Raw genomic sequence first — 121,896 nt, forward strand, 5'->3', positions numbered from 1 at the left:
TGATGATCACAATTCATGGTTTATGGTTCCCTTCTCTTCCCCTACAGTATCCTGGGCCACAGAGGATAAACACAAACAACCAACAGGATGATCTTTGAGCACCTAAGCAGATGTTTGCCCAGCTGGGGATAAGCGCAGGTTGTGTCAGCAGCTGCGAGCTGCACTGCACACTTGCACTCTGCATCCAGGGATGAACAATAACCCTGCAATATCGCTGCTCTTGGATGTTGGAGAGGTTTCTGGAGGATGAAAGAAGGGTAAATGGAGGAGCTGTGCACTGCAATTCCTCATCTCAGCCTGCCTCAGCTGGTGAAGCACCACGCTGAAGTGAGGCATTAGCAAAGATGCCTGAGAGGAGCAGGTGGGTGGTGATTAGAGTTATTTCTTCTCTTGCCCTGGGTGAATCTTTTCTGTGCTAAAAGAATGTTTCTCTCACACAGGCAGATAACTCATTCTCTCCATTGTCTGCTGTCCTCGCTTTCCTGCACAGACAGTGGGTGCAGTCTCTGTGCCCAAGGCAAGGACATTCCTGGCCCTCCTGTGGTCACTCCCTTTCCCTCAGACCCTCACTGCTCACGAGGCACCTTCCTCAGACACAGCTTCCCCTTGGAGCCCTCACCACCTCACACCCACAGCTTGTCTGAATTTTTAGAAGTTGTGCATCATGTCCCTTGCATTCTGTATTCATTTACGTCACCAGGGCTCTTGTCTGCCCTCTCATTATCTCAGACCCCATTAACATGACATCCTCCAGGATCCTGAGGCACTAGAGCTCACGGTGAGTATTGCTGCCAAACCTGCTCCTTCCCTGACCCCATCACCCTCTGTGCAGCTTTCCCAGAGCCCTGGTCCCTGTGGCACCACACAGAATCTGTATCCTTGCATCCTTCCACAACTAACCACCACTGCCAGTGCCACCATTTCACCCTGATGGTGCAAACCTCTGCTGTTCTACTGCCTGGCAAACCTTTTCTTCCTCTTCTGACCCTTCAGGATAACACAGAGTCTGTAAGCATTCACCTTTGCTGTTCTCCTCAAACATTCCTTAGGATGCCAGTTTGTGCTATAGAAATGCAGACACCAATTACACTGCTCATGTGTGCAAACAGCATTTTAAAGGATGTCTTGCATGTCCAGACTGTGGTCTCATTATCTTCCATTTTTCCACTTTAATGTCTGCATTTCTGTTTGTCTTGTCTCTTAAATGAAAAGTTGTGTAAGGTGGAGACAAACTCTTTGTAGAGAAACTTGTACACCATGATCCTGCTCCAGACTACAGAATCTGTGCTAGATGCTGCAGGAATAACAGGGAAACCTCTCCTTTCCCTTGGCAATTTCCCAGTGCATTGCAGGGATGGAGTCTCCCTCAGACCTTTTCTGCTGGTTTCTCCTCCTCTTCCACCCTTGCCGCTCCTTGCCCAGTGCCCACTGTCCAGTACAGACTCCTTCCCTTCCCACTTTCCACCTGTCCCCACATGTTTGTCTCCCTGTGGAGGTTTTGTCCCTCAGCCTTTCCACACTCAATCCCCTTCCTTCCATCGCTCAGGGACACCCAAACCCCACTTTTCTTCTGCCATCTCTGGTCTCTAGTTCTGCTCTCCCTGCTGCATCCCTGCCTCCCTGCTCAGTCTTTGCACTGATAATCCACATTGCACTGCTCCCTGCTCATATCTTGAAACACAGGCACATCTCTCACAGATGGAAATAAAAATATATGAAAAGAGGAATGAGAGATAAGACAAGGCCCATTGCCTGTCTCATCCAGCACACTTCCACTGGCACCAGCTGTTCCAGACAAGAGTATTAAAATCCCCTGAGCAGCCTCAGGATTCAAACTCCCCCAACAGGAACATTCAACTGTAATCCCTAATAGTTACAGATCATTTTGTGTCTTAAGGCACAAGTTTTATGTGTCTGTATTAAAACATTATAATTCAAGACATGGATAGCTCATAACCCAGATGTGGGAAGCAAAGCAGGACTTGCTGCTTTTCCAAACCACGACTCAGGGCCAGGAGGGGGACCAGGACCTGTCCTGCTCCTGCCCTGCCCTGATGGAGCACAGGGGGAAGGTGCTGGGGGACAAAGTGGCATTCTGGCAGCTTTATTCAGGTCACAGGACATGGTGTCCCAGACAGAACGTGCCCAGCACAGGAAGGACACAGCCCTGCTGGAATGAGTCCCACAGAGATGTTCAGGGGGCTCAGCCCCTGTGCTCTGGATCAGCCTGGGGAGGAGAAGGCTCTGGGGAGAGCTGGGAGCCCCTTGCAGGGCCTGAGGGAGCCCTCAGAGAGCTGAGAGGGCTTTGGACAGGGGAATGGAGTGACAGGACAGGGGCAATGACTTCAGGCTGAAAGAGGGAGGGTTTAGGCATTAGATTCCTAATTAGATATTAGGGAGAAAATCCCCACGGTGAGGATGGAGAGGCTGGGGCACAGGGGGCTCAGAGAAGCTGTGGATGTTGTGGATGCCCCATCCCTGGAGAGGCTCAGGGCTGGGCTGGATGCTCTGGGCAGCCTGGGATGGTGAAGGTGTCCTGCCCAGGGCAGGGGTTTGCAGTGGCTCATCTCTCAGATCCCTCCCAAAGCATTCTGTGGTTCTGTACCCTAACCCAGGCATCCCTGCTATGTGCAAAAGGACACAAGAACTTCCACAACCTCACCTGGAGCCCTGCTATGTGCAAAACAATCCAAGAACTACCACAGCTTCACCTGGAGCCCTGCTATGTGCAAAAGGACACAAGAGCCTCCACAAATTCTGGGTTTTGCCAAAGTCCTGTGCCAAGCTGCACCATCCCCTGGCAGCATTCGCCATCCCTGAGAGCTGGTTCCTCCCAGCCAGGCCATGCAGCATCCACAAGGATCCCACACTGCCAGCAGGGTCTGTGCTCTAATTCAGGTTGTGATTCTGGACTGAGCTCTCAGGCTGCAGCAAGCTCCAGCCCATGCCTTACAGACCTCATTAACAAAAAAAGAAAATAAAAAAAAGAGCCAACCTTTGCACAGTTCTAATTTTCATTTCAACACCTCCAGGCTTACTAGAAAGCTGTGTTTGTACCGGCAGAGACCTTAATTTGTATACAGCAACAAAACAAAAATTCCAAATTAAACATATGAATCCAATTGCCGAAAACCACCCTTTTACCGAGGGTTCAAATGTAATGACACAATCATTTAGAACAGCCCCGTGTGGGTGTGTGCCTCCCGAGAGCCGTCAGAGGAAAATAAACCACATTAAAATACAATTCCTCCAGCAGCTTCTGAGATGCAATCAAACCTTCCAGCGGGGATTTTTCACAAGACAGGGTTCTAGCTCAATAAAATCCATAGGTGGGGTGCTCCCAAATGGCTTGTGTGCAATTTTTATTCATATCTAAAGGTGGAAATGATCTTTATGTATGGCCGTGTGCACACAGAATCCTCACCATCAGAATTGCTGAGTGCATCATGCTTGGATCCTTGAGCTTGTAGAGCCTGTGTAAAACCAGAAATTGAGGATGTGGGGCAAAGATTGAGGCACAGGCACTGATGCCACCTTTGTACCTTATCTAGCTGCTCTGGTGCCCGTGGGGAGCATCAAAACCTGATTATATCCCCCTGGGGAGGGAATCAGGGGGATGCAGCTGATGGAACCCATGGGAGCCCTCAAAGTGCTGCTGGCACCAAGGGGCCACGGTGCAAAAACCAAAACTTCCCTTGAAATAACAACTGTTCCATAGAAACAAAGCTAAAAAGGGGAATAAATAGCCAGAGAAGGTTATTTGCACTCGGGACTGCCCAGCATATTTCTGTTTGAAATGGGAAATGCTCTGCTTTGGTCTGCAGCTTCTGAGCCTGCTCAAGTGGAAACAATAAATAAAGAGCACAGATGTGGACATAGCTGTGAAAGGGCTCCCATCCAAAGCCATTACCTGGGCTGGGATTCCCTACCCCCAGGAAAGAGGCACCTAAGGAGGCTGTAAAATCAGGAAAAATGAAGAGGACAATTATTCACTGTTTCTCACAACACAAGAAACGGGAGACATCGCTGTCTGGAGATGATTTGCAGCTGACTGAGCAGAAGCTGAGGAAAGCCCTTTGTCCCATGCTGCAGTGCTGAGCTAAAGCCCAGCAGGCCCCCAGATGACACAGGGCTGGTGGTCACTGATGTCCAAGGGATACAAGGCCTTTTTATATCAAACAGAAACACACCAGGGAAGATTCCCTGGGCACACGTGGGTGTGGGCTCAGCCAAGCCTCCAGAAGACAGGACATGCATGACAGCCCCTCCACAAAGCCCAGCACCCCCAGCAAATCCCATTTATTCACAGCTCATTCAGTGCAGGGACCTTGGGGGTGCTGTGTGAAATCCTGATCTCTGCTCCTGGTCTCTCCGGTCCCTGGGTGTGATCAGAGGCAATGCCTCCCACCCCACACCCCTGCAGGCTCTGACCAGCCCGCTCCAGCAGCGTTTGCATCGATCAGACCAACGCAGGGGAAAGTATTAGTGGGATTATGCTCTGAAAACAAATCCTAAATACCCATCACATTCAGTATCTTGTGGCTTATCCAGTGAGAAGTGCAGCACAGATCTGGGAGAGCCTGGGTGTGTTCCCAGAACAGCTCGGTGCATTTTGCAATCGGATCTGTGCTCACCAGCACACATGACTCAGTCCCAGGGCCTTGGGAAGCATGAAGCAGAAAAACATCCATAAAGCATTAGATCACAATCCCAGCGACAGCACTGCCGATTACTAAGGGGGCACAGAAAAGGCTCATATTAAAGACTTTTAGCAGGATGAGCATTTTGCAGCATTTAAAATTCTTTGAAGATTAAGTCTGTGTTAGAAGATACCCTTGCTCAGAGAAAGCCAACCTTGGGCCAGCATTATATGATACAGCCGTGTGGCCGTCCGGATTTTGACTTCAATCATTTCCATTGATTCACAGGCACTCTAAAATGCTTAAGTTACTACATTGGATTTAAATTTCAGATCAATGCTGTCTTTGCAGAGCTGCTGTGCCTGGAGCACGGCTGAGAGGATGTGGTGGTGCAAGGGGCTCTGCTGGGGCTGGCACCTCTCTGACCCGGGCAGGTCCTGACCAGCACCTCTGGGAGATCCTTGTGCCCACTCTGCTCGTAACCTGTCGCAGACATCCTTTATGGAAAATCCTTTCCTTGGGATTTTTCCTCCTGAGAAGCTGAAAGGCCTCAGGAACAAAATGTAAACCATGGTTATCTGCTGCTGTGGAATGCAACAGGTGCATCTGGGATTGGTCTCATGGGGTAGTTTGTAATTAATGGCCAATCACAGTCAGCTGGCCCAGACTCTCTGTCCGAGACACAAACCTTTGTGATCATTCTTTCCTATTCTATTCTTAGCCAGCCTCCTGATGAAATCCCTTTTTCTATTATTTTAGTATAGGTTTTAATATAATATATATCACAAAATAATAAATCAAACCTTCTGAAACATGGAGTCAGATCCTCATCTCTTCCCTCGTCCTCAGACCTCTGTGAGCACGGTCACAATAACCTTCAGGGTTTGGGGTGTCTTGGACGGCACATTAAATTCTCCTACTGGCAACACCAAAAATGGTTCCAATTACCACCTTCTTGGTAACTAATTACGAACAAACGGTGTTGGGGGGTTTGGTTGGGTTTGTGAGAGGTTGGCAGCTGTTTCCCTCCACCTCAGTGCAGTGCAGGTGGACAGCCCTCACCGTGCTTGCTGTCCCCACCACCTGAACCTCTGCAGGTGGCAGGAGCAGCCTCACCTCGGCCACATCCCTCCTCCTCCTCATGGCAGGAGCTCTGCGAGCCACACCAGCCCAGCATGGAGACAGCCCGGGCTGTGTAGGGCACAGCAAAGCTCTGCCAGCGGGGAACCATCCTCTTGTGCTCAAACATCACCAGCCACAGGTTCTTGCTCAATTATCTGCTCGGTGCAGTGAGGATGAGCTTGTCCCTCACCCCTGACACCATCACCCTGCCTGGCCCGAGCTCTCCTTCCCTGCCAGGCCAGCCCTTCAGAGCAGGATCACACATCTGGCTGGGGCTGCTCTGCCCACTGCTCTGCACCAAGCCCCACAGAGGGGATATTAGCTCAATCCCCTGGTGCCTCTTTTCCTGCCTGTGCAGGGAGTGGTGCTAATTACTGCATTACATCCTGCAGCTTGAAAGGAATTCCCAACGAAGCTGACAGAACTGCATGGAACACGGCAGAGGAAAGGGAAGCTTGAGTGTCAGCAGAGCTGTGACAGCACCACGGGAGAGGATTCAGCCCAATGCATCTGCCACCATGGGTCCCGTGCCCCATAATGACAGAAATGAGGGTTTGGTGCTGAGCCAGAGCCTCGCACCAGTGACAAGAAATGCAGCTCCTCCTGCCTGTGAGGGGCAGCCCACTGAAACAAAGGCCAAGTTCCATGTGGACAGCTCTCAACCAGGATTACATTTTCCCCTCTGTATTTCAGTACCAAAGTGATTCTGTTTCACAAAGCTGGAATGGGGAAAAAAGCCCACTTCCTCCTTTCAAGCTGCACACAGTCACTAAATCTTTGTTGTTCCCTAAACGCCTGACATCAAACATTCTGAAATCAGAGGAATTATCTTTTCCCCAAGCTTTCAGGTCTGTTCTATGGGGGTAAATCATGGCTGACATGTTAAAAGCCAGCAAACTTTGAAACAATTTCAGGAGCTTCTTTTTCTTTTCCTACAGCCTCCAATGCATTTAGGGATTAGTATCCAGGGCACCTATCATGAGAGTCTTTAACCAGAATCAATAGGAGGAGAAATGTGTAATCAATACATTGATGAGCACAGCTTGACCTTTCCACAAGGACTGCAGGGACAAGGAAGCATTTAAAGAAAGTTTGGGTAAGTTTTCATAGAAGGAATTTCAAATTTGCAGAAAGTTCTGGCTATAAATAGTTCAGGACAGGGAGCAGACATCAAACAAGCGCATATGCAAAGGGCCTCTGGCCAGCTCCCGGTCCACCCTGACACACAGCCCATCTCCCAGACTGTTTGCACAGCAGCCCAAGGTGAAGAGAGAAGATCAGGTAGGGAGCAAGAATAAAGCAGCAATCCCTGCTGTGCTGCAGAGAGCCCTCGGGCAGGTGGAGCCCCCTCAGCAGCGCAGCAGGGCGATCTCACCAGAGCAGGATGCTGCTGGCCCCCTCCTCTGCCTCAGCAGGGACAGCCTTTGCCTCTGCAGCAGGGGAAAGGCAGGAGCAGGGCCGGGAGCCCGCCCTGGCAGCTCTGGAGCTGGGCAGCACAAAGGCAGGGCTGAGCCCGCTGCCTGGAGAAGGCGCTGCCATCGCCGCCCTGCCCAGGGCAGCGCCCAGCAGCTCCTCTGAGAAGCACACAGCTAATTAATCCCCCACACGCTGTGCTCTGTGTGTGCTGCTGAGCAGCCTCCACTGCCACCAGAAACCAGTCTGGGTGTGAGCATGACCGAGCCATCAGAGCTGCTGACTTACCCTGTGCCAGCCCTGGGCACCAGCAGCATAACGAGAATTTATGGCAGCAGGGAAGGAAGCTCTCCTGGGCTGCAGGATGGACCCTGGCTCGTGGGCTGTCCCTTTGCTGAGAGGGCAGGGCTGCCTGGTGTTTCTCCTGGGGAAAAGGACAAGCAGCAAAGCCAGCATAAAGCAGAGCATGGCAGTGCCAGGCTGCTTCCCACACCCCAAAACACAGCAGGGACAAACAAACACCCCTGGGCAGGGCAGAGCCTCCCAGGAGCTCCCTTTGCCAGGGCCAGCATCCCTTGCTGTGAGCCCTGGGCTCAGCTTTCCTGCCCTTGGGAACCCGGGGGGATGAAGGAAGGGGCTCTGTGACTGTGTTCACAGAGGATGAGGGAAGAGATGAGGATCTGACTCCATGTTACAGAAGGCTTGAGTTATTATTATATATATTACATTAAAACTATACTAAAAGAATAGAAGAAAAAATTTCATCAGAAGGCTGGCTAAGAATAGAAAAGAATGATAACAAAGGTTTGTGGCTCAGACACTGTGTCCAAGCCAGCTGACTGTGATTGGCCATTAATTACAAACAACCACATGACACCAATCCCAGATGCACCTGTTGCATTCCACAGCAGCAGATAACCATTGTTTGCATTTTGTTCCTGAGGCCTTTCAGCTTCTCAAGAAGAAAAAATCCTAAAAAAATGATTTTTCATGAAAAGATGTCTGCGACAGGGCACCTGCATGTGGCACCCCCCGTGTGCCTGGGCACAGCCAGGGGAGCAGGCAGCACTCTGAAATATATACCAGGAGATCCCACTGGAGCAGCCACCAGCACCAGGAGCTGTGGCACCTCTCACTATAGGTGATTTTGCAAGCAATGATATAATTACTGCTTTCAAGATTTATATAATTCAGATATAATTACAAGCTCAGGATTGGTGCTTTTACACCAAAGAACTGTGCCAAACTGAGCTCAGGACCTAAAACCACACAGCAACCTTTGATAGAGACAAGAGGTGAGACAGGCTCCTGGTGCAGTGCTTGGAGGGGACTCAGTGATGGAGGCCTAATTTTCTACTCTGCTGCAGATTTCCTGGATGGGACCGAATATATCATTTATCTCCATTTCCAAAATGGAAATAACCTATTTCTATTAATTTGCAGCAGCACCACGAGCTGCTGGAGGCAGCTGTGTGTTGCCCAGTACAGCAGGGTGTCTAGCCCATTAAAATAAAAACCTCAGCCTTAATAATTGTGGCCAATTCAGGACTTGTATGACATGCTCAGGCTTTGAAAATTCCTAAGAAATTCAGCAGAGCACAAGGCTCTGTTTTGCTCTGACAGTATATTTGGTTTAAAACATTAAAGACAGATAAATAGATAGTACAAAGTATATGTTGTATATACATATATATTCTCACACACGGAATTTTTCTTTAAAGCATGCCTGTTACATTTCCCCTGTAAGTGCTATTGCTTTTCCTGTGCAACTTCAAACCCCGAGCCACGTATTTTAAAGCAAAGAAATTATGACCAAAGGTATAAATACGTCCTAGCCTACCACTGACTGACAACATGAGCTTCATTTTCATGCTTTACAACACAACCTGAATCACTAAATATATTTCTGTTCTTGTAAGACAGCCTTCCACATAACTTTTATTTGTGAATAAAAGCAGCGAGATGCGCACACACACTGTTGAAATCAGGAATAAATTATTTTGGCAGAGTCCATTACTCTGGGAAGGAGTCTGAATACCTGGCAACATAAATAGAGATGGAGACTCACAGCAGCGTGAGCCTGCCAGCAGAATCTGCAGTGCCTGTCCCAGGGCTGAGCCCTCCCAGCGCTGCCCACAGGCCTGGGCCAGCAGCAAGGGGCTCGCTCTGCTGCCCCCAGGCAAGGAGCAGCCCCAGCATTGCCACAGTTCTGCTGCTGCTGCCCCCTGAGCTGTGCCAGCACCAGCAGACGCAGTGCCAGCTCTGGCCTGGCACGCCTGGGCACACAGACAGAGCCCGTGGGCACCCACACAGGCAGCACCGTGAGGGACAGGCTCCTTAGAGGGCAGAATTAATAGCAGACACTTCTCTGGGGGCAAGAGAATACATGGGTGGTTTTGGGGAAAAACCACCCATGTATTTGGGAGCAGTTGAGGAGGACAGCGGTAGAAAAATAGTGGGTTTTCATCTAAGTATGCAACCAGCAGGATTTTTAAAGAAATGCTGCATGACAGCCAAGGGAAACATCAAAACATCCTTCAGACACCCTTCCCTTGCACTACATCCCCTTTGCTCAAGCCAGGGCTGCCACCAGCCTGTGCCAGGCAGGAGAGGAGGGTGGCTGTGCCCTGCTGTGCCACCCCCAGAGCACCACACAGCCCCAGCAGCCCTCCCTGCCAGCCCCAGCTCTGGCCACGCTGCTGAGCTGCCCCCAGCTCCTTCCTTTGGTGAGAGCAGACAGACACTGCAGCTGTCCCACAGAGTGGGGATCCCCTCGGATCCTGTTGGGAGGGCCTGGCTGGCCTGGGCTCCAGGCTCACACTGGGTGATGCACTCCTGGGCTCCAGGCTCACACTGGGTGATGCACTCCTGGGCTCCAGTTTCCCTGAACTTCAGGCTCACACTGGGTGATGCACTCCTGGGGCTCCAGGCTCACACTGGGTGATGCACTCCTGGGCTCCAGGCTCACACTGGGTGATGCACTCCTGGGCTCCAGTTTCCCTGAACTTCAGGCTCACACTGGGTGATGCACTCCTGGGGCTCCAGGCTCACACTGGATGATGCACTCCTGGGGCTCCAACAATGTCAGGCAGTGATAGTGATGGATGGAGGAAGCTCCTTGTGGCCACACCTGAGCTGTAATCCATGCTCATCTTTCAGCAGACAGAACAAACGTGTCTGATCCACACCTACCGTGCCCAGCAGTGAGTGTGGAACGATCTCTGCTCTGTGTCAGCCCTGCTCCAGCCCAAACACAGCCACAGCCAATATGTGCCAGTACTTTCTGAGGGTTTTGTGACCATTTATTGCAGATGCTGCTTGGCTCCTGATGACTATATCTGTTGTATTCGTATTGTTGTATAATTATATTTCCTGAGTCTCATACCTTCTTTGTGGTTTTCTCATGGCAGATCTTCCCAGCAGTGGTGTTGTTGCTTCTCGGTCAGGGCTCCTCTCCCAGGCTCTCCCAGACCACCCCGCCCCCTTTTATCTCAGCTACCTCCATGGGCTACAGCTGCTGCCCAACCAAGGACATCACAGCTGCAGCCCATTTACAATAACTAGAATCAGGGCAGGGTCACTAATACAATACAAAGATCTTTCACTGCCATACATATATTTACAATACATAAGTTAACTCAGGCCCCTACATATATCAATTATCATATTGCCTGCATCTTTGCTGTCTATCCACTATTCAAATGCCTTTTCACTCCAGCCTTCTCATCACCAAAGATACCTTCAGGGTATCCTCGTATTTCTAAATATCCCAGAAACTGCAGATGATTTACTCTCACAGCCCTAATGCAGCTCAATCCGTTCTCATTTTCCATTTGTGACAGCAGTGGTTTGCTAAAGAGCACGGGCTGCTATCAGTTCCCATCGTTGGTGACAATCTCCAGTCCCTGCTATCACTCCTGGTTGCTGTGCCTCCACGGCAGCTCAGCCCACAGCTGCGTGTTGCAGGGAATGCCAAGGCACTGCCCGCATGCCCAGCAGATGGTTCCCCATATGGACACAGCACAGGAGGACACGCTGGTGCTGCAGCACTCACCAGTGGCAACCCAGGCCCTTCCCCTGCACGGTGCTGGGCATCCCAAACCCCAAATCTGCCACACAGACCCCAAACTGTGCCTCCCCGTTTGTGTCACTGCTCCCCAGGCTGCTGCTCTGAACTCACATTTCTCTGCCTCACCCACGAGCTCCTGAGCCCCAGCATGCAGCTCTGGGGCCCTCGTGGAGATGGATGGCATTTCTCCAGGGACACGTGAGCTTCAGGGCCACAGAGCAGCTGCCATGGGAGTGCAGCAGATCATCAAAGCCCGCCAGCCAGAGGAGATCCTGGCCACAGCTCTGCCAGGGCAGAAGAGGGAATCCCAGGGAAGGAGCCAGATTCCAATGTCTGTAATTACTTATTGACCTGAACATCTTCACTTGTACCTCCAGGTAGAAAATCTGTTTGAAATTCTGGAGCAGAACCTTCCAGACAGGATGATTGGACTGTCACCAAGGAGATTATTTCTCAGTGAAGTAACATACCCATCTCTGCATGAGCTGTGCATCTGACAAACCTGTTCCTGGAAGTTTCCCAGTTCCCTCCGTGGCGGATATTCACTTCCACACAAGCACTGGATTCATTTTCACTGTCACACACAGGGTCCAGCACTTGCACACCCAAGTTTCCTACAGAACCCCTCTGCAAAGCACATCCCACATCCCTCTCCCTTCATTTCCCTCTGGCTGATGGCACTAAACACAAAGAAATATCACTCAAATATGTGCCTGGAGACAGGGCACAGAGAGGAGCATGTCCACTTTGTCACTGTGTGAGGACATGGAGCAGCCCCAGCAAAGCCTGTTAATAATGCACAGAGATGAGCTCTCCTTTGGAGCCAATTCCAGAACGGTGCAATGACGGGCACCAGGTATCCCAAAATCCTGACTCACTACCTCAAAACGCCTGAATTCAGCTAAATAAGAATAAAGAGAATCAGTGCTGGGCTCTTAGTTGCTTTCCTACTCCTGAGCACTGAGGATGCCCTGTCTTGGCATGTCCAGGAGCCCTCACGTGAGCATCAGTACATGTCTGTGTGGCCCTGCTGCCCATGGGCATGCAGCAGCCCCTCACAGCTGGAGCAGCATCCCCCACAGCTGGATTAGCAGCCCCTCACAGCTGGAGCAGCAGCTCCCACAGCTGGACAAGCAACATTCCCCCACAGTTGGGCATGCAGCATCCCCCACAGCTGGATTAACAGCCCCCACAGCTGGAGCAGCAGCTCTGAGCCCTCTGCAGGGGCTCAGTGCCCAGGGCACGAGGAGGGCACAGCACCATCCCCTCCTGCAGCAGCCAGCCCTGCTGCTGGCCCTGCCCTGCCCGTCTCTGCTGGTTGGCACCAGCCTGGAGGTGATGCCTGTTCCTCGGGGGGCAGAGGGAGGGAAGAGCAGGCACATGCCTGAACAAGTGCTGGCTGCCAAAGCCTCCCTGCACAGGAGCTGCTCGGGCTCTGTGGCCTGGAGTCCCAGTGGGCAGCAAACAGCCCAACAGCTCAGCACAAACCCAGGACAGCTTCCCTGGGAAAGGAGCTGCCACCCCAGCACCGTGTGGCACATCCCCACCTCCCCTGGGTGCAGCCAGTCACTGCATCCCCTTTGATCTCTGCTGCAATAAAAGGCTAAAAATGAACATTGTTTTCTTAAAATGCAGGGGGGTGAGGAAAGAGGGTGAGAAGGAGCAAAATTGGCCTGCTAGGTTCATCTCAACCATAAGAAAAACTCTTTTTAACTTCTCTTAATGAGGACTACTTTTTCCAGATACTACCTAATTATTGCAAATTGCTTCATCTTTTAATTGTTACTGCAAGGCAACTAAACATTGTTACGTTGATTGCTCAAGAGTGGATTGTTAATGGCTTTAATCATTTGATAATCCAGTAATACAATCAATGTAACTCTGCACCTTGCAGGAATAATTTTGGGATACACACGCTAGGAAAGATATCCTGCCTTACCACGTGTCAGGCACCAGATCCTGCCAGTCTTCCCAAGGGCAGCTGCTCTGACTCTGGGAGCTCAGCTGTCCACTGGGATGGGATGGGATGGGATGGGATGGGATGGGATGGGATGGGATGGGATGGGATGGGATGGGATGGGATGGGATGGGATGGGATGGGATGGGATGGGATGGGATGGGATGGGATGGGATGGGATGGGATGGGATGGGATGGGACGGGATGGGATGGGATGGGATGGGATGGGATGGGATGGGATGGGATGCCCTTTTCCTCACTTCTGTTGGTCCCCCAATGCAACCATGGCTGGTTTTCACAGGTGACCACAGGGGTGTCACAGACATCTTTTATGAAAATCCTTTCCTTAGGATTTTTCCTCCTGAGAAGCTGGGAGGCCTCAGGAACAAAATGCAAACAATGGTTATCTGCTGTTGTGGGATGCAACAGTTGCATCTGGGATTGGTCTCATGTGGTTGTTTGTAATTAATGGCCAATCACAGCTGGCTTGGACAGAGAGCTGAGCCACAAACTCTTATCATTCTTTCCTATTGTATTCTTAGCCAGCCTTCTGATAAAACCTTTTCTTCTGTTCTTTCAGTATAGTTTTAATGTAATATATATATACCATAAAATAATAAATCAAGCCTTGTGAAACATGGAGTCAGATCCTCGTCTCTCCCCTCATCCTCAGACCCTTGCAAACACCGTCACACAGGGGAGTCCCCAAAATGCAACTTTAGGCATAAAAACACCCCTGGAAGGTGAATTCCTTCAGAGCCACGGGGAGAGAGGGGAGGAGGAGCACAGCCTGACAGGCTCAGTCAAAAAAGTCATTTCTGACAGACAGCAAGGAGACTAATGAACTAAAGAGTTGCTTTGATTTAGTCTTCAAGGAAAAGGAGACAATTAAGAGGCTCTGTAATTCAATAACAGTTAGCAGGAAGAGGAGCTGTCACAGGCACGAGCAGCAGTGCCAGCACACACACCCTGCAGGCAACAGGAGCAGTGGGACAAGGGCTGGCACTGCCCAGGGCCAGGGGCACCCCTGGGCTGTCCCTGCCTCTCAGGGGCTGAGGGAAGGGAGGGGAGAGTGTTTATCCTGACCCTGCATCCCAGCAGAGTGAGGGAAATCAGGATAAACGCAGCTCGGCCTCCCTCTAACACCAGGTAAAATCCAAGGGCATCAAATGGAACATGTGGGGGAAGCAGCCACCAATAAACCAAGGAGATGAAAGGCAAGCCCCATCCAGGCAAAGGCTGCCAGAGCAATTTATCCCCAAATTTTCTGAAGTGGTCTCGAGATCAGAAGGATCCGTTTTCATTAGGGTTTCATTTTCTCCTGTGTTGGGAGCATACTGTCCATCAGTGGTCAGGGGATGGGCTGATGTTTGCTGGCCAGGAATCCGTGGTGTTTCCACACACACAGTGCTCCCACTGCCATCAAACCTGCCTTCAATTAAACAGGAATGAGCTCTGCACCCTTTGGTGATGGCTCAGAACAGGCAGGACCAAAGCTGAAGGGATGCTCCCAGCAAGATCTGGCAAAAGGAGCAGCACCTAAAGCAGGAGTGTGAAATGCAAGCTGGTTCTGGCAGTCAAAAGCACATTACTGAATTAGTGAGAGGGGTTTTTCCCTGTCACCTCTCCCTGTAGCTAAAGGTAACTTCCATCCCCAGCAGAGCAAGGCAAACACGCTCAGGATGAGCTCCTTTGCAGGACAAAGCCCTGGCAGGGAGGGGAGAGCACCTGGGACAGCCAGGGCGGGTGTGAGATGGCAGCACCCAGCCCAGAGCTGATCCTCTGGGTGATGCCCTCCTTGGGGAGCAGCCTCATGCCCTGGCCCAGCCCTGCCCTGCACACTGCCCACCTTGGTGCTCCCATCAGGCAGAACCCACGGTGCTGGGGAAGATGGAACAGGAAAGCCTGATCAATATGATTGCCTGGCAAAAGATTTTGAGAATATAGAAACTATAAGTGAGATGGAAATGAAAGCAAGCTTTGAGATCCCTCAGTTACTGCACAACAGGAAAACAATGGTGTGGCCGGCTGAAGGTGATCCCCTTTTGATGGAACAACACCCTCTGCTTGCAGACAGGCCCTAGGGTCAGAGCAGACCCTACAGAAGGGGTCCAAAGGCAGAAGGGCCCAAAGAGGAGTTTGTAGGGTTTAAAGTGCAGCACCATATTTCCATTTCAGATTTTACACAAACCCTGCCCACTGTTATCAGCAGCTGCCCAGCAGATAAGGGCTCAGTCCCCCGTGTCAGGGGCTGTGTCTGCCCCCAGGAACATCCCCAGGCTGGTGGCTGCAGCTGCACAGATCATAACTTCTATTACCAAAACATCATAGGGCTCCTTACACCGTGTAAATGAGATGAACTACAGGAGCAAAGATGTAGTGCTGATTAAAAATACATGTGCATGCACCTCAACAGGTCAGAGTCCAGCGGGCAGAAATGTTAAGTGGGGTCCCACTGAGTGCCCTGCAAGGTCAATACCATTCAGTAGTTTTATTAACAACTTGGAAGCCAGGCCAGGGGTATGCTAATGAAATCTGAGCATTTTACCAGGATGGGAGGGTAGCAAATAATTTGCAGGACAGGAATAAAATACAATACGAGCTTGATGAATTAAAGAAGTGGCCTGCAATCAATACAAAGAGATTCAGCAGGACAAATGCAAAAGATTAACACGTAGGAAGGAATAAACAAAAGCAGGGAGGCTGTATGGAGATATCTGGGCAAACAGCTATCCAGCAGAGAGCGGGCTGGGGGGATGATCGATTGAACAGAAGTCAATAGCACCAGGCTGCTGCATCCCTGCAAGGTAATTATTCTGCTCTTCCCAGGGCTCCTCAGGCTGCTGTTTGAAGCAACACACCCAGATCTGGGCACCACACTCTAACAAAGACGGACAAGCCAGAAGGAGTTCAAAGGACGACAAAATTTGCCAAAAGAATTCGGGAAAACAAAAAAAGAAAAATCTTTGTGTGCATGTGAAAAATGAACAGCAAGTGTGAGGCCTGGCTCTGCCTTTGTTCCCTGCCATTCCCAGGACCCTGCTGAGGTACAGCCCCAAAACTGAGCCTGGGCTCAGCCACAGCGTGAGGTGAGGCATGTCAAACAACAGGATGGACTAAAGGGACACAGCACTGATGCTGGGATTAATCAGGGCTCACTGTGCCCCTGGTGAAACTGCAGCACTGGGCCAAAGCTCCAGCAGAGAAAATTCAGGGGAAACTTAACTCTGTGGTGAGTCTGAAAATTCAGGCTGTGGAAAGCAGTGAAACACCAGAATCCTCCTCTTGGATGGAGCTGAGACCAATCAGACACAGCACAAAAAACAGAAAAAGATAAAAAATCTGATCCCAGTGCCCATAGAAGTCTCTGGTTGGAAATGCTCTGCTGGCATCTCCCCATCAGACTCAGCCCCCACAGACCCTCCTGAGGAGGGTTCTGGGATGCTGCAGAAAGCCCAGGGCACCCAGGAGCCCCCAAACTCAGAACTGAGACCCAGAGAAGTAAAGCACCACATACAGCACTCCCACTGCCATCAAACCTGGCTGCAACTAAAGCAGAAACGAGCTCTCCACCCTTTGGTGATGGCTCAGAACTGTCAGAAATCCAATCTGCTTGGCTGCAGCTGGAGCAAGAGCCCACGAGAGCTCCCTGTGCCCCAGCACCGAGAGCTGCAGGAGGGAGCAGGGGCTGGGGGAAGGCAGAGCCTGGACGGGAGCCAGAGCCTCTCTCGGAGCTCCAGCATGGAGACGGAGGTCTGCAGCTCCACAGCACACTGTGCAGGCTCCTGCCAAAAGCCCAATTGCACCATCTGCCAAATTAATATTCCTATTTTTAATATCTCGTTTAAAGGGAAACATGAAGCGGGGAAAGGAGGGGGAAACAGAACAGGACCTTGCTGACTGGATTTATCAGGCCTGCGAGGAATCGCAGCAGACACTGGGTCTGCTCCTTCCCCGAGCTCCTGTGATCAATCCCCTGCAGAGGTGCGGGGCTGCCGGGTCCAACAGGGGAAACGCACCACCGAGCACCGTGCTGCCGCTGCCGCCGCCGCTTAGCGAGGGCCGGCTCCGGGACACGAACCAGCCTGCTCCATTTCTCCGTCAGGAGCTCCTGCCCTGTCCCATTTCCATCCTGGAAGCTGCCCCTGCAGCCTCGCTCTCCTGGGAGGGCCACAGGAGCTGGACATGGAGGGGAAAGGGGTGAGAGTGGAAACGAGAGAGAGAGAAGGATGGGAAATCCCTCTGGAGAGCAGCAGCGGAATGCACAGCTGTGTGCCAGGGAGGGACAGCCGTGGAGCTGATGCTGGGTTAGCAGGGGAGCCCAGGCAGGAGGCAGATGCTGGGAGCCACAGCAGGGTAGCAAATGCTGCAGGGCTGGGGCGGGGGCTGATGGCCAGCCACGAGTCCCCCTTCCCCGAGCAGCAGCTCCTCGGCTGAGCACAGCCCCGCTGCTGATGCTAATGGAATTAAACATTAATATGCTAAACAGGACAGGAGTGAGAGAGGGGCTTGGATTTCTCTAGGTAGCAGGCATGTCTGAGGTTAATGCCTGCCAATTCTTGTTTGCTCTGCCATGTCAGAACCCGTGTCCTCATTAGGCAGCCCATTAGTCCCCTGAGGCCAGGGGCCCATTAGCTCTGTCCTGGTCCTGGCAGCGCTTCACTCTCTCCAGGAGATCGGCGCTCATTGCCAGGCACAGCATCCACTGCAGACCTGCTCCCACCTGGAGCCTTTGCAGGGCCCAGCCTGGGGCATCACCGCCAGCCTCAAACAAAGCACTCGGGGAGCGAGGGTTTTACCTCTCCCACCCCGGGCTGGTGCTCTGCAAGGTGGGATGGCTTCCTCACCTTCCTCTTCCTCCTCCAAAACACTTCGTGTCTGCTCCCACTCACTCATTGCTGACTTTACATGACGGATGCTATGGAACAGGAAACTTTTCCTGGCCGGGAAAGGGTCCAGGTTCAGTCTGGAGCCACACATTCAGCGGGACAGCTTCCCAAAAGGAGATCCGCAAAGTCACCGCGATAGGAAATCGGCCATACCTCAGAGTAAACAGCCTGCTACCCCCAGAGCGAACATTTCCACTGAAGTTCCCCCCTGTGCAGGCAGGATCCTTCCATTTCTCTCTATTCCCAAGCCTCAGATTGAGCAGAACACGGGAGCAGTTACTTACCTCTAATCAGGAGCATTAGTGCATTAGTCGCTCCATTGAAGTCAATGGGACTTCTCAGGTGCTTAAAGCAAGGAATGCGCTCCGAGTGTGCTGCTAAGGCGAGGCGAGGATGGCTGATGGAGACAGGCAAAAAGCAGCCAACAAATGAACCAGAACCCTCTGCAAATGACTCCCAGCTGGGCAGGCTCCCTTCGAGCAGTCCCTTAGACTGCTCTGCTTGCTGAGGAATTTTTCATTATGAACACAGATCTGCTGCTGCTGCTGCTGCTTTTAAACGGGGCTTAGCAATGGCAGCCCCTTGGGGAACTCCTGAGACACAGCCGTAAAAGGTGCCGTAAAGCGCGACTGTCGTAAAAGGTGCCGTAAAGCAGCGCTGTCGTAAAAGGTGCCGTAAAGCGCGACTGTCGTAAATGCTGCCGTAAAGCAGCACTGTCGTAAAAGGCGCCGTAAAGCAGCACTGTCGTAAAAGGTGCCGTAAAGCGCGACTGTCGTAAAACCGGCCGTAAAGCGCGACTGTCGTAAAAGGTGCCGTAAAGAAAAAAACAGGAGGGCAAGGAGTAACCTAGGGGGTAAAAAAAGAAAAAGAAAAGAAAAAAAAATGCAACAAAAAACAAACCCACAGAAAAAAACCTCGAGATGGGCGAGAAAACCGCCCCCCCTCGAAAAACACCCCAAGATGGGTAAGAAAAATCCCAGAAATACCACAGGAAAAAAAAAAAAAAAAAACAGGAAAAAAAACCCAAAACCAAACAAACAAAAAAACCCAAACAACAACAACAACAAAATGGGTAAGAAAACAACGCAGAAGAAAACCCCAAGATGGGCAAGAAAAAGCCCACAATAGAACACCGAGATGGGCGAGAAAAATCCCAGAAAAAAAAAAAGTACGGAAAAAAACCCTAAGAAAAACCCAGAAAAAAAAAAAACAGAAAAGAACCCAAGATGGGCAAGAAAAATCCCCTGAAACTGACCAGGGAAAAACCCCAAGATGGGCAAGAAATAAAATCAGAACAAAATACTAAGATGGGGAAGAAAAATCCAGGAAAAAAAAAAAACAAAATGGCAAAGAAAAACCCAGAAAAAAAAATAAACAGAAAAAAAAAATCCCAAGGGGGCAAGGAAAAACCAGAAAAAACACCAAAATGGGCAAGAAGAAATGAAGAAAAAACCCCAAGAAATGCCAGAAAAAAATCAAGGAAAAAGGGAGTAAAAGCCCCAAGAAACAAGGCAAGAAAGAGAGGCAATAAAGGCCACAAAAACTCAAGACAAAAAAAACAAAAACAAGAAATGCCAGAAAAAGGTACGAAAATGGTTCTGCTAGGCGCGATCAAGGTGAGCGGGTTCAGATTCAGGTCCAGGAGATGAACAAGTGTCAGATTAGCTTGGGGCACTGCTGTGCAATGCAACTGTGACAGGATTTATGTTTAAATATAGTTTAAATAAATTGGGGATTGTTTGGCTTTTATTGGGGTATAGGCTGGAGATTTAATAAAAAATATAAAACTAGAAATCCAAATATATCATATATATGTCAATATCAATAAATATTTAATATATATAGATATAAGTAAAAGAAATATATTGTGTCAAAAGAATATATCTATTATTATATAAAAAGGTATTCTCTCCAATATATATAATATCTATAAATATAACAAATGGAAATTACAAATATAGATGTGAATAGAATTATGACAATGTCGTAAAATAGAATTATGACAAACAAAATTATTTTTAAAATTTTAAATGTGTTTTAAAGAAAGGGGTGTCTTTGCTTTTTATTTCATTAGAGGCAGAGGTTTTATTTTAAATAATGTAAGTACTATAGAAATGTAAATCGACATACAGAAATATATAATAAATATATAGAGATATAAAGATATAATACCCTGGCTGGCCAGGGGCTGGGAGGGTGGAGTATTTCAATCTGAATGGAAAATAACCTCATGGCCACCATATGGGGAGTGCTGTGATGGCTCCCACCTGAGTTAGGCTGGCCCAAGCTCAAACCATGACATACTATTGTTATAGATGGATAAACTGGTGAGGTTATAGATGGATAAACACTGGTGCGGTCTAGAACATCACCATGAGCTCCCAAAGGAGGGCTATAAGGAAGGTGGAGGGTCTGCAGGAGAGGCCACATGAGAGAAGCTGGGCTCACTGGGCTTGTTCAGGCTCGAGGAGACTGAGGGGAGAGCTCAGAGCAGCTCCAGTTTCCTTGGGAGGGAAGAGGAGGGACAGACACCAATCCCTCTCTGTGGTGACAGTGACAGGACCCAGGGAATGGCCCAAAGCTGTGTCAGGGGAGCTGTGCACACCTGGGAGGGAGCACCTGCAGGAGAAACTGCCCCTTGCTCAGCCACCCATAACCCTGACAATGAGCACCAGCTAAAAACAGTTCTTCCTAAAAGCTCAAAATTCACATTTTAAAAATTCACCCTTTTCTGCAAGTAAACTGCCATAAAGTATTTACAACTTTCAAAGGGAATCTGAATGCAAAACAATTCTTCCCTTTTTTCAGGTGAGAAGTTTCAGAAGCTCTAGTCCTGGAGCTGTTTTCACAGTAGATTCTGCATGTTCTCTATTGCTTTTTAAAGACATTATGGGTGGCAGTTTGATTTTTATTAATTATTTCTATTGCAGCAAAACATAAGGCTGATGTGATGATGCTCTTATATTGTGTAGGAGTAGCAAATAATGAGATTATCAAGTTGTGTACTGCTTCTGAAACGCTGTATTTGGGACTTGTAACATTTGTTGCAACATACCCTGTAGACAGTATTTATCAGAGCAACGCAAAAAGAATCCATAATATCCAGTGCTGCCTCTGTGATGTGATGGGAATTCAGGGGAGCGGTTTGAGCCTCCTCCCCGCAAGGACCAGCACCACGACCACAATAAAAGTGAGCCATCGGCTGTTCCTGGATGTGTCCTTGAGCAGAGATGTAGCTCACAGACCAGGTTAATCTTGTCCTTGTCCCTGGGGGTGACCTGCTCATCCTGGAGGGGCTGCTCCCCTCTCCCCGTGCAGGCAAAGCCTTGGGGCAGATAGCTTTAGGACTTTGATTGTGTTTGGGTTGCAGTTATTGTAGATAGCATACAGGTAGAAGTTGAGGAGGGTGAGTTTAGGGCTGTAGATGATGATGATTGCCATTCAGCCTAGGTGGGAGATGGGAGGAAAGGCTGGCATTTTTGGGATTTGTGTTTGGTTGAGTCCCATTCATCCTCCCAGGGCTGCTGAGAGGGTGGCCAGGGTAGCTGGGAGTGTGGGGTTTGACTGCAGGGGCTGTGGGGGCTCACAGCCTCCAGTACCAGCCCTGTTATCAGAGATGCCCACATGCCAGGCAGGAGATGGATATCTGCTCCAGAGCAGGACCCACCCGGCACCAAGGGAGAGAGCTGCTGGCAGAGAGAATGGAGCTTACTATTTAAATCCCGCTTAAAAAAAAAATGTCTTTCTTAATAAAATTTCCTTAGCAGAGTCTCTCTTGTGTACACAAAGCTGTGGGCAGATTTCCCAAAGGGTACAGCAGAGATTACAAGATACAGCTTAGGCTGGAGCATCAGGGGGTGGATGCTCTGAACTCAGGGGGTTTCTAAAAGCACAAGGGAAATTATTCCAGAGTTGGAGTATTTCACAATGTTTTAATAGGGGACAAATTACTCATTTTTCTCTACCCTCTGCAGATCTGTCCAAAGAATCACAAACACTTTTCCTGCCTCAAATCATCTCTAGTGAGAGTGATAACAATGCATCCCCAATAGCCTCGCTCCACCTACAGATCCCGAAGCACTCGATAAAGTTTCTCAGGTTTCATGAGAGCTGTTTTCCAGGGGCAGGGAGAGGTGAAGTGACTTCACTAAAGACCTTACCTAAGTAGTCGAACCAAAAAAGTCCCTTATTATAGTAACACAAAGGCTTCCTTTAAGATGCTACAATTTGACATCATCCCAAAAAATATAATGCCTCGGGCCATGACTCCACAGCCATTAGCGTTTGTGTAAGGCTTTCCATTGACACCGGTGGAAGCTGGGTCTGCCTTTTAAAAGCCATCCCTTCATCCACTCAGACAAGCCCTTTCTTTCCTTCCTTCCCATTTGCAGCTGACGTTCTCCAGCCCATTTTCTGGAAAGCACCGACTTTTCCATTTTCACATAGAGCAGCTTGATTTCCTGGCCCGTTTGGGATGTCAGGGTGTGCTCCCAGGAACGCTAACGTGACATGACAGGCAGATGCAGCTCGCCCCGGCAGGACCGGCCAGGGAAGCAGCTTAAAGCAGCTTTATTCCAAGGAAATGTGCTGCAGAGGGAGGGCAAGGGGAGGACTGGATCCCCCATTTCTGCTCCCAGAGAGGTTTGAAGTTTCACAGGCATGTTTTGCTGCCAGCACGGCCCCAGAGGCGCTGGGCACAGCCAGGGCACTGCCAGCCCAGTCAGGGACAAGTGCAGCGTCCCAAGCCAGGGTGACACGTCTCTCTGCTTGATTTACCAGCTCACACACACACAGCCAAGCTGTGTGCAAGCTCTGGGGGCCTCTCCAAACACCCAGAGACATCCTCTGGCAGAGGGGCAAAGGGAGCCGAGGATGTGCCCGGCCAGGCTGCGGTGCCTCGGAGGGACAGCACAGGGTGAGTGACGGAAAGAAGGGAACATCCCACATCTGTCATGGCACAGAGAGGCTTGTGGATGTCCAGGAGGGTGAACCATCACCCAGATGGGCTGTGGGTGTCCCCCCACCCCAGCAGCAGAGGCAGTGCCCATGCCTCGCTGGCACAGCTGCTCCCCGAGAAGGGAGAAGGGAAAAGGGAGAGGGGCTGTGTCGGGGTGAGCAACGACTGCGCGGCAGCACAACAGCCTCTCAACACAGAAATTACTCCAGGCACAAAGAAAACACCAACAAAGATCATACTCGACAAAGAGAGGCAGGAATTTCACAGCACAAGAGAAGAATAGAGACTTTAAAAGCTGCTTTCATTTCACTTTGCAGCTATGTCCATGGACAGTCGAACTCCAGAAACGCTGGGGCTTGGGGCATGCTGCGGGTCACCAGGATTTCCTCATTTATTGCTTATTTCTTATATAAGCTCACTACAAACAGAGGAGTCCTCGTCCTCTCTGCATTGTTTGGAAGCAGCGAGACTGAACGGGATCTTTTCTCGGCTCTCCTCTCCTCTGAAGGGCTGCAGTAATGAGCAGAGGATGCAGTTCACTTGGCTGAGAGGGGAGGCTATTAGAGCTGCTGCTAAACACCCACATCAGAGAGCCTGGGGACAGCGGCTCCCTCCTCTCCTTCCCGGGGGAGGCACAATCTGCAGCTCCACTCGGCAAAGAGCGAGAGGAAGGAGCTCCTAAAGGGCGCTGCCAAAAGCACTGAGCGCTCCGGGTCCAGCTCCTGCACAGAGCTCGGGCTGTGGGTCAGCCCCGGGAGATGGAACGGGCTGTCTGCAGGGAATGCCACTGTCCACACGGACACCGAGGGATTCAGGTTCTCTGAAATCTCCTGTCACAAGGCCAGGCTGAGATCGCTGTGACCCTAATGAGATTATCACCTTAAAGTAGGTTAGTGTGTTCATAAATTAATTATGCATGGAGGTAGCCGGTTGTCTGAGGAGAGAAGGATTAAAATTACCTCCTAGATAAATTAGGAGCAAGACATCCTGTGGGAAAGGCGGAGAAAGGAAGATGTGAACACGAAGGGTTCCTGCAGGAAACCCAGAGAAGAGCCCAGAGGTGAGACCTGCCCTGTGTGCCTGGAGCCAGCGCCCTCCGTGTCCAGGGACTGCCAAACTGTCTCAGACAACTTTTATGGAAAATCCTTTCCTTAGGACTTTTCCTCCTGAGAAGCTGAGAGGAACAAAATGCGAACAATGGTTATCTGCTGCTGTGGAATGCAACAGGTGCATCTGGGATTGGTCTCATGTGGTTGTTTCTAATTAATGCCCAATCACAGTCAGCTGGCTTGGACTCTGTCTGAGCCACAAACCTTTGTTATCATTCTTTCTTTTCTTTTCTTAGCCAGCCTTCTGATGAAATCCTTTCTTCTATTCTTTCAGTATAGTTTTAATGTAATATATATAATAAAATAATAAATCAGCCTTCTGAAACATGGAGTCAGATCCTCGTCTCTTGCCTTCCCCAAGAACTCCTGTGAACACGGTCACACCAAACCACCATCACCCAGGACACAAACCACACAGGGGCCACGAGTGCTGGAGGTGATGCCAACCTGCAGCTCAAGCTGCCAGAAACCCAAGGGCTGTCCCTGAACTCCCCGTGGGATGAGACAAACACTCCAGGAGGGAGCACCGGGTCCCTCCTCCCCAGAGAAGGCAGTGATTACTGAGGACATTTCCATGAGCGGTGTATGATCTTTATTTTTTCCTGCACAATGACCTTTAAAAGTACTGGCTAAGCTATTTGCATTGCCTGGCCCAGAGTTCCAGCAGACAGCAGGAAGACAAGCATTAACCTTAATGGCTAAATCACTCCGTGCCACCGCCGTGGAGATGGAGCGCTCCCCTGGGCCGCACAGGACTGCTCTCATTTCATTGGTATCTATTTAACAGCAACAAGCCTCTCCTAAAGCTCAGAGTCCCAAACCTCCCAGTGCCTCCCTGGCTGTCTGCAGGGGCAGCCCAGGAAGGACTGTGGGATGTGATGGTGTTCACAGGGGTTCTTGGATGGGGAAGAGATGAGAATGTTGACTCCGTGTTTCGCAAGGCTTGATTTATTATTTTATGGTATTTTTTACATTAAACTATACTAAAAGAATAGAAGAAAGGATTTCATCAGAAGGCTGGCTAAGAATAGAAAGGAATGATAACAAAGGTTTGTGGCTTGGACTCTCTGTCCAAGCCAGCTCTGCTATGATTGGCCATTAATTAGAAACAAGCACATGAGCCCAATCCCAGCTGCACCTGTTGCATCCCACAGCAGCAGATAATCATTGTTTGCATTTTGTTCCTGAGGCCTCCCAGCTTCTCAGGAGGAAAAATCCTAAGGACAGGATTTTCCATAAAAGATGTCTGCAACAGTGGGATGCTGTGGGAAGGAGGCAGGGATGGGATGGACACCTCTGAGGGACACAGGGATGGGATGAGGTGGGGAGGGAGAGGCTGTGCCCAGCACACACACCCTGCAGTGGCTCCTCTGCTCCTGCCATACACAACCAGGCACTGCAAACCCAGGTTTGACCCCCAGACCACCCCGTGGCACTGACTGAAGGTTTGTGACTCCCTGGAACTGGGATCTCACACTTCCATTGCAGTGACACGGTAAAGTGTAAGTTGTATTTATAACCACAGTACAGAAACAGCACAGAGAGGTGTAAATAATATCACAGTGCCCTCAGCACGTGACTTAGGTGAAAGCACCTGCTTTGGAGAAGGTTTATTTCTGTTCACACACACAGAGCCCAAGAGGTGTAAGCAATGCTGAAATGAATTCCTAGAAATCACCCGTGGCAAAATGTTGTGTGCTATTCAGCCAGCTCTGATAATTAAAACCTCCCATCCAGTCAAGGTCAAAACATGGCCCTCATCCAAGCACATGTGCTTCCATGGAAAGGTTTGAGCTGATCCTGGAGACTCCCAGAAGGGATCCATGTACCTCTGACAGGCACACAGCCACCTCCAATCACACTGCTGTTTCCTAGCAGCTCCCACAATTGCTCTGTGATGATTTTGGAAGGAAGATAAGAGCAGCAGCTACAGAAATCACACAGCAAGAGGTGTTTGTGGGTGGGTGGGTGCTCCCACCCAGCCATGGCACCTTCTCCAGCCTCTCCCCTCCATCACATCAGCCTTAATGACTGCTCAGAATCAGAGCTTGCAGAGGTCACAGCACCCCTGAGCCACAGCCAGGGCTCTAATTCCCACCTGGAGTGGGGTCACTGAGGCTCTGATGTCACCTCTGCTGGTCTGCAGCCCCTCTAGCACTGAGGAGCACCTCTGTCTGCAGGTGTCTGTGTGTGCAAGGAGAGCCACACACGGCTGGAAGTACACACAGAGCAGGAGAGTCACACTGCTGGAAACACACAGAGCAGGAGGGGAGCCACACACTGCTGGAAATACCCACAGAGCAGAGCCCTCACCTCTGCCTCTGCCCTTACCGTCCCAAACGTGGGCTGGCCGGGACAAACACACCCCCTGAGAGCTCCAGGCTCACAGCCCCCTGCCCACACAGACCCCAGGGATGCTGGGAGGGTTGGAACCAGGTGATATTTAAGGTCCTTTCCAACCCAAATAATTCTACAGCATCGTGCCCGACCCAGCCAAAACACAGACACAAGATGGGTCCTGGTGATGGGTCCGGACCTGGAGCACAGACATGGAGGGGTGAAGGTGCCCAGGGGATGTGCAGGCCCCTGGAAAAGCCAGCTGCCTGCCCCAGAGGGCACAGAGACACCGGTAACAACTCCAGTGACCAGGGAAGGTTTGACACAGGACATCTGTCAAAGCCCTCCCACTACAAACCACTGAGAGGAAGCCTGTGATGGTATTATTGGAGCTTGCATTGTGCTGCTGAGCAGTGCTATTCTTCATGTCCTTTTGTCATTTAAGAGAGACTTTTGTGACAGCATTTGCCTATCTCTTGTAATTCCGTACAGGTTTGTGAAGTGCCCTTTTTTTTTTAAAGAAAAAAAAAAGCCATACATTAGATTTCCCCATTCTCATTTTTCATGATGTACAATACTGTCTAAATCAGTTTAAGATCAGGCCTGTACATCATCTCTGGAAATGAATACAAATACCTCTTATTCCAGTCAAATTAAATAATCAGGAGATACAGTGGCCACTCGCATATTGAATATGAAGAAGCTCAAAGCCTGGAGGTTTGTGCTGCTGTGGAAGCAGCCACGCTGCAGCTCTCCATCCCAGCTCACCACCCCAGGGACAATCGAGGCCAGGTCTGTGTCTGGGGGCCAGACACAGGTTTGCAAGGGGGTCTTCAGGATTCCCCCCTGCAAACAGGGGGATGCAATCACCTCATCAGCAGGTAACCGAGCGCCTGGGGACTGCCCCGGTCACATTCACATTTCTGTGCAATTTAACCCAAAACATAACTCAGTGTTCACTGTCAGTCCTGCCTGCCTGCCTCAGCACAAGCTGCAGGGGCTCCTGAGACCCTCAGCACTGTCAGGACCAGGACACGGGCACTGTCCCTGCCCAGCAGTGACCACGGGCACTGTCCCTGCCCAGCAGTGACCGCGGGCACCTGGGCTGGCACAGGTTCTAACAAGCAGCAAATGCCTCATGGAAAGGGACACGGCGACAGCAGCAGTGCCCCTCTGGAAACCATTAGCTCCTTTTAACCAGCTGCAATTACCCTAATTGGATGGAAAGAGGAGGGGCAGGTGTGGAGGGCAGCAGGAGGAGGCTGGGCAGCTGCAGGTACTGACCCCACCATTCCTGCCTAGAGCCATGGGCATCTCTTGTCTGCCACGTGATGTGACCCCTTGATGGGCAGTGCCCATGCAGGGCACCCCCACATCTGTCTGACCACCACATCTGTCCCCAGGGGCAGGGAGCACCCCAGGTTCTGCTGGGCAAACCCATCCCTGCATCCTGCATCTCCCCAGCTTTCATCCCTGGCTGCAGCAGCCAGCCCGGCCACCCAGCTCCCCAGCCTTGCTTGGTATGCCCAGCCATGCCTCCAGCCAGCAGTATTAGCCTCCTCCTCAGCTGCTCCAGCGCGATTTTGTTTGGGTGATGGGAGCTGAATGCAGTAGTCAAGGCTGACACGTAACGCTGATTGATATATTGGCGCATAAGGGTTTTTATGTTACTGGCAAGTGACTATCAGGCACTGTGACTAGCTGCCTGCCCCTTTTCAACTCACCGGTGAAAAAATAAAAAGTAAAGCAGCCGGGGATGTGGCGGGAATGCTAAAGGAGATGCTGCCCTGCCAGCAGTGCCTGCCCCAGAGCCTGTGGCACAGCCCAGGGACTGGAACACCTGCTCACACAGCAATGAGGAGCTTGGTCCAAAAAGGAACCTACAGCTAAAGGAGGTGCTGAAATCTGTGCTTGGGGTGAGCAGGACCCCAGAGGCTCGGGGCAGCAGCCTGTCCCTGCCTGAAGATGGCCAAGCACTCCTGTGTCCCCTTGTCCTCTGTGGGGTGCAGAGATTCAGGGACATCACGCCATGACCAATATGATCCAGTGAAGCCAAATTTATCATCCCTAAAAAGACTATTTATAATAAATCTCTACTGTCCACCTGTCTCTAGCTAGTACATGATTGGTTAACCCTAGCTGTTCACACATCTAAATTAGAATGCTGATTGGATCACCTAATTATTCACGCGTCTTGCTGTGGTCGTCTGGCCCACCCATGACTCACTTTTTTCTTACTTTCCCAAGCTCGCTGACAAACTTGCTGGGTCCTGATGACTCTTCTTGTATCGCTTTCAAGCATACACCGATCCCATTTCTGAATATGCCCATTATCCACTGTTTGTGCACGTGCCCATTGTCCATTAGCACAAGCAGGCTGGATTGCGCATCAGCTGAATATGGCCATTGTCTAACAAGAACTCCTCAAGCTGCAGAAACCTCTCAAGAGTCCTCGAGCAGGACCTGGGGCACTCCTGGCCTGAGCCCTGCAGCCCCAGAGCAGCAGCTGCTCCCCCTGCCCAGCTCCAGCAGCTCCAGCCAGGATCAGCCAGAGCCCGAGTGAGGGAAGTGGACTCAAGCATGGGACTGGAGTAGGAGCTTTTATGAGCTTTACACAGGAAAAATATGCCTTTATAAAAGCTTAACAGCAGGTAGGCATAAGGCCATGAGAAACAGGGAGGTGGTAATGGTCTTTTGAAAGTAATTCCTTTCAACCATAAAACCAAGACTTGATGAAAATGATAAGCCATGGGATGTGGCTGCCTGATAGTGTATTAACATAAATGCTTCCAGCAGCAGCCACTGCAGCCCCAGAGGCAGAGGGAGCAGGGGAATTTCAGCCTGCTCAGCCAGCACTGAGCTGCTGCACAGAGAGCCCTGTGAGGAGCATGGCAGTGATCATTAATTGTTAGCTGGAAATTACCAAAATTGGCCCATCTGCATGGCCTGCCCCTCCTGCCCTCCACCCAGGCAGGACAGGCAGTGGTGCTGGGATTGAGAGCTAGATCTCATCTCATCCCATCCCATCCCATCCCATCCCATCCAGGCAGAGTCACATCACTCATCACTCTGTGCTTGCTCTAGAGCAGGTCCTGTTTCCACCTCCTTCACCTTCTCTGCATTTCCATCCCCCTGGTCCCTGATAGACCAGCAGACACCCCTGCAGAGAGGGCTCTTGGGAGCCTCTTTCCAAGTTCAGATCACCTTTCATCAGGGAGATTCTCACCTCTCCAGACCATGGTGTTGGCTGCTGAGGGCAGCCTCTGTGCCCTGCCCACAAAGCTCCCCCAGGGGTTTCCTGGAGCACAACTTCTGACCAATGAATTTCCAGGATTGCAGCATCCTGTTCCCTCACAAAACTAATATTGCAGGTCAGCGGTGTCCCCAGCAGCAGGATGTGATTTGGTTGCACAGTCTATTATGTTCAGAACGTGAAAGGTCAGGCTTAAATGGGATTTTTCATTGTAAAAGTCACCTACATGAATGACACGCAGAACCACCACGAGGCATTTGTAAAGCACACTCCAGGATTACGGATGCACCATTTACTTCTGTTTATCCCCCAAACAGGAAAGCAAAATATTTGCCTCTCCCAAGCCCCAAGCTTAAGACATTTCCTGGCTCTCTGTTGCCTTTGGTGGCAGGATGTCAAACCAACAGGGATGCAGGGAGCCATAAACACAGCGGGACTGCCATCCTGCAACCCTGCCCTGAGGTTCCATTCCCCCTTGGCTCCACCCAGGGCTGGGGAGATGCTCTGGGGCTGGGTGCAGTGCTGCCAGCTGCGATGCTGCAGGTGCCAGGAGCCCACAATGGCAGTGCTCAGGGATGGGGCACGGCAGGTCTGGCCACAGGTGAGGAGATACAAGAGCCAAGGTCATTTTGTACCCCAAAGGGTTCCCCTCAGTGCTCAGCAGCATCCCAGCCCCATCCCAGCCATTCCCAAGCCTGCTCTGACTGGGTTTGAGCCCCATCTCTCTGTACCCTCTCCCATCTTTCTCTTCACGCTTCCCATTTTTACTGCCAGGATGAAAGGGCTTTGAAAGCAGACTCCACTGAGGACTCGGGGAAAAAAGGGATCAAGATGTGAGGCTCAAGGGGAGAGGGGAAAGGTTTTGGGGACAAAAGAACAAAGGCACTTTGGCCTTTCAGGATGGCGCGTCCTGCTCTGGCTCACTGCAGAAGATGCAGAAGAAAGGGAGAGCCCTTTCAGCGTGGAAAAGCAGAGAAAGGTTCAGCACAGAGAGCAGCAGGAGTGAGAGCAGCCCCATTATCTGACAGAAGTAGAAATAAGACTGGGGGAAAGAATGACTTAAAAATAAAAGGAACATTAAAACTGATGTTTCCCGGAGCATACGAGTGTGTGTTTCTTTCCAGGAGGAGGGCATTTGGAAGGATAAGCAGGGTTAAAGAGCCTCATTCATCTTCCCCTTACAACTGTGCTGACTCAGAACCTGGTCAAACAAGTTTAATCTTTTTAGCAACAACAAAGAGAAGTGGAAGGAGGGTGGAAGGGAGCCAGCCTGGATGGGCAAAGAGGGAGAAAAAGAAAGCACAGAAAGAAAACTTCCTTTTCACAGCTTTTGGTTATTCTTTCCACAGCAGAAATCTGTCCTGATAAGCTCAGGAAGAAAACCAGTGTCACCAGAGCTCTCTGCCTGTGCCCCACGCTGAAAGGACAGGGTGGGGACAGTGCCAGTGCTGCTGTCCTGAGCCCAGGGTGGCGCCAGGGGGGCAGAGCACTCAGAGACAGAGTGAGGGGGAGTCTGGGAGGTCACTGGTGGGGATGGAGCTGGAGTCTCCTTGTTCCCAGGCTCACACACTGGTACTCGGTGCCAGCCAAATGCTGGCAGCCCTGGCATGCAGCAAACCCCAGCTCCACCTTAGCCCTGAATGTGTTTGAGCTCCCTGGGCCAGAAGAATAGCAGAGCAAGGCAGAGAAACTGCTCTTGCCTTTTTCTGGAGAAGAACAGTGTGAGGACAGCACCGTTGTGCCTTTCCTGAAATGGAGGTGTTCATTACCAGCACTGCTCTGGGAGGAAAATGGCCATCACAACAGGAGAGAGAATGCTTTAAAAAATCAAATACACCATACAAAATAATCCTACACTGGCTGGGAGATGAGGTCTTTTTCATCCTTAATTTCTGTAATTCCCAGTCATGCTGAGTATGATGCATCCTCATTTATAATGTAAGAGTTAAGGTTGGGGCAACAATTATTTTCAGGATCCTATAATCTCAACTGTAAAATTTCACCCCAGGCTGAAAATGAAAGAGCAAATCCTTCACTTTGGCATGAGCTGTGTGAGACACAAAGCAGTTCCACTGCTAGCGAGTTACGCAAATATAAATGCACATTAGATTCCCCACTTAACTTTTTTTTTTCTGATCTTGAGCCAAAAATAAGATCTGAACCGAAATATGAATTTTTCATTGCGTGTTTCTGATTCGAGATGTAAAAACAGAGTTGGGAGGCTGCGAGCAGGTACCTGCAGAGCCCTGGGATGTGTTTGCTGAGCACACACCCTGCAGACAGCACGCTGTCTGGCTGTGCTGCTGCAGAGCCTCTCTGGAGCTGCTCTCTCCAGCCCAGCCCTGGCTGCCCACCTGGCTGCACGCTGCCAGGCAGCTCCAGAAATCACAGGGAAACAGGCTGGAGAGTGCTGCAAAACACAGCGCCCTGTGGAAAGGCCTGTGCACAAACACAGAGCCCAGCCCAGCCCAGCAGCGTGCCTGGCACCAGCTGAGCCCTGCCTGGCTCTGTGCTGGGCTGGGCTCTCCTGGCCCAGCCACGCTGTCTGGGGAACACCCAGCCTTGGAAGGGAGAGATTCTGATGGGGAGCCCCTGCTCTCCCAGGCCTGCAGCCTCCAGGATTTTATGGGAAGCCCCTGCTCTCCCAGGCCTGCAGCCTCCAGGATTTTATGGGAAGCCCCTGCTCTCCCAGGCCTGCCAACCTCCAGGATTTTATGGGAAGCCCCTGCTCTCACAGGCCTGCAGCCTCCAGGATTTTATGGGGAACCCCTGCTCTCACAGGCCTGCAGCCTTCAGACTGTGATGGGGAGCCCCTGCTCTCCCAAGCCTGCAGCCCCCAGGATTTTATGGGCAGCCCCTGCTCTCCCAGGCCTGCAGCCTCCAGGATTTTATGGGGAGCCCCTGCTCTCCCAAGCCTGCCAACCTCCAGGATTTTATGGGGAGCCCCTGCTCTCCCAGGCCTGCCAGCCCCCAGTATTTTATGGGAAGCCCCTGCTCTCCCAAGCCTGCCAGCCCCCAGTATTTTATGGGGAGCCCCTGCTCTCCCAAGCCTGCAGCCTCCAGACTGTGATGGGGAGCCCCTGCTCTCCCAGGCCTGCCAGCCCCCAGTATTTTATGGGAAGCCCCTGCTCTCCCAGGCCTGCCACCCTCCAGGCCTCAGCACCCATCTCTGCTTGGGGAGGGGATGCTCTGACACCAGGGTGTTTGTGCAAATGCAGACACAAGCCCTAAAAGCACACCAAGAGCTGAAATGGGGAGAGATGGGGATGGAAGGAGCAGGAATCCACATGGGTTGGTGCCAGTGGCAGGTCAGGCCTTCAGCACGTGCCACCAGAGAACTCCCACGGGGCAGGGACACCTAGCAGGACATGGGGATCCCCTCCTTTGGCTTGGTTTGACTGGATTTTCTTTGCCTTGAAGGGAAAGCAGCATTCCTCAGCATTCCTGCCAGGGATCAGTGCCCACAGGCTGGGCAGGGCAGGCAGTGGGATGAGCATCCAGAATGGTGCCCCCCTGTCCCAGCACAGGGACACAGCAAAGCAGCCCAGCCAGGAAAAGGGACCCAGGCACTTCTTTTGGTGATAAAATGTGACGTGCTACGACAGGCTGGGGAAACATCCATCGCCATTATTGCTGCTCTGGCCATTAACAGGAGGAATGGCCCCTGCTCTGGAGAGGTCTGCCCTGCTCTGCTCTGGGAAAGCATCCCAGGACAGCCCTCAAGCACCTGCTTGAAATTCAGCTCATGTCAAAGTGTTTCCCTCATTTGGGCTGGAGTAAGCAAGCACTTAAGGGATTTTTTTTTCTCCAAGCAGAGACAAACCAAGGCCACACAGACACAGAGCTGAGAGGAAAAACAACAGGGGAGGCTTTTCCCTTTCAGAAGATCAAGATGCTTTGAAAGACAGCAAGACTGAGTCTGCAGAAGAGCCTGGGCCATGGGACACGTGGCAGATGCACCTGCAGCCACGAGGGAGAGCGAAGCCCTGAAATTGTGCAGCTGTGCCCTCACACCTGCGCTCACCTTAGCTCCGGCCCCCCAAAATGCTCTCCAGAGCAAACCCTTTGTCATTTCCAGCTTGGGAGTGTGAGTGGCTGATCTAAACCAGCCTGGACTGGTGGCAGGGGCTGCTCCTCCTGCAGTGGTGAGAGTGGCAGCCCAGCCCTGGGTGGGCAATGCCAGAGTGGAACCTGCCCCAGCGCTGCCCGAGGAGTGCACACCCCATCCCTGGGCACCTGCCCAGCCCTGGTGATGCCATGGGGTGAGAGGGGAGCCAGACGCCAATGTAAACCTGACTGCAGTATTACACACATGCACACAAGGCTGAGAGATGACAGAATTATATAATTTGCTTGGTACAGATTTGCTGCTCAATTTTGCAAAATGTAGCGTGTGATGCAGATTGCTATGAGTGTTTGTTTTTAAATACCAGATTAAATGGGCACATAAAATTACCGTAGCCTTGAGCTGATCCATTGCTCTATGACATTTAACGTTGGCTTGCATCAGTCATGGCACGTTGCGTGGCATCACATAATGCAATGTGACATGAGTGATGAGTGCAGAGCTCTGCTCCATCACCAGGGAGGGCTCTCCAGCCTGAGAGCCATCTCTGGGACCGTGGCACAGCTGGTGCTGCCACTCTGCTGCTCCTCCCTGGGCTCCCCCCCGAGCCCCCAGGATGTGCAGGCACACAAGCAGGGTTCCTGGAGCCCAAACATGCCATAACAGGATTTTCTCTGTTTTAACTCCTTCTCTCGGGCCTGGGTTCCTCCCCAGTGTGCTCATCTGGTGCTCAGCACCCTCAGCCCTGCCTGGTTCCCCAGCACAGGAGGGGCTGAGCTGCCTCAGGGCTGCCCACCCTAAGTGGGCTGATGAGGTGGGGATGGAAATCCACACCGAGCTGCAGGGAAGCACAGGGGATTGCAGGGAGCATTCGCTAAATACCCCAGTGAAAGGAGCAAGGGGGCTCGCTGTGCCACTGATGCTGACTTTGAGGGATGGGAGATGGAAGAGATTGCCTGGGGACCTTGGACAGAGGAGGAAGAGAGAGGCCAGGGACTGAAGAGGCAGCTAGAGCTGCCAAAGGGCGCCCTGCACCTCCTGCCCGTCCTAAACACGCTCTGAGAGGGAGGTGAAGAAAATCACAGAGGTTTTTGCCAAACCCATGGAGAGATGAGGAACCACTCTGCAGCACCAAGCCACCTCCGCAGGCCCAGCTGTGCTGCAATGATGCAGCTCATCCCTCCAGGAGATGGGAACGCTGCACCTCCACCCTGGAGCCTCCCTCAGCCCCTCCGTGGCTGCAGCCTCGCTGGGATGCTCAGCCCCCATTCCCCCTCTGCATCCCACCTGCCTCCCGCTCCTTCTGGGCACAGCCTGGAAATCAGATCAAGGAAATGATCTGGGCTAAAAATAACCCAGATATAATCCTTTAAACTGCCAGAGAGGCAATCAAAATTACGATAGTTAGGGATTTGCATGCAGTAGCTAAACGAAGATTATCGTATTTAAATTAGCAGGGGAAGGAAGGAAGGTCCATCGGGCAGGGAGGGGCAGAGGGAGCTCTGACCGCCCCTGCCCACACCAGCCCCTGCAGCAGGACCAGGCCCCAGACAGTGCCCAGACCCACTGCCCATCACACTCGGCACAGGGAGAGTTAATTGTAGTGAAATGGGAACGGGTAAAGGAGCCAAATTGGCATTTAGTGCTTGGAACAAGAGCTATCCCTGACAGAGCGTGCACAGCTCCCTTGCAGAGAGCAGCCAGGAGCTGTCCCTCAGAGAGCACCAAATAAGCACCATTTACTCAGCTACCACCACTCACAGGGTTTTTTACAAATGATTGTCCCTCTGTGTGCCACTCTGGCTGGACTTTGGCAGCGAGGACACCAGAGCAGAGTCAGCCTGGTGCTGAGCAGCACAGCCACAGCAGCACGCAGGGACCCAGCCAGAATCAGGCTGTACACTGTACACACTGTGTGCTTGCTGCTCCTCACCCAGTGCATAAAACCTCCTGGGTTTAGGCACCAAAATGTGTGAGATTTAGGAAACACAGCCCTGCTGAGCCCAGGGATGTGGGCTGGGACACAGGAGCTCATCCTCTGCTATGTATGTACACCCCAAACCACAGCAGAAATGATCCACAGAACATCAAACACTGAACCAGGAAACTTCCCTAAGCCCAGCATGGGGTTAAGCTTTGAAATATCTCACCACAGGATTTTACAGATGATTAAAATTTACTGGAGTTCAAGAAAAAGAAAGGAAATGAGTAGGAGAAAATTCCCCCGTGGGCTGAAGCATCCCAAGCCAACCCAGCCCATCCCTGTGCAGCTCCTCCAGCCCACCCCAGCACTGGGGCGGTGGGAGCCCTGGGGAGGCAGCTCTGCCTCTTCCTACTCACTTCCCAGGGCTGTGGCCAGAGCCCCTCCCAGGCTGGCTGGCCCTCTGCTCTGACCTGTTATGACTGCTCTTAAATCCTTAAAACAGCTCAGTTTAAATGTCAGTGAAAGATCAGTGGGAAGAGCACATCCCCAGCCGGTATCGGGGCTCTGCTGACAGCAGGTAATTTGTTATGTTGCTGTAACACGATCCTATCTGCAGCCAGCCCTCCCATGCTAACATTAGTTCTGAAAATGGAGTATGGGCAGCCCAGACAGGAAAGGCTTGGGGAAACTTTGTCCAGGAGAGAGGCCCTGCCAGCAAATCCTCCTAAAATCCCTCCCATCCCTTTATTCTCGGTGAAGGTGGGGTTAAACGTCCCTCTGTGATCCTGTAAGGAATCCAGGTGTGGGAGGGCTGGAACTGGGTGGTATTTGAGGTCTCTTCCAGCTCAAACCATTCTCTTATTGGATCCCCTTCCAAGAAGGCTTTCGTGTTTCCCAGTGCTGGTGGGTGCTGAGGGCTGGGGGACCACAGGGCAGAGACAGCCTGTCCCATGGGGCTGGACTGCCCACGAGCACAGGCACATGGGCCAGCTCTTGGCTAGGATCCCCTGTAAATAAAATCTACTCCTAAGATCTCAAACCAATGAATTTTCCCAGTGGATCTTTACCAAGTTATCTAGCTGGAGGCTCTGGGTAATTGTGATGGATTGAGACAATCGCCCTGGCCGAGAGTGAGCAGCAGCAGGGACAGGGGATGAGCACGGCCAGCGGCTCAGGCCCCTGGAACTGATTTTATTTACACTGGGACATCCATCAGGCCCAGCAGCCCCAGAGGCACAGCCCAGCTGAAGGAAGGGGGAGCCGTGGAGGAAGGCACGGCCCCGGGAATGAGCAGTGCAGGGCTGAGGATGGGAGCGTGGCAGCCTCCCCCAGGACAGCCTGCAGGTCTAAATGGCAATGGCATCGCTCACCCCACATGACTGCAGCGATTTAAAGGCCTCCCAAATCCAATCCTTTAAGGAACAAGACAGAAAACTATAGCAGTACTGGGAAAAATAAGTGGCTAACACCCCAGCTCCTGAAAGTCAGCAAAAGAGAGCAGCAAGGAAGCTGCTACGGCACAATCTGCTCTAAGGTTTGACGCTAAAAGAGAAAGAATTAAATGTATAATTTTACACAGCACTTTAAAAAAATCTATTTTCATTTTCAGAGATTGGATTTCCTTCTTGTCCCTCTCCCAGGTAATTTTCTCTCTACTCGGCCTGATGCTGGTGATTTCTCACCATGCTTCCAGCAAGTGTGAATGGTGAGTTGCTTTGCAAACTCTGTTCCCTCTAGACTCAGATTATTATTCGCTATTGATTCATTGCATCCATGCACAAAGATGTGGACTGCAAAATATCCAGGAGCAGTACAAGAAAAGCAATACAAAATACCATTAAAAATGCAAAGAGCCAGCCACGCAGACAAAGACCAGGGGCATGAGCAATGGCAGCAGCAGCAGGCTGTGGCACTGGCCCCAGTTGCCCTTCTACAAACCCAGGGCAGTCTGAGGTAGAGAAGGACAAAGACAAAGCTGGTGTGTAATCCTGACTGTGCCCACAAAAGCATTCCAAGCAGTAAGGGCAGCAGCCCTGGTCAAAGGTAACAGCAGTGGGTCCAACACATGAGGGTGGTGTGCCCATAGCAGCAGAGAGACATCCCAAATTCCCTGCAGCCTACTCCCAGTACGCCACTCTGTCTCCTAGTAACCTGGAGCAAAAAACCTTCCACCCTATAATGCCCTACACCCTGTAACAGCCCCATCCAGGGATGGTGTGAGTTCCCTGGGAGAGCCCACGCTGGTTGGGAGAGGAGCCTCAGAACCAGAGTTGCTGAAAATGCAGGCAGGATGCCCAGGGACTGATCCTTCTGCTGTGCCTTTGGCCAAGTGAGGAGCCTGGCTTTGCCTTTGGCTTTGGGCAGGTGAGGAGCCTGGCTCTGCCTTTGGCCCTGCCTTTGGCCAGGTGAGGAGCCTGGCTCTGCCTTTGCCTTTGGGCAGGTGAGGAGCTGGATGTGCCTTTGGGCAGGTGAGGAGCCTGGCTCTGCCTTTGGCTCTGCCTTTGGCCAGGTGAGGAGCCTGGCTGTGCCTTTGGGCAGGTGAGGAGCCTGGCTCTCCCCTGGCAGGGCTCAGGCCGGGGACATAACTGAGCTAACTGAGACATCCCTCCCTGGGCAGGGCAGCAGCAGCAGGCATTCCCCACCACCCTGGGTCTCCCAGCTGCAATCCAGGTTTAAAGCAATTCAAAGCTCCTCTCTGCAGGCTCCCCGCTGCAGACTCCACTGTGAGCAGCACCTCACAGCAATGTTCAGAGGGGACCAGAATTTCCCCATCTCCTTTCCCCTGTGAAACCTTCGGGGTTTGAATTGCACGAAAGAGAAAAGAAGAGGGAAAAATATGGCTTGGTGCATAATCCAGGCAGGAAAAGCTACGTACACAGAGCACACAAATCATCTAATTCGGGGCTTTGTTTGCAGCAGTTTAATATTCATAATGCACCTATTTTTATATTAGTGCTACCCATGAATATAAGTGAATAATTGCAGCTGATTAAAGACAAAAAAGAAAGGAAATGTTAACACTGAGACAAACAAACACTGACTGTGTGATAAATAGAAACACTCAAGGATTTAATTCCCTGGATAAGAGGTGGGAGGGGGCAGTGAGAGCAGAAAGCTCCTATCACAGAATTCCTCAGAACTGATTGCAGCTCCTGTTCCTGGTTGCACCTTCTGACAAACAATTTACAGAGCTAATGTGGTTTTTGCTGTCCAAATGGTCTCAGCCCAGTGCAATACTGGAAGTTTGTCTTTCCCTATCAACCACAAGACTGAATTTGTGTGTTCCCTTCCCCTGGTGGTTCATGTACAGCCAGACTGGGCAGGCTGGGGCCACTCCAGCTGGGCAAAGGGAGAGCAGTGCCCAGGGGATGGGAGCACTGGGAAAAGCCCCTCTCTCTCCACCTTTCCATGCAGGTGCCCCTGATCTCACACCTTGGCACAGCGAGATGCTCTGTGCCCCCTGGCACCCATGGGTCCCTCTTGCCCATGGCACCAAAATGAACAAAGTCTCATTTTCTCTCTGAAAAAAACTAAAACTGATTTTCCGACTTCTGGTCCGATTTTCCACCAAATTTAACACCCTACATGTTGTGCTCAAAATAGAACCTCTAAGAGCATAAGGCATGTGTTGTTAAGGTTTATTTTATTATATAATATTACAGTCATTCGGGATAGATTGTATCCCCTGGCAGTTTCAGAAAAGTTTTTTCCCTTGTATTCATTAGAAGGAAAATAAAGTGCTTGCAAAAACTGGGAAATCCCCAGTTTCAGTTAAATTGAGTGCATTGCAGGGACTTCACCTTCAAGAAGGCAGCAAGATAATTTACATTCTGACCTAGATTTCTAACCCAAATGTATTTGCCTGAATGGGAAATGACATTTCATTTGCTCAAGGGTTCTATTTATTTAATTAATTATCAAAGAAAAGGGATGGAAGGAAAGGCTTTCCTTCTCAGATTTCTAGCAAAGAGCTGGGAAGAGATGAGACTAATTCTCTGGCCACACGTAAGTGGGGGAAGAGTGGTCTCTGTGTGATACCCAAGCCCAACAATCTGTGCTGGAGCTCAGGTTCTGGGGTCAGTCAGTGCCTCAGCCCAGTGGGACCTCGGCCCATGGGCTCTGTTCCATGTGGCAGCAGGTGACAATGGCAAAGCCCAAAGATGCTTTGGGTCATACAGACACATCACGAATGTTTCCAGAAAGTTGGAGTCCTAACCAGTGAGAAATCAAGGGGTTTGGGTGTAGGAAAAATACTATCCCCATCTATGGGAGAGTCCCTGGAACAGCTCAGGAGGACCTCCAAGCACTGAACAGTTTACCTCCACAGCCTGGCCACTCCTGGATTGCTTTCCCAGCTAATTCTGTGCTGTTTGCAGGGTGGAAGTGAGCAGCAGCCAGCAAGAGGCAGAGGGAGAGAGGAGTCCTGGTGACCCCAAACCTCCTGCAGGCACCTCCTGTCTCCATGTTCCTCTCTCACACACACATTGCCCCAAACCTCCATGTTCCTCTCACACACACATTGCCCCAAACCTCCATGTTCCTCTCACACACACATTGCCCCAAACCTCCATGTTCCTCTCACTCACACATTGCCCCTGCACCTCCATGTTCCTCTCACTCACACATTGCCCCTGCACCTTCACGTTCCTGTCTCACACACACATTGCCCCTGCACCTCCATGTTCCTGTCTCACACACACATTGCCCCTGCACCTCCATGTTCCTCTCACTCACACATTGCCCCTGCACCTCCACGTTCCTGTCTCACACACACATTGCCCCTGCACCTCCACGTTCCTCTCTCACACACATTGTCCCTGCACCTCCACGTTCCTCTCTCTCACACACATTGCCCCTGCACCTCCACGTTCCTCTCTCACACACATTGTCCCTGCACCTCCACGTTCCTCTCACTCACACATTGTCCCTGCACCTCCACGTTCCTCTCACTCACACATTGCCCCTGCACCTCCACGTTCCTGTCTCACACACACATTGCCCCTGCACCTCCACGTTCCTCTCACTCACACATTGTCCCTGCACCTCCACGTTCCTCTCTCACACACATTGTCCCTGCACCTCCATGTTCCTGTCTCACACACATTGCCCCTGCACCTCCACGTTCCTCTCTCTCACACATTGCCCCTGCACCTATAAACACCCAGTCCCACCCAGAACAGCCCTGCACAGCCCAGGGATCCCTGTTCCACACGGCAGTGATCTCTCCCTGCATCTCCTGTCCCTGCGTTCCTGATGGAGCCGCACTGACTCAGCCGGCTCCTGCTCCGGGGAGCGAGGGCAGCCGCAGCTCTGAGTCACAGCCGCAGGACCTGAGCACGGCTCTGCGGAGCTCCTCACCTCACGAAAGGAAAGGAAGGCAGAGGAAAGGAGGGAGACGGCGCCCAGGGCCGCAGCGCAGAGCTAATCACCGAACGAGAAAAGCCTTTGTGCGCCGTGAAGTGCGGGTCAAAGCGGCTCCGCTCGAGTGCCGTCAACAAGTCCTTGTTCTGACACAAACAGATGCTCATCACAGAGTGATAGATGAATGGGAAAAGCAGGAGGAATTGACATAATCACGAGGCAGCACCTTTAAATATGAGTGTGCTAAGATAAAGCCTGCCCCTGCCCTCCACCTGCGCGCTGGCAGCTCCCTGCAATAGCTACTCCTGGTACATGACAAAAACCAAGTCATTAGCTCTCTATTTGCCGGCAGCCGATGCCTGACCTGCGGAATCCATCTGCCTAAGAGGTTTATTCTCTCTACTTCACCGCTGGCAGTTCCATCTCTCACCAGGCACACGTTTCTGCACCCTCCGAGCTGAGCGCGGTCCCGCTCGGGAGATGCCCAGTGAAATCCTCAATGGCACCGCATCCCCTCTCGCTGGGGACCCGCTCCTGTGCAGCCTCCAGCACCATTTCAGAGCCCCTGGGAGATAAAACGTCCCTTTCGGCAGCGCTGGGGTGACTCTGGCAAAGGGGGATAACGAGAGTGACGATTTGTGCTCCGGAGCTCCCATTGTCCCCGGCCCTTTGTCTGGCTGCCCGATGCTCACTGGCCACCTGCCTCCCTCCCCGGCCTTTTGGGGAGGATTCTGTGCTTCCCTTTGTGGCTGTCGCTGCCCCACGCTGCCCGAACGGACCTCTGAAAGGAGCCAGAAAAGCGATAGGGACACAGCATAGCCAGGACAGGGGGACACGGCATGGCCAGGACAGGCACACGGCATGGCCAGGACAGGGGACACAGCCCGGCACGGGGCAGGGCTGGGCAGGAGGCAAAGAGTGGATCTCTCATGATAAAAACAAATAAAACAAACAGAGCAGAAGAAAAACGTGAAAATGAGCCCGGGGCTCATTATGGGAAATATTCATCCAGAGGAGGCTGCTGTAAGTTACCCAGGAGCTGCTGGATGAGCAGGGCAGCGAGCCTGGCAGGGTTTCCTGGTCATGCCCGGGCTCCAGGAGCAGCCAGGCTGTGCTGGCCATGCCCACCGCCCTCCCTGTGCTCCAAGGGCCCGACCCACACCGCAAAGGCCCCGTCTGGGAGGTGAGACAGAGGCTCAGAGCATCCCTCAGCACAGCCAGCCTCAGTCACGAGCTGCTGTCAGTGTGCCTGGCAGCTCTGTCTGTCGGGGTGCAGCCTCTGCATCGCTCTCTCACTGTCTGGAGCTGTGATTGTCTCTACAAAACACAGTGCCACCTCCTCTGCCCTCCTGCTGGCTCCACAAGGACTCCAGCCCCGCTGCTGGCAGGGATAAAGCTTCTGCTGCCAGTGCCTGTGCCCAGCACGGCCCTGCCAGGCTGGCTCCAGCTGCCCAGCATCCACCCTGCATCCCTGCTTGCAGACCCAGCCTGCATCCCCTTCCCCAGCTCTCCTGCAAGGTTGGGGGCAGCACCTTGGGCACCGCCAAAGGGGACTCAGCTGGCACCATCATGAGGAGCAGAGCCTCAGCAAGGGGAGGGTTTGTAGCACAGGCCTCTTCTCACACCTCCAGCCCATCCTGGGAGACAGTCACTCTGCTCTGCACAAGCCACATGCTCTGTGCTAAGGACACGAGACAAGCCTTTCCATGGGCAGAGACCCAGCACACAAAAATAGATCATTCTCTGCTCGAGCCTGCAGACTGTGAATGGCGTCAAGGGAATAAATTGCCCCCGGCCACCCTGTGCCCTCCTGGCCCCAGCCCAGCAAGGTGTTCGTGGCAATGCTCGCAGGTCACACCTGGCTCACCCTGACTCACACCTGCTGCATCCCAAAATACCAACCTCCTCCAGGGAGAGCCACGGAGCTGAGTTAGCTATGGAAATCAGCTGCACACTGTGGTGGTGTCCACCGGGGTCTGAGGGTGAGGGAAGGGACGAGGATCTGACCCCATGTTGCAGAAGGCTGATTTATTATTTTATGATATATATTATATTAAAACTGTACTGAAAGAATAGAAGAAAGGATTTCATCAGAAGGCTGGCTAAGAATAGGAAAAAGAAAGAATGATAACAAAGGCTTGTGACTGACAGAGACAGTCCAGACTGCTGGACTGTGATTGGCCATTAATTAGAAACAACTGCATGACACTAATTACAGATCTACCTGTTGCATTCCACAGCAGCAGATAACCATTGTTTACATTTTGTTCCTGAGGCCTCTCAGCTTCTCAGGAGGAAAAATCCTAAGGAAAGGATTTTTCAGAAAATATCATGGCTACAGCACACCCTGCTCCTGCCCTGCACAGAGCAGGCTCCACACCAAGATACCCCCATCTGCAAGGACCTGCCCAGCCCTGACCCTGCAAGGACCTGCCCAGCCCCAGCCCTGCCAGCCCCACCGTGTGTGCAGATGCCGTGCTGCTGCTGCAGGAGATAACTGCTCCGGGAAGCTGCTTTACCCTACAGGGAGCACTCACAGACAAAAAGGCTTACAAAAAGCTGGTGTAGAGAAGCTCCTTACTGCCAGAGCTGCAGTGTAACGTGTACCCTGACATACATCTGCGAAGACCTGGCAGTGTGAGGTTTATTTTTTCCCCTAAGTTATTTTTTACCTCCCTCTGGTCCTTGATTTACCCTGCATGGGAGGATTTATGCGTTCCAAAGAGGCTGCAAAACGCTTTGTGGAAGAGTGCAAAAGAAGGGTAAAACAGCAGTGATATCTGCTGCTCCTGTGGGCTGGAGACAGCTGGCCAGGGGTGAAGGAAGGGAGTGTGAGAGAAGTTCAAGGGTGGCCACACAAGCAGCTCCATCCCAGCTCCCCTCACTGGGCCGAAGGCAGGACCCGCTGGGGGATGTCTGGGAAAAGCATCATTGGCTCCAAGGCTGCAGCTGTGACTCGCCCAGGGTGGGATCACCCTCAGTGTGCTGCCCTCAGCCCAGGCACCTGGCAGGGACAGGAGCTCATCCCCGGCCCTGGCTGTGGTGGGAAGCAGCGGCCTTGGCCTGCACAGCGGCTGCCCAGGGATGCGGGACAGCGGGGCCAAGAGCCCTCGAGGATTTTGGCTCTGCTCCCCAGCACCACTCGCAGGGACACAGCTGCGGCGCTGGGGATGTGCCACAGAAACCCCCCGGAGCCAGCAGGGCAGGGGGAGCCTGTCCCCCAGCCCAAACACTGCCCGGTTAGCACAGCGCTGCTCTCACTGCCACTCTGCTGGCACCTTGTCCTCATGCCCTGTGGGAGCAGCAGATGGCACGGCACAGCACGGGTGCTGCTCTCACCCTGGCCAAACCAGGGAGCCACCGCACAAAGAGAGGCCGCTGAAACCCAAACACCATTGTGCCCAGATGCCTGACACGGGGTGATCAAAGCCTTGCTGAGAGCAGCGGCTCCCCGTGAACTCGTGGGGAAGCGTTTAGCCCAATTTCCTCAGGAAATGAGGCTGCCTGAGTCACAACTATTAGTCACAGTGCCTAATGAATCCTGAGCCCCTTGGCCAAGTTCAAACAAAAGCTGGCTGGAAGGGGAGCCCACAGAGGTGTCACATTCCGAGGGGCTTTGGGGGGCTGCAGGAGCCGCCTTCCAGGATGAACATGCCAGGACCCAGCTCCATGCTGACCTAACCAGAGCCCTGCAGGGAGGCTCATCCATCTGAAACACCCAAAACCTCACTGAGACACCCCCAAAACGTCACTGAAACACCCCCAAAACTTCATTTTCTGCAAGAAGCATGCCTGAGGAGCAGGGACACCAGCACAGGCCGTGTCTCACCCTAGGGGCAGGCAGCAGGAGCAGCCTCCGTGCCCAGTGAGGAGTTTGCACTGCTCCAGCCCACAGTTTGCTGATTTATGTCTAAAACACAGACAATTAAATTACATGGGAGCTGATGCTGCTAAATGCATAAAGGCACTGAAATGCCAGGCCTCATCGGGTTGCCATGTAAATCACCATGGTTAGGCTGGGAAGGGAGAGCACGAACAGCAGGGGCTGAGCGTGCATCACCCAAAGCTCCCTGCCAGCAGCACAAGCCAGGCACACCTCGGGACAGCGGGCAAGGGTGGAGGGACACAACAGAGGGGCTGGCATGGGCACACTGACCCATTGGGGGGTTGTTTCGGGGATTGCACCCCAGGTCAGAGCCACACGGAAGGGAGAGCCAGACTCCAGCAATTCACACACCCAGCCATTCAGGTTCCAGTGAACTAAAATCAATACAAATAAAGGAATAATAAGGAGAGACACTGCAAGGACAGATGGGAAAGAAGTAGCCGGCTACTCTGCTAGGATAAAAGCACAAATGCTGCTGAGCTCCAGGCAGTTCCATGGAGGTGTAGGGCCCTGTGGGGCAGGTTTAGGGTGCTGTGGGGCAGGTTTAGGGTGCTGTCCCATTCCACCACTCCCCCTGCCCTGGCCCAGCACCAGTGCTTAGCTGGTGGGCTGCTGAGCTGAGTCAAGCAGCTGAACCCGCAAAAACCCAAACCTACAAGTACAGCCCCATGGGATGACAGAGCTGGGCTGCTCCAGAGGCTGATAGCCCCATCCCCACGCAGAGCAGCACAGCTGGCTCAGCACAGGCTGGGCAGCACACTGCCTTCCATCCAGATCCTGTGCACATCACAGTCCAGGCCACATCAGGGCTGGGCAGCACACTGCCTTCCGTCCAGATCCTGTGCACATCACAGTCCAGGCCACACAGGGCTGGGCAGCACACTGCCTTCCATCCAGATCCTCTGCACATCACAGTCCAGGCCACACAGGGCTGGGCAGCACACTGCCTTCCATCCAGATCCTGTGCACATCACAGTCCCAGCCACATCAGGATTTTCTCCTGCTGGGAAATTTTTACTCCTCTCCAGCCTGGGAAACACCTACAGATGTGCCAGCAACCTGAGTGCTGCCTCAGAAACGGCCCAGGAGCCAAAAAAAGTTGAGAATGTTTTCTTCAGTGCCCTTTCTTAACAACTCTGAGCCTGGCCTTTTGCTGCTCATTAATTAACTCGTTGTTAATTAACGAGCAGCATTCCTGGCATTGAAGTGGTGGGGAAGGCATGGGAGAGCAGGGCAGCCGCTCCTCTCAGCAGATTTTCACAGCAGGAGTGACGGAAGGCACGGAGCTTTGGGGATTTCTCTGGAAACATTAGTGCTGCCAAAGGTCACCCATTTCTGTGAGAGCTCCACAATTCAAACAAGCAGCCCTTGCAAGCCAATTAGCAGCGAATGTGACAGATCTGGATTTTATTTATGTAGCATCTAGCAAACAAAAGCAGGTTTCAGCTCCTACAGCAGGGCCACAGGGCCTGGCAGGGCCACGTGCTGGGTGCACTCAGCATGTCCCCACGGGTGTCAGGTCCTCCACAGCACCACGGGCTGTGGCAAAAACAACACCCCACAAATTACCACCAGTGCCACAATGAGTAAATTTAAACTGGAAAGAAAGGAAACCCTTTTCCACACAGAGCACAATTACACAGCACTGTTTATTGCCACCAGATGTTGCAGTAGCCAAGGGCACGAGCTGCTTCAAAAGAGACAACACACACACAGGGAGTGGATCAGCAGGCCTGGCTGCCATCCCTGGCTCGGGGCATCCCGTCCCTCCCTGCTGGAAGGCAGCAGAAGGCTCAGACCCTGCTCCCAGACCCTGCTGCTGGCTGAGCACGGAGCCAAGCCCTGGGCTGGCACAGGCACCCCCTGCTCTGCTCAGGGGTGGCAAGGTGCTAAAGAGCCAGCCTGGAGCCAGTGGCACCCTGGCAGGAGCTGGGCAGGGCTCCAGCTGCGCTCTGCAGGGCTGGTGCTCAAGGGATGCTTCAGATCCTCAACAGAGCCCTCCTGGTTGGGGGGAGCCACTGCAGGGGTTTTATTTTTGTTTGAAATCAGCGTACTGCACAAGGCAGCCCATCTTCACAGGCTCACCAGGGCCCTGCAGCGTTCCACACACCACCCTCTACCTGCCCACCCATCCCCAGCAGGGCACAGCAATGTCCCACCCCAAACTCCTCCACACCTGAGGAAAACCACTCCATCCCCTTTGTCACAGCTCAAACCCGAGTGCTGCTGCTCTGCCCACACGGGGAGGGTGCAGCAACAAAAGCACATGGTGCTGCAGGATTAATCACTGCCACTCACTGGAGAGGTTCACACACACATCAGCCCAGCAGGAGCAGTGCCGAGCTTTGTCACTGCAGAAGTACTTTTCAAATATACATATAACAAACCTAACATCAAAGATCCTGAAAGAGAAACTTCTTTCAGATGATATCCCAGGCTCAGCGTCTACAGAGCACAAACAGAAGGGATGAATGATGCTGGAAACAACAAAGAGAAGTAAATTGTCTCCTCTGGATGAACTCAAGCTTAAAATCTCAAAAAGGAACTTGTCTTGCTTTTGTCTCTGCTGAAAATCCACCTCCTGCCTGGACAATACAGGGCTATTCAGCAGGCAAGAGGCAGCCAGAGAGCTGGGCTGCAGCCTGGACAAACTCTGTTCACAGCCCCAGAGCTCACCAGGGAACAACTGAACCTGAGCATTTGCTTTGGTCTGCCCATTCAGACCTCCACCATATTAATGTAATACATTAATTAACAACAACAGGTCACCCTGTGAGGAGCCCTTCATTCAGTGATAACAATTCCACCAGTGCTCATCTGCACCCCCAGAACCCAGTTACACAGGGCTCTTGTCTGTGGTGGTGCTCACAGGGGTCCCAGGATGAAGGAAGGGACGAGGATCTGACTCCATGTTGCAGAAGGCTGATTTATTATTTTATGATATATATTAAAACTATACTAAAAGAATAGAAGAAAGAATTTTATCAAAAGGCTGGCTAAGAATAGAATAGGAATGATAACAAAGGCTTGTGTCTGACTGAGACAGTCTGGACAGCTGGACTGTGATTGGCCATTAATGAGAAACAACCACGAGACCAATCCCAGATGCACCTGTTGCATTCCACAGCAGCAGATAATTATTTACATTTTGTTCCTGAGGCCTCTTGGCTTCTCAGGAGCAAAATCCTGGCAAAGGATTTTTCAGAAAATATTGTGGCTACACTTGTCTGTCCCTTTGGGGTGATTAAACAGAGTGAGAGGGAGTCTGGGCTGAAGTGGGCATTGCAGGGCATCCCTCCAACCCTCGTGGATGGTTCACAGGAAAATCCTGGAGCCAGAGCAGCTCCAAGCCCTCAGGAGAAGGGGCAGCAGCAGCCGAGGCTGGGAGCACAGGGCAGCACCCAGCTGTCCCGTGTCACCTCAGGAGAGGCGTCCCCAGCCACTGCAGGAACTGCTGCTTCGCCATTTAACTAGTCAGCATTAATATTTATCGCAGCATGTTCACAATTGTAAAGATCTTCATTTAAAATGTTTTGTGCCTCACACCCTGTCAGCAGGGAAAGCACTATGAGGCAGGAGGCAGGCTTGCAGGCTCTAATGCAAAGTGATGGCTCCAGCTTCAGAAGGGAAGCCTATTTCCAGCAGGAACATCTGCTCTCAGTGTGGAAATGGGTACCTAGCAAGGGAGGCTGGGAGCAGATGGAGCAGGGAAGTTTCTCCTCCTCCTGTCACAGACCCACAGCAAGCGAGGCTCAGCACCCATCCCCGTGCTTCCCTCTCCTCTCACTCCAAAGCTGTGCCATGGAGCAGGGGGTGGCAAAAGCGCTTTAATTGTTCACCGTGGCAAGGCTACCCCAGTTTAGCCCGGTGCCAGAAGCCACGCTGCTGCTGCCAAGGCAGCTCCTGTGTCTCACATGCCTGCAGAGCCACAGCCAGCCTGGGAGGAGATCTCAGACCCCGGGGAAGGTGAGAACTGTCAGAGCATCAGGAGCAGGGACAAGGAGAGGCTGAGCTGAACCAGGCAAGGGAAAGGTGAGAGGACTGCGAAGTAAAATAAAGATTAAGGTGGAAAAGTGAGAAGAACTTAATGCTAAGATCTGTTAAACCTCCCTCTTGCAAAGTCTTATGCAGGTGCTTAACTTTGCAGGCTGCGAGTAATCCAATTTAAGTCTCGGCAGGATTTAACAATTTTAATTCAGGGGAATTAACGATAGTGCGCAAAGTTAAGCGCACGCTTACTGGGTAAAACAGTGTGAAAAGGCTCCTTAGGAGAGGGAGCTTCGTGACTTGGAACTTTTAGAAGTGGAAAAAAACACCATCAAATATATCGAGAAATAATCTTGCGCTGGCTTGGAAGAAGTGTTTGATGTGACCTAAAAGTCTCTTCCATCTCTGACTTCTATTAGTCTGTGACAAGACTTAAAAGGTCAGCCAGTCCACCCCTTTGCTAATGCAGGATTATTCCCCTCAGCACAGCGCCTGCTACTTTGCCCAGTCCAGTTTTAAATGAAAAGCCTTGCAAAACTTCCTCTTCCCCAGGACCATTGTCCTCCCAATTCTAATGTGTTTCTTTTTGTCAATAGTTCTGTCAGTATAATGAAATCCTCACTGTGCTAAATTGCTAAAAAAGATCTAAAAGTCGAATCTTCTTCTAATATGACATGAAAGTGCCAGTATAAAAATAGGATTGTATTAGCGATTCTCCACTGTATTGTATTAACATCCTATTTCACTTAAGGGAGGCAGGACTGAATTATCTGCGGATTCCTCCAGCCACTACTCTTACAGAGCTGTGTATTTGGGGTTCAGAGCTGCATGACTTCCCATTAAAGCAATACAATAAAATCCTCTGCGGCATGCAAAATGCTGAGGCAAGCGTTTGGGGCACGTGCCAAGCCCGGAGCCCAACCCTGGAATCCTTGCACCCAAGCAAAGCCCACAGGCTCTGCACAGCAGGGATGTGGAGAGCAGTGTGGGGAGGCCAGTGGCAAAACGTGAGGCCCCAGGGGTGGGAAAGAGGGCAGAGAGGAGTCTGAGAAATGGCAGAGTGAAAATATCCACTGTGGAAGAAAGGTGGAGTGAAAATGGCAGAGTGAAAATATCCACTGTGGAAGCACCGTGGGGTGAAAATGGCAGAGTGAAAATATCCACGGTGGAAACACGGTGGAGTGAAAATATCCACGGTGGAAGCACCGTGGGGTGGCTCACAGGTGAGAGCCCAGCCCAGGTGAGAGAAGGGAAGAGCTGGCAGCAGAGCCTTTGCATCCTCAACACAACAAAACCAGGCATCTGCAGCCAATTTACACGGCATGGCAAGAAATCCTGTAGCAGGAAGGGCTCTGAGGCTCCCATCACTCTCCAAGGAGCAAATCATCCTCCAGGAGGGCTGGGGAGCAGCACAGGGGCAGTGCCTGAGCAGGCACAGACCAGAGGTGGGACTGGAGCTCTTTTGGCAGGGCCCTGGCTCAGCAGGGGCTGTGCACAGCCTCTCCTGCTGCTCAGGGACAGCGACACACGGCTCCTTCCCCCTGCCCTGCGCTCTGAACTCGCTTTCCAGCCAGAAACTCCGTACAGCCTGTTCCTACCAGCATCCAGCAGCGCCTAATACAGATTTCTGCATTACCTTGCAGTAAAACTCAACACTAGCACGGCCCCAGTTTCCCAAAAACCAACTCTGAATACTCTGAAGGTCCCCAAGCTTCAGTGAAGCTGTGGGGAGCATCCCATTTACCAGGAATCTGGGGGGAAAAAAAAATGTTTCATCTTGTTTCAACCCACTTCTAGTCGCTATTCCCAGCATGTTCTGCAGCCGTGCCCTCCCTGGGATTTACTGGGGCTTATTTTCCCAACACATGCTCCTTCATTGCTATTCTTCTTCTTCTTTTCCTTTTTTTTTTTTTTTTTTTTTGTGTGTGTGTGTGTGAACTGCATAGCAGAAAGCTATTGAGCAGAAAGCCAGTGGGAAGCCACAGCTATTGTATCTCTGGTTTAGTTCCTTATCTGCTGAGGGGTCCTTTTGTGATTGTGTTGTGGAAGGACACGGAGACAGCGCCTTTTATCACCAGCACAGCATCTCCGGAATGAAAGGAGAGGCAGCGGGGATGCAGATGTGACGTTCAAGTATAAAAATCCACCATATGGTAAAGATTGCTTCAGCTACAGTCTGGTCAAGATGTTGACACTTTGGTTATGAAAAGCAATATGTATCTCTCTCCTGGTGGTTTCTGTTCAAATTAAATGTTTTGTATCAGGCAGAGAACTAATAAAGAGCCAGGTTTTCCCTCGACAGAGAACTAGTAACAAATATGGAGTAATGTGAAAGCTGACTTGAAAATTACTATTCCCAAAGATGCAATAAATGTAGAGATAAGATTTGCTTAGAGGACTCGAATGAGATAAATGCTAAAGGTGCTGCTGCTGGGAAGAGAGTCCAAGGGGAACGAGCAAAAGTGAAAAAGGCGCATTTAAAAAACACACAGCCTGACCTGTCAATGTTTCTGTTAGCACTGAATCCCTCCCGGACGTCGGGCACGGGTTCAGCCTCCCAAACCCTCCTCCTTCCACTGTTCGGCACAAGCAAAGCACCAGGAATTAAAGGGTACCCGGGTGCCAAGCACGGAGCTTGGAGCAGAAAGCAGCTCCTGCCTCCGTAAGGGCTTTGGGAGGGATGCAGTGCCCTGCAGGTGTGGGCATGGCCGGGAGTGCCAGGGAGCTGCAGCAGGGCTCGGGCACAGCCCTGGGGCCAGGGGTGCGCAGGGACCGAGGGTGAGATGGAAATGAGAAACTGAGGTACAAAACCAGCCTGAACCGTGCGAGGCTGCTCCCCCACTAACCGTACAGTGCAGGCACCGTGATTCAGCCCGGCTCGGGCTAAAATAAACTTCTCCCATCAAATATTGAGCAGCCCGAAATCTCCTCCCGAGGCTGGCCCAGGGCTGCGAGCCCCGCTCCGGTCCCGCTGCCTCCCGCACCCTCCGCGCTTAATGCGAGCTAACAGCAGCGCCAATGACTTATTTAAGAGCAGATCAAGAAATATCCCAGCTCTCTTTGGAGACTTCAAAAGCAGCTGAACACCACCGGTATCGCCCGATAAAGACACAGCTTTGCTGTACCATCTGCCTCGGGGGATCCTCGCTGTGCTGGCGGTGGGGAGGGGGAACGGGGCTGCCTTGGGGACAGCCATGTAGAGATGGGGACAGTCCTGCACGGGTGGGGACAGCCCTGCGGAGATGGGGGGACAGCCGTCACTCAGCCCAGCACTGCAGCTAAGGGGACCCAGGGTGACCCTTGCCGTGACAAGCTTGTCCAGCCAGCCTCCATCCCCTTTAAGGAGGTGGATGAACTTACCATAGCAACAAGAAGAAAGAATTAAAATAAATTTTTTTAAAAATAAAAATAGTAAAAAATTAATTTTTTTTTTTTTTTTTTTTTTTGCCTGGGAGACCCTCTCAGGATGGCTGTGAGTGTCAATGCTGGCCAGCTTCCCTACGCCACTGGGCAGGGATGAGGCACTGCAGGATGCAGAGGGTTTGGAGGCTGGGACCAACGATGGAGGAGGGATGGATGGTGCAGAGCCAGAGCTCGCTGCTGGCTTAGCAAAGCCTCGCCCAGCCACTGCTGAGCTGTGCCTTCACACAGCACGGAGGTGGAGAGTGACCCAGAGGAAGGCTGGGGAGGCAAATGGCAGCCTGCTGGAGACTTTCCACTGGAATTCAGAGCTGAGACTTTACCCGTTTTCTCAGTCCCACACACAGGCAGGCAGGGCTGGAGCAGAAAGACAGAAGAACCAAAGTGCTCTAATGGAGACCTTGGGACTCGCTCACTGAGCAAGGAAAGAACGTCCTCCATCAACAGATGACATTTCCCACTGGGGAGCAGGGAACCAAAGTTCCATGACCAAAGTCTCTAGCCCAGGCCGAGGCTGATTGGAGATTTGTTATTGATTCACTGTGGCCAGAATTTCATCCTGTGATTTAAACCTAACTCCTCCAAAGAGAATAAGATCAATTTTACAGAGAATCAAATACATAAAGAACAGCCTTTGAGCTGGTGTGCAGCAGACACGGAGAGGGGAGTTTAAAAAAAGGCTCTTTCCTTATCAGGAGAGTTAGGAAAGGAAAAAAAAAAGAGAAAGAAAAGAAGCTGGAGAATGTTATTTGCTCATTTTCCCTTTCTCAGTCAAAACAACCCTGTTGCTGCCTGCTCTCCTCATGGGCACAGAGGGTTTCTGATAGCAGTGCCAGGATGGAGCTGCTGCAGTGCCCATCCCTGGAGCCTCCTGCCCAGATCCCCACCTCCCATCCAGCCCTTCCAAGGTGGCCCCTGGCCCATGGAGCTGCTCCAGCAGCACAGAGGCCCAGCAGGTCTGGCATGCTGGGCTCTCACACCCACCAGGGCTGGCACAGGTGAGGGGCAGCCCCTGCCCCAGTTCCCTCCACGTTTGGGGATATGAGCTCCCACCAATCAGCCTCCATCCCTCCTGCCTGGGAAGCTGAGAACCCTCACACTAAGCTTCTCTCTCGGAGGTTCTATTATCATAATTCCTTTTTATTTTTGCCTTGGAAGACAATTTATCACCCTCAGGCAGCATAGATTGGCCTCTGCCAAGGCTGATGATCAGCTTCTGTGCCGTTTTCCCCTAAAGCACAGAGCACTTGGAGCTTCTTATGTCCTGAAGCTTTGCAAGGGATCAGCCTGGTGCTTGACCCTCTGCTGCCATCCCAGCCACCTTCCCTTGCCCCGGCCAGGAGCACCTGCCAGCACCATGGCAGAGGCTTCTGCAGGCAGCCACCCCCCTGCCCATTATTTAACTGCAGCCCAGAGACAATTTTTCTTGGGAAAAGCTTTTAAGCTTGATCAGTGATGGGGTTAATATTGTTTGCCCTGTGTCTCAATTTTTTATCTGTATTAATGGAAACTGCCACGGCTGGGTTTTCCACAGCAGCACCACAGTGCTGCTTCCTTGGGTTGTTGTGTTTTGCAGGCTGGGCCGCAGTGACTGATCACTCTGCAGCACAGCAGATCGAGCTGTGTCCCCCAGAAGCTGCCCAGACCCCCCTGCCCCAAAGCCCAGGGTTTGTCCCCAAAGAGCCATTCCAGCAGCCAGGAGGGAGGGGAGCTGAGCTGGCTGCGTGTGGCAGCAGAGGTGAGCTCCGTAATTGTGCACCTGCCTGTGTTTGTTCTGCCACAGCTCTTTGGGGACGCTCGCTTGCATCACGTTCAGGAGGAAAGGACAACAGCACAAAACAAAAAACAGCTGCAAGTTAAACAAGTGGGAGCCCGCTGGGGCTCTTGGACGCTGGTTCCTGCCCAAGGCAAGCAGGCAGCTGGTCCAGCCCCAGACGCAGGAGCAGAACCCAAATCCAGACAACAGAAAAGCAGACCAGGGACCGTCACTTGCCCCTCTGGGCCCACAACAAGCCCTGAGCAGAGCCCTGCTTCAAACAGAGATATATTATATATATTTTTGCTCTATGCTTTCACGCCTTTGATTCCTCCAATTTATTTGTTCTTGTCTTTGTGGGCTTAACATTCAGCGTGTACAACAAGTCATTGCTTCTTAATCCAATTTGGCTCTGTTTAGATATTCCCGTTTAACAATGTAATATAGAATAACGTCCAGAAGAAACAGGAACGAGGTCCATGGCTCTGAACCTTGCCTGCTGAGGGCTGCCTGCTTTCTTTGCTAATTTATTCTCTCACTGGCCTCACGCTGAGCCCCTCACGGCAGTCAGAGGCACAGCAGAGTGGGGGCTCCGTACCTCGGGGTGCACTGCAGCACCCCCAGAAACTCTCTCATACAGAAGAGGGACAGCCTGTCCAACCTGTCCAATGCCAGAACCGTGTCCTAGGAAGGGTGGGGACCTCAGGGCACCAGCGGTGGATGCTCGCAGGTCCCTCCCTGGGCGTGCAGCCCACCTGCAGCAGCCGAATCTGTGCCCCGAGCGCTCCGTTATCAGCGGCGGCACAGAGCAGCCCGGCAGTGCCACAGACAGCAGTGCCCGGCCAGAGCCCACAGTGCCAGGGGCTCACAGAGCATCCCAGCAGTGCCACACACAGCCCCCAATGCCAGGGGCTCGCAGAGCAGCCCAACAGTGCCTGGTCAGAGCCCCCAGTGCCAGGGGTTGCCCAAGGCTCACAGAGCAGCCCAGCAGTGCCACACAGAGCCCCCAGAGCCGGGGGCTCGGTGCATCCCGGATCCTTCCCTAGCCCCCGCAGCGAGCTCCCTCCCGCACATCCCCGGTTCCAGACGGGCAACCCCGGCTTTATCTGCGGCAGACGCTCAACCCCTCCCGGGCCGCCCACTCGGCGCTGGCACGGACACGGAGCAATGGGACACAGGGGACAGTGACCCCCGGCCAGGGAGCAATGGGACACGGGGGACAGCGACCCCCGGCCGGGGAGCACGGCGGGGACACGGGGGACGGGGACAGTGACCCCCGGCCGGGAGCACGGCGGGGACCCGTCTGCAGCTGCCATCACCCATCCCCAGCCAGCACAGCGAGCGGAGGGAGGCGGCTAAACCAGGACAAACCCGGCACCGCAGGGCTCCGGCAGGCTGCGATACACGAGAAAAACCTTCCCTACGGGGGGGTTACAGCCCCATCGCATCCCCCAGCCGGCCCATGGGCAGGGATGTGCCCTGCTCCCCCAACGAGCCCCGCTCAGCCCTGGCAGCCCCCCAGCCCCCCGCCCACCGCTCCAGGGCAGCCCCTCCCCAGACAGCCTCAGTTCCTACCTGGCAGCCGAGTCCAGGCGCAGGCACAGCTCCGGCCCCAGGTCCCGGTGCAGGGTCCCGGCCCGGGCACGCCGCAGGACCCAGCCGGTGCCTCCCCGGGCACGGAACCGCCGATGGTGCGGCACCGCTGCTCCCCAGCCCGGCGGCAATCCACCCCCTGAAACAAACAGCAGCCTCCCTCGCACAGCCTGGATTATCTCCTTTACCCACCTGCCAAATGAGTCACTAATGAGGGTGCAAACAAGCTGCAGGTGCGGCTGCCGGGCTGGCTGTGCACCGTTACCTGTGGGGTGTCCGTGCCAGCGCACACCTGTGACAAAGCTGAGCCCGGGCCGGGCAGTGATGGGACCTCACCCAGGTGTGGTTACCTGCAGCTGATCTCTGCTCCTGTGTCCCTGTCAGGCAGGAAGATGCTCGGTGTGCAGCTCAAGCATCTTCCCACGCCAGGGAAAGGGCTTCCCACGCCACTGCTCCTGTTCCAGTTCCATTTGGTGTCACCCTGACTGAGGCACTGAGTGAGCAGAGACCTTGTGGGAGCATTTAGCCTGGCAGCCACAAAGTGCTTGGATGCTCTGTGTGTAAATGTGGTCCATGAACTTGTTAATTCAGAGGCAGTGGGTGCCGCTCACCATCTCCTCCAAAGCACCCTCCTGAAAAACTACAGAAAATAAAGTCTTCTCTGCCATGCCTCACTAGAGAAGTGTTGGAGGCGCTTCCTACCTGTGCTCACCCTCTCACAGTGGTGTTCCCCTCGAAGGTGAAGCTGGCAGAGCAGAGGACCAGCACCGTGCCCAGTTTCGTGGGGGCTCAGAGCCTGCCTGTCCCAGCTGATCACCACTGGGGATGGTGATGGTGATGACCCCTCCTCAGGACCAGGAAAGTTCTGCCTGAGGTCTGCAGCCTCCTGGGTGCCAAAGCCGACCAGCCATGGGACAGGGACGGGGCTGGGGTGGCACCCAGCCGTGCACAGGACCAGCACCCGGAGCCCATCAAAGCAAACCCACTGAGGCATATTTAACCAAACACTTACTTTCCATTTTATTCAATAATTGCTTTAATACTAAAATGCATTAGATGCTCAAAGCAGAGAAAAGAAAATCACATTTAGGTGGAAAACAAAGTTTTCATCAGATGAAAAAATCCCAATGTGGCAGGTACACCATTTGGAAACAGAATCATAATAATTTAATAAAGCTGCTTTATCATCTTCATAAAATAGACAGAATGGTGATTCTTCTTTTTTTTTTTTCCTTTTTCCATTTTGTTGTTTACAATGATTCAATCACTGTGAAAATGTACATAACATACATATCAGCATATACAACAATTTATTCTTCATATACTCGGCAACGGAGACACCATGACGAGAACGTACCGCGCTCGGTGCCGCGGCCGCCGGGGTGGTGCTGCTGCTGCTGGGGCCACTGCTGAGGGAGGGGGGCTGGGACCCCAACCCAGGGGTGTCTGGAGACCCTAGCCCAGCTCAGAACAGCTGAACAGAGCCACTGCTGAGGGAGGGGTGTCTGAGACCCTACTCCAGCTCAGATCAACTGAACAGAGCCGGTTTGGGAGGGAGGGGTGTCTGGAGTGAGGAAGGGGTGTCTGGAGCCTTTCCCCCAGCTCAGATCAGCTGAACAGAGCCGGTTTGGGAGGGAGGGGTGTCTGGAGTGAGGAAGGGGTGTCTGGAGCCTTTCCCCCAGCTCAGATCAGCTGAACAGAGCCGGTTTGGGAGGGAGGGGTGTCTGGAGTGAGGAAGGGGTGTCTGGAGCCTTTCCCCCAGCTCAGATCAGCTGAACAGAGCCGGTTTGGGAGGGAGGGGTGTCTGAGACCCCAACCCAGGGGTGTCTGAGACCCCAACCCAGGGGTGTCTGGGACCCTAGCCCAGCTCAGATCAGCTGAACAGAGCCGGTTTGGGAGGGAGGGGTGTCTGAGACCCCACCCCAGCTCAGACCAGCTGAACATCAGCCGACACCAGCGCAGGCTCCGTCTCAGCCCCAGCAGAGCAGCAGCAGGGGCAGTGGGGTTTCTCCCCGGCGGTTCCACAGCTCACAGGTTGGATCAGAGATTACCCAGAGCTGCAAAAGCAGCTGTAGCAACAAGACCATCAGTTTTCCCCAATGACAGACAAATGTGTTTCCATTCAAAATTAGATTGGTTTTTTTTTCTCTCCCTCCCCCCCACCCCCACCCCCTCCAAGAATAATTTCAACATATTCATCAGACAGTGTGTTCTTCACAAAAGCAACTAGTTTCCTGTTTGGAAAAATAAAAATTAAAAAATAAAGGAATTCACTTTTGCACAAAGTGTGATCCACAGGCCACCTCCAGCTCACAACAAACAGGGAACGGCAACAACCTCAGCAGACAGTGCTTGGAGGGGGGATGTTTCCAGCCATCAGTTTGCCCCCAGCCCTCCACCATCCCTCCCAGCCCAGCCCTGCAGCCCCGAGGAAAGGCCAGGGGCTCCCAAGGGAGCAGGGAAGAGCTCGGCCCCTGGCCCCAGCCCCAGGGCTGCTCCAGATGGGTCCTCGTCATGCTCGGGGGAGAAGCGTCGGTGCTTGCTGCTCTCCTGGACCAACAGGGAGCAGAGCAAGTGTGCCTGAAGGGAACCAACAGATCCCAGCGACTTTTCCTAAACCAAATCTGAGGACAGGTCTGAGTTATTAAAAAGCACAATAATTACATCTGGAACCCTTCCAAAAAGCCTTCCTGCCCGCCCCGCAGCTCGCAACGTTTTTTGCATGGCCGGTTTCGATGCAAGTAGGAAAAAAAAACAAGGGACTGCAATTTGCCCAGGAGCCTGGACTCATCTCGAGTGACACAGAGGGACAGTGACAGGAGCACCAAAATATTCTGGGGAGGGCCAAGGCAGCGAGGCCAGGGCAGCTCTCTGGGTCTCCCCTTGGCCCCGCACAGCAAGGCCACACCAGGGAAGGGCCCCTCGCTCACATCCCCCACTGCAGCCCGGGTCAGCCCACAAAACTGGTGCTTAAATGCTTTTCTTGGAGGCATAAGGGTTTACTGACCTCTTTAATGCCCCCTTTTAATACAGAATTATTTCACATTCTTTCTCGGCTGTGCTTTTATTCAGAGTGGCAAGGAACGTTTCCTCTGGGTAAATTAGAGAAATGTTTCTATTTTTTTTCTTCTTTTTTTTTTTTTTTTCCTCTCTTCCTTTTCAGTTAGCATCTATTTTTCACCCGAAACACAAGGCTGGTGGTGGCAGCTCCGCAGGCAGGGGGCAGGCAGGAATTAAGGCTGGTGCTTTTCCAGGCACCTGGGGATGGTGATGGGCACCTGGGGGACCCCACTGCCCACCCCGGGCCATGGGGAAGCTGGGTCCCCTCCTGGCAGAGGTGTGGGTGATGGTGGAGCCACACGGAGCCGTTGCCCTGTGAAGCCAAGAGCACCTGACAGATGGGGCAAGGCAGGTTCTGTCTCTCAGCAAACACACGGGAGAAATTCTCCCCCTCCAAATAAAAACCTTCCAGAGCTGACAAAACCAGGTAACATCAGAATAAACTCAGCTGAACAGTTGCAGAACATCCAGTTACTCCAACAGCCCCGAGCCAGCCCCTCTCCTCTTTGCTCGTGTTATAATAAAACACACATCTGGGGAAAAAAAATCAGAAATAAATGACAGCAGTAACAGTACACAGGCAGGAAACACAGCGGGAACAGAAACAACATATCCCTGAAAAATGGGCTCAGAATCCAGAAGAGGGGAGAAAACCCCCAGTTTGCTTTCTGGAGGGGTGCAGGACATCATGTTAGCACGTGGGATGGGAGCTGAATGAGGTAGTCATCACACCAGTGAGGGAAGCATCACAAATTTCATTAGACAACTGTTTTTTGTTGATTCTTTCCCAATTCCTGGCCCTAGCAAGTGGCAGGGGGAACAGGCTGACTCTGGACCTGTCTCAGACCAGCTGTGGCTTCAGGCAAGATCAATCTGCCCTGAAGAAATAAATGGCTGGAGTTTAATTTTATTTTGAGGATGATAACAACTGGAACTTGTTTTCTGGTTGTTTTTCATTTAAATAAATCAAGTAACAAATACTTTATCATGATATGTAGACCTAGAAAGACTCTTTCTCTAGAAACCACTAATTTCAACTTGCTGGTACAGCAAACATTGGCAAGAGCTATATATTTTTCCTTCCAGAATCGATTTTAAATTCTAGGAAACATTATTGAGGGTAGGAAACATCTGTTCAGTGAAGGGTTAATAATAATAGCAAGAATAATAATAATAATAATAATAGACTAACTGAAATCCTCCTACCTTACTCATACCTCACTGAGGAATCATCACTGCAAGAGAGCAGAGAGCTGTGGAATCCCTTCCCTCTCTCCCTTCTACAAAATGGCTATTAAAGTAGCTCAATTTTCAAATCAATTTTACATGAGTAGATTTGTACCCACACAAAAAAGTCCTTAATTATGAGAAAAAATAAAGAATTGCTTTAATTTTTTCTCCATTAAGAAGGCACATTAATTGAATTAGTAGCGTTGTTACGTATCACCTGTCTGCCCCTAAATTAACATCACTATTGCTCATTCCATACTTATTTATGATGCAGGGATAGAAAGAAATCAGAAGGGTCTAAATTCCATGCCATGATGTCATACCTACACACACCCTCGTGGTGCAATCATGGCTGGGAAACGCTGACTGGGAAGTGTGTGTGTCTAATTGAGAATGTAATTTAGATCTCTTAAAATAATTCCATCTCTTTGACTTGGAAATGACTGGAGGCGAGGGATATCTAAATCTGGGAACTGGAAAAAAACCAAAATAGCCAACTTCTGGAAAAAAACCTTTCCATGCATTGCCTTGAAATTATGCAAAAGGAACGGGTAAGGGGAAAAGTTCAGCACAGTGCATCCGACAATTGCAATCCAGGCAGGATTTTCCCAAAAACGGCTTCCCACAATGCCCTGACATTTTCCTGCAGGGGCCGGGGGAGGCTGCAGGCAATGGTGGGGGCTGGAAGAAGCGCTTGCTCCACCGGGGCTGCAAACTGCAGCTTCCCCAAGGTTTAACTAAGATGATTGTGATTTATTTTTTTTTTTTATTCCTTGTTTTTTAAGCCTGAAAGCCTTTTGCCATCACTAGACATACAGTAATTTGCAATATCAAATACAATAATAGTACAGATAAGTATGTGACAGCAAAAGGATTCGTAAATGCAGGGGTGTCCATAGCAAAACACCAACACCTTAAAAGACAAACAACCTCGTGCTGGGTGAATTTGAACTGAAACTCACCCGACTGTCACTTTGAACAGTCCCACACAAGAAACAGCCGCTACTCCATCCAGACTACAAAACCGCCGGGGTGGTTACTAAAGATGTCCGAATAGGGAATTGGCCACTCAATTCTCTCCGGGAATGGAAATTTATCTTCGTTTTGAGATACAAAAATATATAAACTCCGAGGAGGGGGCACCGAGCGCTCCTGAGGACTGGGGGGGTCTGGCCTGTGCCCCCGCCACCCGCCGCCTCCCGGCCAAAGCCGAACACGGCTCCTCGCTCGGGCTGCACACCCCTGCCGCCCTCGAGACACGTGGGATTGTCACATCAACGATAGCTCCATTTATAAACAATACATTTAGGGAAAGCTTTTAAATACAGCAATCTGTGAACCATTGGTAAGCGATAAAAACAATCTGCGCTGGGAGTCGTGCGGTCCCTCATCCTCATCCTCATCCTCCTGTGGCCGAGCGCTGCTCAGAGGACGATGTCCCTTAGCCTCATCCCCATCCTCGTGCCGCTCAGAGGACGATGTCCCTTAGCCTCATCCCCATCCTCGTGCCGCTCAGAGGACGATGTCCTTTAGTCTCCGGGCGCCGGGCGAGTCCTTTTCCCGGCTGGCCTGCAGGAGCGGGTTGCCCTCCTGCCCGCTGCTCTCGCTGTCCGCGCCCCGGGGCTCGGCCTCGCTGGGCCGGGAAGGGCCACTGTTCCCAAAGGGCTCCCGGCCGCCGGCGCAGTGCCCGGCCCCGTAGGGCGCCGCCGGCTTGCCGGACAAGGGGCTCTTCAGGTGCAGGGGCGAGGTGACGGGGCTGACGGCCTCGCAGCCGTTGCCGGCCTCGCGCACGGCGCCGCTCACCTTGGGGCTGCAGCAGGCGGCCGAGTCCACCGTTCTTTTGCCTTTGGGGTTGGCGAGGCGCTCCTCGGCCGGGGGCTCGCCGCCCTCCTTGCCGAAGGTGGCGAAGGTCCTTTTGGCGCCGCAGTCCGCGTAAGGCTCCGCGTCCACGGCCGTGGCCTCGATGGACAGCGCGATGACGTTCCTGCCGTGCTCGGGGGACTTGGCGCGGCTGGGCACGGCGCCGCGCGGCATCCAGCACCTGTCCGAGTGGCCCAGGATGCGGCACTCCTCCCGGCAGTGGAAGCCCTCGCTCTGCTCTGCAGGAGAAAGCACAAGGCACGGTGAATGGGGTGCCCACGGCCTCCAGCCTGCCCGGGGCTGGGGGCACCACACCGAGCTGGGCACTGCAGAGAGGATCCTACCCCAAACTGCACTGACTGAACCTCAAACAGCCATCGCTTTCAAGGCTCTACAGACTGGAGTTTGATTTCCAATAGGTTGTGTGTCACCTGTCAGCACCAGCACAGAAGCCTGGAGAAGGAGTGACGGCAGCAAATCCATCACAACAGGGCTGTCGGTGTGTCAAGCCCTCAGAGCCAGTGGTTCCCGGGTTTAGTGGCCAGTGTTAAAAGCCACCATGTTTTAAGCTTGGTTTGACGTGACATTTAAGCTTGGCTTTTTGCAAGGAGGGGAAGGGAACAGAGGGAGGAAAGAAAAGGAGGAGGAGGGAAGGTTCTTTGTGGTTCTGCTGTATATGTGAGTTTTAACTTGTTGCTTAATCCCCACTGACCTCTCACACAACAGAGGCTTTATAAATCTCCAAGATTGTCCACTCCACTGAAGATTAAATGTGTCATTTCCAGTGCTGAGGCTTTATTCATACAGGAGCAATAAAGATTCCTTCTCTCGACTTGGGGCTGTCGTCCCAACACCACTTTACAGTGCTGAAATATGGACTGGTGGTTTAACCCTTCCCAAGGACCCTCCAAGACCAGGTCCAAGGGCTGCCAGGCGAGAGCAAACCCTGGTGCCCGGGGCCTGTGTGCATTCCTGCACTGTCAGTCAGCCCCAGAGGGCTGCACAGCTTCACCTCCACATCACAGATGGACAAAGCGAGGCTCGGGAAGCAGCCAGGCTCAGCCAAGTGCAAAGCTGGAAATGAAATTCAGCAGTTTCACCATGCCCAGCCTTTGCTGAGCATCCGACCGTGGCTCCTGCCTCACACCGCAGGATCCTGGCTGCTTTTCAGTCTCGGCTTCTCCTTCATTTGATAAGAGCTTGTAATTGCAGCTGCCCTCCTAAAGCACAGCCTTTCCCCACGCAAAGACGTGGCTGCTTCCTCCCATAACCCACACAGCAGCACTAAAGCTCCAATGCCATCACCCCCAGGAGCCCACGCTCGGTCGGGGCTGGGCTGATGGATGGAAGGTGCAGGCTCAGCCCAGATTTCCTTCCCTCCGTCTGCAAACCATTCCTTGTGCTGCTCTGTACATCTGTGTGCATAACCTCCGCTCCTCAGACACATTGGTATTTCCACCACATGCGAGCACTAGGGCGGCTGATAAAAATTCTCAGCACATAACACAATGCACCAAAATATGAGCAGCTTAACACTTACAGAGAATAAACGAGTAAAAGGCAGACCTCAAAAAAAAAAAGAAGGAAGAAAAAAATAAAAAAAAAAACACCAAGAAAAGGTTTTTTAAAGAAAGTGAAGAAGCCAATTAATTGAAAAATATATGGGTAAAACATCAGCTTTTTCTCTACATCAGAGCAGCAAGCCAGTGATGTGGAGCAGGGGGCTGGGTGGAGGGGAGGAGGTCTGGGTTTTGGCAGCTGCCTTTACAGCAGCTTGAGAGAAGGATGCCCTGAGCCCTACACACTGAACAACCAGCACTGAGCTCTAAAAGCCCATGATCTTATACTTTGATTCTGCTAATTTCAAGTACTTGAGCAAAATAGAAAAAAAAAAAGAAAAATTGCCCAGAAAATATTGCTGTCTCCCTATTTATCCACAGCTTAACTTCAAAAGGGTGCTACAGGCATACAAAGTTGTGTAGTCTGGCTGTGATAGCAGAGGACTCGGTGATGGCTGGAGGGGCTACAGAAATATCTCGGATTCTCATCCCGATGAGACACTGATTTATTGTGCTGTGTGACCTTGGGCGTGTTGCTGGAGCACACATCACTTCAGTGTCTCCACAAACATGAAAAGCTGGATCTGCGAGCGTGCTGGGCTGGCTGGTCAGGCTCAGGGGAGCTGCTTCTCCTCACCTTCCCTGCCCAGCAGCACAGCTCAGCCCCCAGTCCATGGCACTGCCATAGCCAAGGCAAACCTCACTCCAGAGGGAGCACAGGCAGGTTGCTCTTGCCTTGACCCATTTATTCCAGCTGCCACATTTTACAGCTAGAAACAATTGGAGGGCTTCCTTGATTACTGCAAGCGGATATTCCTCAAAGCCTACAAAGGCACCTGTACTTTAACAACAGCTCACTAAAGGGCCTGGTGCCCCTCTGCCACAGAGATTATCAGTTTTGGACATTGCAATGCTTGTCTAGAACCTGCAGCAGCTGAAATGCAGGGAGGAAAGGAGCTGAGAAGCATTACATTACATTATACTGTTTCAATCTTTTGTATGAGGAAGGGAATGTTAACAAGTCTCAAAGAGGCCAGGCTGACAGGCAGAGGGTCACAGGTCACCACCATCCACAGACCTGAGACAACAGGTAGTTCCACAGCACATTCTGTCACTCTGTTCTGTGCTCAGCACACATGCCAGCTTTGAGAGCTGCCCTGCAGCCAGAACCATCCTGCTCTTGGGGACAACATGTGTGCAGGCTGCCCAGAGCAGCCGTGACCTGCAGCAGACACAGGGACCAGCACAGAGCCCCCAGCAGCAGCCTCTTCACATGGCACAACGGGCATCTCCAGCTAGCCACCCATCCATCACTGTCTCAGCCCCCAGCTGGTATCAAATACTATTCAAACGCCTTGAGCAAGGCCTGTGGATACCCAGAAACACCATTCCTCTGCTGTCCCCGATCCAAAGGCATGCACAGCAGGGTCTGAGCCCCTCCAGCAGCTGACCCAGGGCTGATCCCTGCATGCTGCTCCTGCCCCAAGCAGAGGCAGGCAGGGACTGCTGGGCACGCTCCTGGTGCTGCCCTTTGCAGCTCAGTCTGACTCACCCAGCTTTGATGGCACCCAGGACAGCCATTCACGTCCACATTCACATCACCGTACTGCTCTGTCTTGTTCTTTACCACTTTAACAATCAGAAATAGAACAACAGGAAATTCTTTTACAGCCCCAGACCTGCCCTAGTCAATATAACTGTTACTGTCTGCAGTGACAAAATGTTCTTGGTGCACAGAGCAAAGCCCAGGTAAAAACCACCAGAAGCACAACACGGTGAGTGCCTGGCAGCCAGAGCAGGCAGCTCCCACCCCTGTGCTCATGGCAGGGCTGAGCAGGCTGAAACTGCTGCTGACCAGAGCTGGAGATGGGCAAAGGGAGGGGAGCAACAGAGGGGCAAAGAGGGGTGAGATGAGCTGGAGATGGGCAAAGGGAGGGGAGCAACAGAGGGGCAAAGAGGGGTGAGACCCCCAAGCTCTGGCACTGCTCTGTGTGAGCGTGAGCACCTCATCCTGACACACAGCCCCCAAGGGCACCAGTGCACCAGGCTGGCAAGGACCTGCCAGCTGGCAGGGGCTGGGGAGCACCATGGACAGGGACTGAGAACACCATGGTCCAGGGATGGAGACCACCATGGCCCAGAGCATGACCTGGGCAGCACTCTCCAAGGAGCTGAGGACACTGTGCACACTAAGGGGGTAGTTCAGTTGCCAGTCAGGCTGTGGGGACACCCATGGGGGCACCCATGTGGCACCCAGCTGGCCCAGAGACACGCTGAGCAGCTCGCCTGAGGGCAAGTGCCCTACACGGGAGCTGCTGTACCAGAGATGTGCAGGTCCCACTGCAGCAATATCCGTGTTTCAGCCAGACTGCCCTCACCCAGCACAAACCCACAACCTTGTTTCAGGGCACCTGAAACAAGGCACTTGTTTCAGAGCAGTTATCCTGAAGTCAGACTTGGCAGGAAAAATGTCATTACTAAACATAAGCTCTTGCATAGCAAATATGAACTCACATAAAATCCACAGCCACCTCTGGAATAAACACGTTCCTCAACAAGTCCAGCAAAATCCACGTTAAGCTCCAGATTTCAAATCAGAGCTCTACTTGCAACTCAGAAGACCAGCACGAAGGCAACTGCTGCAGGTAGACCTGGTGGGAGAGATAAAAATCCCCACCCAGCCAAGACCCTTGGCACTTCCCAATCCCATGTGCAAGCTCCTGGTGGGAAGAGCAGGGACAGGGGACGGATGCCCAAGAGGCAGGGCCCAGCAGGAGCTGGCAGAGGACACGTGGTGGGCACTGCAGCAAGAGCCCCCAGCTCCACGCAGCACGGGCTGTTCCCTCATCACAGGGGGACTGAGGAATGTCCATGGTGAGCAAATCCCCCATTCCCTGTCCCACACCTGCAGCACAGCAACGCCAAGCGGGTGCGCGGGGTGCCCGCTCAGCTCCCGGCAATTGAATTATCTCCAGTGGAATTGCAACGCTGGCCAAAGAGACAAAGTTAAATCGTAGCAAGGTGCAAGTGCCTGGGAATGTAATATTCCTGATAAATGGCCAGATGACATGTGCTGTTATACAATCTAAGGTGCAATTTGGGCGATGACAATAGTCCCTGGAGTTTCCATTTCCAAACAGGCGCTCGGTTCAATCCAATCCGTGTCAGAGCAGCTTTGCTGGGGTGATAACTAGAGCTCGTTTGTGCTGTTACAGGGGAACAGGGAGAGGAGCAGGAGCTGCTTGAGAACCAGAAAGAAGGGGAGAGAAGGAGGGACTGAGGGATCCCAGCCTGCTGGGACATGCACAGGGCAGGGGAGTGTTGTGCTGAGCGGCCCCAGCCCAAAGCCCCCAGCCCTGCAACAGTGCCAGCCACGGTGCCTGTACCTGGGCAGTGACAGCACCTGGGCAGTGACAGCACCTGGGCAGTGCCCATACCTGGGCAGTACCTGTATTGGGCAGTGACAGTACCTGGGCAGTGACAGCACCTGGGCAATACCTGTATTGGGCAGTACCTAAACCTGGGCAGTGACAGCACCTGGGCAGTACCCATACCTGGGCAGTACCCATACCTGGACAGTGACAGTACCTGGGCAGTGACAGTACCTGGGCAGTGACAGTACCTGGGCAGTACCCATACCTGGACAGTGACAGCACCTGGGCAGTGACAGCACCTGGGCAGTACCAGTACCTGGGCAATACCTGTATTGGGCAGGACCTATACCTGGGCAGTGAGAGTACCTGGGCAGTGCCTGTACCTGGGTGATGTCCAGACCTGGGCAGTGCCAGTACCTGGGCAGTACCCATACCTGGGTGGGGCCTGTACCTTAGCAGTGCCAGTACCTGGGTACTACCCATACCTGGGCGGTACCCGTACCTGGGCGGCGCCCATACCTGGGCACTACCCATACCTGGGCGGTGCCCGTACCTGGGCAGTGCCCATACCTGGGCACTACCCATACCTTGGCAGTGCCCATACCTGGGCAGCACCCACGCCTGGGCGGTACCCGTACCTGGGCAGTGCCCATACCTGGGCACTACCCATACCTGGGCGGTACCCGTACCTGGGCGGTGCCCATACCTGGGCAGCACCCATACCTGGGCGGTACCCGTACCTGGGCGGTGCCCATACCTGGGCAGCACCCATGCCTGGGCGGTACCCGTACCTGGGCGGTGCCCATACCTGGGCGGTACCCGTACCTGGGCAGTGCCACAGGTCCCCTCGTGCAGGAGCCCAGCTCTAGCTCCACATCTCGGTGTTCCTTCAGCAACCGTGTGATTATACTGTAATCACGATGACACTGCTCCTGGGTACAGCAAACAGCACGATCATTAAAAAATTCATTTCAAAATCTTCCTGGAAGCTAATAAATTTTACAGCAGTTTCAATCCTTTCTCATTGCAACAAAGAAAAGCTTAGTTCCAGACAAATTAGAAGTAAATTGATTGCCTTAGGGGAATCTATTCAAATATCACTTTTCCATGTTAGAAATCTCTTCCTGAAACAAGAAGAGGAGAACCAGGGAGAGCCAGCACGGGAGCAATGTGGAAAAGCAAATCATTAAATCTCAGTTCATGAAACTGAGGGGCAGGGGGGGGAATCAAACTTAAAATAAAATGCAAATGTCTCACTGGGGTGCGGGCCCAACATTTGTGACAGAATTTATGAATAATAAATATGAATAAATAGTAAACACGAAGGGATCAAACACTGTTGTGGCTGTTTACTCATGGTTAGCCATCTTTCATGGACAAAGCGCAGCTGCATTATTTAACACTCCTTTTCCAGCTACTTCGGGGTTTCTTTTCAACTCCAGCACCTCCATCTCCTCAGGACCCAGCACCCTCAGCACACCAGAGGAGCCCACACCCTGCACCCCAACAGGAGTGGCTGTTTCAGGCTCAGGGGCAGCGATCCTCTGCGTTACACTCCAGATAAAATAATAAGCTCCAGCAAAATACAAACAGTCCCCAGCCGTGGTTCATCACTCCCTTGTAAATTAAGACTCTGCACCTCTCCCTTATCTCCTCTAATAGCATAACATCAGGAAACGAGAGGTGGGGAATAGTGTATTATATTTTTGACCTGTGGGCTTCACAGAGCCTTCCTTGCCTTTCCTAATAAGAAATCTCCAGTCAATGCAGCAATGTAATCCTGGCGTGGCTTCCCCTGCACAATGCTCAGAGGATACTAATAACCAGGGACAGTGACAAATGCTCTTTACTGCAACAAGAAGCCTTTCCTTTCCTCTCTTTCACCATTATTCGGGATTTATGCAAGCTAAAAATGCTGTATTTTTAATCCTGGATTGCCTGTCCCAACACAGAAGGTCAACAGCGCTTGGACAAAGCACAGGAATTATTTTAATGAAACAAGGGCTGTCATTTAGATTTATTTATTGAGCAATTGCTGCTAAGGACCTGTGGCTGCACGCAGCTCATGGGCAGTGCTGCTGGGATGGTCAGCAGAGGTGTGCAAGGGGGCTCTGCAGACACAGACAGCTCCCAGGAAACGCTGAGGATTCCCTCTGGTTTACACAGCCAAGAGCTGCCCATTCCCCTCTTGCCCTGCTCTGCACCACCATGAATAGCTGAGGTGTCCCTGCTTTGTGAATGAGGACTGAGGGGGGACAGGCACACCTGGGTGCCTGGAGCTGCACCCAGAGGGCAAGGACAGCCCCGATGCCCAGGATGTCCTGGGGATGCTGACGCCTCTGGGTGAGGAGCAGGCTGTGGCAAGGAGGGTGATCACCAGAAGGAGCTGTGCTCTGGGTGTGCCATGCGCCAGAGTCAGACCCAGAAGGAATTATGGGCTGGAATGCAATTTAATGCTGGCTGCTCCCCTTTACCCAGGACCGCAGGCCAATCCCCACCTCATTCACAAGGAAAAATTAATTCCCTTTCAGAAGGCCGGAACACGCCATTTAAACTCCAATTAATCCTTTTCTTAAGTGGTCTGTGGAGCTCTGCTGGCCCCTGAGCAGCGGGATGTGGATTCCACCTCTGAAACTCCAGCGCTCGTGCCTCCATCCAGGGCTCATTAGCATCCTAACAGGTCTGGGATGTGGATCCAGCCTGGGAGCGAGGGGAGAGCACTCTGGGCTCTGATGGACCTCCTCCATCTCGAGCCATTAGTGCTCCACCACTCTCGGGCACGGCTCCTGTTAATGCTGAGGCAGCTCCTGCACGGGCACAGACACAGCCACAACCCCTGACTTCATTACTGCAATTCAATTTCATTAGCACTGGATACAGAGGGATTGTCCTAAATACACTCTTCCTTAGACTTTTTTCATGTTAATGCAACCATTTGAGTATATTATACCCTGCAGAGATGGAAACATTTCTAGTCTGTTTAAACACATTTCCCACAATTGGGAGCAAAACTTTGTCTCAGTTTATGCCTCTGACACCAGCTGCCTCCCATTTAATGGGACTTTAGTCGCTGAAACAAATTAATCCAAAGGTTACTGTTCTCTGCTATTGTCATAGACGAAGCAAATTCACATTTTCTGTGGGGGTAAGGCAGGACCAGCCAGGCAGCCACATTCCAACAGCAGCAATAAATCAAATTATTACTCAGTCCTATTCAAAATCAGGCACCGGTCAGAAAACGGCAACTCAACCACCCTGATAAAAATCCAACAAAACAGAAACTACAGTTGGGGGAGATAAGAAGCAATTCCTGGATGCCTGTACTGGGCCAGCTCCTGGCCCAGAGCCTGTCAGGGCACATCCCTGCCCTCTCCTCGGGGGCTCATGGTTAATGTCTTACTGCAGCCAGCACCTCCATGGTTAATGTCATACTTCAACCAGTACTCCATGGTTAATGTCTTACTGCAGCCAGCACCTCCCTTGGCCAGGACAAAACAGATCAGTCCTGATGCTCCTCCTGCAGGGATGTGAAGGCCAGGGTGCCCTGGGGAGGATGCTGCCCCCTCCTTCCCTGCCAGGCTTCTGGTGGCTCCACACAACAAGTGAGAAATAAAGGAGTGAGGTTATAAACGCTGATACATAATTTACTCCTATTATCAAGATTAAACACATCTTTGCATGCTTAGCATAAAACAACTGCCTTTCCCCAGATTTCTCAAGGACATGCATAAACTTCATTATTATCTAAATAATCAAAAGAGTATTTCAATAGAATATTTAACTGTCTGCCTACTGGAAACTCACAGCCTTAATCTAACACTGATCCTCTGTTGTCCTTCATGTAAATATTGTTGGGATGTCAGCCAAAGCCTAGGGAAGTGAGCTTCATCTTGGTGGATGGGAATCTCTGGTGTCAGATACAGTCAGCCTGACTAATGAGAGCCACAGCTTGCCAAAACCTACAGCCTCGCTGTCTGTTCCAGCCATTGAGCGCGCTCAGAAACCCAGTGGCACCAGCCCAGCAGTCTACAGATCCCAATCAGCTATCAATAGCTTAAGTGTAAGTGATTGTGGATGAAGCACGAGCCAAATGTGTTTCCTTTTGCAGTTTTAGGACCTTCAGTATTGTTATTGCACCAGTAATGCTTGCACGGAATTAATCATAGACGTACCCACAAGGCAAAACATTATGAGAAGCTCTTTGTACTTTCCTAAAGTGTGCAGCTCTGAGGAGTGGAGGGAGCTGGAAGGCTTCCCAGCACAATGGGGCGTTCCCCACCATCAAGGGAGAGCTGGGGAATTTTACACTTTTCTTAAAACACCGAAATGTTGGTTGCTGGCCATCTCTCATCATGACATTGACCTCTCACGCCTCCACCCTGGAGCTCAGCATTTTCCCCTCCCTGGTGCTCTACTTTAAGTCTCTTTCAGATGAACACAGGGTTTTTCCATGCTGGTGGATCTTTACTCTGAAACACAGGCATGGACCACGAGGAGATGTTTGCCTAGGGGGGTGAGAGCATCAGAAAATCCCACAGAGACAGGGACAGATCTGCAAACCTGCTCTACATTGTCCACCCTGACTCACAGGGACCCTCCTGCTCTCTCTGCACGGCCATGGAGCTGCAGAAAGGGTTCAAAGCAGGCTCCAGCTCCACACCAACCAGGGATAACAGCAATGCCAGGGAAATGCCACCTCTGGGTTACACTGCCCCAGGGCCAACAGAAGACATGACAGAATTGCCAGAGTCAGAGAATCTGACCCATTTAATTAGATGCAACTTTGTTCTGGCAATTAAGTTTACCTTCATTAATCCAAAGGGCAGATAAACATGCATGTAAAACTATTCTAAGGTCAATAGCTAAATCTAAAACCTCATTATAAGCTTGGGGAAATGTCTTTACCTGTGAGTCATGGACAAGCTCAATTCCAGCAATCCAGCCGGGGTCTCATCCTGCCCCACCCCACCCCGTTCTGTTGGCCCCACAGCCACGGGGGTGAGGTGGAGAACAAGCCCTGCAGTGTGTCTGGGGCTGTCAGAGCCACAGGGAGACTGCTCAGCAACAGGAATGGAAAATAACTGCATGTCCATGCCTTGCACAGGCACTGCAAGGAGAGCACTCAGCCCCACAGCTCCAGCCAAGCTGCTGCCAACCCACGGGCACTGGGCAGTGCTTCTGGGTCCCAGTGGGGGCTGCACACCTCACTGGGATCGTCCCACACACCCCTTGCTGTGGCTCCAGTGCAGAGCTGGGATGCCCTCGCTCCCCAGGACGGGCTGCTCAGCTCTGCCCCAGCTCCTGCCAGTGCAGCCTCTGAGGATTTCTGGTTCCTGAGGCACATTCCTGCAGCGCTGCCCCAGGTCAGGCTGCATTGTGCTGGCTCCTGGCCCCAGCTCACAGGGCTGTCAGCTAAATTGCACCACAGCACCGTCACTCTCAGTGAGGGTGCGACAGACGGACAGAGCCCAGCTGGATTTTCAAAACCTAAGCACTTTGCAACACTGACAGGCAGGGAAAAAACAACCACCAACCCACAACCCTCTTAGTCCGAGCAGATTTTATCTGGAAATACCCAAAGCTAGTCAGTGTGAGACCTCACAATGTCATCCCTGCTGAACCACCTTCCTGACCAAGCCTTTTAAGTGTCTCTGGGAAATACAGAGCGATAGTACCAGCCCCAGTCAGCGTTACCAGTCCCCACCACATCCTTTACACAGCCCTTGTGCACAGGGCAGGGCTGCAGTGACTGATGGAATTGGTGCTACAGACACAGTTAGCACAAGGACGAGAGTCAGGTTCATTGCCCTGAGCTCAGCAGCTGCAGAGAGGACGCTGGGGCTGAGCCACCAGCCCCCTCCTGTCCCACCAGATGCACCAAGGGTGAGGGGGCTCACCCCAAACGTGTCCCCCTGCCTGACTGTGCCCCTGAGCAGCAGCACAGGGAGGGAGCAGCTCAGTCCTGCACAGAGGGATGGGGACAGCTCAGTCCTGCAGTCCCTCCCCACAGGGACCCACCCTGGCTGCCTGCAGCACCTGCTGCAATGCTGCCTCCCTGCCACTGCACGCTCCCTCACTGCTCCAACACTCGCACAGGCAGCCTGCATTAGAATTAAAAAACCATTAAAGCTCGGAAAGGAAAAACTTTGACAGGATGCGTAATATACTAAGGATAATTAATTAAATTGGATGAGGCACTGGGGGACGGGAGAAGAGTGGATGGAGACTGCTCTTGGAAAAGGGATGGTAATGCACTGATGTTCAGTGTGTGCCATTAAAAAGCGGCCTTGGAAGAGGCGAGGATGAGCAACAGGGGCTTCCAGAGATGGCACCAGCCAGCTGGGCACCTCGGATGAGCAGCAAAAGAGGTGGTGGCGTGAAATGTGGCCAATTAGAGCCCTAAAAAAGCTATAATGATGGTGGAAAAGGCACAAGAGAGATGGAAAAGCAGAAATAGCAGCATATTGCTCAACAGCAGTGCTCTAGCAGTGACAGCCTGCTCCAGAGAGCTGCTCTCACCCACCCCACAGGGCACAGACACCCGTTCCAACCAGCTCCCACCTTCCCCAACGAGCTCCAGGCTCCTTGGGGCCGACAGGGCATTCATCCTGGAGAGCATCTGGCTCTCTGTGGGATCATTCTTCAGCTATTTGTAACTCCAGGTGCAGCTCCTGAGCGTGGGCAGCACCCTGCTGCATCCATCCATCCATCCATCCATCCATCCATCCATCCATCCATCCATCCATCCATCCATCCATCCATCCATCCATCCATCCATCCATCCCCTGAGGTGGGTGGGAGCAGCAGCAGAGATGGGGCCAGGGTGGGAGCATCAAAGGCAGCCCCAGCCAGCACAGCAGGCACAACACGATGAGACAGGCACAGCCTGGCTGTTCAGCAGGACAAACTTTTAACAGGCTTAACAACAGCATCCGCACTGATCATTAGGCAATTACAAGTGCTGAAAGTTGACAAAGCACCAGGACCAAATGAATTATCTCCCCAAATCCTGCAGGCAGGAGCACGGAAAAGAGAAAAGTCATTGTCAACAGCCTCTGATGGCTCACTGGGTGCAGAGCGGTAACTAAAAACTAAAGGGCTGTTCATTTACTTGCTGCTCTGAGAGATGAAAGGGAAAGGGCAGGAAATGAGATCTACAGAAATATTCTCATCACTCAGGGGTGGTGGGAAGGAAGGTCCTGGAAACACTGATCCAGCCAGGATTGCTCAGTGCCTGGGGACATCTGATTCAGAGGAAGGGACTGCGTGTGTTTGGGAAGAGAAGGCAGATTTTGGCTGGGGGAATTGGCTTCTGAATCATCCCCGCGTTCCTTGCTCAGCTCTGCACATTCCTGCACAGCCCCCAGCCCTGGCCAGGGACAGCCCTGAGCTCTCCTCCAGGGTGTGCCAGACCCCAAACTGCCACAGGGACCTGCAGGGCTCAGCCCAGGCAGGACCAGGTGAAAAGCAGGGCAGGCTCAGCCTGTCACACTGTGCCCCTCAAGCACAGCCCTGCACTCTGAGTGACTAGGCACGCTTTTCTGAAAAACATGCAAATGTGATTTAAAGACTCTAAGTGATACAGAATATATCACATCCCTTGGGAACCTGTTCCAGGGGGTAATTATTCTAATTCCTAAAATCATGCATCTCATTTGCAGCTGGAATTTTCCAAGGCAAATCTCCATCTCCCGAGGCTCTGTGTTGCTCACTGCAGAGATCTCCTCTTCCCTCAGTCTGGTTCTGAGCACAGGCTTGGATGGCCAATGTCTCCAGCAAGGCTCAGAGCACGTCCCTGAGGATGCCAATCTCCCTCAGGTCCTATTTCAAGCCCAGTGGTCTCAGCTGAGAGAATCCTGGTGGATTCAAAAGGCTTTGAGTGAGCTCCTAAATCTCCAGACACGTGCTTGGGGGGTGAAAGGCAATTTGTTCACCTATCCCAGAAGCTCCTGAGCAGTGTCCAGTAAGCCAGGGGACATGTTTGCACTGACAGGGCATCTCCTGTCCACGTGCTTGCCAGAGCTCGTGGTCCTTGCAAGGCAAGGCTGCTAAAGAAGGGCTTGTGTGGATTTTTACAGTGAATTAATTCAACATATCCACCCAGTAACAATGGAGGAAGACTGACAAAGCAGAGGTCAGGCAATGAGGGAATTGCAGGTAGAATTGTTAATTTTAATTACTTGTCTTCATTAAGATGAGGTTTCTGGATCCTACAGTGATGACTAACGGGTCAAAATTTTTGCATGAGTGAATAGACTTCCGCTAAAGGGTGGAACAGACACAGAACTGGGTTTGGATTTTACAGGGGCTTTTCCAGCACATGACGCAGAGAATTCCCAGAACCCAGCACATACCAGAGGGGAGCAATCAGTAGGTGCAAGATAAACATTTTCATGAGGCACAGAAGTGCCCAGAAAGAGCCCAGCAAGGTGGAAGTAAGTGACAGACAAGGTAAAACACAAGTTATACTCGAGCTGTCTGTGTCTCCTTGGCACTTGAATGAGCTGCAATACAAGAATGAGGGCTACCCGTGCTCCTGACAGCACTGAAAGGAAACAAAAGCTTGGAACAAGCCAAACACATTCAATTTGCCTGAATAATTCAGGCTGCTGAGTCATCATGTGCCTCGTGGCCTGTCATGGGGACGGGCTGCCCTGCACAGGAAGGGTCTGTGAATGAGTGGGACCCACACTCACCTGAGAGTGGCTGCAGAGCCTGTCAGAACAATGCAGGACACAGCAGTCACCTGTGAGTGCTGCTGGGAGCCTGCCAGGACACTCAGCAGGGCATCCTGCTCACACAGCTCCCACGGAACAGCAGGGGCACAAACAACAAACACAGGGCTGCAGGAGAGCTGGAAGGCGCTGCTGGCACGGGCATGGAGTGACAGGGCAGGGGGGAACAGCTTCAGAGGTCAGACAAGACATCAGGAACGAATCCTTTACTGTGGGGTGCTGAGACCCTGGCACAGCTTGCCCAGAGAAGCTGAGGGTGCCCCACTCCTGGAAGTGTCCAAGGCAGGCTGGATGGGGCTCTGAGAAACACGGGATGGTGGGAGGTGTCCCTGCAGATGATCCCTACAGCCCCTTCCCACCCAAACCATTGTGTGATGATGATGATGATGGGCTGGTAGACACAGAGAGTAAAAAACAAATCAAAGTCCAGTATACTGGACTATATATACATAGTAACTATACAGTAGTTACTATATATAGTCATATATAGTTAGTATTTATAACTATATATATAAATAGTAACTATATAGTAGTTAGTGTACATAGTTATATATAGTTAGTATACATAGTTACTACATGTATATATATACACACACACATATATATAGTAAATTTCCGGAACACACAGAGCATGCCTGACCCTCCAATAATGCAGTATTTACACCCTCCAATAATGCAGCTCCTGTCCCAAAAACACCCATCTCTGACAGTTCCTGAATTACTCCTGTGCACAGTTTAACTTCAGGTTTCCAGCCCAGCTCCCGTTCCCACACAGGAGCTGTCCCTGATAACCCCTCCCCAGGCTGTGCCCAGTCCAGGATCACAGGGAGCTGAGCTGAGGCAGTTCCTGTCCCGGGACAGTGGCTCAGAGCCCCTGCAGAGCTGCCAGAACCAGCCCGAGCAGACAGGCAGTGCCCCACTCACACAGCTCCGGCTCTGCTCGGCTCCTCGCTGAAGCTGACACTTGCCAAGCAGGCAGAGGAAATCAAGTGCCCGACCTAGTTTGGTTTGCAGGAGATGAGGACACCCACCTCCCTTGGCTCCTCGCGAACACTCCCAACCGACGCTCTCACTCTTTCATTTTTCACATGAAACAGAGCAGGAACAGCCACAAGACTGCTCTGCCTCCAGCACGCACCCAGCGCAGCCAAGATTCTCCCCAGAAGTGCCCGAAGCTCCTCACCTTTCACTCATCCCCAGCAGCTGCAGGTGCTCAGCACCCATGGGCGGCGGCACCCGTGTCCCTGGGCACAGGGACCCTGCTGTCCCTGTCCCCACAGCTCCCCTGTGCCAGGGGGCTCTGCAGCCCTTCCCTGGCGTGCCAGGCAGCATCTGTGGTGAAATCTCACCAAATGATCCAAGATAGCTCTCTCCAGCTGGGACTGATTGAATATAGCCTGGGCACCGGATGATGTGGGAAATCAGTCGTAGCTGAGCACAAATTGCATGCACAGAGGTAATTACTGCAGCACAAGGTTGGTAGCACCACTACCCACATGACAGTGTGTCTCAGCAGTTTTCATTTCCTATTGCTTCAATTCAGAGAGGGGGCTTTTCATCTTTTTTTCCCTTTTTTTTTTTTTTTCCCTGTGGTTCAATTTAAACTCTTTTTCCTGCAGGGACTGACGCTCAGCCAGGATTTCTTTGGGATGAAGCTCTGGTTTCACTACAGCCAGTCATTCCATACACCTAGAATATTCCCCAGTTTGTGACACCCAGACCTCGAGGCCGGCCCAGTGCCCTGCCCAGGTGTGGCTGTCACCCAAGGTGAGGTGACACAGTGTCACCAGCTGTCACCTGCTGCCACGTGCCAGCGCCCCAGCCAGCTGTGGATGCTGGTCATGAAACACGACCTGCTGGCAGCCAGTGAAGCCAGCTAGGAAGCAAGTTGTTCTTCACACTTGGAAAAGGGTGAAATACAATAAGGAAAATGGAACAAAAAGGGGTTTCTGCTGGAAAATAAAAACACTGAGGGAGCTAATGCCGAGAGTGGGGAAACCGATCACTACCATTACAGATACTCAGCAAAAACAGGGGCCACCTTACGAGTGCTGTGATTATACACATCGTGACTAACACACATCTATAATAATACTTGTACAAAGAACTTATTTCCCAAACAGACACAGGGGTTAAATGCAGGAGGGAAGGGGAAATGACTGAGCAAAGGCAACACACACCCAGCCAGAGCCTGGCACAGCCCACGCTCCTGCCGCCCACCCACCCACTCCCCACGCACCTGCGTGCACCAGGAGGAAAGGCTGCCAAACCTCTTAATAATTCTGTGACCCATTTAAAACCATCTAGTCTTACATTCATATATGCTGCATGAGAAATAAAATACAGCACTCCCGAGTTTTGAGTGGCAGCACTTCCCTCTAGACAGATAAAAGCTGCGAGTTCTCTGTGCTGTTTGGTGCCAATTATTACAGAGTTTTGACTTATATATTATTACATAGATCATTTAGTAAAACAACCTACATACAAACCCAGTGGTGTGTCTCCCCTCAGCAGACACCTGCAGGAGCTGGAGCAGCTCAGACACTCACCCACATCACATTTTGGAGACGGGTGGGCTCCTTCCCCTGCACCCAGGGGAGTCACAGTTCCTGCCCTGCAGCGTGCAGCCTAATTAGCAGAGGTCCAATCAATTTATAGTTATCACACACATAAATGTAACTGCACCATGTTTTGGAGGGTAACAGGCACCCAACTTGTGGCAGCAGCCCCTCAGGAGAGGCTGGCTCACACCTGAGCCCCCAGGTACCAGGGCAGGGTCCACCTGCTGCCCCACCTGTGCCCAGGGGCTGCCCCCAAGCCCCCAGGCCCTGCCCCTGCCCCTGCAGAGCCCGGGGTCACCACGCTGCTGGGGCTGATTATGCCTTTAATAAAGGGCCCTGTATTTTCCAGAGGCTGCAAAATTGATGCGGGTTGCCATGGCAAGCACACACTTTCCCATTTAGCAGAATAATAGGCAGCTTTGTATAATTCACTGATTTCTGATGATTTCTCACCCCAAGTGCAAGTCGCTCAAGTTATATAAGTCACCTGTTGTTTAGTCAATCTGGCAATTTTAATTAGAATAAATTTTTATGATTCGTCTTTGCAACACTCAGAGCAGCTCTGCCACCAGAATGCCGAGATGTCTGTAAATTATACAGGCCCCAATCACATCTCTTTTTTTGCTGTTTTAATTACAGAAACATTGCAGCATTAATCATGTAAGCCTCTGTAAAACAAGTAACAGCCATCCCCTATCATAATTAAAAAGAAAGGCCAAGCAAACAGGAGCTCTGGAGTTTACCATATTTTCTCTGAAAATTATATTTTAACTTAAGAGTTCCACAAACATTGGTCTTATTTGGCTCTAATTAGCGCTGTGAAGGAAACACCGAAAGGTTAATAAGAGATGTTAGTTTGTAATGCAAGTTTCCCAGTGCCAGCCCCAGCAGTTCAGTCTGTTTCCAGAGTCATTAACAATGCAGATTGATTACAGGAGGAGATTGGGAAGTGCTGGCTTGCTGCGATAGCAGAAGGTTTGGTTTTATTCATATACCTTCCCCACTGCTCAATCTGATGGCCATTACCTTGACCACTTTGTGACAAGGAAAGTGTTAAAGGCTTCCTCAGAAGTTACTGGCAGAGGGGCAAAAGAGGCCAGTGAGACTTTTCTGACTTGTTTGAGAGGCAAAAGGAAGCTGCAAGCTTGCCTAAATTGTTTATTTATCTTCAGATATCTTAAAAAGCAAGTATTGGGCAGTGGTTCTGGAAAAGGAGGCTTTGGCAGAGCCAGGGTTAGAACCACCCCATCTTCATCTGAGACAAAGATCTTCTCTGCAAAGGTTCTCCTTGGGCTGGAGTTCAGGAACAGTTAACAAAACCAAGCAGAAATAGAAGCTGAAATTCTCTAATCTGAAATACCTCTTCCTCATATCTCCCATAAATTGCTCTCCAGTCACCCAGTAAAAATATGGGTAAGCAATGACTGAATTTGACAAAATCTCATTAAAAAGTACAATAAAACAGTAGAAACTCTCCAAATTTCTGGGCTGATCATTCATCCATTGCAAACCTACACAACAGGGCATGGATTCAAGTTTTAATTTTCCTCTCCAAGTTGCCAAAATGTTCACATCTGCTGAGTGTTCTCTGTGCTTAGGGGGAAAAAACTTGAGGATCTAAAGGTTATAACTCCTGTGACCCTGAATGGAGCAACTTCAGTGATGAAGACTCCATAAGAACTATCTTTGAAGGAGCCTCAAAGCTGAAGAAGAGTGCCAGGAACGTGGGATACAGGACAATGCTTCTCATGCAAACAAAGGAGGCTGCACATCTGTTTGTTATTTAGTTCTGCTCTTGCAGAGGGGGACTGGCTTCACTTACAGCCATGGGGATGATTTCAGTGTCACCCCTGCCCCCAGAACCCTCAGCAAGGACTGCTCCCAGCTGTGCTCAGGGAGAGCAGCGCTGAGGAGAGCAGCACAGGGATGTGTCTGTGCCAAGCAGCAATTCCATGGACAATTAACCCTCCTGAAGGGACCCCTGCCCTGCTGCAGCACAGAGTGAAGGCAGCTGAGCCCAAAGTGGGGCCACCTGTCCAGGGATGTGATGTGTGATGGTGTCCACATCACCATCCTGTGATTCTGTGATGCTGCCCACATCACCCTCTGAAGGAGCTGAGCTCCAGTCAATGGTCCCACAAAGGACATTATGCCCTCCACAACCCCAGTTAGGAAATGTGAGCAGGAGCTCGGGGAGGATGGAGAGAGCATGGGCAAAAGCACCAGTGACCTCCACACAGAGCTGAACTCAAATGCTCAACACACAATCATTAAAAGTGTGGGAATCACAAGACAATGAACTCCTCTGCCCAAAGAGCAGCTTGCCCACTGGTCAGGAAAATCCTCCTCAGGGCTCTCAGGGTACGTGAGGAGCTGATTGCTCCCTCCAGGCTGGCCACTGCAGGAGCACCACTGAGCTCACTGAGGCTGCTTTGGCAGAGCTGTGCAATAATACAGAAATCACAGGAGCTGGGATAATTGACACTGCCCTGAAAGAAAGCTCACAGCATTCATCCATCTTAAGGGATGTGCTGTCACTCACACGTTAATGTCATACTTTATGTCTTGCGCTGCATGTATGAATACAAGAAATTAGGTGCTTTTATTAATTTGTAGAAGCTTCCAGAGGAATGCAGCCCCCAAAGCCCTAGAATATGTCACTGAGGTCTTTATGTGCTCTACAGAAAGGCTTTTCTGCAGAGTGAAAGGGAGTTGTAGGCAGAACGACTGCTGGAAATCAGCTTACAAAAAATCAACAGTTTCTAATACCTGTGTTTGCCTCCAGTTAATACCATTAGTCATGTTCTCAATTCACAACTGAAATACACCCAGACACTATGGAGATGAGCATGAGAACCAATTGGAATATTCCAGATAAAACCTGATCCCCTAAATACTTCTGAATACTTCTGAATAATTTGGGATGCAACCAGCAGGAAAAGTTTCAGTGAATGTCACAGGCCCATTTCTCCTTTACACCCAAATCTTATTTCTATACTGTGTGATAGTATAAAGAAGACTTAACATAACTACTTAAATATAACCCATTTCTATTCAAAGAACCCTACATCTTGCTGGGGTTTATGGGACTCAGACACAATTAAATTTCCCCTGTGAGCAAAGTTACACAGATGTGGAAATGAATGCGGGATCAGGTCTTTCCAGATGACATTTCAGGTGAACCTTTACTGCTGATCTGGCACCAGAAAAGTGGAAGCGATGCTTTTAGAAGCAATTCTCTGTAGAGATCCATTACTGACATTGCTTAAAACCCTCTCATTTTGATTTAAAGCTTTTTCACTATTTTATGTCGGTGGTGACTATTTCTAACACTGCCATTTTCTGATTAGCGTGTGCTTATTATTTTCATATTTTCTATTTTTATCTTAAACAGTGAATCACTGCTTCATTGGACCAATGATTTTCTTTCTGTAATTGATGGCTAAAATACTGGCCAGCACTGGGAATTAAGATAAGTGTGAAATCTGTTGCTTCTAACATTAAAAACTTATATTGGAAATATCTCCTTTCTGATTTCTGTGCTGGCTCCCACGACTTAGAGAGTATGAGAATGGCTCTTGCTCAAGGCAAGGTGAAAAAGGCAGTAGAATACATTTAAGCATATCTAGGTGCCTGTGCACATCCACACAAAGAAAACAGTCAAACCTGCACAAACACTGTGATTGGAAGAGGGCAAAGGGATATAAAGAAAAAAGTACCAGTATGAGGAAAACCAAGGGAGGAGTAACTACCTGAATCACAAAACAGAGTATCCAGCCTCAAAGATGCTAATTCAGGTCCTGAGGGATCTAATCAGCCTCTTTGTTGAAGTAAAGATAAAACTTTTTGACAGCAAACGCTTTCTGATAAAATGGAATTTTCAATTACCCTGTGAACATCTTGTCCAGGGAAAGCCACCACCACAGTCTGCAGGGCTGGGAAACATCATCTGCCACCGAGTTCTGCCCGTGGTGCTGGGGGAACGGGGCTCAGGAGCTCCCAGCAGTGCTCACCCCACACCTGTCCTCAGGGGCAGCTCCTGTACCAGCTCCACACCCGAGCTCCTCCTGCAACCCAGGGCTGCCTCCAGAGCTGCACTTGGAGCCTCGGCTACACCAGGACACGGAGAAAACCCACCCCATCCTGCGGGGAAACAGGCCAAGGCACAAAGGGGAGCCCGGGATTGAGTCCCATCTCCAGCAGGCTTCTCCAGCCGTCCCAAACCATCACTGGGATCCAGCAGCTGCCTGAAACACCCCTCCCTCAGAGAAACCCTGGAGGTTCAGCGGAGGACTTGTTAGGAATTGAGCACATATAAACTTCCAGCAGCGCTTAGCACCTCCACAAATAAACAAACAATTACAGGCAGCCAGGCAATCGCTGAAGGTGGAACGGCACCAGTGCCCGCCTCCCTCTGCATCCCATTCGTGCCAATTAGCAGGGGAAGGAAAACAATCCTGGCCTGTAATGAACTCCAAATTGGGTACATATTAGAGCAATTAAAGCCATCTCTTCATCAGATGAATTTATAATCAATAATTAAGATCCTGAGGTAAAGAGGGACTGGGCAGAAGTCCTGCTCCCAAAATACACAATGTGGCCGAGCTCCAGGCAGCATTTCTGATGACCTGCTGCTACCCACTAAAGCTCAGCACTCTCCATGCCATGGTTTGCCATTTTTCTGGCAATCTAGGTCATTTCCAAAGGAGGAGAAAGGGCTCCTGCCAGCAGGACTGGCAGCTGGTGTCACTCCCACCCAAAGTGGCACCAGGACGGTCAAACACCAGCAGCTCCCTGGGGCTCCCACGCCCAAGTACTGACCACTGGTGTAAGACAACAAAGGAGCTTGGATCCATCCAAACCCACCTCCCTCTGCAGGAAATGCAGAATCTCAGCAGGCAAAGGCTGGCCAGACAGGTCCACACTGACCACCCTGAGCCACCACACAGGATCATCCTCTACCAGCCAGCTACAGGGATTTCTGCCCCCCACAACTCATGGAGGACTCGTGGTGCCTCAAGCTGAGGTCCAAGCCCAGCAGAGACTGGACACAGGCGAGCCCCACCAGGGTCCCTGCCAGGAGATCATTGCCATTAACAAGCAAACTCCAACAACAACTCCCTCACCCCATTTCTCTGGGATTACATGAGCTGCACTTTGGGCAGGGACAGCAAGCAAAGTATGGGTACGTGCCATGCTGCTCTCCAGACAAGGGCTGTGTGTTTGGAGCAGTAGTCAGCCAACAGTCCTGCACATCCTTCTCAATGAATTTCTGGTGTTTTCTCCCCACCATGCCACTCTGCCCCAAAATCAGGTAAAAATTACCAAGTGAAAACCATTGCTTTAATCATGTGGGAACTGCTGTTATCACCATCATCTCAGCATCTTGATTTTCCTGATTATTTTCTGCAGTTCCTGTTTCACAAATCAGCTCAGGCAACACTCTCTTTAACCTCTTTTCCAGCTTCTGTGACAGTAACCACTCACTTCCTCTCATTGCTCCACCAGCACCCCAATAACCTCACAGGGTCACCCCGAGCTCTTCCACACCAGACAGTGTGGGTCCTGCAGGGCAAGAGAGCTGATTGTGGCACACCTGCCTGCAGGTGCAGCTGGGTGCCAGTGCAGCACTACCCTGCTGCTTTCCTCCCAAAATAAACCAGATCCAGGAGCACCAACCCCTTGGGCCATTGCGGGACCAGGACATAGACAGACTGCTTTCAGAAGTCACCTTCTGGAAATACACCTGATTTTTGGGTGTATTTTACATGCAGTGGGAAGTCCATGCTACAACAGAGTGAACCATATTTACTCCCATCTGACTCCTCCAAGGAGCTCTGCCTCCAACTCAGCCTCTTTAACTTATTTGCATTGTTATCAGAGCCAGCACGCAGACTTATCAGAAATGTAATCCCTGTAAAACCCTATCTGCAGCCCATTGAGATTGGGTTTTTTGCTGAAGAAATGTGACAAAAAATTAACAGATGCTGCTCAGACCATTCACCAGGATGGGAATCAATTATGAACATTTTTGCTTCCACAGTCATCCCTTACTACAAATGCATCTTAGGAAACCCTCTCCTGATCGAAATGAAAAAGCATTTCTTTGTAATAGAAGAATAATAAATGATAGCTATCAGCCTGCATTCTCTGACACGGTGCTGGTCCGCAGAGAATTAAACTGCCACTGTACAGTTATACAAATGTTTAATTTTTTTCATCTTTGGCCACAGTAGGGTTGTCTGGAAATACATTATCGCTGCGGATGCCATCCCTCTCCAATTAGTGCGGCTGGCAGCGTGCAATGTGTAGGTGACCTCTGTGTTCCCCTCCTCGTGGAGTCTCACAGGGTTAACTGTGGCCATTTAACAGACTCCATCGAGAATTAATACAGCCATCAGAATCTCCAGAAAAATCCCACACCCGGTGCCGCAGATGGCAAGAACTCTCTCTCCCCCGTTTGACTCTTTTATGACAGCAAAACAAAGGCTTTTAATGATGTTTACCATGAATTGAATTAAACAGCTGAAGACCAGTTCATAATCACAGCATTTTGTTTTCATATCCTTAAGTCTTTTAGCAGTGGGGCTTCCAGTGGAGCCTCAGCTCCTGCTTATCTCAAGATATAGCCAAGTGCCCCGAGGCTCCCCCGCGCCCGAGCACCAAACCTCCTTAATTGAAACAGACAGGATGTTTGCATTGGCTGTTTGCATCCCTCAGACACTAAAAGCGACATCCATGCCCAAGTACAAACGACACTTGGGCTCAGCTGAACTCCTCTGACTGCCTTCCTCCAGCTAACACCAGTCTGGCTTCAGAGCAGGACTCCATCCCTGCACACGGGGACGAGAAGAGCTGAAAGCTGCCACCTTTGCAGGGGAAAAGAAGCAAACCCTCGCCCAGTGGCCTGAGCTAATCCCTTGTGGGATGCCTGGCTGGTTGTCCATGTGCTCTGCTGACCTTTGGGAGGGTTGGGATCGAAGGGTTGGGATCGGAGGGCTGGGATGGGAAAACCATGGGTGCTCCGGAGGGGAAGCGGGCAGGGACCAGCCCTGGGCACAGCGCCCTAATTCCTGCCCTAATCCCAGCTCCAGCACTCCCTCACTGTCAGGCACATCTCAGGTTTTCTGCTTGTGAGCAGAGGATAATCCCAACTGCTGGTTTACCTGACAGGCGTGGAGTGAAGATCAATTAACATCCGCCCAGCACTCTGACGATGCACAGCGCTATCCCCAGCAAGCACTGAGCACCCTCACTGCTCACCCACCAGGGCGGCAGCAGAGGGGCACGGGGGCCGTGGGCACCCCCAGGGCACAGGCTCACCTTGCTCGGGGCCCTGGGAGCCCACGGAGGGCACGCTGGTGTTGAGCGCGTCGTTGACGGCCGTGTCGCAGTAGAGCCCGCGCTGCACGTCGTGCTCGCTGTCCGTCTGGTCGCTCTCCTCGTGCCCGCTGTCCTTCAGGCTGTTCCCCTCCAAGTCCTTGAACGTGGAGCTGCTGGGGAAACACAGCTGTCACTGGCTGGGTGGGACACGGCGGCCCCTGGCACCCCGGGGTGCTGCAGCGAGAGCTGCGGGGATGGGAGGTGCGTGTTCCCCCAGCACCCAGTGACACCCAGTGGCACCCAATGACACCCAATGACACCCAGTGATGCCCAGTAACATCCACTGGCACCCAGTGGCACCCAGTGACACCCAGGGACGCCCAGTGACACCCCCCAGTGATACCCAGTGGCACCCAGGGATGCCCAGTGACACCCAGTGGCACCAATGACACTGCCAGGCACAGAGAGCTGGGCAGGGACTGGGGGGACACTCCCTGACGGGCACCTCTGCCCCCCAAAACAGCATCCAGCCTGCACCACCCCTGCTCCTGCCCCTGTGGGTACCCCTCAGGCTGCCCTGCATCTTGCAGAAGCTCAGAGTGAAGCAGGATTTGAAATAAAATTTTAAAAATATACATTAAGTGAGCTGCTTCTACAACTTGGCTCTCCCAAGCTGCACTACCTCATACTGAAGTTACACAAGACCTAAACCTCATTTTTTTAGGTTATAAGCCAAGTACTAATCACTTCAAGCACAAAAACAAAAGTCTTCCTGGAAACAGGAGTGTCTTTTAATCATGATGATGCATTCTGATTTTTAAAAATAAACCAGTGATTGTGGGTCCAAGTTCACGCAGCTTTAAGGAAATGTGACACGCAGTCAGACATCCTTGACATCCTCTGCAAGCACAGGCACAGCTGGGAGGACCAAGCACTGAGCTGCTCCCAGATCTCCCCAGGGCTGAGCAGCCCCAACAGCCCCTGGAATGCAGCCAGAGGGATGGAGGGAGGGCAGCTCCTGGGAAGACAGGCTGGGGGAGCTGGGATTGCTCACCCTGGACAGTGTTCTGGGAATACAGCCTCTTCAGTTCCTAGAGGAGTAACTTTTTACATGGGCAAATTGTGATAGGACACACAAATAGAGGGAGAGTGACTTTTTACACAGGCAGATAGTGATAGGACAAAGAGGAATGGCTTTAAACTGGAAGAAGAAGAGAGATGGTATTTAGATATTAGAAAGAAATTCTTCCCTGGCAGGGTGGGCAGGCCCTGGCACAGGTGCCCAGAGCAGCTGTGGCTGCCCCTGGATCCCTGGCAGTGCCCAAGGCCAGGCTGGATGGGGCTGGGAGCACCCTGGAAGGCGTCCCTGCCATGGCAGGGGTGGCACTGGGTGGGCTTTAAGGTCCCTTCCAATCCCAACCACTCTGTGACTCTATCAAGAGCTGCATTTTGGCTGCATTTGGGACCCCAACACCCTGAGAGAGGCCGTGTCCCAGGACCAGGGGTGCTGTGAGCAGCAGGGACACCTTGGGACACACCTGACCCAGGTGGCACAGCCATCAGGGTGTCCCTGGGGACACCCACCCTGTGCCCCTTCCACAGCCAGCCTGGCATGGCAGAGCTGCCCCCACTGGGAGGATCCACCTGCAGCCACCTCTCTGAACTTCCTCGCTGGCTGATGTGGTGTGAGACGTCAGGGAAAGCCTCAGCCTGGGCTTCAAAGCCCCAAAGAGCTGGAGATTTTCATTACTTTGAAAAGCCCTTTTGTGTCTCCACGGAAACCAAGCAGACCACCTACCATCTAATGCTCTGCAAAAGCACACGAGGGGGGAGCTCTGAAATACATATAAATTGGTAAACCTTCAAACACTACCTTTTAAATAAAGATGTCCCTATTGAAGCCGCTGACTTTGATTCCAGGTGACATCAAAGATTTTTAAGTTAAGAAAGCACTACAAATCTACAATTCATTTGTGTGAGTGTAGATGAGCAGGAGAGGCAGGCAGACAACACAGGAAAAGTACAAATAGATTAATTAAGTGCCGGATTTGAGAAGATTCACTCACCAAAGATAGCAGAACTACAACATCTTCATAAAGGCAAAGGATGAAAATGATGCCACAGTGTGTTACAGAGAATATTTTTTGCTCTCAGATGTCTGCACAGCACTCCTGGCACCCGTTGTACTTAAGATAGAAGACAAAGGTAGAGAGCAGGGGAAGCGCTGTCCTACACGGAGCTGCTGCTCGTAATGCACTGTGCTACAAGGCATTTATCCTCCCTGCAGTGAGCCAGACTGTCATGCAGCAGCCCCTGACGTGCCTCCACGGCTGACACTTCCTAAAGCATGGGCAGGTCTGGGGGAACCAGCAGCAGCAGCATCTCCCAAGCAATACAGGCACAGAGTCAGCCCCCTGCACAGGTGAGTGCTGCTGCCTTTATCTGAGGTGGGAGCAGGCAAAGATTAATGGACTTGGGGTTTCTCAGTGTGCCTGAAGGCTCTCTGGCAGCCAGCTCTCTCAGTGTCCCGTTAGCATGGTTAAAGAGCACGGGCACTCGGGCACCCAACCTGCCCTCCGCAGCTGAACGCGCTCGCTGCCCCTCGCTGCTCGGGCTGCTAAGGTGTACACGAATGGGCTCTCAGCCAGGCACATAATTGGGTATTTTTACTGCTCAGATCAGATCTCAGCAGCTCAGGGCTGGCTTCTGCTCTCCGTAAAACCCCTGGTTCAGTGATGGCTTCTGCAGAGTCACGAGCACAGCTGGGCTGGGCAGGGGCACGGCCGTGGCTTGGTCCCAACACACCCTGGCCAGGCCCTGGGGAGAGCAGGGAGGTGGGCAAGGAGCTGCTGGGCCCATCCTGCACCCTGCTGCTGTGCAGGGAGCTGTTCCTGCGGCCCTGTGAGGAGCACTGACCACGCTGGGTCAATACATGTCCCTTCCTGAGCCTCCTGCCCCTGGGCGATGCTCACCGCTGGGTTAGCACAGCCCAGCAGGGCTCAGCTGGGTAACCCCGGTGTGAAGCCCCCAGAGACAATCCCTCACACTGCCGGGCTCTGAGGAGAGCAGCGTTCCCCCCAAAGGGCTCTGTTTCCCCAAGGGTGACTGCCAGGCTGCAGTTGAACTGATTGTTTCCTTTTACACACGGGGAAAACTCAGCCTGGCCAAGTGCTGTTTGCCTCGGTATTCAAACTAAACCAGTGAGCTGGAGCCACGAGCTGCATCCAACCCAATTACCTGCCCCCAAACAACTTGGTGTTTTTTTAATTTTCCCCGCCTCACATGGCAGGGAGATCTCACCACCCAAATCTATCCTTTTATTCCTGTGCGTTCAAATGGAATAAACTCTCAGAATTTGAAAGTTGTCAGGGTAACAGCACTCTACCTCACTTACTGCACCTTCCCAGCGTGAAGAAGCCAATGAGAAGGAAAAAAATATTTCCTTTACTGCAAACCATGAGCAATGGGACTTAATGGTAAATAAGTACTGTTTTAAAAGCAAATTATTACTCTTAAAAAGTTTTGCATATTAAAATAAGCAAGTAGTATATAAGGCAGCATGAAAGAACATTAAAACCCTGGGATCTGGCTGGGCAAAGCAAGCCCTCCAAGCAAGCCCACGTACCTTTTTATTAAATGAGCTCTGCTGTTCACGTAGTTGGAATCAAAGGAGTAGTTCTCAGTCTGCAAGGAGGAAAAGAAAACGGAGATGGTTACAAGTCAGATTTCTCATGAGTGGGAAGAGCCAGGATGAAACCTTTGGGGAGGGAAGGAGCATCCCATGATGGCACAGGCCCCTGGGAGCAGGACAGAGCTGGAAAACCCCAGCACCTGTCAGTCTCTCCACCAACTTTCACCAGTAAAAAAGCTGGCTGGTGACCACAGAACAATTTGCAGAGAAGAAACAATGTGGCTATGCTCAGTTACAAAACTAATTGCTTTTAATTCCCTGATGGACTCCGTTCTGTGTGTGTCAATTTGACTGAAAGTTCAAAAGGTATTTTTCTTATTAGTGTATAATTAACATGTTAAAATATTTATTGCATAGATATGTAAATGCCAGCAAGGTAATCCCCTGCCGGAGAATTTAATGCGGGCACTTTTCTTTGTTTTACATCATTTCATTTGCAGAGACAGTGGGCTCTGTTATTAATAAAAAAGCAAACAATGGGTGACATGCTTAAAAGTTGGAGGGGAGTAAAAGAAGGGGAGAAAAGTCAAAGGAGTTGTTACTTGCAAGAAAAACCCACCAACTCGTTCTGCACTTGAAACACATCTTTTAACCTCAGATTACACAGCCCTGGGGCTCTGGTGCTGGCAGCAGAAGGAGCAGGCTGTGCTCTGCTCCCCTCCCTCCAGGACAAGAGCAGCATCCTCCCAGGACAGAAAAGGGAGCATCCCCCTGCCCCGGCCCTGCCTCCTCTGTGCCACGCTGCTCTCCTCCCCAAAGAGCTGCTCTGGGATGCCACGGCCTGTTCTTATGGCAATTATGAACACGGTAAAAATAAATGCATGCATCTTTAATGTCTCAATAAATAAAGGAAAGCAGAGTCTGCTGCTAACGTAGTCACAACGGCAGGATGCAGGGAGAGGGGCCGCTGCAGCAGAGCCCGATGTGAAATCCAATCGTGCCCCAGCAGAGGTTCCACGGCTCTGCCAAGACCATAAAGCACAGGCAGCCCTGGCTCAGTGTAACCTTTGCTGGAACACAGCACAACGTCCGATTTACCAGACAGGAACCTCCCAGAGAGAGGCAGGCGAGGAGCAGCGAGCCGGGGGAGCTGAGCACAGCTCTGCTATTGCTGCACACAGTAATTACTGCTGGGGAGCCACGCTGCAGATTTACTGCACACACCACGGGCCTGCACTCCTGCATCCCTGCTCCTGCCGGTGTCTCAGAACAGACAGACACACGGACTCTTAAAGCATGTGATACCCGAGAACCCAAACAGCACAGGAATCACCTGGCCCTGTGTTTGTCCGTCTGTCCTGGGGCTGCCATCTCAAGGGGGTCCCACAGCAGCCCCCAGCCCTGCAAATGGGCTGAGAGCAGCCAAGCAATGGATGGCAGAAGGGATGGAAGCCACTTTTGGCACAATCCTCACAGGGTGGGGAGCCCCCATCACCCAGCACTGGCAGATGAGGGATCACAAGCCCAGAGGCTCAGCTGGCTCCATCCCTGCATCCCCAGCAGCAGGGAGAGCCCTGCACCCACCCCTGCTCCATCACCTCCATCCCTGTGTGTGCACAGCCCTGGGAATGCCAGGAGAGGAACAGCTGGGGGAGAGGATGCAGACAGCAAATTCCAGTATGTACAGGTCACTGAAGAGCTTTAAAACACTCAGAGCATGGACACTGCATGGCCAAGGCTTCAGGGGCCAAGGAACACCCCAGGGAAAGTCAGACCACTGCCACCAAAATCCCAGAGGCTGAGGAGACACCACATGTGCTGCCATCAAACTGCCACAGCACAGACACAGAGCTGGCACTAAATCCCCCTCAGAACAACATCCTGGGAGCTTTGCTGCTGATTTCAAACCACAACCAAAGCCCATATCCAGGCTCAGCTCGTTCACCAAGGAGCAAACTCCCCTTGATTTCTGTTCAATGGCCTGGAGAAATGTCCTTCCTGTGTGCTCCTGCTCCACATCCCTGCTCAGGGTGCTCTGCAGCACTGTGGAACCCCCACATGCACACAGAACAAAAAAAGGGCTCTGAGGGCTGGACACAGCATCCGTTCCCAGGCCTGGAACTCCCCCACTGCTGGACACTGCACAAGTCATGATAATTACTTCCAGATTTCAGGCAAAACGAGGAGTGACACGGCCACAAGGATGGGAAATCCTCTTCCCTGCACCCCCAGAGGTGAGAGCTGCCTGTGCTGCCCACGCGGGCACAAGGGTGGGCTGCTCATCCTTCCCTCCAGCCCTTTTCTTTACCTAGCCATGGGATTATCTGTCAAGGTTATCTCCATGCAGACTAGGGGATCAAACCAGAAAAAATTAAAAAAAAAAAGAGATTTTTCATGGAGAAGGGTTGCTTTACAGCTTGCATTATTCAATCAAAGTTCACTTGATTTAATTCTAGTTCATCCTGCAAGGTGCAACCACTCACAAACAGAGGCAAAATGATGGGAAAGGAGAGCGTCTTCGACATGTCAACATTTTAATTGGGAAAGGATCCACTCCCTCTCTTAATGAGACCCAAAGAACAAAGTCAAAGCACAAAAAAGAGGGAAAAGGTAAGGCTGGCTGGCACCGATGAAAGCGTGCTCTTCATCAAGTGCATCACTGAGAGGCTGGCCCTCATCTTCTTCATTATTTTGGCAAAAGCAAATGAACTGTCACTTTCTCACTAATCAGCATCACTCCTGCAGGAATCAAAGGGGAGCCCAGCCCCAAGTCCAGCCTCTGCTTTCCATGTTCAGAGCCAGGCACAGGAGCACCTCCCAGACATGCTGGCAGCTCTCATCTCCTCGCTGTAACTGAAGAAAAGATGCTCACACTTGTCACCATCAGCCCCACGGCTGCCGTGCCAAGAATAAACAACACATCCCAGACACTGGGAGACGCTGAGGAACACCTTGCACGAAGCCTGAGGCCTCAGCCTGCATTTCTCCTGGAGGAGAGACAACAGTCTCCTGCTGTCCTCCAGGGACAGGGCTGTCCTTGCTTTCCAGATGCAGACGTGTTGGTGGCACTGCCAAAGAGAGCCCTGGCTTGCCCAAAGCTTACCAGTGCCTAATTTGAAAAAGGCTCTTAACCGCTGCCTTAGCAACACAAATATAAATATAACAACAGACACACTGCAAACTGAGCAATCGGGAGGGAAATGTTACACTTTCTTTTTTTCCCCTAGCGGTTGCTTTTGGTTGAGGACTGCCAATTCCATTAAATTAAAAAAAAAAAAAAAAAAAAGATGTACAAACGTCAGTGTAACTCTGAATATCGATGGGAGGACTTCCCCGACAGCAAAGGGTCTGTGAGCACCAGGGCACTGCTCTAAGGACTGCTCACTCCCTGCCTTGGAAACAGAAATAAACCAGAAATAAACCATAAAATAAAGCATCCAAAGGCGCCTCAGCAGGAACTCAGGCAGTGCCAGCAGGAAGGGCAGCAGCAGCTCTGGGCACCAGCAGCACTGGACACACAGAGGATGCTGCTCTGGGCAGCAGCAGCACTGGACACACAGAGGATGCTGCTCTGGGCAGCAGCAGCACTGGACACACAGAGGATGCTGCTCTGGGCACCAGCAGCACTGGACACACAGAGGATGCTGCTCTGGGCAGCAGCAGCACTGGACACACAGAGGATGCTGCTCTGGGCACCAGCAGCTCTGTGCAGGGCTGGACACACAGAGGAGGCTGGCAGGGTCACTGCAGGGTGTCAGGGATGGGTCCTGGGCCGTGCCAGCAGCCTGGGAGCAGCACAGGGGTGTCCCTGCAGCCTGCTCGCCTCAGGGCAATGCCTGGCAGCTGGCTCTTTATCACTCTTCCTCCTTTCAGCAGTTTCAGATGTGGGATATCTTTCAAACCAAACTGCACAGAGGTGAAAATCCAGCTTTCTCCACGGCAGGTGGATGCAGGCTCTCGATAAAGGCTTTGGTTCCTGCCCATCAGCCCCCAGCACAGTCCATGGCTGTTTGGAGCTGGAGCCATCTCTGCCTACCCAAAGTGACAGGTATCCATCCATCTGCCAGCCCTGCCTCGGAACGTGGCTCTAAAGCATCTCCACACAGGGATTTTTTGCCCTTCTTCTCACTTCAGGGTGAAAACATTTCTGTCTTTCCACAAATTACTGTAAACCTGCTGCAACCTCCTGCCAAAGCATGTAGGGACTCTTCACAAAATCAGCTTCATAAAAATGACACATTTAGCACCACTTTTTCAGGGTTATCCCTTGAGCCTTTTTTCCCCTACATGCCTTGTTAATAAAGCTTGCATGTCACCCTTTATTATTAAAAAACAAAGCGGACCTTTCTCCAAGGCTGCAATGTGCATCTCTCCTTTTGGTTTCACAAAATGCTCCAGAAACATCGACGGCTCCTCATCCTCTGCTCCAAGCTGCACATCTCCACCCAGAGCAGCAGTCTCCTGACTCCCCTCTGTGCTGCAGGCATCACTGGGGACCACAGAAATGGCAAATTGTCCCCCAAAGTCCACTGGGCCTCCCTGCTGGGGAGGGTAGGGCTTGTAAGAGCACTTCTCCTGGTCCTTGTGTATCCTCAGTCCTGCTCTCCATGGGCCACTCAATCTCAGGCTCCAGCATCTGCAATAGAACTGATGCTGCCTGTTAGGAGATCTCACCAGCATTTAATTCTTATGGTTTGAATTACATTGTGCGTGATACAAAATTCATGCAAATTAAATAAGAACGCTCCAGCTGCACTCGGGAAACAGTGAAAATTTCAAAGTAGGGACCAGGTCAAATGAAGTATGCATCAGCAATGAGGGAAAGTCATTATCATTTAGCAAGCTGCTTATTTAGCCCATGGGAAACAAGAAAGAGGTCTGAGACTCCTTCCCACAGGGAGCAGGCGCAGTGGGAAAGCCCGAGGAGCACTGGGATGGAGCACTGGGATGGAGCACTGGGATGGAGCCCATGGGCCAGAGGAGCAGCCAGGCTGGGGTTGATGTTCTCACACCCAGCCACAGGGCTGGTGTTCCTCTGCACACCAACAGGAGAGGCAGATCCAGGGCTGGTGTCCCCCTGCACAGAAATCCATCAGATCCAGGGCTGGTGTCCCCCTGCACAGAAATCCATCAGATCCAGGGCTGGTGTTCCTCTGCACACAGATCCATCAGATCCAGGGCTGGTGTTCCTCTGCACACAGATCCATCAGATCCAGGGCTGGTGTCTCTCTGCACACAGACCCAGCAGATCCAGGGCTGGTGTCTCTCTGCACACAGATCCATCAGATCCAGGGCTGGTGTCCCCCTGCACACAGATCCATCAGATCCAGGGCTGGTGTCCCGCTGCACAGAGATCCATCAGATCCAGGGCTGGTGTCCCCCTGCACACAGACCCAGCAGATCCAGGGCTGGTGTCTCTCTGCACAGAGATCCATCAGATCCAGGGCTGGTGTCCCCCTGCACACAGACCCATCAGATCCAGGGCTGGTGTCTCTCTGCACACAGACCCATCAGATCCAGGGCTGGTGTCCCCCTGCACACAGATCCATCAGATCCAGGGCTGGTGTCCCCCTGCACACAGATCCATCAGATCCAGGGCTGGTGTCCCCCTGCACAGAGATCCATCAGATCCAGGGCTGGTGTTCCCCTGCACACAGACCCAGCAGATCCAGGGCTGGTGTCTCTCTGCACACAGACCCAGCAGATCCAGGGCTGGTGTCTCTCTGCACAGCAGCACAGACCCATCAGATCCAGCTCCGGGCTGGGAGCACACTCAAAGGACGTCAGGACAGATTTCTCCCGTTGTGTGTGATGGATCATAATTAGTAATTAGCCCTGTGCTACCAGCCCTCCTCTGCCCCAGAGCAGGGTCAGGGGCCAGGACCATGACCAGGTGCAGGGCCTGACCCACGAGAGGAGCTCTGCTCCTGCTCTGGCACTGACAGCCCCTGCAGCACCCAGAGCCACGCACAGCTGGGAGATGCCAAACCCCTGTCCCCAGGCCCTGATCCCCCCATAGTGGCACCTCCTGGCACGGTGGGTGTCAGAGGTTTGGGAGCAGCAGCAGCCCAAGGCTTTGGGCCAAACACCAGTGCAAACCCCACCAAACAGCCACTGGGGCTTCCACCATGGGGGAAAATCAGCGAACACTGACAGATGCAGTGTGGGAGCGATGCCCAGAGATCACAGCAAGGAACCCACCACGTGTCCCTGTGCTGTTCCTCTGACACCCCTGCAGGGTCAGCACCTTTGGATAGGACCCATCTGGCCACTGGTGCCCATCAGCAGCTCCAGCCACCCCATGGGCACTGCAGCACAAGCCAGGAGGGGGCACAGGAGCAGGACCACCTCTAACAGCCCCAGCAGGACAGAAGGAACACATGAAGCAACTCAGCCCTTAAAGAGCATTGAGGAACCATCACCTGGAAGAGCAGGAAGGACCTGGCCTCTGGCATGTCCCTCTGCAGCCCTCTGCCCACACCCAGCTCTGACAGAGCTTCTCCTACAGGAGCCTGCCAACTGTGAGCTACAGTGCAGTGCCTCGGAACCAGTAAGTGCATCTAGCATCTGATATTGATGGTTTATAATTAGATGTAATACAGCAGATCATTTTCCTGCCCTTGATCAATAAAACCAGCTCTGGGTTTGGGGTTAGGCTGTTTTGCAGACTGATTGCTGCCTCAGCCTACTGGAGCAGTGCCTGGCTCACTTCAGCAGGAACGAGCAGAGACGAGGATGTGCAAACACAGCATCCATTTAGATTTACTGGCCCCAAAATATAAACAGAATATTTATTTCTGGCCTTTTAAGTAGTAATTCCAAATTTAATGAGGTACAATGAACATTCCTCAGAGCCAGACTCTATGGCTACTTAACACCACCAAGCCTCTAATTACTAGTGCAGCTTAAATAAAGGGCATTCCGTTATGATGGACATTATTAAACACTGGAGGAACTGAGTCCAGCCTCCATTTTCTCTTGATGAAATAAAAAGCACTGCAGAGAAATCACTGGGAGAGTTCATCCTTTAGCATCACTCCTCTCATCAGACTAAGCAGCAGTATCAAGCCAGACTCTATTACAGTGCAAGCATCCCACTAATCCACGCTGAACTCCTGTCCCCTCCCCAAATAAACACAGGCTTTGTCATTTCTTGTTTGAAAATGGATGGGAGGCAAGAGAAAAGCTGCTGCTGAGATGTGATTTTGAAAAAGAGGTATAGGATTAAAAACTCAGATTGAATCCAGGAGCAGCAGCACACAACAAAGCCAAAAATTACACCCCACAAAGCCACAAACTGTGTCACCGGGCTGGATTTGCCAGCAGATAGAAATCTACAGTTACGAAGAGCAAAAATCCCGAAACATCTGCCTTACATCCACGTGGTATCTATAACCCCAAAGCTTTTTGGGGGGCATGGCACAGGGGTCCTCCATTGGAACCATCACAGCAGACAGCTGCTTGGCACCATTCCTCAAAATCTATTGAAAAGCAAAATACTGACCCAAAAGTGGGGCAGGCTATCTGGAGAGGAGCATCCAGACACGTTCTCACAGGGGCCAAGAGCAGCAGGGGCTGGTGATGCCCTGGCAGCCACCCTGGCTGGGACAGGAGGGACTGGGGGCAGCGGGGGCAATGCCTCCCTCCCTGTGCCCGCAGATGGGGCACAGCCTCCTGCACAGGAAAGCTCCCTGCAGGGATGTAACAGCCAATAAACCTGACAGAAAGGGGTTTTCCATTGTACCTGCACTTTCAGATGTGCAATGGATCCACACTTGCAGCTCCCAGCACACACTGCACCCCTCCCTAGGCAGTGAGAGAAACAATCTGGATCTAATCAGCAGGCCCAGGGTGATGGGGCATGACTTGGAGATTTGTTAAAGAAACCCGTCAGAACTGTCCTTTCCCTGCCTCCTGCCATTAGGAATGAAAACAAATATAACAGAAGAACCTTTTTATAAATGTTCCCATCTCCAGGGCTAAATAAAACTCCATGTCATTCACCTTCTGGAGTGGCAGGTCAGGCCAATGCATTTCGTAGGGAACAGGAGAAATCACAGATTTGTCACTGCAAAAAGGAGGAGGGAAAAAAAAGAAAAACCAAAACCCAAAAATCATTGCAGCTGAGTTAAAAATAGGGAAGGCGTGAGATGGTGCTGCCAGCTTGGCACATCAGAGCCAGGGGATGCCCCCGAGCATGCACCAGCCCTGGGGCACTCAGGGGCCACAGGGAGCCTGGCCCTGCCCCATTTCCCAGAGCAAACCCCATTTATTCTGGTTTTTGGGCAGGCAGACAGAGCTTCCCAACCCACGCAGCCCCAGCATCCTCCTGCCATGGCATCACCAGAGGCCAGAGCTGGTGCCAGGCTTGCCCCTGGCACAGGGTCATGGGCACCCAGACCCAGCCCTGGCACCTCTGCAGCAGCAGCAGCTCCTGCCTGGCTTCAGCTGCAATCCCCCCACCCTGGCAGATAATCAAAGCCAGACAAACCCTGTCCTGTGCTCATGGTTTTATCATTCTCAGTGTTTATCTGCAATTGCATGGGAAGGCTTGCAATCAGGATAGCCTCAGGCAGCTCCCACTCGAAGCCTCCGGGGGATTTCGCTCACAACAAAACTCTTTATCAAAACCAGTTTTCCCCTATTTTAATGCTTTTTTCCCTACTGGTGCAGGAAAACACGGCTCTCCAGCCCACAGAATCTCCCTGCAGCCATGAGGCTGGCAGCAAATCCCAGCAGGACTGGCCTTGCTCCCACTGCCATCGCTGTCTCAGCTGCATGGGGAGGGGATGTGAAGCTGGCTTTGCCCAGCCCAGCCCTTCCCAAAGGTGCCACCAGCCCCAGCATCCCTGGGGACACTGCAGCACCCTCAGCTAACAGGAGCCTGTGCTCTCCCAGAACAAACTGCAGGGAAATGAATGAATGACAACACAGCCTCACCACACGAGGGGATGGATCTCAGCCTGGGTGCCCTCTCCCATCCCCACCCTGCCCACAGCCACCCCACATTAGTAACAGCCTGGTAAACACAGCCCCTTGGTTATTACAAAGATGCCAAAACCTTACTACTTCTTGTTCCTTCCAGTTAATGTACCATGGCCGAGGATAAATTGCTATTACAAGGAACTAAAAATAAAAATGTTTCAGAGGCCGTAATTGGCTTGTCTTGTTGGGCTTTTTAAGGAGCCAAAGTACCAGTTCCAGGCTATTAGCCCTAAGGTTGTAGGAGAATAGTATAAAATATTTCTTCATTAAAACCCTACCTTCTCCATGGAGGTGTTTTTCTTTAGGTTTTTTTTCCTCCTTTCCTTCTTTCTTTTTTATTCCTCCTTTTTTTTATTATTATTATTTTCTTTTTAAAAGACATGCGTTATCAAATGAGCTTTAGTTAAAAGAGGGCTTGGAAAGCCCAGGGGTGATATAAATAGACAGAGCTCAGTGCAGCTGGAGAACCAGCCCGAGCCTTCACTCATCTATTCAGGTCATTTTTCTACAAAACTTACATAATATTCCTCAGTTGCATCCATAATCTTGGGTCATTTTTAATAATCAGCACCAATTCTTGCAGTCCTTGGGGAGACAGTGCTGAAAGCAGCCAGTGGGTCCAGTGGGACAGGACCATCACCCATCACAGGCTGCAGCCCACTGTGAGGCCACCAAGGGTGCCCAGGGCACTCCCTGAGATGGGCACTATGGCTTTTGTTCCTTTTGAGGCTTTTTGATGCTATTTGGCTATTAAGAGCTTTAATTACCATTACTCAGTATCAACAACAAGCACCGCAATCATGGTTTTGTTTTTGGAGGGAGCCAGGAGCTGGGTTCCAGGATCCTTGTGGGTCTCTCTGACCTCAGGATCCTTGTGGGTCTCTTCCAGCTCAGGATCCCTGTGGGTCTCTTTCAGCTCAGGATTCCTGTGGGTCTCTCTCAGCTCAGGATCCTTGTGGGTCTCTCTGACCTCAGGATCCTTGTGGGTCTCTTCCAGCTCAGGATCCCTGTGGGTCTCTTCCAGCTCAGGATCCCTGTGGGTCTCTCTCAGCTCAGGATCCTTGTGGGTCTCTTCCAGCTCAGGATCCCTGTGGGTCTCTCTCAGCTCAGGATCCCTGTGGGTCTCTTCCAGCCCAGGATCCTCTGAGGCTCTCAGAGAAGCAAATGCCTGCATTCAGCAGAAGCTCTTTCAGAGGCAGCAGATGCTCTGCCGAGCGAGGACGCGGCGCTTTGGCACCTGCTGTCCTGATGACGACGGTGACGATGCATCAGCAGAACTGCTCTAATTTATGGCCACAACTTTAAAATTGGCTCCGAGTCCTTGTGGAGCCTGCTCCCACTGACAGGAGCACCTTGGGACTGCCCTGACCACCCGTGACTGCCCTGACCTCTCTGTGACAGCGGCTCAGTGCAGCACAGCACTGCAATAAATAATGATAATATCGGTGAGGATGATGATCAATTTCTTGGTAATATGGCCCAGGAGGGGAAGCACAACAGAAAAATTACAGCAGAGCCTCTAACCCCCTGCTTTTTCTCAAAGACAAGGTTGGATGGCACATTTCTTTGTGAAACAACAACCCAACAGGTATTTACTGCTTCTGTTTTGTGATGTGAGGGCTGCTGCTAAAATAAGACTATTTCTGTTAGGTACAATTCCTATTTTTTGATAGTGTCTCAGCAATACCTTGTTAAAAAGGGCAAAACAACAGTTATTAATTACCCTAATTAACCCAATTCATAAGACACATTTGTGTGGCTGTCATGACAACTGCTTTGACTAACTTGCCAAGAATAGCTTAGCTGTCCATTCAAATAAATCCCTGATAATTACTAGTCTAGTTTACTGGGCTTCTGTGATAATAATAATTAGTGCTACTGTACAAAAGGTCATGCTAAACAGTTTATGAATGATGCATTTCGCATGGTGATTACATGAGTCACGCAGCAGCCAGCAAATGGACACGGCCACATCCCCAACATGGAGAGCTGGGACCACATCCAGCCTGTGGCTGCTCTGCCTGCAGACAGCGTGGCGGGACGAGGGGGAGACAGAAAGCACCCAAAACACCCAAAACACCCAAAATACCCAAAATACCCAAAATACCCAAAACACCCAAGCGCTGGGTGGAGCCAGGACAGCCACCCAGCTGCCTCCTGCACCGCTGCAGGGCCAGCTGCCACCACTGGAGATGGTCCTCAAACAGAGACACCCAAAAAGCTTCCAAACCCAGCCTGTCTCATGGTGGTTTCTCACCTCAGCAGCTCATTTCCCTCCCTGACAAGGGCAGATGATCTGCAGGAGGAGCTGCCTCCTCCAGGACCTGCCTGAGCTCCAGTCTGGGCTAGGCTCTCATTTACCTTCACAACAGCAAGCCCAGCCCAGTCAAATGTCATTTTAGCTTTGCTGAGGTTTATTGGTGAACACTGATCTGTGGGATTCCCTCTGGCTATGCCTACACAGAGGCAAGAGAGGATGGGACCACGCTGCACCCACGCTGAAAAATCCTGCAAAGCCCCAGGGCAGAGGGCAGCGGGGCAGGGACCGAGCCAGGGCATTCACTCCTAACACAGAGGACAGCTGCCAGCTCTGTGGAAATCTACAAAATCACTCAATTTAGAATAAATTCTGATTAAATACCACATATGGTCCTTATTGTCCATCCCTTCTTACCTATCACAGAGGCATCTGCACCTGAACAGGGTCTTGATCAGCAAATATTTGTCTGCCAGGGCCCCCTCCTCCCTCAGCCCCACCTGAACTTGCAATTATTGCCATTGATTGACTTTAGGAGAGCAGCAGGCACAGCCTGGAGCCGTGAGCAAGCAGGGGACCCCGCTGCAGTGATCAGCAGGGCCAGCAATTGCCCTGTCACACAGGGCAGGGCATGGTGCAGACTGCAGGCAGCAAGGCCACACAAACGCTTAAAACGTCCTCACAGTGTGAAAAGCGAGCGTGCAGAAGTGACACCTCCTTTCTCTACAGATCTGCTCCCCCAGCATCTCCCAGCCCCGTGAGAAATTCATCTCACTGAGGCTGAAGAGCCAGCAGAGCCCTTGGAGGGGTGGCTCGGGCTTGTGTCCTCTCTGCATGGCAAAATAAGCACTGATGGGGAGGGTTTAGATTTGGGCACAGATGGGTTTGAGGTCCCAAAAGGATTTCAGTGCTGGACCCTGAGCCCAGGCTGAGCCCAGGCTCGCCTGCACATCCTCCCCACCTATAACCCAAAATACATGCCAGAAGGTGAGGTGCTTTTTTCATCAGACCAAAGTACATGCCAGAAGGTGAGGTGCTTTTTTCATCAGACCAAAAGGAGGAATCAGGGAAACCTGAAGCCGAGCAGAGCACTCCCCAGCTCTCCCAAGTGAAGTCTGCAGCTCACTTCAATATGTTAGTGCCTAATGAAGGTTTCCCCCTTACTCTGCAGGGTACAATCATTCTCCTCCTAATGAGCATGTGTTAATGGCATATTAATGCTGACAACAACTAAGTGCAGGGAACAGGAGAAGAACATATTCCAAAATTTATCTCTTTTTTTCCCCAAACAAAGGAACCCATGGTGTGGCTGAACCCCAGCCCAGCAGGAGCCTGTGGCTCCCACAGTGATGCTGCCAGCCCTGCTCCAGCTCAGCACAGCACACAGAGCCCAGATGGGACACGGCTTTGCTCTCACTGACCCAGTCCCCATAACTGATTGCTGTCCAGGGAGAGTCTCAGCCCAAGCTGGCTCTGCCCCTAGGCACAGCACCTGGGGAAGGAGGCAGAGGAACCCCTGGGATGTGTTTTGGGCACACAGGTTTGGGTCTGTATCTGAGGCACAGCCCCGAGGCTCTGCTTACTGAACGTGTGAGCTGGGTCTCTGCCAGAGCATCCAGATGTGAATCTGAATATGAAAGGTCCAGGAGGGAGCAGGTGACAGAGGCTCCAGCCCCATCCTGCTGCCGGCGTCCCAGCCCATCTGGGTTTGCCTCAGCAAGTTTACATAAGCTCTCAGGCACGGGAAAGAACACACAGAACGGGTGTTTTCCTGTTTTTTCATCCTCACTCGTGAAAAGAGCTCTGAAAGCCCTGACAGCTCCCCAGAAGCAGCCTCAGTGTGCTGCAGCATGTGCTGCCCACCAGCAGACACTGCAGGGAAGAGCTGCTGAGTCCCCAGGTGCCCAGCTCCTGTGTGCTCCCACCATCACTTACAGTTACATCTCCAGATCGATAATCGATGCTGCAATCAATAGCAGGGAATTTAGCTACATTATAAAAACAGTAAAATCAGCCAATACTGAGAAATGACTATTGAGTCCTGTGTTTTCTGTACTCACTTAGTCTAATAACGGTGAATGATATTTTCCAAGTACATTATTCAGCAATAAAACCACCGAATTATTTGATCTCTTTCTAACCTTTATGATTCTAAGCACTCTTTTTGACCCAGATTGAATGAGGCAACATCTGCAGAGCCTTTCACAAAATTGTACTCGGTGTGCACTATTGTAAGTCTGCTGCCAAAGATAAATGTTATTATTTTAAAGCCATCATCCTTCTAATAGATGAGCAAACACACTGCATTAGCATAGCCTGCAGAGCTGGAGCCCGGGTGAGAAAATGCCAGAGGGGTTTCACTTAATGGAATTTTACATACCTGACTTAGGATGGGTTAATGCAATCCACCAACACGGGAATTTACAACCTGCCCTGTGGCATACACCTGCCAGTACAAACGATGGAATAATCCAGCAGCTCCAGCTCCCCGTGAGAAACACAGGGCACTCCCACCCAGACCTCAGCAGGGTGCAAGATGAGGAGCTCACCTGCACACGAGTCCCCAGCACACTCTGACTGACAGGTTTGTCATACACCTGCCTGTCCTGGGTGTCAGCTGCAGCACTGGCATCACCTGTGGCTGCTCAGTGCCATCAGAGGCTGTAGGAGAGCAGTACTGGCATCACCTGTGGGTGCTCAGTGCCATCAGAGGCTGTAGTAGAGCAGTACTGGCATCACCTGTGGGTGCCCAGCTGCCATCAGAGGCTGTAGGAGAGCAGTACTGGCATCACCTGTGGGTGCTCAGTGCCATCAGAGGCTGTAGGAGAGCAGTACTGGTATCACCTGTGGCTGCTCAGTGCCATCAGAGGCTGTAGGAGAGCAGTACCTGTCACACACCTGCCTGTGCAGCAACAGCTGTCCCCAGCCCTCACCAGGCCTGGAGAACTCTCTGTAATTCCGTGTTAAACAGGAGACACTTCAGGCTCAGCATGAATCACTTGTCCAGCTGACATAAGCCATTCCTCCACTCCAAACCCACACAAGGAGCTAGAGGGAGACACTGGAGCAGAGATGCTGTGCCTCTTCTCCACAAACCCTCCAACAGGTGCCACAGACAGGCTCTGCCCCAGCAGGGACAGTGACACTGGGAGCTGCCAGCAGCCCAGTGTCCTGTGCTGAGCCCTGGTGATGCTGTCCTGGGACCCTGGGGACCCTGGGGACCCTGGGGACACTGGGGACACTGGGGACACTGGGGACTGGAACTGTCCCAGCCCCAGCACAGCCTTGCCAGGGCAGCACTGCCTGCACAGCACCCCACCCATGCCCTATGCAGAGCACGCTCTAATTTGAATTATAATTACACTTATAAGCACACAGATTACAACTATTTATGCTACAAATAAGACCATCCTGTATTTTAATTAACAGAAAATGATTGGAACTCAACTATAGCCTCTACTGGGAACAATATCTGACAATTTATTGCAGCAAGGCCACGCCAGCCCCACGAGCAGCCTGGCAGGAGAGGGGGAGCGGGCAGGGCTGGGGGCTCTCACCCATTTGAGCCCCCACAAAAGAGCAGGAGCTGCTGGCAGAGTGGGCAAGGGGTCAGGAGAGAGGGATGGCAGGGAGGAGAGAGGGAGGGGAGATGGAGGAGAGATGGAGGACAGAGGGAGGAAAGAGGAGAGATGGAGGAGAGATGGCAAAGCCAGGAGAGATGGAGGAGAGAAGGTTCCAGGAGAGATGGAGGAGAGATGGCAAAGCCAGGAGAGATGGAGGAGAGAGGGATGGCAGGAGAGATGGAGGAGAGAAGGTTCCAGGAGAGATGGAGGAGAGAGGGATGGCAGGAGGGATGGAGGAGAGAAGGTCCCAGGAGAGATGATGGGGCAGAGAGGTCTCCCAGGAGAGAGGGAGGAGAGAAGGTCCCAGGAGAGATGATGGGGCAGAGAGGTCTCCCAGAGGAGGGAGGCCCATCCCGGGGCAGCCTGCAGGCACAGCTGGGGCTGGGAGCAGGCAGGGCACACGGCTCTGCCCTTTCTGGCTGCTGGGAGTTCAGGAACGGCACAGCCAGGGAGGGCAGGAGCCCGAGGAGCTGGAAGGGCACCTGGCTGAGGAGCTGCTCTGGCTCACAGCCCTCAGGAGGGACTGGAGGAAATGGCAGCTGGAAAATGCAGCTCTTCCACCCGGCCAAGCAGATGCACACAAGGTTATTCAAAGGCTGCTGCACTTGGCCTCAGTGATGGCTCTGCATGAGCACGTGCTGTAAGCAAAGGAAACCAGAGGGAGAAACCACAGAGACCGCTCGATACAACACGGATTCACTGGGATACTGCTGTAAGAAAGCCCATGCAAGACTATCCTTTGGATGAAAATTTTAAAAGACTTTACTAGAAATCTTTCCCAATTTAAGAGAAAATTCTTATCTGCCATGTAAATATAGTTGCAGAAGCTTTTTTTATAGACTTCACGAGTTATGCATTAGAAATGTGCATCAGAAATTCAAATTTTCCAAGAGGAAATATTTAAGGAACCTACCAACCCAAACCATTCTATGATTCTATGAAAACAAGAGAAGCCTCTCCAGTTCCAGTAAAAGTGAACCATAAAAGCAGCAGCATAAAAACAAATGAGATGTATCTGATTATATGACATATTATATACCCACATAATTAGATGCAATATGTAATAATTCCATACACACTTTCTGTAGGCATAGGGATACAGGTGTGAACACTGCAGTGTTAGGTTACTGTCTCAACCTGATGATCTTAAATCCTCGAGCTAAATGATTCTGTGATTCTATGGAGGATATCACAAATACAACATACAGTATGTAATATACAACAATATGATCACATCCATGGGAGCACTCAGGCCTTGCTGTTAAACACAAGCAGCCCTAATCCTCCACAGAGCATTGGAGCAAACCCCTTTGGTCCTTCCAACCAGGACCCTACCATAGCCCAGAAAACCCCTGGAACGCCCCAGGAGCTGCCAGGATGGGGTGGCAGCCCCACATCACCAATACAAACCATGTGCTGTTTACTGGGGAACATGGCAATGCTTAGCTCCTAGCTGAACTCAATCTCAACTGCCTTTTCCAACCTAAATGATGTGATGATCTTGGGAAAAGCCAAAGAGTGTTGAACTAAGGGCTTGCCCCACACCCAGGAGCGTGGCATGGTTAAACACAAATGGGGGCTGCTGTGTTTATCTCTGCTGCAGGGTATTGAAGGGAATTTCTCCATACAACAGCTTGGGGCGATTGCATTAAGAGATGTATAATTTGGTTAGGCTGACCTCAGACTGGAATAAAGAGCTGCTGATTTCCATAATGTCAGCCTGTGACACTCTGAGAGGTCAGGGAACCCACAGCGATACACAATCCACTCTGGGAGCAGTGAAACTGAGAGATCTGCTGGGGTTTGGGGCCAGCAGGGGCAGCACACAGGGAGGCTGGGGGTACCAGGCTCCCTGGCAATGCAGAGCGGGGCTGGGTGCCCAGGCAGGGAGGTTGGGGGTCCCACCCCACCACCCCAATCCCTGGCAATGCAGAGCGGGGCTGGGTGCCCAGGCAGGGAGATTGGGGGTACCAGGGTCCCTGGCAATGCAGAGCGGGGCTGGGTGCCCAGGGAGGGAGATTGGGGGGTCCCACCCCACCATCCCTGGCAATGCAGAGCGGGGCTGGGTGCCCAGGCAGGGAGGTTGGGGGTCCCACCCCACCATCCCTGGCAATGCAGAGCGGGGCTGGGTGCCCAGGGAGGGAGGCTGGGGGTACCAGGCTCCCTGGCAATGCAGAGCGGGGCTGGGTGCCCAGGCAGGGAGGTTGGGGGTCCCACCCCACCACCCCAATCCCTGGCAATGCAGAGCGGGGCTGGGGCCAAGGGAGGGACATTGGGGGTACCAGGGTCCCTGGCAATGCAGAGCGGGGCTGGGGGCCCAGGCAGGGAGGTTGGGGGTCCCATCCCACCATCCCTGGCAATGCAGAGCGGGGCTGGGTGCCCAGGCAGGGAGGTAGGGGGTCCCATCCCACCATCCCTGGCAATGCAGAGCGGGGCTGGGGCCGAGGGAGGGAGATTGGGGGTCCCACCCCACCATCCCTGGCAAGGCAGAGCGGGGCTGGGTGCCCAGGCAGGGAGGTTGGGGGTACCATCCCACCATCCCTGGCAATGCAGAGCGGGGCTGGGGCCCAGGCAGGGACAGAAGCCATCCCCAGGGAGGGCACAAGCAGTGCATGTCTAAAGCTGAGAGCGTCTCTCCCGTTTGAGGCTGGCTGGCTCCAGGCAGGGCTGGAGGGGCTCGGGGGGCAGAGCAGAGCAGAGCAGAGCCTGACCTGCCTTCCCCAGCACCGTGCATCAGTGGCAGGCACAAAAAAGTGCTGAGTTACAGTGACCTCCCAAGGAGAAAACAAGACTGGCAGCGCTGCCTGCGAAGCCAGCCTTCCCACGAGTGGAACATCATCCCTGCTAATGCTTTAATTATTATGGCTCCTGAAAATAAGCCTCATCTCATCACCCCGCCTGCCTCAACGCCGCAAACTTTCTCTGGGTTGGAAATCATCTCCTTTTCCCCTTTCTCCCTGCTCTGTACACAGCATTACTCAGAAGCAAGCCAAATCCCTTCCAATTATATATCATGACGTTTCCCCAGCGCCGCACTAAAGCGAGGCCCTTCACTTCTAAATGGCATGGTTTATAACAAATTGTCTGTTATACCAGACAGAAACTGATTTCCTCAAACCCAGCATATTAAAGTGAGTACATTCATTCTGGTTGTAACACACAAAATGTGATTATAACAGACACTTTGGGGGCTTTTTAAGGCTAGCGGAGAAGAGGAGGATAAGCTGGAGGGGAAGAAAGAATTGACAAGTAGAGAAATGACAGAGAAAGAGAAACAGCCACGCTGATTTCATTTCTTACAAAACAAAAATCTTTGTGTGCTGTAGAAACGCGCTTTAGTTAACACCGCCAGATAGCCAGAGCAAAAGCTGCCGGTGCTGCCTGAAACGAAAATTGCTCTATTGTGCTGAGAAAACCATTTCCCACAGCGAGCAGAACGCTTTCCAGGTAGTACAAAGCAGATCTGAAACCAACGGGGCCTCATCCTGCCACTGCCGCTCCCTCAAATAATCCCTGGAGCCACGAGGAGCCCCAGCTAAATAAATCAGAGTGAGTGAGGATTATGTGGGAGTGTATCAAGGTTGGGGGATTAGACTGGGATTACCACTAAAACCAGTAATTCCCCATCTTACTGATGGTGGCCATCAGCTCAGGAGGAGGTGGATGGCCACAGCTCTGGGAGCTATTGGGTGTGTGGGTCCTGTTGGGTCAGAGATGGAGGAGAGAGGGCTCCATCCTGACCTTCTCCTCCTGTGGGCTCAACCAAAGCAGAACCAGAGCAGGACCACGCCTGATCCATGCTCTGCTCACAGAGCAATGCCAGGGCTGCCACTTCCAATACTGCCACCACTGAGCCATCCCAGAGCCATCCCAGAGCCATCCCAGAGAGCCAGCCAAGGACCTCCCGGCCAGTTCCACCCACTTCCACCCTCTCACAGAGGGCTCTCCTCTCCCTGTCACACCTCCTGGCCTCTGGCAGCCAGGCCCTGCCACCACGGTGGCCCCAGGGCAGCCCTGGGGACAGAGCCAGCTGCTGTGCCCAGCGTGTTTCCCATCCTGGAGCAGCAAACGAACGCCATCTCCCAAAGCAGTGCAAATCTGGCACGTAACAGATCCAGCCATCACACACACACTGTTTGCTTTCAAACACCAAGTCAAGATGCAGGCATGTGAGTGCTACCCAAGGGGGGCTGCTCTGCATGCAGGTCATGTGCCTTGGATCCTAAAGGGCTCAGCATTCAGACCAATTTCCACACCACCCCAATGCAACACGCATTTTTATCAAGGAAGCTGCCTAATGGCTCCTATTAATTTTGATTTTTAATCTCCTGGTACAACTCCCAGCAATATGCATGCAAAACCTGACAACAAGCCCTTTTGGTTTCAAAGCTGACTTCTCCTCCAGCTCAAGGAAGACAAAAAGAGCTCTCAGCAGCAGCAAAGGCCCTGAGCAGCAATGCCCTTGCAGCTCCAGCATGTCCCACCGTCCCTGCTGCAGAACCAGCCTGAACTAACAGGGGCCGAGCCTCGTGCTGTCAGCCAGGATCACCAGAGCTGTTCCAAACGCTTCCTACCATCACTGCCTACAGCCACGGGGCTGTGGGCACTGCCCTGAGTGGCACCCTGGCACCCACTGAATCCCAGCAGGGCCAGAGCACCCCAGGATATGCCCCTGCATCCCTGATGCTCTCTTGGCAGCTGTACCCTGGCACAAGCAGAGCTGACAGCCCAGCCCCAGCCAAAGGGAAAGGCTTTATAAGGGTGGGCTCAAACTTCTGTTACACCCTCAGAGCGGGGCTGCAGCCCCTCAGACACCCCTCTTTAATCCCTTCCAGATCACCAGGGAAAGATGAGAAGCACCAACAAACCCAATTATTCCCAGCCCCGAGACCTGCCACGGCACTAGAAGAAACATTTCCTGAAGCTCCACAAACAAGGCATCCTTGGGGACTGTTATTTCAAGGCTCCTGACTGCTAAAATAAATGAGGTTCACGTTAAAGACCAGCCACATCACAGACCCACCACTGCTGGGGCAGCACGTGCTGCAGAGGCAATAGCTCACCCTCAGCCACAGCCACCATATGCCAAGTGACACTGCCACAGACACATTCTCCTCGTATTTCATCTGTTCTCAGCCCAAGCTTTGCCTTCCCATCAGGAGAAGTCACTCCTAGGTGGAGCAGCAGTGATCTCTCCCCAGTGCTGACACCTCACAGAGCCTCCCTGGGGAAACAGCAGCAGCTCCATTGCTGGGAGCATCCAAACCTGCAGGGGCTGCAGGGGCTGCAGGGGCTGCAGGGGCTCGGGGCTGCCATGCTCCCCCATAGGAACAGCTGCTGGGTGTTTCTGTGTCACCCCGAGGGCCAGGACAGGGTGACACCAGCACCAATGAACCACCTCACTCCCAGGGGTCACCATGATTTATACAAGCCAACAGAACCCACACCACCAGCAAGACAGCCGTGCCTGCAACAGCTGGAAGCATAACACAGGGGTTCTGCCAAGAAACATCAACATTCCCACCCTGAACTAAACTTCCAAACAGCTTCCCATTGGGATCTCTCCACCCTGTACCCCGATCCTGCCCTTTTGTCCAGAAGCACTCCAGAGGGGGAGCAGCCCCTGCCAGGGCCTGTTTCCCTCACACCAGAGCCCTGGCAGGACTGGTGAGCTGCGTGCTGCCCCTGGCCAGCTCCCGGGGCTGCTGCTCCACTGACACTCCAGCACTCATCACAGGAGACAGACCGGCGTCTGCAGGCAAGTGCCAGCTCCTCACAGAGCACCTCACCTGCACCAGAGACGGGAGAATGGGGCGAGCTGCAGGCACGGGGAGAAACACGCATCCCCTGTCCCTCACAAGAGGGTGAGCAAGGCAGGGCCAGCCCTGGAGGGCACACTCCATGAGACCCCAGCCCAGCTGTTGTACCCAGAGAAGCACAGGCAGCAGTGCCTTCTGCACGCAGCTGCCTGCCACCTTTGTCAGTTGTGATGGTCCTGATGGTCCTTCCATCCTCCCTGGCACCCGAGACCTCCCAGTGCCAGCCTGCACTCCTGGAGAATGCCAGCCTGCGATGGGTTTGTGAATCACGGGCTGGCAGGATGCTCCACTGCTCCAGTGCCCATTGCACCAGCCAGAGATGCACTCCAGAATCCTCTCCAGAAGACACTGCCCCAGGAACACAGGAATTCCTCAGGGAGCACTGCCCACAACAGCAGTGGTCACTGGTGTGGGCCAGCCTGGTACACGACCTCTCAGAGCTGGTTCTGCCCCAGGGGAAGTGCCAAACCCCAGGGTTCAGTGAGCATTCTGCCAATACCAGCACAGCAGGAGCAGGGCCCAGCACCAGCCCTCTCCAGCAGCCCTGCAGAGCACTGGGCCTGGCTCTCTGCAGCTCCAGGATGAATCTGAAGCAGCTCCTCTGCCTTCAGCAACAGCCTTTTGCATTTACACCAGCACACTGAACACAAAACAGAGTGAGCCATAAATATTTCAGCTGCTTTTTCAGCTTTGTTATTCTGTTCAAAGCAAGAAACATGACAAACCTTTGATTGTTTTGCTTAAAACCAAACAATAATTCAAAGAGAGACAAACAAGCAACATTAAATGATGCCTGTGATGTACAGGAAAGCCAAAGAATTGGAAGAAACTGATGAGGATGGTGTGGATCAGAGCAGGTACCACCCATCCCTCCCATGCCAGCCAGGGTCCTGCAGAGCGCAGGGACAGCACTGGGCCAGGTGTGCAGGTGGGCACAATGGGACATGCTGCACGGTCTGCACCCCCAGCAGGGCCTGCAGCCTCCAGAGAACAGCCGCCAACACTGCTCCCAACAGCCTTTGCAAAAAACTCCTGTGAAGGCGAGCGTCTGCTCCCTGAGCATCGCCACACTCAGAATCCTCCTGCCAACAGCCACCTCCAGGATCCCGGGCACGTGCACACAGCCTGGCCTGGCCCTGAGGGTCCCCTCTGGGCTCTCTGCAGGGTCTGGGGATCAAACCCCCACCCATGGCCACACGTCAGGGGTGCTCCAGAGCCCACAGGTGAGTGCTGGCTGCTCCCCCTGCCCATGCTCCATCACTGCCTCCCCCTGGGGTGTGCAGCGCACAGAAACCACCAAAGCAGTGTGCTCTGTGCAACACACAGGAACCACCAAAGCAGTGTGTTCTGTGCAACACACAGGAACAACCAAAGCAGTGTGCTCTGTGCAACACACAGGAACCAAAGCAGTGTGTTCTGTGCAACACACAGGAACCACCAAAGCAGTGTGTTCTGTGCAACACACAGGAACCACAGCAGTGTGTTCTGTGCAACACACAGGAACAACCAAAGCAGTGTGCTCTGTGCAACACACAGGAACAACCAAAGCAGTGTGCTCTGTGCAACACACAGGAACCACAGCAGTGTGCCTTGTCCAGCACACAGAAACCGCCAAAGCCTGCCCTGTGCAGCACACAGAAATCACCGGACTGTGCTCTGCCCAGAACACAGAAGCCACCAAAGCCTGCCCTGTGCAGCACAGAGAAGCCACCATACTGTGCTCTGCCAGGCACACAGAAACCACCAAAGCCTGCCCTGTGCAGCACACAGAAGGCAGCAGTGCCCATTTGCCCAGCAGCCCGTTTTGGCAGCACTGGCACTGTCAGCGCCATTTTGGCAGCACTGGCACTGTCACACCAGTTTTGGCAGCGCTGGCACTGTCAGACCCCTGGGCACAGCTCAGCACAAACCCACCCCGGGCACATCTCAGCACAAACCCATCCTGGGCACATCTCAGCACAAACCCATCCTGGGCACATCTCAGCACCAACCCACCCTGGGCACAGCTCAGCACCAACCCACCCCGGGCACATCTCAGCACCAACCCACCCCGGGCACAGCTCAGCACAAACCCATCCTGGGCACATCTCAGCACCAACCCACCCTGGGCACATCTCAGCACAAACCCACCCCGGGCACATCTCAGCGCAAACCCATCCTGGACACAGCTCAGCCCAAACCCACCCTGGGCACAGCTCAGCACCAACCCATCCTGGGCACAGCTCAGCACCAACCCACCCCGGGCACATCTCAGCACAAACCCACCCCGGGCACAGCTCAGCCCAAACCCACCCCGGGCACAGCTCAGCACAAACCCACCCTGGGCACAGCTCAGCCCAAACCCACCCCGGGCACAGCTCAGCACAAACCCATCCTGGACACAGCTCAGCCCAAACCCACCCTGGGCACACCTCAGCACAAACTCATCCTGGGCACAGCTCAGCACAAACCCATCCTGGGCACAGCTCAGCACAAACCCTGCTGATCCTGGGCACACCTCACCCCAAACCCACCCCGGGCACACCTCAGCACAAACTCATCCTGGGCACAGCTCAGCCCAAACCCACCCCGGGCACAGCTCAGCACAAACCCATCCTGGGCACAGCTCAGCCCAAACCCACCCCAGGCACAGCTCAGCACAAACCCATCCTGGGCACACCTCACCCCAAACCCACCCTGGGCACAGCTCAGCCCAAACCCACCCCGGGCACAGCCCCGGCCGCACCGCGCTCACCTCGGGCAGCGGCATGCCGTTGATGATGAGGTCGGGCTGCTGCGGGCTCTGCCCCGTGAAGGTGTGGTGGTAGATGTGGTTGGAGCCCGCGTTCCTGCTGTTCTGGCTCTCCACGTTGAGGAAGGTGCTCTCGGAGCGGCGGCAGCCCAGCGGCAGCGTCTGCTGGTGGTAGTCGAAGTAGTTGAGGGAGGAGGTGAGGGAGGAGCAGCTGACCACGTTCATTTTGTCCGTCTCCTCCACGTCCCGCGGCACCAGGCGGATGTCGTTCTTGCTGATCTTCTTCTTCTTGCTGGATTTCTTCTGGTGCCCGTAGGAGTACTCGGCGATCCTGGGGGACAGAGGGAAATGAGAGGCTGAGAGCATCCCAAACCCTGCCCCGCCAAACTCCCACGCAGGAACCCAGAGGGCCTGGCCCCATCTCCGTGCGGGCTCTTAGGCGTGCACGTTACGTCATGGTTTGGGGCTGGTGGCGCAACACAACAACACAACTCTTTAGCTTATTTTCACATGCATAACGTTTTCAGGTCAAACACGTAAAAAAATGGGAAGGGAGAATGCTTCTGTTTTGACCTAGTCAATGTAATTGTTGATATTTAGTTACTAGAAGTAAAGTCCAGCCTGCAGAAGAGAAAAATGGAGATGTTAAAATCCATGAACTGAAAAGGGTACCTGCATTCATTTCCATGCGTAATAAGGATTTTAAAAGTGATTTAATTTGGTCCCCATAATGAAAATTCAAAACGAATAGCAGATTTTTTTTCCCAGTTCGTTTTCCATAGCAGTAAATAAAGCAGACCCAGAAGCACTCCTAGCTGGCAAGCTCAATTCTCTCACACTCCAAAGGCTGTTTGTTTATTAATGCTTTATCTAAACTGCTGGTGTTTTGACTGTCTCCTGATCATACCTGATCTTTTCTCCAATTGAATTCCATTCCTGCCTCACACTGACACGCACATCCCCTTCTGCTGGGAAATGCTTTCACCTTCTCAAAACCAGAGAACAACAACCGTGTGTTTTGCAAAGAAAAATGATCCTTTTTGACCTTTTTATTTCACTGCAAGCTTGTTTTTCTCTGCCTTTCCTTCCCTCTTCGCTTCCCACCTGCCAAAAGAATCAACTGATGAACTGCTTTGTTTGCCTTCTGCAAAACACCAGAGGAAAAAAGTTACTGCAAAACAACACCCAAGCAAATAATGACAAATTATTTGCACCTTGCATTAGTTGAGTCTGCTCGGCTCAGACTGGCTGTGGCTCATCTTCTCACAGTGAGCACCACAACAGTCCCTGCCATTAATTGTACATGCACAGCACTGGGCAACTCGGTATTTCCTAGGGAAGCACATCAAATGCCATGCACAGTCAGAAATGCACATCTGAAAGTCAGGATTTTGCTCCTCTTCTTGTTGTGATAACAGCATTTAAAAAAAATCCAATAGCTGCAACAGAAATAACTGGATGAATAAATAATACAGCTTATCGGGAAAGGCAAATCTTGGACAAATATTCTTGTTCCAGAAAGCTAATTGCCTGAGCATGAAAATGCCACTAAGTCGAACAGCCCTCATCTGTGCCTCATAAATGAACACGTCATTGGAAGAGTCTCCAGCAGCTCCAGTGAAGAATCTCTCGCACAAGGCACCGCAAAGCCCAAAGGCGTGGGGAGAGGGTGCCTGGTGCCTCCCCAGCCCTGCAGCTGCCTCCTGCCCAGACACACACCGATCGCAGCCCCAGCACCCCGAGTGTGCAGAAAAATCACAGCGAGGCAGGGATTGCTGCTGTGCCAACACTCTAGATGCTGCTGACTCGTCCAACAATGCCTGATGAAGCTTTAATTGTTTTGTTTACCTAAATGTTTAAGTTTGGCAATGCGAGAGCCCAATTATTTCCTGCAGGCATTCATTTTTCTGTCCTTTCTCTATTGACCAATTATTTAATTAAACCGCACTTCATTAATCCCCAAGCCGTCACAGTAAACCCGGGGCTTATGCGTTTGTAGCTAGCTGTTAGGGGCACCACCACAACATAATTTTTATCCATTCAGGTCCCATCCCCTTTTAATGGGCCGAGCTGGCAAGAAATCTGCTCTGTGAGCTTTCACTCGGAGCTAGACATCCCATAATACAGCACAGACCGACCTTTATTTGCAGATGATTTTTCCCCCATCGAGCAAAAAGGCTTATATACGCACTTTACGCTGTGAAAACGGGGTACAATGCCCCGACTCTCCGGCATTATTTCTGCGTAAATAAAACTTTAAAGACCGCACATCCCCCCGCGCCGCTGAATTGCCAGGGGCGAGCGTGCGTTTCCAAGGTAGAGCAAAATTAATTTCCATCCCTCCTCTCTGAAACGACTCGGTGCCGAAGGAATGGAGAAGTCATGGCTATTTCACTAGTAACAGGATTAAACCATTTATGAGGCATTGCAGCTGCTCTTTTATGGCATCTGATTGATATTCATGTGTGGTTAGCATTTGTCTCCTAACTTGTGTAACACAGAGAATAGTAAAAGAGAGACAATAATCGCCGGGCTGTTACATATTCAGGGGACTGGATTTCCCCGCTCAGCCTTTCAGCGCTCCGGGCGCGGGCTGACCTCCCCTCCGGCATTCCGGACCGAGGAGCGCCGGCCCAGCCGGGGCACGGTGGCACCGAAACGCCCGGAGCCGTGCCCGGCAGCGCTGCCCGGTGCCGGAGCCGCTCGGGGCCGCTCTCCGCGCCGTGCCGGGGCCGGGAGCCGCAGCGGGCACACAATAGCGCCTTTGAGCGCCCGCCGAGGCTCGGGGATGCCGCTGGCAGCGGCGGCTGCGGGGATGCTGCGGGGCCGGGGGCTCTCCGCCCTCGGCAGCGAACCAGCCGTGCCCCCGGCAGACCCAGGAAAACCGCTCTGTCCGCTGCGAGCGGTGATGGAGCACGGAGAACCCGCGCTGCCGCAACAGATTGTCAAGCCGCACAATTAAGGCGATTCGTTACTCCGCGCTCTCCTCGCAGAGAGCGATTTCTTAAAGCTTTGCAAGAAATCTTCTTGCAGGGGTAGGAACCTCAGTTTTGCTCCTAAGGCAAATCCACCCCTCTTCGCCGCCCCCGAGTATACAGCAGCAAATGCAAAAGTAACAGCGGGGGCAAAAATCAAAGCAGACCCGCAGGTGCACATAAACAAAGGTAGCTTTACCTGCAGTTGTAGGTCCTGATTTCCTTGTTATCCCTTTTGCACTTGACTGCCACAAAGATCATGGTGACAAAAAGAATGGCTGCAATAGACCCCAGGGCAATAATGAAAATCAAGGAGAGGTTAACAGATCCTATGGACTCCTGGGCATCCAGGGCTGGAGACAGGTATATCAAAATCAAGGCAGAAGCCGAGAGAGATGTTTTCCCATGGTCGTGAGCCACCACGATGAGCTCATAGGCTGTTTTGGCATTCTCCCCAAAGGCTCTGGTGGTCCTTATCTCTCCATTGACCTGGTCGATCTCAAAAAATCCTCTGTCTCCTTCCACCATTTCGTAGGAAAGTCTGCCATTTTCACCCTCATCATAGTCATCTGCCTTGACCACGGTGACCAGGTAGCCAACCCCCGCGTTCCTGGGGATGTACACCTCCGCCGTCCCGTTGACCAGCGGCGGGGCCGTGATCACGGGCGTGTTGTCATTGACGTCCAGGACGATCACCCTGACGGTGGCATTGCTCTGCAGAGAGGGATTACCCCCATCTTTTGCCAAGACTTTGAACTCAAAGGCCTTGGTCTGCTCATGGTTGAAGGACCTCAAAGCATAGATATCTCCAGAGTTGGGGTTGATGGAGACATAGGTGAAAACAGGCATGTCCCTGACTTGGGAGGGCACGATCTGGTAGGACACGCTGCCATTGAGGCCCAGGTCAGGGTCTCTGGCCGACACCGAGAGCAGGTAGGCCCCCGGGGTGTTGTTCTCCTGCACGATGACTTGGTAATAGGGCTTGGAGAAGTGGGGATGGTTGTCATTCTCATCGGTGATCTTGACGGTGAAGGACTTGGTGGCCTGCAGGGACGGGATGCCATTATCCCTGGCCTGTATGGTGAGGTTGTACTGGTCCCTCTGCTCGCGGTCCAGCCGCCCGTCCACCAGGATGGTGGAGAAGCTCTCGTACTCCTGCAGCCGGAAGGGCACGTTGCCCAGGAGCTTGCACTGCACGCGCCCGTTGGCCCCCGAGTCGCGGTCCGAGACGCGCACCAGGGCGATGACGTAGCCCGGCGGGGCGTTCTCGCTCACCTCCACCAGCTCGCTGTTGACAGACAGCAGGTTGATGAGGGGCGGGTTGTCGTTGGCGTCCTGGACGCTGACGGTCACTTTGCAATGGGCAGGGATGGAGTTAGGCCCCAGGTCCTTGGCCTGCACGTCCAGCTCGTAGACGTGGCCCTCCTCGTAGTCGATGGCACCGCTCACCGTGATGAGGCCGCTCTGGGGGTCGATCTGGAAGAGCTCCCGGGCCCGCTCAGAGACGTAGCTGTGGAAAGAGTAGAGCACCTGGCCGTTGGTGCCCTCGTCCGGGTCGGAGGCGTTGAGGCGGATGACTGGCGTCCCCGGCGGGGCATTTTCAGGCACGCTGACGGTGTAGGCTGGCTCCTCAAAGAGCGGGTTGTTGTCGTTGGAGTCGATGACGCGGATGCTGAGCTCCACCGTGCCAAAGTTGGGCGGGTCACCACCATCCAGCGCCGTGATCACGTAGCTGTAGTGGGACTGGGTCTCACGGTCCAGGCTCTTCTCCACCACCAGCTCAGCAAAACGAGACCCGTCCCCCCGCGTCTTGGTCTCCAGCCCAAAGAGGTCATTGGGGGTGATCTCATAGCTCTGCACCCCAAAACTGCCCGAGTCCGGGTCATAGGCACTCTCCAGGGGCACCCGGGTGCCAGGGCTGGCCGTCTCCGAGATCTCCAGCTCGATTTGGTCCGTGGGGAAGCTGGGCGCGTTGTCGTTAAGGTCCTTGATCTCCAGCTTGATCACGCAGATCTCCATGGAGCTGGACATCACCTCCAGCGAGATGACACACTTGGGGCTCTGTCGGCATAGCAGGTCCCTGTCGATCTTCTGCTTGGTCACCAGCAGCCCGGAGCCGGGGCTGATGTCCACCAAGTGGGGGGCCGAGTTAGAGACCACCCGGAAAGCGGCGGGCTGCCGGGGGTCCAGCACGAACCCGGCGTCCCGGGCGTCCTTGGCGACGTTGGCGATCACCGTGCCGGCCCGCTGCTCCTCCTCCACCGAGTACTTGAGGTTGACGAGGGCCCCGGCGCCGGCCCAGAGCAAGGCGGCCCCCAGCAGCGCCGGGAGAGCCCCCATGGCCGCGCCGCCGCTCCGCCCGCCGCGCCGCGCCCCGACGGCCGCCGGCCGCGCGCCTCAGCGGCCCGCCGCGCTCATGCGGGCAGCGCCCGCCGGGCTGCCCCGGCGGCGGGCGGGCGGCTGCGGGCACCGGAGCCGCGGTCCCCCGCGCACACGCCAACGCCGTCCGCTCAGGCGCTCCGTGCCGGCGGCGCGGCGGAAGGGCCGGGCATGGCGAGCGGGTGCGGGCGCAGAAGCGGGGCGCTGAGCCGAGCGGTACCGGAGCGAGGAGCGAGGAGCCGAGCCGTGCAGCGCAGCGCCGAGCCAGCCGAGCCCGCTCCCGCCGGCGCTCGCTGCGGCGGCCGCACGCCACTGCCCGCAGTCCGGAGCGCCGGCGGGCGGCGCGGGGGCGGGCGGCGCGGGGGCGGGCGGCGCCCGGCGCAGCCAATGGGCGCTCGGGGGCGGGACCGGCGCGCCGCGCCGCCGCCAATGGGAGAGCGCCGCCGGCCGGGGGCGGGGCCGCGGCGGGGCCGGCGGCGCGGACGGGAGCGGAGCGGGCACGGAGCCGCGCGGAGCGGAGCGGGACCGGACGGAGCCGCTGCCCAAGCCGGGAGCCCGCTGTCCCTACTGTCCCTGCTGTCCCTGCTCCCCTGCCCCGCTGAGACCGTCCCGCTGCCCGGGAGCTGCGGACGCAGTGGTGTTTTGGCTCCGCGGCCGCGGTTACCGGCGGTTACTTCTTCAGCCAGTGCGCGCTGGGCGGTGGCGGATCTCGCGGGCAGCGCGGGGACCACAGAATCCCGCGGAACGCCCAAAGTCCGTTCAGTAGAGACCCAACCCTCTGGGGCAGGAGGACCCCGCCCCGCCGGGCAGTGTTCCCGGGAGCCGGCGAGGGGCCCGGGACCGCCCAACGCCCCCGGGAGGCTCCAGCCCCGCAGCGCTCGCTGCTCCGTGCTGCTCCCTGGAGAAACCACCGCGGTACCGTGTCCTTCTAACATAACGATGAAATAAAGCGTTCCCGAGTGCGTGTGCCCGTGCCTTACCTCCCGTCTCCGCGCCGTCCGCAAGGTCCCGGGGGCTCTGTGCGGGGCCGGGGAAAGATATCACCGGGAAAACCCCCGGCGGGTCGCGGCTCGGAAACCTCCTAACACGCCGCTCCCCTCCCCGGGGTTACAGCGGGGCCGGTACCGGCGCCGCCGTCGGCAAAGCGTCCCGCAGCCCGCCGGTCGGCAGCGGGCAGGCAGCGAAGGGAGAGGGGGGCAGCGGGGCGGGGGTCCGGTGCATCTGCCGCGGCACGGGTCCCACTGGGTGGTTGGCATCGAGAACCGACACCTGGGTGGTGCCGCGCCCCGCGGGCACGGCCCGGTGTGGCCCGGCCCGGCCCGGCTCGGTCCTGCCCCGCCCCGCCCGGCCCAGCCCAGCCCGGCTCAGCCCGGCCCGGCCCGGCCGCGCCGTCGGGCCCCGGCGCGTCTTCCCAGGCACAAGGGCGCCATCTGGCGGCCGCGCGGGGGGCGGCACCGAGACACCGAGAGAACGGGATACCGAGACACCGGGACACCACCGGGACACCGAGAGAATGCGATACCGGGATACCGAGACACCGGGACACCGAGAGAACGGGACACCAGAACACCGGGACTCAGGAACACCCGGCCTGGGCGGGGTCCTCGGGCGGCACGGGCCCCGCCCGGCTGGGAGGGCCTGTAGAGGGTGACCGGGGCACCCCCTGCCGCCAGGGACAGCGTCCATGCAGTCACCGTCCCTGGGACAGCATCCGTTCAGAGACACCGTCCCCGTGATCCCATCCCGCATGGCATCTGTCCGGGGACACCCACCACTCTCCGGTGACGCCTGTCCCGGACAGCACCGCCCTTTGTCTCCATCCCCCGGGACAGCGTCCCTCCAGGGTGTCCCCGTCCAGGGAGGGACACAGCGCCCGGGGACAGCCGAGGGGACCCGCTCCTCCCCGCGGGACACCGCAGGGACGCAGGCCCCCATTTCCGCTGCCGTGTCCTGGAGCCGAGGGACAGCAGCCGGCAGAGGAAAGGCCTTTGGCAGGCGTTCCTTCTCCTGTCCGGCAAGCAGCAGCGTAGGTCACTGTGACCCACGGGGGAGTGGCAGTGGGACACGGAGGGGTGGCATGTGGGGACCGCACGAGGGGCAAGGCCCTGTCGAAGTCTTCCATGAGAAAATTAATTCTGATGACTTGAACTGTGCCGTGCGGATTGAAAACCTGGCTGAGGGATCATAAACAAAGGGTAATTAGAAGCAGGGGGAGGTGTTTATGGGGTACTGCAGGGATCTAGGTTAGGGCTGCTCTCATTTAATACCCTCATTAATGACCTGGAAAGAGGGAGTAAACTACACATTAATGAATTTGGCAGATGATGCTATACTGGGAGGTGTTGTGAGCTCCAGCAAGCATAGAAAATTAACACAGAAAGGGCCTGGCGAGATTAGAAACACGGGCAGGAAGCGGCGAAAGGAGCTGCGCCGTGCACAGATGTGAGCGAGCGCGGCTGGGACGCGAAGGCGAGCGGAGCGACAGCAGGGCTGAGCCGGGCTGAGCCGAGCCGAGCCAAGCCAAGCCAAGCCAAGCCAAGCCGCGGTGCACAGCGACGCCCCAGAGAAAAGCGGGGCCAGGGGTCAGCAGGGGGACGCTGCCGTGCGGGGCAGCGGGGACGGACGGAGCCGGTCCCGCCCGGCTGCGGGGCTCAGGTGCGGCCCCAGCGCCGCTCCCCGGCACAGCCGGGCTGGCGGCGCTTCAGAGGGAAGCCGCACAAATGATCAAAGGCACGGAGAGACTGATTTCTGAAAGAAGATTAAAAGGCTTAAATATATATATTGCTTGGTTAAGAGCTGTCCGTGGGGAGACAAACTAAGAGCCTTACAGATCTGGTTGGAGTAAATAGAGAGGGAGGGAAGGAATTATTTAATAGAGTACAAGGGGCATCACCAGAAGGGATGACAGGAAATGAGGAAATGGAGCATTTAGGTTGAATGTCACAGGGGGAAAAAATCCCCTCTGCTGACAGCGAAAATTATGAGACTGCGACGTGGTTCCCTGGAGGGAGAAAGTTCTGTGGCTTGAGATATTTAAAACCAGACAGGATCAGTCTGAATATAAAAGCGCCTGGGATCAGCCACTGGCAGGGGCTGGGCAGAGGAGCAAGAGCTGGGCAGGGATGCACCTCATTTCCCAGCTCTTTTTCCACTGAACTATTTCTTTATAGATCATACCTATAAAAGACCTGCATTTCTTTATTGCATATACATATTTCTGCTGCTATAAAGGAAACCACAGACAATGGGTGCTGTGCCAGTCACCTCAAAGCCAGGCAGGGCTGGAAAGGCCCTGAGATCAGAGGAACTTCACCTCTGTGGGTGCAAAGGGGGATTAGAAGTGGGTCAATAACTGACAGGAGGTTGCTGAGCGTAGAACCCGAACAGTGTGATGTTCACAAGGTCTCCAGGTGTGCCTCCTGTAGAACATCTCACCTCTCGTGCTTTCCTGCAGGATGCTCTCCAGCTGAGCAAGGAGAAGCCAGGCCACAGCTGGCAGCCACCCATCACCTGTGGCCTTGGTCACTCTGCACCTGCTTACCTGCAGCTCGCTGTGTCAGAGGGATCCCTTCGGAACAGAACAAGCATCGATTGCAGCCCCACCTCTTCCCCATCTCCTGCCTCGCTGGAGGTCTGCGCGTGCTGTCAGCAGGATGGATTAATAGTCCCATTATCAGTTCAGATGGATGGCCAGGGTGAGGAGAAAACATCGCGTCCCAGGGAACTCAAGTAGGCACATTAATAAAGATGCCACACGTTGGCTCTGAGATCTAAAAGCTTCACTCCGCTCCTTGCAACACAATTAGCTGATGCAAAGCCCAGCACTCCTGTTGCAGCGCACCTGGTGCTGCCCTTGGCATCACTCCTGGTGGCCTGGCTGGGAGGGAGCTGGTGACAGGGTGGTGCCCGTGTTCCCCCTGCCAAAGCCCTGCCAGCCCATCCTGTGGCAGCGCCTCCTGCTGCTGCTGGGCAGCTGCATCGTCCCCCTTGGAGCCCGGGGCCACAGGAGGAGGCTGAGGAGCAGGATGGCACCAGACCTGTCTGTCACCCACCTC

General features: G+C 52.7%; 1 protein-coding gene across 3 annotated transcripts; it reads right to left on the bottom strand.

Moving 5' to 3' along the window:
• Positions 1-57,907: 57,907 nt before the first annotated feature.
• PCDH19 (protocadherin 19) lies at positions 57,908-117,806 on the bottom strand. Of its 3 annotated transcripts, XM_063170847.1 has the most exons (6): positions 115,662-117,806; positions 112,491-112,818; positions 89,067-89,125; positions 85,442-85,614; positions 61,520-62,128; positions 57,908-61,475 (listed from the first exon to the last, which is right to left on the bottom strand). In XM_063170847.1, exons 1-5 carry the CDS (start codon positions 117,800-117,802, stop codon positions 61,542-61,544), a joined length of 3,288 nt encoding a protein of 1,095 aa, XP_063026917.1. In that variant the 5' UTR covers positions 117,803-117,806; the 3' UTR covers positions 57,908-61,475; positions 61,520-61,541. The 3 variants fall into 3 exon arrangements, with proteins under 3 accessions (XP_063026917.1, XP_063026918.1, XP_063026916.1); XM_063170848.1 differs by having other exon boundaries at positions 57,908-62,128; positions 85,442-85,611; XM_063170846.1 differs by having other exon boundaries at positions 57,908-62,128.
• Positions 117,807-121,896: the final 4,090 nt, after the last annotated feature.

This window comes from Melospiza melodia, chromosome 16 (genome assembly GCF_035770615.1).
Source record: "Melospiza melodia melodia isolate bMelMel2 chromosome 16, bMelMel2.pri, whole genome shotgun sequence".
Classification (NCBI taxonomy): Eukaryota; Metazoa; Chordata; class Aves; order Passeriformes; family Passerellidae; genus Melospiza; species Melospiza melodia.

Coding starts and splice junctions, on each gene's coding strand:
- PCDH19 (XM_063170847.1), bottom strand. CDS start 117,802: ATGGGGGCTCTCCCGGCGCTGCTGGGGGCCGCCTTGCTCTGGGCCGGC. Junction 89,126..112,490: donor ACGGCATGCCGCTGCCCGAG/GTGAGCGCGGTG, acceptor TCCTCCTTGCAG/ACTGAGAACTACTCCTTTGA. Junction 62,129..85,441: donor CTCCCAGGGCCCCGAGCAAG/GTGAGCCTGTGC, acceptor TTTCTCCTGCAG/AGCAGAGCGAGGGCTTCCAC.